This window comes from Pholis gunnellus (genome assembly GCF_910591455.1).
Source record: "Pholis gunnellus genome assembly, chromosome: 23".
NCBI lineage: Eukaryota > Metazoa > Chordata > Actinopteri > Perciformes > Pholidae > Pholis > Pholis gunnellus.
The window spans coordinates 10,591,591-10,701,612 of record NC_136550.1 but is presented as its reverse complement, the minus strand read 5'-3'; the positions used below and the strand labels follow the sequence as shown (position 1 = coordinate 10,701,612).

Below are 110,022 nucleotides of genomic sequence, written 5' to 3'. Positions count from 1 at the left end.
TTGAGGTTTTTAGGGCCGAGAAGGCAACAAGAGGGGAGTAAAAGTACACCAGATTAAATAATATCTTATGTGAGCAGCGTGCACATGCTTTTCAGGGGCGAGGACATCCCCAGTGTGTGCCTCATCTATCACTGTTACTCATACACATCTGTTTGTTAGTAATATAATATTTCATACTTATTTGTTTGTAGTCTTGAAGGAGTGTTGAAATACCCTCACAGCAATGTGTTGTAATCTATCATTCAACTTTTACACAAAGACAGTGGGCCCTTTGTGCTTATTTGATCATTAATATCTGACTATCACGAGTCAAAAGAAGCATCAAAAGCAAATTCCTGGTGTTGATCATGTGAAAAACCAAAAGTCACAATGCAAAAACAATGCTGTTCGCTCACAGATAAGTAATTATAGAGCTGCACTAATAATTTAAGGCAATCTAGACATTCCTGGTGTATGCTGGAATTTATTGTTCTTATATTGTTACATTATTGTGTTGAAAATAATCAAATAATGGACAATTACATCAATATCGTCAACATAAATGTCAGTCGTTATTTGGGAATCTTTATTGTGCAGTGTACTGAATTTCTAACCCTCTGGTCAGTGGGCATTTACATGGTATTCAGCTCTGTGACTATAATGTATACATGATACATGGGAAGTTAAAAAAGGCTATTAGTTTTGTGCAGAGAACAGTCCAAATGTACCTCTTAAATGATATCATTTTAAAGGTATATCCCTTATGTCTACTCTAAAAGAGCAAATTATGTATTTATTTATGAATGTACTGAATATCAATGCATACACCAGTGTTTCAAAGTAAACACCTTGTTACTCTGGAGGATTGTGTTGTAATGATTTCAAAACACTTTAAACAATGTGCCCAAGGCCAAAAACTCTGCTCCACCCGTTTTCATAACGCAGACTCAGAGAACTGACAATGTTTTCAGTAATGACAGCTCACTCTTTCACACATAACCTTGGTGGAAAAGCAACATTTTACAGCACATTCTAAAAAACTGCAGTTTAGTGAAAACATTAGTAATTTAGTCATCCTCCGGTTGTGCTCTCAAAATAGCCATTAACTTATTGGCAGCACCCACAGATAATTGAGGTCATATACTTCATTAGCCTTCTGACACTTGAACACTACTTCTCTGCGGCTGAACTGCCACAACTAAATAAAGAATCCATGGCTCATTTGTGCCACATTCACATTCAGCCCCTGTCCTATACCCATTTCATAACGGCTGTGGATCAATGTGTCCTTGTAAACCAGAGGGCTTGTCCCGAGTCAGCAGTAAATAAGAGGGTGCATTACTCTAACATCCCAGCGGAGGGCGACTGTAACACACAGCAGGGTCTTTTGGGCAGTATGGTGTGTCCTCTGGCAGAAACCGTATTATTGTGTTGTCAATGCGGATCGAAGTTATGTAGCTGTTACCAAGGATGTAAATGCTCCACAGCCATAACCACTCATGTTGAAGTGGATGCTAACTGAAGTACTCTAATAGTGTGTCTGAAACTGGTTTATTGGAGCTCTTATCAGCCCTAAGCTTACAGAGATCACCAAATTAGAGTCTATGTTATGCACAGTTTGTCTATTAATGACTGGACAGATAAATATCACATCTTGAGCGTCAAGCACAGTTTACTCAGGGGTCCACACAAGTAACTACACTGCAGAGTCTTCCTTGAATCTTGCACTACAGCACTATTGTGTATAGTTAACATTCAGAGAAGCCCCAATTTCCACAGATTCCTAGCTTGCTGGATTATTTCTGCATTGTCACAGCTGGATGCAAGATGCATGCACGTGCATATGCGTTGAGAAGGCGATGTGGACATTAAATCAGGAACACCAGATGTTCTTCAGAGTGTCACCTCAAATCTGTGTGTGTGTGTGTGCAGTTGATTTATCCATTCTGACCTGCGATACCTCTCTTTGGGGAAACTCATAAAGGGCTGCAGGAATGGTTTGTTTCCTTGTGATTACACACACACACACAACACGGCACACACATGCACGTACAAGCTGCATCCAAACGTAGATCAACATTGGTAGAATACCTCTCTCTTTCTCCTCTGATCACACATAAAAGGCGGTTAGAGACGTCTTTGGGTAAAAAAAAATAGTTTGATATGAGACGACTCATATTGCAGATTTAATACACTGCCCACACCCACATGTATTGTCATGGGAGAACACAGCAATATCATGCATGCACACACACCAACTGTTCTCACATTCACTATTTCGTTGCAGATGTCTTTCCTTCTCCCGACTGCTCTTCTCTCTCTCTCCCCTGTTATCAATTTCACCCTCAGTGTATTGAAACATAAATCATAAATTCCCTTCCTGTACCTCCCCCCCCCCCCCCCCCCCCCCTCGCTCTCCCTCTCTTTTTCTTACACAATAGGCCAGACTTGATGTCAGAGGGCAGCCATGTTTAAAATGTGTGTTTATTATGTGAGTGAGCGTGTATCTTCTACCCCAGCCTTTCCTGTGGCCCCACCCGAGGCTTCACCGGTGAGTTTGTCCAATGCCACTTGCAGGGACACATACATGCGCGCATACACGCACAAGAACATACGACACACCCTTCCGTGCACATGAGCAGGAAGTGGCCAGTTAGCACGCACTCCTAGGTACAATATTGCCTTCATTATTTTCTGCACAAACTCAGTATTCCTGCACGTACAAGTGCTCTTAGTCCGAGGTCTTTTTAACACTCACCACTGAGGGGCTGTTATCACTCTAACAAGCCTACAGTAGGATTTTAACAAGGACTTTTGTGAACATGGAAGTATATTACTGCTTCACATTTGTTACAGAAACCTTTAAGAAAATAATGAGTCACTAAGCACATGCAGATATTTCTACTCCCCCCCTCTAATGGTTCCCCTGTGTTTTACAACCAATGTTCAGACTCCAGGCCCCTCATGTGTTCTTATGTGTTTGCTCTGAAAAATTGTTAAAAAATGTGTGCAGTACTTGTGCAAGGCGATTTGTTTTACAAGAGGTCTTAAAAATTATTACCACTTTATAACCCACGACACGGGCGCAGGCTGAGTGAATCTGCATATTCTTGCCATTATTCAACCTTGATGAAAGAAATGGGAAGAATGAATGACATTTTTCCAAATGGCATGTGAATGTGCAGAGCATCTGTCACTGCTAAACTTGAACTTGACACTTTATTCTTGACCTTAAACAGCTTAGTTAGATGAGAATATTAATACTACTCTCCTGTCTGTATGGTAAATGTGAGGCTAGAGCCAGTTAGCTTAGCTTAGGGTTAGACTAAAATCATGGGGAAGCAGCTAGCCTCCATCTGCTAGAAAAAAATCTGCATCCCTGCACCCCTAAAGCTTACAAATGATGCGCTGTTTCTAATTAAAAAACGTTATTAAAAAACAACGTATGCATTATAATTTGATGTGAAAGGAATAGTTTCACATTTTGGGGACTATGAGTATACGCTTTTTTGCCAAGAGTTACATCCGGAGATTGATTTCCATCGTATGTCTGTAGGTAAATATGAGGCTAGCTTAGCACAAAGGTTTAGTGTGTTATTTAGTGGGCTTAAGAGGTGCTGGTAGGTGGATGTTTATTTTACTTTTGAACAAAACCATGCTAGCTGTTTTGCCATAGTTCCACTAAGCTAAGTTAGCTGGCTGTAGCCGGTAGCTAGTGGTACCAATGTTAGCCTCTAACTCTCAGCAGGAGAAGGAAGCGAATGTGTATTTCCTGAAAAGTCAAGCTAACATGCACTAGCATAAATGTATGTTTTAGGCGTTACTGTGTAAAGCTATCAACAAGATATAATCAACTTAAGCCTTTACAAAAACTAAATTCCAAAATGATTGTTTTTTGCATGAATGCTATCTGGAGGGGAAGTAGCAGGTTCTCATTCGGGCTGCGGTTGAGATTGGAGTCTATTTTGAGAAGTTGGAGGAAGAACAGTATCTCAGAGTGTGTGTGTGTGTGTGTGCGTGTGCGTGTGTTTGCAAGCACGCTTGCATGTGTATGTTATGGGTGTATTCCCGTTGCTCGAGGACTTCTAGGGTCCCAGAGATAATGTGGAATTCATGAAAGGAATGCCAAGCAGGGGTTCCTTCCTGTCACCTGACTCCATCACTTCCTGTGTTGGGCTTCCTGTGTCCGGACCTCCAGGGAGAGAAGGGTGAGGCTGCACCTCGACCACGACTCAAGATCTGTTTCAGAATTTTTAATCTCTGGCGTGATGGAGGGTATTGACTGCGGCCCTCCAACCTTGTGGGTTCATGGTTTAAGCAGGTCTAATGCAGAGCTGGTCAAAGCTGATTGCCAAACAGAGGTGTCAGGCAAAATTATGAAAAGCCGAGGTTTAATAGCAAAGCTGTTGAAATGCTGCCACCCGACTGCTAATTTTAGTCATTAGATAATTAACTGGGGCAAGTGAATACGGGCGAGGGTTCAAACAAAGTGGATTAAACAAAGAAAGATGCAAGAGAAAAGAGAGAAGAATGGCCAATAAAGCAGAGAAGGGACATATGTCGAACAATGAAAGAGGCAATAAAGCCAAAGAAAGAAGGAGAAAGAGTGGTGGTGGCAGGATCCATATGGGGCCTCTTGTTTTTTGGGCAGCAAAGGGAGACATGCCAGGTAATGGCTTCCAGACACACGCACGCACGCACACATGCACACGCACACACACACACACTAATTCGATTTGGAAATCTGACAGGACAAGGAGACTGAGTGGATGTATGTGTGTGTATATACCAGAGGCCTTTTCTTTCAAATACTCAAGAGGTCTGATTTCCTCTGCCCATTGGGAGTGGGGCCAGCTAGTCTCAGTATGTGTGTGTGTGTGTGTGTGTGTGTGTGTGTGTGTGTGTGTGTGTGTGTGTGTGTGTGTGTGTGTGTTTGCAAGCACTGGGGGTTAATGTATGCTTTCAATCACAGCTCTAGTGGGGAGAAATCAGATCCATGCAGTATTGATGTGAACCTCAAGGTCCACACACACACACACATACACACACACACACACACACACAAAGCATAAGAAAACACTTACATGTTTTGGGTAAGACTGCAGCGAATGCATTTGCCATGGTTTGAATATTAAACTGATTGTCATGGATACAACTCTCAGACCTAACAGTGATATGGATCTTCTCATCTAGATCGGCAATAAATCAAACATATTTCCAAACCGTTCACTGAACTATTAGCATTTAGAATTGTTAATTATTTGTTACATGTTGACAGAACACACCTGGCTGCTTCCTGCTTTTGTCTGCAAAGTTAGAAAGTTGTACATAAAGGTTATGAAAAGGTTAACGGAGCAGCTACAGCAACAAGGAAAGTTTAAGGGAAAAAAAAGACAAAGTGGAAGGAGACAAAGACAGATAAATAATTAAAACATTTAGCGACAGCATGTGAAGAGATGAAAAGAGAAGCAAGGAGGAGGACAGGAAGAGATAATCAAACAGAGGAAGGATAGATATGGAGGAGTGGGAGGGGATGGAGAGGGCAAGATGACTTAATACACCGCCTGCTCTGGAATACTCCACCCTCAGTCGCCAACACACACACACACACACACACACACACACACTACAATTTCCCAGTGAGGTAAATCCCCCAGCATTCCCCCCATATGCGCTGTCACAGCCCTCCCACTCTTCCAACTTGTGTGTGTATGTGTCACCACTCTTCTCTGACATTCCTGCGTTGAGCGAAGAGGCAGCGGGCTCGGCTGCAGAGAGACAGAACTACAAATGCAACTCAGAACTTCTTTGGGAAAAGTTCTACTTTTCTCAGAAGAAGAAGAAGAAAAATAGCCCTTTTTCTTAAAGTTGCAACTCGTTCCCACTGTTGGCTTTTCTGACGAGGGAATTACAAATTTGGGACGTCTGCCTGCAGATGCAGCTGGGAAGTTTTGTAACAAGGGATTCCTAGAGAAGCATCCTATCCAGTCCCAGTTTCCTCCTGTTCTTCTCCTCTCCATCTCCCTCCCTTACTCCAAACTTCGGACTGCGGACTGTTGGGGAATATTTTTGGAGAGGTAAAAACAGAACAAGGGCATTGTGTTGCAGCAGCGTATAAAGAGGTGAGTTAAGATTCAAAGCACTTATAATTGTTGATGTTGCTCTTCTTCCTATGGCGGTTTAATGACTTTTTTATAAGCAGTTTTGGACAAACGCATTCATTCTCTTTTGAGTTGCCCTTTAGTTTCTGAACTACAAACTTGCAGGTTTGTATTGTTTTGCATCAACGGTTCTGTTATGAACTGTCAAAGATTAATAATGATAATGAGAACTAAAGAAGCCCGCCTTGCCAGTAAATCTGCCATATACTTAAAAGTGAGAGAGCTCTATAGTTAATGGTGCATTAAAGTGGAGGGTGTTGCACAATCTGTCCTTAATGTAATGTCTCGGGGGAGTCTGAGTTGCTTGTTCTGCTGATCCCCTGCAAGCTCTAAGTCGTGTGTCTGAGAAAGAGAGAGAGAGAAGAAAGGAATTGAGGGGCAGAGGGGGGGGGGGGGGGGGGGGGGGGTTGTAAATCATCCACTGCACATTGATCTTACAGAGACGACGGGATGCAACAGAAACAGAAGGAAAGAAAAAAGTATGTGCAAGAGAGATGAAGCAGGGAAGAGTTTCAACCTCTGGTTTTATCATCAAACAGCAAGGACATGCAGGCACTGTGAAAGAAAGCCAGTGATGCACACACGCACGACAGTACACACATCACAAATGTTCAAATGTTTTCGGGCACATGCCTGAATAAAGACCAGATGTTGCATGCATGTACTCGAAGAAAGGATGTCAGACCAACTCCCGGTCTCTTTCTCTCACTTTCTCAATCACACACTTACAGAACGAGATTTAAGCAAACACAGCTTTGTTCTATTGGACTCCTCTGTTTAGTTTGCTCTTGGCTCAGATCACACACACACACACACACGCACAAGCCAATGTAAACCAACACACACACACACACACATACTCAAAAAGACACAAAGTAAATGTATGTGCAGGCATAGAGACAACCCAATAATTAGGAGTATATACAGCATATATTTTAACGGTTTCTCTCACTTTTTACACATTTTATTGTTTGTTTAACCCAGACAAAAAGATGGTTCATATAACATTTACATATTTAGTATTTGGCAGACATTCTGATTCATAAACTCAAACCTGAAATCTTCCCAAAGCAACCAGTTAATGGCGTCTGAGCAGTCCTAGTAGCTGGGAACCTGAAGTTCAAGTGTGCTGTAAAAAGATGGTTGGTTCACTTCCCTTCCTTGTCCGAAGAATATCTTTTGTGTGTCCAAAATTGCTCCCACTATCTCATATTTGTTTTACGTCATTTTATTTGGAGGCCATAAATCATTCATTACTCTTTTTTTGCACCACGTTGGTGTTGCTGTGTTTCTCCGCAGACCCTGGCTCCTGTAAAGATGGCTGACGTGGCGCAGCCGGACCCCGACAGCCTGCAGATACCTGGTGAGACACAAATGCACAGTAATGTACGGTTCATACACACGCTACGTTACTATATCAACCTTATCAGAATGACTCACTTCTCTCTCTGGTTATCTTTTGGAGAGTGAATGCGCCGACCTCTCCGTGTCTCTCTCCCACTTGGGAACATTACTCTTATCAGATTCCAGTCATTCCAGTTCACTAAAATCATTCAATTTTGACATCTAGAGCTCCAGGTCAGGAAAAAATAAGGCCTCCATCTGCACTAGCAGCAGCAGTTGATGACAGTCCAATAATGGCTCTTTCCTGCATAAGATAGGGGCTGCATATCGCCTCAAACACACAGATTTCTATCAGGCTATTCCGGCTATTTTCCAGTGGAGTACGTGTGTGGCGCAATGCTGAAACATGTTTATAATGAGATTTTAATCGTCAGCCACCACGGCGTATCCTTTTTCTCTGTCACTATTCATTCCCAGGTGATCATTTATCAGCCCCTTCATCGCCTGCGGCAGCTAGAAATGACTGCGGCATCGCACCCCTCACACCCTCACCCTCACCGGTAACTATGCATACACACACACACACACACACACACAAACACACATTCACCACAGACACTCGCACACACCCTTTCTCCTTTCTACTTATTTTCTTTATATTTAGCCCCTAAACACGACCTATAAACCCACATCCACTTCTCACTGTCATGAGTGGTTTATAATAACACTTACACTCAGAGTTTAAAGTGAAGTGTAGACTCAACGCATTCCCCAATAAGACTACAATCTGTGGTAAAGAAATGTATACATTTCAGCACTAAAGGAGGAGAGGAGAGAGAAGAGGAGAGGAGGGGAGAGGAGAGGTTTTAACACTTCCTATCTGAACTCATTTACATAGCAATCATCATATCAAATGGGAGTAATCATGAAGAATCAGTATATCAGTGCCGTCTACCAATCACACAAACTCTCCCTTTCAGATGGTGGAGGTCAGACCCAGGATGTCCTGTCCGTTCTCAGTTGTCGTGGCGATAGACTTTGGGACGACCTCCAGCGGCTACGCGTTCAGCTTCACGCAGGACCCAGAAGCCATTCACATGATGAAGTAAGAGCCTGTGTGTATTGTGTCCATTTCTTTTATTCTTTTATTATGTACCCTTGGACATCTTTTTATTCCTTCCCGTGCAGGCGCTGGGAGGGCGGAGACCCGGGGGTGGCCAATCAGAAGAGCCCGACTTCGCTGCTGCTGACTCCTGATTTGCGGTTCCACAGTTTGGGGTTTGCCGCCCGGGACTTCTACCACGACCTGGACCCAGAGGAGGCCCGGCACTGGCTGTACTTCGATAAGTTCAAGATGAAGATCCACAGCACAAGTGTAAGAGCGATCAGGAGAATCAGATGACAAAGGGGGAATACATGCGTAAAAGTGACAGAAAGCCAATTTTACATAATAAATCCTGACAAAAAAGGGGCCAATTTGCATCGAACTGCATTGTGGGAAGTGTAGGATCCAGTGTTTTTGGAGCGTAGACTATAATAGGAATTAATAATCTGGATATCTTTCCCTCTACTGCTTCAATTTTGACCGTCCCTTCTTTCAACTCGCTCAGGACCTCACCATGGAGACGGAGCTGGAGGCGGTCAACGGACGGAGGGTCAGAGCCATCGAGGTCTTTGCTCACGCCCTGCACTTCTTCAGGGAACATGCTCTAAAGGTGCACTTATGACTACAGTATGATGCCTCATGGTGGACATGTTAATGCACTGACTTCATATGCGTGTGATGTATTTACACATGGGTTATATATGTAAACCTTTACTTTGCAAGCCAAGGTGTAGAGATGACTTAGAATGTGTGTTGCTCTGTAGCTCCTAAAGTGCTTTGCTTTGATGGAAGCTCATAACTTGAGTTGAAGTTTGAGTGTTTTACCAAAGAAAGCGTTTCATTTTGATCCGGTTTCAGGAGGTGAAGGACCAGTCGTCATCGGTGGTGGAGGGAGAAGAGATCCGATGGGTAATCACCGTCCCCGCTGTGTGGAGACAACCTGCCAAACAGTTCATGAGAGAGGCTGCATACCTGGTAGGAACACACACACACACACACACACACACACACACACACACACACGCACACACACACACACACACACACACATACGCATAGAGCAATAGATATGAAAGGTTACAAACTTGTGCTGGTCTGACAAAAATCCTCTATTGTTAATTACCTTGTTTCATGAAAAGTTGAGAGATATATGGTTTTGACTGAACAACGACATGTGGCCATCAATGGCTGCCAGTATTCGTACATACATGTAACTATAAAGGCTCCTGGTGTGTGTGACAGAGAGAGGAAGAACAAGGAAGGGAGATGGAAAGAAAGGCAGCATAAAAGGCATGAGATAAAGGCTGTGTGATGTAATGTTCCCATGGATCACTTACTATATACACACACACACACACACACACAGATCATAGCGCTGCATATTTGCCTCCATCCTTCTCGTATGTCTTCCCATCAACACACACACTCGCTGTGCTGTACGAGTCACAATGACTTGTAGGAAGTGTGCGTACATGGACAGGAATGCAGGGGGTCCTATCACAATACACATCGATGAGAATGGATCGACCTGTGTGTGTGTGTGTGTGTGTGTGTGTGTGTGTGTGTGTGTGTGTGTGTGTGTGTGTGTGAGTGTGTGTGAGACAGAGCGTATGTACTTGTACAGTACATATGCAATAGTTCATGGGAAAGACTGTACAACTTTTACCTTTTAATGCCATGCTCATTCTTGTTCTCTTTCTGTTCATTTTCTTAAATTGTACACACACACACACGCACACACACACACACACACACACACAGGTTTTCCCACCTTTATCTCTCATCTGCCCTTCACTCACCCAGGTACATACATAAACAGTCTAATGCATACACACTGGCGTACAGGCACACACACCCTGCGCTGGCTCCCAGCTTGAGGCCGTCGGGGTGTGTGTGCTTCCTGCTGGTGGTGATGTCATCACAAGTGAACAATGAGGGAGACCGGCATACAAACACAGGAAGTGGTGTCCAGACCCCCGCCCTGCACACACACACACACACACATCATTCCAGCCACTCAACTTTACACCCAATACATCAAGACTGTGCTTATAAACCAACTCTCCTCTCCTAATGGCACTTAGTATTTGTATATACAGACCAAAGCAGTATCTACATGCATATCTAAAAGCATGATGGAGTTTTGAGAGTGGCCTTTTTGCAGTACTAGTATGTCTAACTCTTTTCCTTCTCTTGTTCAGGCCCCTTAGTATCTCAATGTTTCTCTCCCTCTCTGTCCGTCGTGTCTCCTTCCAGGCCGGTCTGGTGTCTCCCGACTGTCCCGAGCAGCTCCTCATCGCACTGGAACCCGAAGCTGCGTCCATTTACTGCCGCAAGCTCCGCCTCCACCAGGTGCTTGACCTGAGCTTGCAGCCAATCACGAACGGCTTTGATCTGGAAGGGTCCCGGCCCTTTGACTCCAGCTTCAGGCAAGGTAGTGAAGAGAGAGAGTGTGCATTTCTGTGTGTGTGTGTGTGTGTGTTCTTGTGGACTTTGTCATTAGCATACGCATGAAACCACAGTGTGTTCATGGAAATGTTGTCGGATTCCACTTGGGGATTGTGGTTTATGCAAAGGGACCAACTGGGTTTGTTTGTGTGTGAGATCTGACTTCAGATACTTCTCGTGGTTTTTTCCTCAGATGACTTAGCATTGTTCTAGATTGTGTGGTGTTCTATATTCTTATGTGTATTTTGTGGCAATGTGGCTTTTCAATTTGTTATTGCAAGGTTATTTGTGGCATCCAGGGTCGATTTGCTGCATAGACGATGCTTGTGACTGGCAGTGAGAGCAGATCATGGGCATTAAAACTCTTCTGGTTGGATCATCAGTATAAAAGGGGAGAAGCTGTGTTTCACAATGGTTCACTTTATAGTACTCCGGGGTCAGCACAACACTGCCATGTTATCACGCCATAAGGTTGATTTGGCAAACGTGTATGCAGACAGTTCCCTATGTACACACCCAGAAGATACAGAGCAACATCAGCATTTGAAGTTGGGTTTCTGGCCGTCCAAATAATGTAGGTCCAATATTCACGCACCTTTTAGCTTTTTAGAGGAAAACAAGTGCTCCACTCTGTACGTTACCTATCAGTCATTTGGTGCTCGGCTGAGAGTGAACCCGAACCAGAAAACCCAAACAATGAGCTGAAAGATGCTAAAACACTCCATAGAGCGGAGAGGAACTGCACAGTTGGGTGATGGTTCTCTGCCGGTTTTGGTTACAAGAGACTTCTTTAACTTTACAAAGTAATTTGACCTATTGTTGATATAAACATATTGAATAGTGGAGCTAAAGTGGAGAAAATCACCTCCAGAACCACTTTGCAAGTAGTTATATGACTGTACTTTTCAAAATAAAAGGACAATAGAGACTATCGACTGAGTGGAAACATGACTGTCGTCACGACTACATGAACGCTGCAGGGAAAAACATTTGTGTTTGCAGCAAAGAGCGAACGAGGAGATGGATGCACAATTCAGCGAACGAACATGCCGCCCAAAATCCCCCGCACAGGTCCACTTACTCTGTGCGTCGATGCATTATACAGGGCCACGCACACAGAGAACCTTCACACACACACACACACACACACACGACAACACACACTAGGCACAGGATAATTAGAACAAGGTGCAGGGAGACTCATGATCTCACTCCCCCCCCCCCCCCCTCCCGGCCTGTCATTCTCCCTCTCCTTCACTCGCGTTCATTTGTCTTTCTTTTCCTTCTGTCTTTTTAACATTCCCTCCCCCTCCGACTTTCTTTCTGCAAGGTCGCACACTTTGCAAGGACTCCGCAGACACAGACCGCCACACAAACAGACATACAGTATTTCCACACACACACACACACACTTGGCATCACGGTCATCATGTTTCTTTCTATCTTTAGCTTCTATTCCACCTCATTTCGTCTCCAAAGATAGCACAGGGGAGTCATTAACTCACACACACGGACACACACATGCATTTTCTTTTCTGCTGTTTCATGAAAATGGTTTCCAGACTTGCATTTCATTCATCACCCCCGTACAAAGACACACACACACACACACACACACATACATACATACATTAGCTCCTGCGTCATCCAGAGCCTTAACAACTGTAAGAGTGTTTGCTTTCAAGACAATGTTGTCGTTGTTGCTCAATAATTGCTCTTTCTTTCCGTCTTTCTTTCTAATTATCGTGGTGTGTAGCACTCATGGGGTTTGAGTGAACTTGGTGAAAAACCACTTGAACCTAAATTATTCAAAGATTTTCACTCCAAACCTATTGCGACACACACACAATTACATCAGGACCCGAGCTTTGCCATGACCCTGTCAAAGAGTTTGTGTTGTTAAAAGCCAAAGACGGAGAAATATGACCTTTTTTGTTTTCTTTCGCTCCTTTGATCTGCAGTTAATTGTCATCTTAAAAGCCCTCATGTCTCGTTTTATGGGTTTGCTTGCATGCACGAAGGCCTATGCGTGTATCTGCTCTGTCAAACAGGCTGTCAGGTGTTTTGTAGTTCTGTCAGCTGTGTTAAGAGTGTGTTCTGCTTTCATTGGCCTCCATCAATACTCTTAACCTGCCAGTCGGGCAGTTTACATGACGAGAGCGAAGAAAAAAGTCAGAGCATTTCCAACAAATTACTTCTGCCATGTGAAAACATCACGACTCTGGCTTTTCCTGTTTTACTTTGGATCCAAAGACTTCATACTATTCATTGAGCAAATGCTATGGATGGCCTCATGACTTATGGAACTTGTCTAAACCTTGTAGTATTAAATTACAAAACATTTATCTTCATTGGGTTGTTTTTGCTTGAGCCAGAATGCATGGAGCATTAGTTTAACACGAGCTGCGCCGATATGTTTTCACAGAAAAGACCAAAAAAATAAGTGTTTGAATATAAGCGGTGCAAGGTGGTGAAAGGTGACGATGCCTCTTGGGGCCCACAGCTGGAGAGAGTCCATGTACATTCTTGTTGAATTGTTTATACTAAGAAAAGAGGGGCCCAGACTAATATTACAGGGGCTCAAGAACTCCTGCTTGTGCTCCTGGGACCCAGAAATCCTTGCTATGCCCCTGAAGAACTGCATAGCATCGCATGGGCTTTTAAAACCTTTTTTGCTGAAAACGACGTTCAACCATTATCTTTTGCCTCGCTGTGACTGTTTGAACTGATTGAATGACCTATACGCTATTTCAAATGTGTGTATTAAAAGCTGAGGCACGTAGTGTGCCCGTTTGTGTTCAGCTTTGTGTTTGCTTGTTGCAGCGAGGGAGCAGTTGAGGCGATCCAGACACAGCAGGACCTTCCTGGTGGAGAGCGGAACTGGAGAGCTCTGGTCTGAGCTGCAGACTGGTAAGACTGTGTGTGCGTGCGCGCGTGTGTGTGTGTGTGTCTGTCTGTGTGTGTGTGTGTGTTTGAGAGGGACATACAGACCGCACATGTCGGAGATATTGATGGCTTTGACTTTTAACCCCAGCCGGTTGACTTTTAGCAGCAGACACACCTACTCTCTCATTTCTACTAACCCTCGGTTTTATTTACTGCATTCACTTTGTGCTTTTCCAACCCAGCGCGGTTGCCGTTATATTTGCACTATTGTGAGAATAAAGTCCTTATATTTTGAGAGAAATAAAGTCGTGTTGCAAGAATAAACTCATAATTATACAAGAACAGGGTCGCAATAAAATATGTTTTTTTACAACCCACAGTGTCCAGTTTTGCCTGACGTGATAAAATCCTACCCAGGGACAATTAAACTCACCCATATCTGTGGTTTTACACACAGTCCTTTCTCTCTGTTGAGCCGTGACAACAATCTAAAGAGCCACGCGTCCCTTTCTGACCCTTTCTGCTCCCTTTCCTGTCCACACACACACACACACATATGAAAGACCCAGCCCATGGGACTGTCCCTGTCTGGGGAGAGTCCCGTCCTCTTGCATTTTTGTTCTCTCGTCCTTCCCTACATGTTTGTTCACTGTCTTGCTCTCTCACTCACTCATACGCGCTTTAGGGTGTGGTCAGCTAAAGTCAGGGTAACTTAGCCAAAACCAGCTCTTATCGTTTTACGGATCACACGCAGAAGAGGGAGCGCAGCAATCACAGATGCCTGGAGACTGTTTATGTTTCGGGGTCTGCTGGTTGAAGAGTTTCAGGGGAAACACACACACACACACACACACACACTGGAAACATGACATTTAGACATTCCACAAAAATGAAGACACGTTATCCACGATTTCCTCCTACAAATGGAAGAGAAACAGCGCGTTCCTACAGTGTAAAATGTTTCCTGGCACGGAAATCAAGCCGGTTATTAACAGATTATTCTTTTTTTAAATGCTTGGCGTTCCCAGGACACTGAAGGTATTGAATTGTGCGTGTTCGTGCACTCTCTGTGTAGGTGACAGGTATATTGTTGCCGACTGCGGAGGAGGAACGGTTGACCTGACAGTCCATCAAATCGAGCAGCCACAGGGAACACTCAAAGAGCTCTACAAGGCCTCAGGTACAAACATTCACACAATCTGTCAAAACACATACAAATACCCCCCACGCCCCCCCCCCCCCCGCGGTTTCCAAACGGTAGTTTTTCTTCCAGGCGGTCCGTACGGTGCCATCGGAGTAGACCTGGCCTTCGAAGCCATGCTGTGCCAGATCTTCGGCGAGGACTTCATCCAGAGCTTCAAAGCCAAGCGGCCGGCGGCCTGGGTGGACCTCACCATCGCGTTCGAAGCGAGGAAACGGACGGCGGCGCCGGGCAGGGCCAACGCCCTCAACATCTCCCTTCCCTTCTCTTTCATCGACTTCTACAAGAGACACAAGGGGCAGAGCGTGGAGGCCGCCCTGAGGAGGAGCAAGTGAGTGTGTGAGCAGTCCGATTAAACGAATGGATTGATTTAGTGTGTGTGTGTGTAACACTAAAGATGCAAACTCTCTCCTCCGTGTGTGTGTGTGTGTGTCAGTATGAACATAGTGAAGTGGTCGTCCCAGGGGATGCTGCGGCTGACACAGGAAGCGATGAACGAGCTCTTCCAGCCCACCATCGTCAATATCGTCAAACACATTGGTGAGACACACACAGAGACACGTGTGCAGACTAGCGCGGCTTTAATTTACAGACTCTCCCGAAGGATGACAAGTTGGGTCATGGGACGAAAGGCGGCTGGATGTATGAAATGAAAGATCCTTTTATCTCCCCTCACAGAGGAGCTGATGGCAAAGCCGGAGGTGCGCGGTGTGCGTTTCCTCTTCCTGGTCGGCGGTTTCGCAGAGTCGCCCATGCTGCAGAAAGCAGTCCAGAGAGCGCTGGGGCGGGCGTGTCGCATCATCATCCCCCACGACGTTGGGCTGACCACACTGAAGGGCGCCGTGCTCTTCGGGCTGGATCCCACCGTGGTGGGTGCTCAGGATCACCCATTGGTAATAGAGCAGCTTCTTTGACACCTTTTTCCTTTAACAGCCTTCTCTCTCGCAGGTCCGAGTGCGTCGATGCCCGCTGATCTACGGCGTCGGCGTCTTGAACCGGTTCGTGGAGGGGCGACACCCCCGGGACAAACTCCTCATCAAGGAGGGCCGCGAGTGGTGCACCGACATCCTCGACCGCTTCGTCTGCGTCGACCAGTCGGTGGCTCTGGGCGAGGTCGTGAGGCGGAGCTACACGCCCGCTCGCCTGGGCCAGCGGAAGATCATCATAAACATCTACTGCAGCTCGACGGAGGACGTCGCCTACATCACCGACCCCGGGGTCAGGAAGTGCGGGACGATAACGTTGGACCTACCGGAACCGTTGCCGCTACCGGGAGCAGTGGGCGGAGCAGGGGGAGGAGCCGGCCCAGAGAGGAGAGAGATCAGGGCCACCATGCAGTTTGGAGACACGGAGATCAAAGTCACAGCCGTTGACGTCATGTCTAACCGCACCGTCCGGGCTTCCATAGACTTCCTGTCTAACTGAGGAGGAGCAGGAAGTAGAGACGAGGATTGGAAAACACTGATTCTAGGGATGATTACTGTAGAAAAAAAAAAGCGGTACTTTGGGCGTCGGCTTTGCATTCTAAGAAGAAACTCACATCCTGTAAATCAGACATTTATGCTTCACGTTTACTCATTAGACTAGAGAAAAAGATCATGAGAGGAACTTTTTAAAATCTCTCCAGCCTTCAAAAGCACATACTCCTTCAAAAAAAGACTTGTTTGCATCTCCTCAACTGAAGGTCGCCCTCTACGTCCAAGAAAAGTAGACATGAATTCAGTGTCTCAGGCCTTTCCTGCCCAGAAATGAACCAGAGGAACACTTGTATGAACTCTGTAAAAGCGAATGCCGGCAGGTGGCTGAGTGCAACTCCCTGCTGCAACGAACAAATACCTTCTAATAATTCAACCTGTGTAACAAGGTGTATTTCAACTATTGCGTTAAACTACCTAGAGTGAGACTCACTCATCTTATATGTTAAATAGGAAGACTGCTGCCTTTTCCCTCTCATATAATGAATCATACAGGGATATGTCACAGGTTGTGGTCTGATACCTCATTTAAATCCTATTTCACTCTCCATATATACAGATATTAATACAACTACATGGACTCCAGCTGTGTTTCTCCATTGGGACTATGGTTGTGCTCGACCTAGTGGCGAAAAGACTGAACTACAAGCTGTAGGTCATATGGGCAGTTAAAGGTTCTCAGCATACAGGAAACACACTCCCAAGGTTCCTTCACTGGGAAGGACTGAGGTATTATCGCAGACTATGCATGTTTCTCATAAAGTACGTCACCATTCAGGTGTTCCACACTTCGGGAGACGTTTTTTTCCATTGCAAATCAGGGTAAGAGCATCATCTGTATGACAAACTATTTTTCCAGAATATACTTCATTATACAGATAGAGAAATGGGAGTACACTTACCAGCCTGTCCCGTTGCTTTCAACCACATCTGTGTCTTTCTCAGCCGATGTAGTGGGCTCAGGTATTATGAGATGGCTCAGGTGTCTTCACTAGATGTTATCACATGTTAAACATGACTGAAGTTCATTACAATTTAGGAAGACGGGCTAAATGCATTTAAAAAGGGATGAAAAAAGTAGATCTTTAGTTATTTTTTGTCTAACTATAGTCTTTATTTTTGTTATTCTTAACTCCTGCAGTGGCTTTAACTTTCCCACCTTAAGACATTCTGTTGTGTCGCATTTAAAGCCAGTCTCTGTATGTTGTGTATGCTGTAATAAACTGTATTCATGTTAGATTATTAGCCACTGGATCATGTTCATCATGCTATCCCAACCTCGCTTCTTCTGAACTGTGCAGATTGAAAAGTGATACAATTAAGCATCATCTTTACATTATTCTAATTTCACGATCCACGGCCTTATATTTTACATTAAAATAAAAACCTCTTGTACCATTTTCCCAGCCTCCATCTTCCTTGGTCTCCATCCTCAACCAGATGTTGTAAATAACACATGTGAACAGTCAACAGTATGATTTCAGCTGTGAATTTATTGATAATGGTGCAATAAATAGTTTCACACAGCCAAAACAACGAATGGTACGAACGGCTCAACATCCTATCAGTGCTTTACTTCCCATGTTACACATCAGTTTGTCACAGAACACAAAACCAGATTAGAAATGATGGAACAGCTGCTTCAGGTCAGAGAAGAGCAGTGAACTCGGGAGGGTACAGGAGTGCGTTTAGTTCAAAACCAAAGAGTGGACTAGTTCTGTTCTTGTATTTCAATATCATTTCTCAGTAAATTGGCGACACATAGAAAGATGCAAGGCTTGAAATGTTAAAGCTTTCACTTGGTACGGTCTGTTTAAGTAAAAAAAAGATACAAGTGACAAAGAAAACACAGGAAACGTCTGCCACATTTGACCAAGTCTGAAGAATCTATCTTGAAATTTACTAGATGAACTTCTCATTTCCCCTTTTATCTGTTTCACTCTACTTGCCATTTGTAATGTGTCTGACTGTTTACATCACCTAATTTTATCTAGAATTAAAATCCATATGCAGGTCAAACATGCCGAGCTACATTCAACACCATCTTTGCATCTATGTGTAAATGTAACCTAAACTGTGCCGAAAGACAAACTCCTCTATCTGCATTTGGGTTTTAATGCCAGTTCAAAATGAGGTGTTGCTCGTGCTTCTCTTAGCGAGGGAAGGGTCTCCCGCGGCCTCTGCCTCGGCCTCCTGCAGGAGGTCCGTCCATGCTGCTGCGCGGGTTCTTGATCGTCTCGTCCACCGACAGGATGAGGCAGGCGGCCTCGGACGCCGCGGTCAGAGCGTTGATCCTCACGATGGCCGGCTCCCACACGCAGGCGGCAAAGTTGTCCGCGATGTCCTCGTTGTTGATATCCACGCCGTACCACATACCGCCCTGCAGGGAGATGACAGACGGAAGCACACACATTGATATTTCCCTGCTCCACTTCTAAAAACAGCAGGATTAGGTAAAGTGTGTGCGTTTCCTCTCCCGACCTGTGCGTGTTTGGCGCGCAGCTTGTTCAGGATGTTGGTGGCGTCAAAGCCAGCGTTGTCACACAGCTGTCTGGGGATGATCTCCAGGGCCTTGGCGTACACTCCGATCAGCAGCTGCTGTTTCCCGGGAATGGTCCTGGAATAATCCCGCAGGTACTTGGACAGCTCCATCTCTATGGCTCCTCCACCCGCCACAATGGCGTCATTCTGGAAATGGGTCAAGTACAGTCGGCTTATTGCCATCAGTGCGCACAGATGGGCAGACAAATCAAACACAGTGGAGGTTCTAGATCGAATAGACCTTTTTCACAACAGACAAAGATGACACAGGTGACATCAACAATGGCTTAGTTCCATTAAGTGTCACAGTAGGTTACTCCAGTGAGCCAGCATACACAACACCAGGACCTCCCCTAAGTGGAATGCAGCCATCATTAGAGTTATTAAATACATTTGTGCTTTTCCTGCTTTAAGAAGTAAAAAAGAAAGTCTGCTGTGAACTGCTGTTGTAGAAAGTAATTTACTGCACAGGGCTGTAAATAAATAAATAAATAAATGTTATTGTAAACTCCTGATGGCTACACGTAATGAGCCTCCATGTGACGACTGACCTTGATGGCTCTGCGTACGATCATGATGGCGTCGTGCAGAGATCGCTCCGTCTCCTCCGTGAACTGCTCGGCTCCGCCCCTCAGGATGATGGTGCACGTCCTCGCCTTCGGACAGCCCTTGAAGAAGTTATACCTGCAGACACAGACGGGACGGGTGTGAGCCGTCGTAGAGGATCCTTGTGCCCGCAATGTTTACATACAGTATTTAACACGTCCTTCTTACCTCTCTCCTCCAACCTGGACCTCCTCGAAGAGTTCACACTGTCCCAGGACGTTGTCTGTCAGGGCACTCACTGTGGTCTGGATGGAGCCACCGCAGGCCTGGAGGTCACATTACACACAATCAGTCTCATTCAAGTGAACTTTATCATCAGTTAAACAGCTGAAAGCCACAATTATAAAACAAAGTCTGGCAGGTATTCTAGTCATCCATCTTCATTCTTTAAGTGTAACAGATGTGATGTATTCAGTGTCTGTGTCCTACCATCATGGTCCTCTTCAGATCCTCCTCCTGCACCCTGCCAGCACAGAACAGGTCTCTGTCAGCGAAGTACTGAGTGGCCACGTCACCGATGGGTAACTTGGACAGAACCACCTTGGCTCCTGACTTATGGATCTTATCCAGCTTGTCGTACAGAATGTTCCACTCGGCATCCACAATGGCCTGGTAGTCCTGCAGAAAAGGGGAAAGAGTTAAATTACAGGGAGCGAGGATGAGAGATGAATTTTACAACATGCCCGGGAACTTATTTCCCATCCCGATGCCGGGTTGTGGTCTTCATACCTCCACACAGTTCACGCGGACCTCAGCGTTGTCCTTCTCGGCCTTCAGCTCCAGCTCCACATTGAGCAGAGCAATCTTTGGATTGTCGTAGCGTTTCGGCTGCATCTCGAACCCGGCGTAGGAGAAGGTCTTCTTGAACGCAACCCCGTCGACTAAATGGGACTCCTGCGAAATTTGTAGAAAGAAAGTGTGACGTGGGTGGATTTGGAATTTTTAAAAATTGTGTTTTAACACTTTCAGAAGAAAGTTTTGTTTAAATGGGAGTAAAAGAAACAAACCTCAAGGGCTCCTCCCTGGACCTTCTTGATGCCAATCATCTTCAGAGACAGCTGCTCGTCCAGAGACATGACAGCGTCCACCACCATTTTGGAGAAGAACTCCTTCTGACCGGCAATTAGCTTGGAGTTCAGGGCTGTGGCGGCACACTTCTCCAGCAACTGCCTCTGCTCTCTGAGGGGATAGAGGAAGGGACCCGAGGATACAATATTACTCATAGGACAGATCAAACGCTCTCTGCCATGTTAAGAACTTGTTACGGTGAAAAGCGAGTGCTTACTGCCTGTCGTCCTTCTTCACAGAGACGGCGATCTCCTTGATCTTGCTGACAGCGAGGTGGGTGGCAGTGCGGAATGCTCTGATGATGGTCTGGGGGTGGAGGCCGTCCTCCACGTACGACTTAAGCTGCTTCAAGAACTCCGCAGCCAGGAGAGTGACGGAGGTGGTGCCGTCTCCGACCTGAGGATGGTAAAACGGGATCAAGAAGATTATGAAAACGTATTGTCTGGGAGAAAATGTAATCCACAACCTTTCAATTTTCATAAAAAAACACTTCTCACCTCAGCATCCTGGGAGCGAGCGATGTCCACCAGGGTCTTGGCTGCAGGGTGAACCACATCCAGCAGTTTCAGGATGGTGGCTCCATCATTGGAGATTGTGGCCTTACCTGGAAAAACACAATCAATCACAAATTTTTCTGGTGAGGGTGAATTCAACCCGTACTCCATTCCTTCCATCCGTGTCTACACCTCTCTCCTTACCTCTGCCATCCACCATGAGTTTGTCCATCCCCCTGGGCCCAAGGGTGGTCCTGACCGCCTCGGCGATCACCTGGAGAAGACAAAACCAACGGGTGCATTTAGATTTAGAGCATATTGGGGAAAAACAGAAAAGAAAAAACACACATAACCAAGAGGAAAGTTTGAATTTTCTGACCTGGCAGGCATTGATGTTACTGACGAGCTGGGGAACACCCTGAGACGAGTCTGTCCCTTCCTTCAGCAGGATCACCTGTGCGGGCTAGAGAGACGGAAAGAGAGGAGAAGGGGTTAACAGAAGAAAAGAGGAAGAGAAAAATACAGTAAATGAAGGAAGGAACATGAGGGAATCAACCCCGACTAGTTATCTAAAATCTGTGAATAATAAGTAATGTAGTTTTCATTTATAACACAATAGCTCAATGTTACTGTTCATCATGTTTCAATAAAATATCTGATCATTATGCCTAAAAATTCTGTTGTCCAAATTAAGCAAACAGTAATGAAAAAGTGTGTCTTCATTGTATTGAATGGTGATTTTGTTCACACCTTCCTTATTATCATACCACTAGAGCTATACAACTATTTATTATTATATTAAACTGAGCCACATCACTCTTCAGCACAAACTCAAGTCTTTAAGTCTTATTACTTTACCATTTAAGGCTATAACATAAAACATAGAGGCTGTGGCTGGTACTGTAGCTTTAAGGATGCTTTTGTTTCTCATCAGACATGCTGCATGACTGTCAAAAACCGGATATCTGTTTACAGTCTGCTAACGTTACCGTTCATTGTAGCAGACTATGTGTCATTAAACCTTATTATACGTACTAAATATACATCTGTCCTACGCAGCCACTATTACAAAGAGGCTAGCTAGCCAGCATCACCGTTAGCATCGTTGACGCCCATTGACGTTGGTTCCCCCTACGAGGCTAACGGTGGTGCTACAAATAAAACGGGTTTAAAAATCATTTTCACAAAAATAATCGCTTCCAAAGAACGCCGAATGGGAATCCTCTAAACAGCGAATAGTCCGGATGCAGATTCCCGCAGACAAACTGGAGGATGGACACGGATTAAACATTTGAGTTTGGGCATGAATGCTAGCTCACTCACCATCATCTTTGCAGTTTCTTCGAGAAGCTTTCCACCGGCATCCAATCCCACAATGCTTTGCGAATTCAAGAGCTGTTAGGGGTGCGTTCAAGAACGTCATGTAACGTTTTGTCAACCATAATCATTTTCTATTTTATTGATAAATAAGCTTCTCTTGTGCGAATTCTGTGAGTATAAATCACTAGTATGGAGCCCGAAAGTGTTCACAAAGAGCACATTATCAAAGTAACATCATATGAATATATTGTGTAAAACAAACTTAAAAAACAACCAATAAATTGTGACATAAAGTAAGAAACTATTCAAAATGATTATGAAAACATATATGTTGTGTCATTGTTGTTATTCTCATAGTAACTGGGTTTTATAGCAGTTTTTAAAATTTTATTATAGACACATTTCACAATGCCCCTTTTCAAAAGTCTGTATCAATTTCATTTTTGCCTTTTCCCCAATGTCACATTTTATTTCATAATCTTTATTTTTATTTATTCGTTTATATGCTCTACACAGTGTGTTTACTTGAATTTTGTGTTTTTATTGCTGTTTAGGCATGAAAAACAAGATTAGAATTTTTTCAAAGAGATTTCTATATGTCCACTCAGGTGGACAGCATGCGTTTTTGTTTTCAACTGAAGAAATATGTATTCATCAAACAAATGAATAAAATGATATATAACGACGTGAATATGATATGTATATACAAAGAACATTTGCAGACTATCTTTTAAGATAATTGGCAAAGCACACAGGGCACAAAGCTACAAGACACTGCATGCAGATGTACTTGGTTCTTCGTGTACATGCAGCATCATGGCACCTGTTTGCATTCTTTGCTCTGTGAACATATGCTCACTCTGATTAGCTGATGGGCTGCAGGTGTGACCAATGCCACGTGCCTAGTGGCTGCAGCACCTGCACTGGATAGTAGACTCCCTCCATCACCTCCCCCAACCTGAGCTTGGGGATCCGCCTCCTGTGCTGTGTCTGCTCGGCTTTCCCCCCTGGTTTGCCACAGGACATATAGCCAGTGATGCATGATGTCCAATTTAGTGGACAGATGATTAATCGTAATTTCCTCCCAATATAAAATCAATACTTGGAAAATGTATGAATTATATGATTCCTTAGTTGTTACTTGCTGTCACCAACATTTTCATACCTGCAAGGCTCTCTTTCCATAGAAGGATTGGCAAGATATTGATGAGTGACCGGGTGTTTCTGACTGTCTGTCAGCTATCTTGGTTTTGAGAAATGTATCTTGCACTTACAACGGCTTGCCACTGAGTAGCAGTGTATGGGATGATGCAATAGCATTCACTGTAGTTGCTGATGTGCAACTATGCCATCAAAACCGCATGCATATACAAGAAAACGACATTTGTATAGCTGTCCACTGTAGTGACCTCTATGTGAGATAAATGACTCCACCTGCTTGGTCATCATATCCATCCAAATGTTTAGCGAGTTATATCATATTAGGCAAACTCTCTGAGGGGAACCTGCATTGCTGTATGGAAAGTTGTCAAAATAAACATGATCAGAGCAGACATGCACAGAGTTCATGCGGCTTCATTTTCGTGTCACATCATTTTCATGTCACCAGCCATTAGCATCCCGTATTGAGTCTGCGACTTTGCATACTGTGATGGACACAAAACAGAACGCGGCAGCATGTTCTGAAAATTTACATTTCACACAATTACAAGGATCCAGCTGCATTTGTTTATAGAAGTTGAGATAATAACTTTGAATTCAAACATATTGTTGTAGATGATTGGTGCGTTTATAGTGTGTCCCTGCATCTAGAGCTGAAGGAAAGGATCAGGTAGCTTACTGTGTTTGTGTTTTGATTTTTCCGTAGATTGTTTGTAGCATGTAGACTCAGCTGTAGGCAAAGCAAGTTGGAAATAGATTATTTTGGTAATTCACTTTTATTGCTTTTCAAAAGAGATCACACAGAAGAAAGACATCAGAAACAGAAAAGAAAACAATACAACAGAAAAAAAACAGGAAGAAGATGAATAAATAAATAAAATACATGCTAATGCTACTACTAATAATAATAATAATTCACATACAAGCATTACGCAACATATTTTTTATAATTCACATATAGCAGCAATGTTTGTCCCAACGAGCGCCATCATCATTTATCACAATCAGACTTTAATCATAATGATAACAGCATGAACTACAATGCAGGCCATCTCAAACCATGATAATAGAACTGGACAGAGAGTTAAAAAAATACCAAACAAACACAAAGTCAAATTGAACAGGTAAAGTCAGACATTTTCAGCTTGAAGCATGTATTTATAAACTTAGTTGTTCCCCCTTCTATAAAGCAAAGATGGGAATTAAATCACTCCAAAAAAATGCACTCAACCCTCGTTGTGATATTGAACTAGGTGTTTTGTGACATCATGCACGGCAGCCGGCCCAGTCTGTGCAGGTAGAGCAGAGGCTGCATGTAGCTGCAGCTGTATGCAGCGGCTAAAGACAAGGCCACGAACTGACACGTCAGGGTGCGGGCTGGAACTCGTCCCTCCATGGGCCAGGTGAGGATGATGGGGAGGTAGTTGAGTGTGAGGACAGCCTGGATGACGGCAATGGTGACAAAGGCTTTCTTCATCGTGGAATTCATCACCCCTGTTCCACTCGGTTCGCTCCTTCCAACTTTCTTCCCCTCTTCCTTGCTCCCTCCTTCTTTCATTCTGCTCTGCTCTTTTTTCCCGTCCTCCATCGTCCCTGCTCCACTCGACCCCTTTTGGCCGGTCTCTCTCTCCTCCTCCTCCCCTTCCTTCTTCCTCCCCATTACCCCTCTGTCCCCCGGCGGAGGCCTTTTCAATGCGTTGAGAATAGACAGGCTGCAGAAGGTGTCTACGACGAGAACGGGGAGGAACAGCACGAACAGTTTGATGGCAGAGCGCTCAACAATAACAAAGGAAGCCATGATGATGTAAATGCACCATACGACACCCAAACATCCCCATCTATACCGAGGCGCCTTGAACCTGGAGGGAAGGGAAGGACGAGGGAATAGAGGGAAGAGAGTCAAACATGAAGCCCCACATCCTCAGGTTGTCATCATCTTATAACACGGGAGAATGACACAGAGCACATTTAAACTACTTTCAGAGGCCGAGACAGACTATATAGTCTTACTATAATGTCACCGGGAAAAGGGAAAGGGGATTTCCGGGTCTGATGACACAAAAGTCAGGAATATGATCCCGTGTGTTCACGGCTATTATAACAAGTTGTTACACTGACGTTATCAACCGCCAATCGTCCCCAAAACAACACTAAATTTAAAAAAAAGGTTGTATGTTCAACCTTGTGTGTGGTTTTACCGTGGATAGTCGAGCGGTCGCACCACAGCCATGTACCGCTCCACACACACCAGACAGAGGAGCAGCGGCTTCATGACGACCACCATCGAGTTCAGGGAAGTCACCCCGTTCAGCACGTATTTACTCTGCCACAGAAAGTGATTGGCGAAGAACAGAGGCACGGCCAGGTAGAAGGACAGCTGGGTGAGGGCCAGGTGGAGGGGGAAGAAGTCTGCGGGAAGGACGCCGGCAACCTTTGACCTTTAGATTCAGTAAATGATAATAAGGCTGTTAAAAAAGTGGATGAAGACCAAAAAAGAAACAGGAAAAGAAGGTTTTGCGAGAACTGGTATAAACTTGTAGGATAAGGCTCTACCTGAATGCCTTATCGAAATGGTTATTTTGTATTTTCATAAAATTGAAGATACATTACGGCTGTACTTGCTATGACATAACATTACACCAGAATGTGAAGGACATATTTACCTTTGCCTGAGGATGTGACAGGTGAGCCAGAGGTTTGACGGGATGCCGACGATGAATTCAAAGGAGATCGTGACAAGGAGGACAAGTAAGCCTGCCGAAGGTCCTCCTGATTCATCATTATAAGGGTCACACTCAGACCAGTAATACTCCGAGGGCGAGAAAGAAGATGCGTTCATACTGCAGAGGACAAAATAAATGGTCCAGGGATCACAGTGAAGCAGCTGGAAAGAACAGTTCAGTGTGAGTGGCGCTCTGAGGGCAGCTGGGTTTGTTCCAATCGTCTGCTCGGTGTTGCGGGCTCATTTGGAAAAAGGTTCTGCCTTCAGAAACAACAAAACGTGAAAGATTTGCATGAAAATGACGCCCACAGTGTTTCCTGCTGTATATGCTGTGAGCCCACTGCATACTCTTCATATGTGCAATTGATCCTCAAGTTCCATTATAAGTACTATTTAGCTCTTTTCCCCCAAATCAAACAGTGGGCAATACATTTAATCTGTATCTGTTTTAGTCGTATACTGGAAGAAAACTCTGATCTGCCATTTGGAATGTAGCTACAGGACCAAATGACAAACAGGTTATGGAATTATTGTTAACAAAGTACAGCATTGAATTCCCTTTCTTGATGTCATATGTTGGCTATATTACAACGAGTAAATGTGCTTTACATAAAACATAAAGAGGCATTGAGACATGAAACATGGCACTATACATCATTTGTATAATTGAAGATAGTGTATTTTCTAAAAATAATAAAACATAAACAAAGTTAAATAAGTTAAAATTGGAAAAAACGAGATAAAAGTCTTAAAAAAAAGCCGTGTACAAGAGATGAATGCACAGCCCCAGATTTAAAAGTGTTAACAAGGACTCCTGAACGCAGCTTCGGTGACGTCACGCAGCAGTGCTGAATACAGGCCTCTGATTGGCTAGCACTTTGTGAGACGCAGCCTGAAGTGTGCTCGATCTAGATTCAGCGTGCACTGCATGAGCGGGGCTCTAGTTCTGCTATATACTCAACAGTTCAGGCTCCACCCGTGCAGATACTCTCAGCAGCAAAACACGCGCTCATATTCTTTTACCAAGAACTCGCGCGAAGTTTAGATATACAACACATATCTGTGGCGGGAGATGGCGAACGGAGGGAGCTAGAAACGATATCGTTGTTTTGGTCTTGAATTGTGCCAAAAATAAAGTAGCGTAGCAGAAAGAGTTGTGGCATTAAACGGGGTTCACCGTGGACCACAACGTAAAGATGGGAGACTTCGGAGTATATGCGGTTTTTGGAGTAAACGGTCCGCCTCAAAGGCTGCTGAGGTAACTACGATAAACGATAACTTTTAATTGTTATGTTATCTGTTATTAATAACTAATGTACCATCTCTAGCCGTTTATATGCATTGCACGAGACCAGTATTCCCTTATTTCTGTATTTCTTTCCCCGTGTCAGTGCTGAAGGTTCGTGCAGGGTGTCTGTTGCAGTTCCCCTGACTGTCCGACAGGTGGTGCTGTTCAGCAGCGGGCCGTGGGGAGAGCGGATCTGCGTCAACGCAGAGCTCAACGACGCGGACCGTTACCCCATCACGATCGGGAAACTGACTCCATATAACAAGTAGGTCCACTGACCACTAAAACACTAAACGTTGGCTGAGTTGTCATATGTCTGGGTCTCCCATGCATCTAGTGTCATCTAAATGATGATTTACCGGGGCGTCTCGTGCCCTGCAGGTGTCTGTCATGGGAGCAGTGGGAAGAGGAGACCTGGACAGACGGCGTCACGCTGAGCGTCACTCTGGAGGGAGGAAACCTGGTAAACATCAAACACTAAGATTCAGTCTAATAAGTGGTAACACAGTAATCCTCGGCAATAAGTCATATTTTTTTTTTTGTGGTCTTTAATCAAAGCAATTTGGGTGTAAAATTATATTATTTATGTATCATTGAAGTCAAATTTGTGTCTAGATTATTAAATCTATAAGTATGTTCCTGCAGAATGATTCAGTTATGGATAATATATATATATTTATATATAAAATGGATAAATGTATTCCCCCCTCAGGTAAAAGCAGATTGGGCAAAGCAAGAGCTCCTGTCTGTGAAGGAATACACACCAAAGGTAATCAGTGTGAATTATTTACTTTATATATATATATATATATATATATACTTGTATTAGTGTCAGGAATTAGCCACTCAGAGAGCAAAGGCCCATATCAAGAGCCACATGTGACGGTCCTATTTTAAGACTGTAATGTATTTATTTATACACTTGTCAGTATGACTTGTTTTAATGCTTACTTTTGTAGTTTCCTACATTCAACACAATGCTTTTTATTTAATTTTTTTACAGTTGTATGGTGTTTCTTGTTGCAAGCAAACCAGAGCAGAGTGAAACTTTAATATCCCCCTCAAAGCCCAACGTGTTTGTGCTGCAGCATTGCATCCTGGTCTATTGATGCTAATGTCAGTCAGTCTGTCACATGCTGTGTTTTCTTTGCAGGACTGACGCATAAAAATCCAACCCACAGATGAATGATACTGTACTGTTTTTGTAACGGCTCGCCTCTCTTTCCCACTTCTCTCTTGGGATCATATTTCAAACGATTAACTATTTGCTAAATGATGAATGACACCGCGCCTGTTGACTCGTCCCAGGACACCGTGGCTCCGCTCGCAGCCCGGGAGCTCAACGGCAAGAGGAAGAGAGAGCGAGTGTCGGAGGAAGACGGCGACGGGGATACGATGGCTGCTCGCGGCGGGGAAGAAGAGAACGTGTGTCCCAATGCCACCGCGGAGAAGACCACGCCTGTGAGAAAGGCCAGGGGTCAAACCAAGGGGGGCCAGAAGCTGTTCAGTGCCGGGAAAGATGCAACAAGGATGAAGGGAACAGGTGAGAGAGACCAACTGTGTGTGTGTGTGTGTGTGTGTGTGTGTGTGTGTGTGTGTGTGTGTGTGTGTGTGTGTGTGTGTGTGTGTGTGTGTGTGTGTGTGTGTGTGTGTGTGTGTGTGTGAGCTCGATGTTGGAGGAGTGAAGCATTTCTTTGTGTACTCCGTTCCACAGCTAATGGAGCAGGAGAGGCGCAGGGGATTGTGGGAAGAACGCCTCCTCAGAGTGCAGCCAGGACGAAGAGTAGGCAGACCAAGACTCCCACACAGACCGGTAGTTGTGTGCACGCACATTACACACCATTTTAGTTGTGTTTTTTGTCGTTTTTATTCACCTTTCAGTCCCGTAGCGAGACACGCTTAGCTTAGCATAAAGACTGGAAACGGGGGGGAACTGTTAGCTTAGACACCAATTATCTGTTGTTTTTCCCTGCAGCCCCATTGGTCAGCCCGTCTGGTCGCTGGGGTCAGACTCTGTGTCCCATCGATGCTCAGACAGCTATTCTGATTGGAGGGCAGGGATCCAGGATGCAGTTCTGCAAAGACCCCATGTGGAAGCTCTGCACAGGTCTGTCACAGAACAACATTCATAACGGGCTCCAGTGAGAACTGCGTTTAAGGGAATTTTACTTTCCTGGTGGCGCCATGACTAAAGTGAGTGTTCTCCGTCCAACAGAGGACATGTCGTGGTTTGCGGCGGAGACTCTGGCAGAGGGCCCGACGCCCGAGGCCCGGATCGGCCACACGGCCGCGTACGACCCGGACTCCAGGCGGATCTTCGTATTCGGAGGCTCAAAGAACAAGAAGTGGTTCAACGACGTTCACATCCTCGACACACAGAGCTGGAAGTGGACCATGGTGGAGGTGTGTGTGTGTGTTTGTGTTTTGTGTGTATTATTGCTGCTTGTCCTCCCCCTTCATGTCCTCCTCCTCCCTCTCTCTCACCTCCTCCAGGCCCAAGGAAAGGTTCCTCCTCTGGCCTACCACAGCTGCAGCATGTTTCGCGGTGAGCTGTTTGTGCTCGGAGGAGTGTTTCCTCGTCCGAACCCGGAGCCCGACGGCTGCAGTGACTCGCTGTATATCTTCGACCCCAACCTCTCCATCTGGTACCAGCCCATTGTAACTGGCGACACGCCCTCCCCCCGCTCAGGGTAAGATGGTTCGATCCAAATCTCAGCACGTCCGGCTGACACTCCTTCATTTTCTCCGTGTCTCATCCTCCCTTTTTGTTTCTCTTTCAGCCACTCTGCATGTGTGATGCAGGAGAGGAAGATCTATGTGTTTGGTGGGTGGGACACTCCCGTCTGCTACAATGACATGTACATGTTGGACCTCGGTAAGCCACACACCCGCTGGTTTTATAGGAAACTCTTGGTTCAAGACTCGTATATCTGCATAGAGGTGTAAATACACTTTTTTTTTTGCTCGTTAGGTCTGATGGAGTTTTCTGCTGTGAAAACAACTGGAAAAGCCCCCTCCCCTCGAAGGTACACATTTCAACTAGAGCTGGATACTGTACCTCAGTACTTTTAATATATATATTATATCTACACTGGTTTCACACCATTTGAAGCAGTATTAAGTCTTCTCTGTGTTTTTAATGTGTGTGTTCCAGCTGGCACGGCAGTGCTGTGCTCTCAGACACAAAGTTCCTGATCCACGGAGGCTACAACGGAAACAGCGCTCTCAGTGACACCTTCATCTTTGACATAGGCGAGAGACTGCTCACAATTACACACACGCACACACACACACACTTACTTACAGAGTTCAACCTGGGAAGAAGATTTAAAGGAGAAGTATTGGTTCACATTCATAGATCAAAGTACTACTATCTTACAGTAATTACACAGTGAATGTGGCGGCCGTGAGTACATCAGGTCTTCGACCAACCTTTTTGTTTTTTTTATTGATTAATCCAATTACATTCTCCATTTTCATGATAAAAACAATCTCTTTTTTTTTGTTTTTGTTTCATTGGTTCAGACGCCAACATCTGGACGGAGGTGACGCTCCCCCAGCTGTCCGTCCCCAGGGCGGGGCACGCCATCATCACCATGGACACGGCCAATAACCACCGTTTCTCGGGGGACGATGAAGACGCCGGTTTGGACGCCGGCTCCGTCACAAGCACCCTGCTGGTGTTCGGAGGCGGAGACAACGAGGGCCACTTCTTCTCCGACCTGACGACTGTGGCCGTGGAGGATCTGCTCGGAGCTATTTAAAGAGCGTGAGTCAGAGGTGAACCCTCACTCCCCCCCCGACTGGATGTGAAGCTCCTTTATCACCACAGACCCTTTATTATTTATATTCCTACAGCGTGTCTTTGTTTCCTCTCGTTGTGCGAGCCCTCTTTTATTTCTATGTTGTTTTTTTCACAGATGTTGGTTTTGGAAAGTGTACAGTTTTGGGCATTTCTTCTATGCAGATCTGAAAATGAAACATCTCCACGTCGTGCATAACAGGAATAATGGAGGTGCTTTTTTAGCAAACTTCAAAGAAAGGTGCTTCCTCTCTCCCTCCCTGTGGTTCCATATTAATAAGAACAATGATCTTGGTATAAATCATCAAACATTCAGATTATTCTAGCCATCAAGGACACTACTGATTTGTTTATGTACATAGTTTAAAGTCCGTTAAAATGTATATGTTTTATTTCTATTACAGTGAACTGTAATTGGCGCTTTTAGAAGCGCTGATATTTGGAATGTGTCTCCTTTGGAAAGCTGCAGGTGCATGAACTGAATGCTCAAAATCACGTTATTGTCGTAATTTCCAAAATCCCAACTCATCTTCCCATGCTGGTCATTTGCACTCTTTCTCTTTACTTACTAAAAAAAAACAATGTTTCACTGTATTTTAAATAAAATCTTCCTCAAGTGAACATTTTGTCTTTCTGCTCAATTACGTGTCTATAAAGAAAGCAAGCCGAGCTTAAACTTCAAGCTTTTCCTTTTGCAGAATAATTAACGCACTTTTCCTTAGTCTGACATGAGACGGTGAGGTATAATTTATACCACGTCGTGTCAACCTGATGTAATTCAAATGAGGTTTGACACTCCAACAGGAAAAGGCCCATTAATCACATCCCTGTTGGCCCGGTAACTCAACACTAACAGGAGCTAATGTGAGACTAGCGGAGTAACACCGATGCTATCTTCAAAGAAACGGAGCTAAATGGAGACATTTTAATAAAAGATTAGTGGAGCTCGAGAGGGATTATCTTCCTTTCTGCTGAAAAGCTGATAACGGTGTCATGAATGTGGCTGTTTTTATTTTAATATATTCATAGGATTGTACAGCCGGGAGATTCATACAAGTCAGTTAATGCCCACTTATTTAATGTACAAACTAGCGGCACATTCAGTGTCTCCGTGCTCGTTCATCCCCTTGAACAGAAACAACCATGAGGGTTAATGAAGATCTGATCAACTCTAGTGTTTCAAAAGAACAAGAACAGGTGAATGTGTTCGAGAAGCAAGATTTTGAACAAGTGCAATACATGAATGCTGTCTGTGTGACAGGGCAGATGTAGACAGATGTGTACTAGCTGCTTTGCGCTGGTGAATTATTCAACAACTTGTCTGGTATCTAACGAGAAACCAGACCGGCAAAAATCCACCTCCTCCGTGGCATTTCCTCTGGTGATACAAAGGAAAGCCTGGCTTCCTAAAAAAACAAAAAAAGGTTCCATCAGTTTCCTCGCTTCCCTTAAAGTCTTGCTTTCGCTGCAAATCATAAAATATGCAATGTTTTACAAGTCTTCATCACTTTGGTCCTAGTCAGGTAAAGATAATGTGGTTGAATTCATTGTTTTTTAAATATATATATATATATATATATTAGAGAATTCAGTTCTATTATTATTACTTGTTAAGTACATTATGATGCACTTACTGTGATTGTAAATCCAAAATAGCTCCACCCACCTTCGTCCTGAGCAGACGTCTGATTAGACTGAATAATCAACGTGATGAAGAACTTTAATTGCTCAGGTATGCGCTGGATCAGACACATGAGCAAACACTCCTGTCTGTTTATATTATCCATTGACAATGGTTCAATTGAATGTGTCATGTACATCATGATATAATGTAACCTACATGCAATTAAAACAGGTTCAACTCCAAAATGGTGAGATATATTGTCACAGATATATTGTCACATATTGCCACAGAGTGAGTTAGATTATTGTCGAGATGAACTCAAATGCATGGAAGGCTGGAGAGGCAGTCTTCAGTCTGGTGGTGTGTACAGCGTGCCAGCTTCCACACAGAAAATTATTGGCTGCATATTCAAAAATAACTGTCATGACAGCCTCAATCTGGCCAGATACAGTTGGCACCCCTGAAATAGGAGACTATGTTATTTTATGTTCATCCAAAAGGGACTTTAAAATAACCTCAAATCAGCTGCAATTAACAGTCCTCCTACTCAAGAGTGTCATTTCTTCTCCAAAGCAAAAGCATGGCAGCCAAAAAAAAAATCCAAATATTTATGGGACACACAGTAGGAAATAGTCTCAGGATGGACTGTGGGGTATACATGTTTCAGATAGATAAACAGACGGATAGACGATGGATAGATGGATATTACACTGTAATATATTCAGGCATCCTGCAGATGGCGACACTAAAGCACATTTTCCCCCAGCAGCAAACCAGACTCTTACTCAAACTCAAAAAAATAATATATAAAAAATAAAAATCAGAGTCACTGAGTTCATGTGGCATATCATTTGTGTGCACATTCTTTATTTCATATTCGTCTCAAAGCGCTGGTCACAGAATACGTGGGCTCTCCAGTGATCCACCGTCAAAATGGACAAGTGCCATCACACTGAAAATGAAGGAGAAAAAAAGGAGATATTCTGCCAAGTCAGTTGGACTGTTTACTGATTGATAAGTTACAAGAAAGGCCCAGTGACTCCCTCTGGTACAGCAGCAAGGCTCCATGAAAAACACTTTTATGCAGTGAAAACTGTTTCTCTTCCTAACAGTGTATGTCCCCCTACACATACACTCCTTCCATCATCAGGGATGTGAGACATTTTTCCCCTTGATTCATCGGGAAATCCTGCCAGTTGGATGCTTTCCCAGTCATCACTAACAAGCCTTCTCATACCGCTTCATTTCCTGATTTCTGTTTTATTTTCTCCCTAACATCCTTGCATTGTGCGAACGGTGTATATTTTGCATTGTGGCTGGTCTCTCCAGAACCTCCTGATTGACAGAGTTCACACATCACCACTTTCCAAACGGCAGCCATATTGTCCTCGCCAGTCCGTGGCTGTTGCTAAGTAACTTGAAAATGTCTGTGCCGGCTGTCAGCGTCTCACAGTCACATTTAAGGGCACATATCTACAAATGGCACTTTATTCCTACGATTGCAATGAAGACTCATAACTCAACCACATGAGGGTTTAATAATTGGCTGTGGCCTCAGATGGATGGGGATGATGGAGAAGAACATTTTACTTTACACAAACATTCTGTATGGTTGACAAAAGAAGGAGTCATTCGACGAAACTACCTCTCAACCAGAGGATCTCCAGTGTCAGAAAAGGTCCCCCTGCTTGTGAACTCATTGGAGTGCTACATGTTTTAAAAAGTTGGACAGTAATGCAATGAATAAGTGAAAAGAAAAAACGCCTTCGGGACAATAAAGAAGATTTTGGGCACATTATCAAAACTATAAACAGTAAAGAGCCCTCAGAGACTTGTTGGGGATTCTAGCCTCTGTGAAGGAATGCAGGATTGTCTGTGGGCCCCTGGAATCTTCACAGGGCCCCTCTACAAGATAGGACCACAAGGACCCAGATCATATTGTAATGTGGGCTACTTAAGTGGTAGGCTACACATTTGCAAGTAATCAAATAAAAAAAAAGCAACTGACACACGAGGTAACTTGGGGTATTTGGGGCCTCTGGTGGTCTGGTCTGGGGGTTTATCTTCATTAAAGCTACAGGCACAATAACCCTCGACCTGCCATTAACCAACCTGGAGGAGTCGCGTTCAACCAGTAAGAGACTCGGAAAAAGCCGAGTGGAGCCGAACGCGGACCGAACACCCCCCCCCCCCCCCCCCCCCCTCCTCCTCTTCCAGTCGTGGTGCAAGCAGCCATGTTGCCGCGAGCTTGTTCCGGTATCAGGGCAGGATCGTGCGCATAGACTCGATCGGGCGCAGCTCCTTGCCTCTCTCCCCCTGTCGCCCGTGACACGCACCTCCCAACAAGAACACCCCACTTGACCAATAATGGATTTTACAGCTTGATGATTCCTCCTTCAGTCGGCTGGTTCCGGGAATAATATCAGCCTCTGTACCGACGGACTGGTGTCTATCGCCTCTCTGCAGTGCAGCACTGTTGAACGACCTTATTCCAATCACGCAACACAAGGAAGAGCGCCGGTGATTTCCGTGGATTTTGAGTTTTGAGGTTTTGCTCTGCGGCCGCAGGAAGATAAGCTAACTAGCTAGCTTTGCTTCGAAAGAAACACCGAGTTAGCTACTAGCTACACGGGCTAACGTCGGCCAGGCAGTTAACTAGCGCAACAGATTCGTGTTTCTCACCTGCCATGTGACCATTTTACGTGGTGCTGCGTTTTGTGTTTTTTGGATACCCTGCCCCTGGATATTTCGCTGGGAACATTTTGAATAGTTTAGTGTGAGTTGGGGAAGGTCAAGACCTCGCCGGGAATAACTTTGGCCTGAAAGTTTGTGGACCCCGGATTTGATTTCAGACCATCTCTGCCACGAAAAGAGAAAAAAAACAGGCGTCGACACCTTGTTATGAAATCGACGCTGGATAAACACTCGATGTAGATTTCGGCGACAGTTCTGGCTTCCTCAGTTAGCAACCTTTACAGGTTAGCATGCTAGCCACCTAATTGAACCGTGTCTCGTTCAATACAACCATTGCCCCAACTTTTCTTCAAGCTAGCCCGAGCAGCTAGCTGGTCAAGACGTCAGAGCACCAGGCTGGTAGCTTGCTGGTCACCCTCGACACTGGTACGTGCTAAAGTGGAAACTGTGTTCACACCAACACCGAGAGCTAAAGAAGACACTTTTTTGCTTTTCCTGTTTTGTACTTGTTGACAAACATGGGCCGTGCGGTCGCTGCTAGCTAGTTTCTAGCTAGCTAACTCGGCTAGCCGCGGATGTGGGATTCAACTTGTTGATTCACGGGCTATCTGTCGTGCTGCTAGCTGGCTAGCACCGGACATCTGTTGGACATTTTCCTCCACCACCAGCTAGACAGATTTTAAATGCACAATAGACACTGACGAGTCGTTTTTGCTTCACTGTTCCCTTTTTTGGCAACTTCCAGTCTATCAAAAATGTCAACAAGGACCCCACTGGTGCAAGTCATTGAGAATTCGACGGGACAGGTAAGACTCTTGAGATAATTTTACAAATGTATGTTACAGTTGATATTTACACATAAATCTACTTAAGAATATAGTCTTTATCTGCTGTGGAAAGGGGCCCTGCTCGGTCTCTCTGTCTCTGTTGTCTTTGCCACACAGCAGTGATTCACCAGCTTGCCTACGCACTCACACTGGATTTCCCACTCTTTGCAGAATAGAAGAATACATTTTAAGGCTGTGTTTAGTCTGTGTGTTAGGGCATGTCCTCCTACTTGACTCTTCAGGACTTTGACCTGTTGCAATACAGACGCTCCTGTCTGACAGTTCCACATGAATGCCATATAGTTAACACAAGTAGTGCAAGCATGACCTTAAAGTCCCCACACAGTTATGGTCTCTGGGAAGAAAAAGTTGTATTTGTGCGTGACGATCTTCATTATAAAGCAGCACTTGCTGGTTGTTGTTGTGAGGAAGAAGCCTCTGTGGCTAAAAAGTCTTTCAAAGTGTTTGGTACTTATGCAGTCTTGTAAGTAACAAGGTGGACCGTTCATTGATTGATTAAGAAAGTGTACATTCAGGGGTCCAGAGCACATCTGGAACAGATGTAGATTAAATTGAGAGGTGTTCTTAAAATTGGCTCCCATTCTTAAATTAGAATCATTTATTTCATTTCCTTCCCCCGTACAACAATATATCCTCTTTTGACCTAAATCAAGTGACCCTTATCAAGAGGCCAGAAGGCGTCTAAACACTCTATACTATTACATAAATACATGGAGCAATATTGCAAGCTGGAGATCCAAAAAAGTGTGCACGTTTATGTCTCCATTTAGTTGAATTGAGAAACGATCACACACTGGTAGTGCGTTCAAAAGTTTAAAAGACAAAGAAACCACTTGGCTGTGCTCTGTGAATCATTATTGGAAGGCTGGAATAAAGCCCTCTTCAAAGACGGCTTCTGTCTTAATCCTGTTGACAGTTCCTCTGAAGATTCATTGCAACGATGAATGAAACTCACATGAAAACCATTACGGCTTCCGATACAGACAGCGACCTGCTTTACTTGGACAGCTGTCGACTAGCATCATGTGACGAAACATTTCTTATGAGTGTTGGATGGAAACACTTGTGTGTGTGTGTGTACATGTTGACAGAGTAGCCAGTGGGTGTTGTCAGTGTGTGTGTGTGTGTGTGTGTGTGTGTGTGTGTGACGCTAACCCATTTCTATATTTGTGTTGCTTGACTATCTGTAGGTATAATAATGTAGCTGCGGTGAGGCTTTGGCGTGATGCATTGTTTTAGCAGTTGTTCAGTAGCCTTGATGAGTTTAGCAACATAAATAGAGCAGATGTACAAACATGAAAAACATTTGGTTGAATACTGACGTGGCTTTTAAAGGATTATGACGTCATAAATAAGGGAGGCGTTATTGAATTGCACTTTTTCTTCTTTTTTTTTCAATCCGTCCCAAGAGCTGCACCCTCTGTCAAACAGTTTACTACCTGACACATTGAAAGCCCAACCCAGGTGTGTATACCGCCGCTGCACAGCCAACCACGCTGTAGCTCCGCTCCTTACCAGCCAATAGGGAAGCCCCTCGGTGTCGGAGACTCAAAAGGTTCAAAGATTTTTTTTTTTTTGTGTCCGTCTTCGCTTCTTGTGCAAATAAAATGCTGACAGAAGTTGTCTGTTGATACCATGATCTCACCGAGTGTCGGCGTGTGTGCTGGCTCATCTCACTCAACGGATCAGTGCCTCCATTACAGTGTGCAGGAAAGCAGATCGACAGCTAGACCTGGGAGGCTGGTTGATGGGTGCGGGCGAATAACACATACATATTCTTACATGGCTACACCCATACCTGGAACAGAGGTCAGAAACAATGCAGTTGGTTAAAGGAGTCTTTAGACTGTCGCGGCCTCAAATACACACACTGGTCCTCTTCATATCCAGTGGAGTTTTTAAGGCTGAAGTCACAGATGAATATTTTTGACAGAACACACACTTGTACAAACACGCGAGTATTAACCGTCAACACTGGCCAACTTCCTCATTGAATTCATGGGAGGGAGATATACTGCTGCTGTAAAAACTTTTCACAGTTGTACACTCCAAGTTCTGTATCTTGGTAATTAATAACCCTCAAACCGAACTTCCTGGTGTGCCTTGTTTGAGTAGCTTTTAGCGACGTGTCTCTGTTGTTCTACTGCATGGCTGTTGTTGTTCTGAACGCGCCCCCCCCCTGCTCCTCTCACAGCGACCTAGTGAGGATTTAGGCGTGTATGAAAAAAAGATTTTGGGGTTACGGCAAGTCCTTAACTGGGTTTGTAGGCTAAGGGTCACACATGGATACTCCCACACAAACACAGTCTGTTTTAAAGGCCATGTATAGAAAGCCTTTGGTGTCGGGTCTCAAGATACGGGACAAAATGGCACCGGACATGAAGACGGGTTGAGTGTTGACGTGACTCTTCCCGTCAGTATATTTTGTTCTGATTAGTCAATGTGTCGCTAGGTAAAGCACATTTTCTCTTTCTGCCGATTTACTTGACTCGGATGGAAAGTTTGCAAGCACTTTTTTTTTTTAACACATGACCAGCAAACAGAGCTGTTAATGTTTACGAAGGTCTGGTGGACGTTGGCGTTGTAACAGTTACTGACCTGGTCCGACTAGCGTCCTGTCATCATAAACAGCCAGCTGGGCCCATATCATAAGAGAGCTGTCAAAGGTAGTGAAGTGACTTTTGACATCTTTCCGATGGTGTGAAACGGCAGACATGTCGAGTGGCTTTGATCTGACGTGTTGCTACACAAGGTTAGGTGCTGGCTGTTAGTTTGAGGAACTTATTTGGACACGGCACTCATTATCAGTGTGACACCGGTTCAACCTTGAATACCTTGAATTTGTATGCAACACGAAGACAGAGCGGGTTTTTAAAGGCACGGGTACTAAAATGTTTGCCGTAGCTTCGTGCTCTTCGTCCACTTCCCCAGGCATGATCAGTTGATTGTCTGATTTCCTGTTTTACAATGTTCCCCCTCTATTCATTGAGCCACCTCTTCTGAAAAGACAGACTAATGCAGCCAGAAATACTGGTCTGCCTCTTCAATTGTTACTTCATCCTCCATTTCATTGTTTGGGTAGTTGCGCACTAGCTGAGCAAGCTGGATCCTCCCCACATGGAGGTGGGATGTATTTGAACCATTAATTTGTACAAGTGATATTTCCTCCTTGTAGCAGCCAAGAGACGATAATCTGACTAAAGTATATTCAGGACTTGATTGTAATTTTTACATTGAGTGTATCCAAGTTTAATTTATGCAAGACCCTCTGTCCATAAAGGAAATATAAACAAGGAACAACGAAATAAAGTACAAGTCACAAGATGGCCAATATGAAGGCGTTAAAGGCCGGCCTTACCGACCCGGTTGAAGGTGGGGAAAAAGTTCCTCCAAGAACTTAGAGAACAGTAAGAAGGCCAGCTTCCGCCCTTTTTTTTTCGAGTTACCTTTCCAGGATGGCTGAGCGTGCAGTCTTTTTTTTTTTTTTAAACCAAATTAATGGCTGCTGTCATGTGATTCTGCCTACGAGTTTATACTTCCTGTCGCTGAATATTGACCCGTTTGTACGGTACTTTGTCGAGCAGGGAAAGTGGGATTGTGTGTTGTTTACGTCCGTGTTTGCTTGCTAGCTTGCTTTTGCTACACTGCCTTTTTCATCACACCACATTTATCGATATTGTGTAAAACAAACCACAAAATGTGTGTCATGTCAATCAGTTGCAAGTGTGTTATTGTGTGTGTGTACTTTACACACAAAAGGAGAAGTAATGAGTTGTAATTTCCCTTTGAATGAAAATTTGTTGGACTAGAAATTCTTTTGCAGATTTTGTTGCATTTTCCCCATTTCTGGATTGAAAATTAGATTGTCGTCCGTGAGAGATTTCAGTGGTGGCATCCGTATAATTATTCCCAAAGTCTAAATCCAGTGTTTCCCCTACCATTATAGTAGGGGGGCGGCCCGCCCCCCCAATGGCCCCTCCCGCCCCCCCTTGAAGGTCGAGTTAATTTAGTTTAATTTATTTACACGATGACATGTCATCATGTCTGTCTCTACATGGTCGCGTGTTTACAATTCCTCTGCTCTCTGGATCGCGCACGGCGGAGTTCCGCCCCGATCCGTGCGCACACACACACACACACACACACACACACAGACAGACACGTGCGCACACACACAGGTGAGCACCCCCCCCCCCAAAAAGCTGTAAACCTAGGGGACACACTGAAATCATATTGTAAAAAAAATCTTGCCATTCCGCTGCCCTAGTTTCCAGTCTATTCCCGTTTGACCTTTTGTAACCTGCACCGTGACTGAAATGGTGACGGTTTGCAGGTTCAAAATGCCGTCGAGCACCACAGCAACAGAAGACAAAGCAAACATAGTATTTGGAAATATGAGTGTGGCTGAGCACAGTTTGATGCATTTCACCCGACGCCTTGGGAGTGTGAAAGCTGTTGAGCTGGAAATGTAATATAGATGAGAGCGAGAGGAACGCTGAACGTGTGAGTATTGACACAGGTATGCCGGCGAGGATGTGTTTTGATATCACCTATTTTGCCTGTCCTTATTCCTGCTCCCCATTGAATGAATCATCTTGTAAGCAACCTATACCAAACACACACACATACATACATGCACGTTGCTGTTACGCCCAGGAAACCATAAATTATGCCTCTCTCCTTACCAGACCAGTCACTAGGCAGATGAACAGAAAGACAAAGCTAGCCAGGGCCCTAGCAACAGAGAACCTGCTGCAAACACACACACACACACATACACACACACACAGTGGATCACACACTCCATCATGTTCACATTTGCCGGCACAGACGCACACATTAGCGGCCCTTCATTTTTTTCTTTCCTCTGCACACACGGACACATGCAGTGAGTTGTTAATTGGATCGGAATTACGTGTTGATTTAATGAGTTTTGTGAGCCTTTACCTCCTTATACTCCGGACTTCCGGAAGACACTTAAATATAGGACAAGCAGGTGCTGCCGAGGTGTTTAACCAACAACGCAGTGAAGTTCAGTGCTGTGTGTGTGTGTGTGTGTGTGTGTGTGTGTGTGTGTGTGTGTGTGTGGTGGATTGTCGGAGGGAGTGGGGTAAAACAGGCCTTTCCAGTCGAGCGGAGTGGAAGGTGTGGCAGCTAACCGTAGACCTGCGATGTGAAGGCTTTGACGTCATTCAGTGGAAGGCGTGTGGATCTCTTGCTCACTGCTTCAGTGTAACTCACTCTTTCTGTTTAGTCATCGGATGTCAGTGTGCCGTGAATAACTGGGATTTCTTCCTGTGATCAAATGTCTGTTTTGATTTCTAGTAAATGTTTAGTTAATAGTTGCGAGAACTGCTTTAACTGTCACAGATTTGAGAGTCCAACCCAAGTTGCATTTGTTGCCTTTTTTTATTATCGTATAGAGGGGAAACAACTGGGCAAGAATAAAGATAAAACTGCTTTATATGTTGGTCTAAAATGAAAGTGGATTTCCAAGATGCGCTTTTGTGTTTTTGGCAAACATTCAAGCCTCCCATTGTTTGTTCACTCGATGCTGCTTCCAAGTGGTAGTAATGCTGCTCAGTATCCAGAACATGTCTTCCAGGGCGAAGGCAGTCCGTGTCAGAGGTGCTTGATGGGACGTTACTTACGTTACTTACACTTGACTCGTTTTAAATGCTTTTAGTTGAACAACTTGGTTCTGTGGCTTTAGCGTGTGTCCTTACCTCGTGTCCTGCAGGATTAGCTGCATCCTTCGGAGGAAACGTTCTGATCTCTGCTGAGACACACCGAACCAGAAATCCAGTCAGAACGGTGAAATTAGGTTCGTTGGGGTTCACATCAAATAGTGGGAACTTGTCGTTATCAGGCTATTAATTCCATATCTTTGCATAAGGGAGTGTACACCCAAAAAACATTACAGACCCAGTTGCTTCATTATATTTTTCGTCAAAATAGGATTTGTAATAAAACATCACGCCTACTTTAACTTAGCTTATAACGGTGGCACTCTTCCTGTGATTTAACCGTACTCTCAAAACCTCTGTTCCGGGGTTTCCACACGAAATTTGTTTAGCCGAGGTGATAAGCCACTTAGTTGTTAGATGACTGCCTAAACAATAGTCGTACTCACACAGCCAATACATGGACTGTATGAAATAGCACCTTTTTGTTTCCGTGCTTTAAGTCAGCGGTCTTTTTAATTTTTTGAAAGGAAAAGTTTGAGGCGGTGGTCTTTTTTTTTTTTTTTTTTTTTTTTTTCTTCAGGCGAGGTGGCCCGAACCTGGAAACCCTGTACCCTCGTCTATCTATACATGTATTCATCAGCTTTTCAAATGAGCCACCCTGTGAAAGCTACACAGACCTGTTTGCTCTGGTGGCACACACACACACACACACACACACACACACACACACACACACACACACACACACACACACACACACACAGTTGCATAGCAGCACAACGAGGGCACGCAAGGAAGTGCTGTGCGGCGCGTCCCAACTGTGACGGCAACAGAGCAAACAAGAGCTCTGAATTGATTTGACACAAACACACACACATGCACGCACACAAATATACACATACCTAGGAGGTTAGGGTAATCCAGTTCTAGAGAACACACACACACACACGACACTACATTCACAGCAAACTGAGACTCAGCGTGGCACCACCTTGCTAAAGTAAGGGGCCTCTCACAAATATACTAAGCCTTATGTATGTGTGTGTGTGTGTGTGAAGACTCTGTATAGCTAGTATGCATGTATTATAGATACTTTATATCACAAAGGGCCCTGCAGAGTTTCAAAAGAGACGACAAAGGAGCAGGGAAGCAAAAATAAAAGTATTAAATTGTGATTGCAAACATTGTGCAGATCACTATTATTAAACGCTTTTTCAGTGTTGCACCGCAGCGAGACTTGAGCCAGTAGAGCTGAACGCACACATCAGCACTACGACTGAAAAGCTTTTCAGTTTTTAAGTCTACAGTTTGCCGGTGGTTGACGAGCTGTGGTGCAATAGTTGGGGGATAAACAGGTTCTTAGGCCTTCGGTTTAACATTAAATGTTGAAAAATCTTTTTAGCTGTGAAAATCCTTCCGCAGAGGTTACATGATTTATTATCGTGACACAGGTATGATGAAATAATGTTCCGCTTTGTCTCCAAAAGATCTGTACTAGTGTGAGTCACAGACTGTGTTCTGTGCTGTGCTTTAAGCTATAAATGGGTCCGATGACGGCCTCTGCCTTTTGGAAAGCATCACCCGAAGTGCAAATAAAAGATGTCACACACTTTTTAAAAAGGGACTGGGGGGGGGGGGGGTTGAAATAGGCTAAGAAGGGCTATTCATTATAGACCATTAGAAATGTGAAATAGTGCAGGAAAAGGTTTGACAATTAAAACGATAAACTTTAGACTCCATGGTTTTCACATTAGTTCCCTGCTGACCTGAGGCAACACGTGTATTCAAAGTTTCCTTTGATATACTCTGTGCGTGTGCGTGTGTGTGTGTGTCTGTGTGTGTAAAAACCCTGGATGACTATACACCCTGGTCATGTTTAACTGCCCTTCTGTTACGAGTTCAATCAGGTGGCATTTGGCAGCTTTTTAAACTTGTGTCCTTTTTAATATCCCTCTCATTAGAGTCCTCCCAAAGTTATTCCCCGTCGGTGTTTCCTTGTAATTAGCTCGTAGTTCCAGTTAGTGGATGCAGGCGCAGACGTAATTGTTTTTTGTAAGTGAAAGCTACTTTATAGCTCGCAAGATGTTGTGATTAAGAAGAGATCTTCTGCGTTAAGTAGATTCTATTTTCTTACCATCGTCAGACATGCCACAACAAACTCTTTTTCTTTTCTTTTTTTCTGGAAACCAATCTTTAGAGAAAATATAAATAGAAACAAAAACATGAATTGCAGGGTAGGAAAAAAAAAAGAATGGCGGGGAGGAAGAAGAAGGGAGCAAGAGGAAAATGATACAAACAAACATCGAGAGATCGAGGGCGGGATTCAGCAAGCGACAAATCTCCATGGCAACACAGCCATCGTGTGTGTGTGTGTGTGTGTGTGTGTGTGTGTCTCCTCCCACCTACACATTTCAGTATAATGCAGCAGCTTTTGTATGTGGTTGTGTTATGTATCCAATAAAGAGCCTGTTTGTTCCACATATATATATTTATATATATATATATATGCGTTTGTTTGTAGAAATGGAAACATCTTCTTTAAATACTTGGATTGAGTTGAATTGAGTTTCTTGATTAAATACCAAACATTGTTTAAATCGATCCAGGCATTTCTCTTTGAAATTTTTATTTGAAGGAAAAATGATGTCACACCAGCATTTGTCCTACAAAAGGCCTTTTGTGTCCTACAGCCACCATGACCACTACGTAATATTAAATAATGAAACTTTCACCATTACATTTTAAATCGATTCGTAGAGCGACACCAAGTAGGGCAGAGAAGTCAAAGCTGAAGAAGTGTTTATTTATTTTACCAGTATTGCAACTTCTTCTCTCAAGTTAATCCAGTTTAGACTGAGAGCTCTGGGGTTGTCTGTCCTAACAATTTCAAAACTTTGTTGCCAATTTTGGTCAGCAAGGTAACCATATTTTAATTGTGTGTAGTTGGAGTAATATTGTGTGTCTGTGTAATTTTGCCCCATATTTTATGAATTCGAAGCACAAGCGATTTGCCGTTGTGTGGTAAATACTGTTTAGTTGTTTCAGCTTAGCCCGGTTTGTCATGTTAATTTTCCAAAGTGTGTGTTTTTAAGCTCCTCTCTCCTTTGACCCCCCCCCTACTTTGCCTCCCGACTGTTGACAACATTTTTGCCTACGTTTGCCCCTCTTACATTTGGGCTGAGCCGTCCCTCGATGGTAGCGACTCTCCTTTTAGAGTCACTTTCTGAACCGTACTGTGTAAAATGCCAGCTGGTTGTATCTGAGTGACTTCCTACCAGAACTCAGATTAGTAAAGGTCAGTGATAATGAGGCTCGAGTCAAAACACAACCAGTACCGGCTTGGATTGTGTGTGTGTGCGTGTGCGCTTGCGCGCTCGCGCTGATATGCACATGCTTGTGTTTGCAGTGTGGCAGTAAATGGCTCTAAGCTGTAAACATCGTGTGTGTGTGTGTGTGTGTGTGTGTGTGTGTGTGTGTGTGTGTGTGTGTGTGTGTGTGTGTGTGTGTGTGTGTGTGTGTGTGTGTGTGTGTGTGTGTGTGTGTGTGTGTGTGTGTGTTGGGAGGGGGTCTGAATTTTTGGGCCGGGTATAAACACTACTACTAATGGTCTCTCCACACGATGAAGTCTGACAGGCCTCACACGGTAGCCGGTGAACTCTGGTTGAATGGTGGTTGTGGTTGAAACAAATGTGGCACGGAAATGGAAAATAAATCAAAAACATCTGAGCTGAAACATGTATGTAAACCATCAATTCTCTAAACTGTAAAATTAGAATCAAATCAGATGAAAGGCTTGTTTGTGTAATCAGTCCCGTCCCCCCCCCAATTTTGAAGTGGTCAACAGTGTCATGTAATCGTTGACATGTATGTATCTTTGTGTCTCCAATGAACATCCTCTACTCCTTTTCTACACTGTGCAGTCTCAAGTTAGTATTCACACACACCATGAGAGAGTAATGTGAGAACAAAACAATGATGTCACTTATTGTCCTCCAACACCAATCTATATTTATAGCTGAGGGGAGAGAGGAGAGCTGGATATGCTGGGGGGGGGGGGGGCTTTGCCTTGCTTGCAGCTGCCCAAAAATGAAGGAAGAATCAGAAGACGGAAATAGTCTGACATGAAAGAGGATAGGAGAGAAGGAAGACCAAAGGGTTGAAGACTGTGGAAGAAGGACAGAAGTCTGAGGAAACTTGCTTTACTTTGTCTGATGGTTCCAGTACACGACTAAATATTAAGTTAGGCCCGCTGACTGGTTGGATGAGTGTAGGATCCGTTTAAGCTCTAGTTCACAGAAGACTTCTTCTCACCTTCATGTCAGTAGTGCAGTAACACTGAGTTGGTACAGAATGGCCCATTTCAAATGATACATCTGCGGTTGGCCTGATTTTTAACTCCTCTATTATTAATCGGGCTGTATACAGCTTAATAATACATCCTAGTTTAATCGTTTATTTATATTCTGTGTTCAGAATCTGCAAAGTTGCCTAACTAGTAGCTAATATTGTAAAATACATTTGCCTCCCAAACATCAGCACAAACCCAAATCACAGAGTGCTTCAGATGTTTTTAGGCTTTTACATGTTGACGGCTTCACCTGTCGGTCAGCCCGCTAGAAACCAGTTCACTCTGAGAAATCAGGTTCGACAGGAAGTCAAGACATATTTACATGCAGGGCAGGAAGTCACTTCTCAACACCGGCGTCTCCAAATGTATCAAAGCATTTGTCCGGCAGTGGAAACGGACTTCTTTCAGACTTCTGGAGGCTACTTTGTGTCAGCTTCACTTTGGTGGGACTTTTAACTTAAAAAGGTTTTGAAAATAAGGACGCATAGCTCCACGTCATGGCCTTTTATCCACAAGCTCTTTCCTTTTCAGACTTTCCCTGTTTCAAGTCTTGGTCCACGCACATATGTACACATGTGTGCAGTCTTAGTGTCACATTCTCTCTGTATACCATATATATATTTAAATACTTTATTTTAACTTTTGTATTCGGGCTTTTCATGTGTAAATTGCGTTACTGGCATATCTTCACCCACACCTTTTTCAATTCCATCAAAACAAACAAAATAGGATATCTCATCACCTCCAAGAGTTGGATCACACAGATCTAGAACTCGGCTCTGTGTGGTCCGATTGGGTCTCATTGTCTTGAATAGTGTCCACATCTGACATACTGTTCCTCTCCTGCTCTCCCACATGATCCAAAAATACAAATGATTAGCTTCCCCCTCACGCGGGGCCACATAAGGACCTTCCCGTGTCCTCCGGGTTTGATGTAACTGTCATTTGTTTTTAATCCCAGGTCCCCTCCTGCTTCTGTTACAGCTTAATCTGGCCTATTACACTTTGTGCAGGTCTGCACTGTCAGCATGAGGATGTGGGGGGGGTGGGACACAGACGTTAGATCATACCATCTGGAGCAAGAAACACAATGAAGTGATCACGGTATCCTGTCTTCCCGTGGCTGAGATATGTTACTGGCGGGAGGAAGATGTTGATTAAAAAAAATGGTGGTTTTGTTCAAGCTGGAGAGTGATAATTAGGTGAATTACATGAGAACGGGATGATTTGTGTGAACCTCTTCGCTCCGCACCGGCGGTGTGAATTTCACCGGCCCGTCTCTCTCATCGGTGTCAGATCTCCGAGAGGTGTGTGTGTGTGGTTTGTACCGCCGTGTGTATTCTTGTATCTGTGTGTTGGTGTCGCAGCTCGTGTGTGCGCGTTTGCTTCTCGTCACCCTGGAGCCAGCCGTCCTCTCCTCTGACCCTGATCCCCGTCACCTGTCCACTTAGATCACACACACACACACACACACACACGCACAATTCCTGGAGATGAAACCCAATCGCAGTTGCCAACCATGCAAAACTTGCCAGCACAGCAAGGTTTTGTTTTCTTTTTGTGGGTGTGTGTGTGTGTGACTCGAAAGACCTACTGTCTGCTGCACGATAAACGGAAGCAATATTACTCCTCACGACCATATAAAGAGATTATTAAAATAACTTCTGGCCTTGGTGGCTCAAAGTAAAGTCACACAGATACAGTGAATGAACTAGGGTTACAGTATTATTTCTTGAAGCCCAGTACCAATATCTTACAAAGGGATGAATATTGTGCCATGACTGTAGAACATTACCCGTAGTGAAGCAGTAACTATAGGAAACTCAAGACTAAGCTGACTTTGAGTCGACCAAAGAGAGCCGGTGTTTGGGTAGTGGCTCTCCCTGACATGTGCTCATACCCAAATATTAAGAGATGAAGTGACAAATTAGATTTGTTAGTTGGATTGTTGGAAGTCTCCATCTTAATCTTGCTACTAGATTATAATGCAGGTCTTGTAACGCCCTACTAGCTTCAGCTTTATAGACCAACTCTCTGCCGACCGATTTTAATCCATAAAAGAATCGGAAGGAATTTTGGCTCGTTGGACACTTGACGTAAAAATGAAAGGAAAAAAAAAAAGCTTTTAGGAATTACGATTCAGGGTTTTTAATTGAAAACTGTGGCAATAGTGAGTTGTTCTGTTGTACTTGTTGGGTATAAAAGCATTTTAAACCTACATAATGTGCCAAAAAGTGTCATGTCATCATATCGTAGTAAGGACTTGGGTACCGGCTTCAGGTTTAAATGCTCAAATTCTGTATTATTGATGAGCTCCACGGTTCTTTTATAGATGCTTTTTAACGTTTTGATGTAGTTTATGATCATGCAGCAATAGCCTACGGTAGGCTAGCATTGGTTATTAATACACCTGTTCAATAAGGAAGCCCCTCCTCCTCGTACCAGCGGTACCTGCAGGCAGCGAATCACCTCAGCAGAGGATGAGACTGACCAATGTCTTTCTCCTTAACTGTTTCTAATAATAGACTGTTTTCATTGAGACATTAATGAGGTGACTTTGCTGTTGTAAACATGACTGTTGCTGCTCTACAAACAGCATTTGGTTGTATTTAAGATATTAATCAGTTCTAATCCTGTTCTCAATATAAGTAATATATTAAAAAGCAAGCTTTTTTTGGTGATGTTGTAGCACTTATGTGGATGATTGAAACTCCACGACCCTAAGAGATAAATGTCTGTGTTGACGGGACATTTAATCGCAGGATGTTCAAAGCTTGTGAGGGCGGATAAAGGTTTGACAAAGTGTTCAGCACGGCTGATGGCACTTTGGAAAGGGAAAAACCGCTCACTTTTCAGTCCTCGTGTGCTCTGACGCTCACGTATTGACTCCTCTCTCCTCAGGAGACCAAGTCGTCTGGTCGCTCCAGCATGCCGCGATGTCGGAACTCCGTTGCCACGACCACATCAGATGACCAGCCGCACATTGGTAACTATCGGTTGCTAAAAACCATCGGCAAAGGCAACTTCGCCAAGGTCAAGCTGGCACGACACGTCCTCACCGGAAAAGAGGTAGGCGCGCGCGCACACACACACACACACACACACACACACACACACACACACACACACACACACACACACACACACACGGTGGATAGATTTAATCTATCCTTCGGTTCCACTTACGGCGTTGCCCTGACTTTCTGAACTTTTTATTTTGAGCCACTTTAGTCACATTTTTGAGAAATGCCGTACTGTTGACTCTTGTTTTTAACTGGAAACTGGTTTGTTCAATAACAACCCGCAATGCTAAGAAAGCTTATTCAAGAAGAAGAAATATAGGAACCATTAAAAAAAAACATCGACTTTGCGAAGAGGGAACCAGTGTCTATTTCTAATTGGCCAAGAGTAGAAAAACACTGTGAATATTTTGACTAAACGTTAATCTTCCTTCCTGCTTCCTGAGGATAGAGGCGGACTCATGCTGTGACAGACAGTAGGTCCGGTCTGAGCCTGGACTCGCATGGCTTTGGAGACGGTACATCTGCTGCAGGAGATTATATCGCCATTGTCGGCTTAGAACAGAGAAGCCTAAATGTCTCCGGCTCATTGTGAATTCCAGATGTGATATGACGCCGCGGCCTGTCCCTTTAAGGGAAAAGCTGTGACTGCAGTGAGCCCATGCTGGGGTCTGTCTGAGGCCCAGTCAAGTACACTCTGGGTCTGTGTGAGAGGGAGAGCTAGAGAGAGGGGTGGGCGGGATCTGTCAATGTGTGACAGCTCTGTGCCTGACACCCTGATAACACTCCATGTGACTTGCTGGCGCACACACACACACACACACACACACACACACACAAAGAAAACAAGGGAGAGTCAGAGGGCATGAAAGAGTCAGACAGATGCGCACAACCAGAAAAAGGGAGTCGAAGAAAGGAGTTAGTTGACAGTGGAAGACGGATATGGAAGAAAAAAAGACCTCCCTTCTCTGTGTCCATGTTCAGACATTGTTCTTCGTTTCCCTCGCCTTTCTCTTTGCGTCGTCTTTGCTCTTTTTCCGTTTCGTCCCCTTTTTTTTTCTACATCTCTCACTTTGAATCCCTCCCATCCGTCTGTTTTTCTATTTTAGTTTTTTTTCCGTCCTTCTTATTTCTCTCTCTCCTTATCGCTCTGCCTCCCTAGTCGGTGCCCACTGTTGGATCATGAACTATAGACCTCATTATGGCATGGGTATAAAACATGCTTCAGCCCTGTCGATATATATATATATATATATATTGCCTTATTATGCAACTGTGGCCTGCTGTGATTGTGTGTTTATCTCTTAATGTGGTGAGATTGTATCATTTTTGTGTATGTGCGCTGTGCTCACCGGCTGTGACTGTGCAGGTTTGTGTGCGCGAGATGCGTCAAACTCACTGCAGCGAGTGTGATTAATGAATAAAAAGTGTAATAATACATGTTTTGCTTCTAGGTGGCTGTAAAGATCATTGATAAGACACAGCTCAACTCCTCCAGTTTGCAGAAGGTGGGTCTCTTTCTTTCTCACACACACACACACACACACACACACACACACACACACACACACACACACACACACACACACACACACACACACACACACACCCAAACCTCAGTCCTCCTTATCCCTTTTCTCAGAAGTCATTTTCAAGTCACCATTCCTTCCCCACGTGTCTTTTCTCTTTTGCTCTTTTCTCTCATTCCCCCTGTCCATCTCTCTCTCTCTCTCTCTCTCTCTCTCTCTCTCTCTCTCTCTCTCTCTCTCTCTCTCTCCCTTTCTCTGACTCTTTCTCTCCCTCTCTCTCTCCCTCTCTGAAGTGGTCTAGTTTTCAGAGAGAGTTTTAATTACAGGAAACAAGCTGCAATTACTTCTTTTGATCGTGACAGGGTGGGGTCTGTCCACTTACACGCACACTCTCTAACTATATATATACACACACACACACACACACCAATCACTTATGCATCCGCAGACATAAGGAATACACACTTGTGTGCAAACGCAGACAGACGGAGCACATGACAAGAAAATGTAAAGACATGGCAACGTCACCGCCCAGGCCGACGCTTAAATTCAATAATATGAATAATTCCTCTGATGCGGGGCGGAGGCGGTGTGAGAGGTGAGACAGGCTGTGTGTTGCATTACTTCAGACAGAAGTTGTCTTTTGAATGTAACAAACATCTATAACGGAGTAAATACGACACATTGAGCGGTTACTTTAAGAGTGTTTACACCGTCTGCTGTGTGTCTTCTGAATAATTTGCCTGTAAGCTCAGTTTGACCTTATCTGCTGAGTCAGAGGAAATTAATTAGTAATGAGTCAAAAGTGCTTCACGCTTTAACCACAGAAAGAGACGCTGAGCTAGACTTGATTGAATTAGTACGCAGTGCTTTGACTTAACACGTCAGAGTTTACAGCTGAGGGCATTGTCTGCGGAACCCCCAAAATCCTAAATGGTGCCAGACCGTGGGCTTGTAACTGGCATTGCTTGAAATGTTTGTTTTTAGTAAACTGAACCACATGCTCGTGAGCAGGAAGTGAGCGATATTGATTCTGAGAGTCTTTGCAATGACGCAAATAAGATTACGACTCTGATCGACACATACGTATGCCAACCTAAATCTGACGTCCTTTCTCCTAGCTCTTCCGGGAGGTGAGGATCATGAAGATGCTGAATCACCCCAACATAGGTGAGTCACACTGAGCACCAGACTTCTTGGCGTTTTTAAGGTCATATGTTCAACCAGAATCCTAATAATCCTTTTCTCTCTCTCTCTCTCTTATCTCTTTTATTTTTGCTTTCACTCTTACTCTCCTGGCCTTTCCATTTTATCTCCTTTACCTTTCCCTCCCCCTCCAATCCACTGTCTTTGCCTTTCTCTCTCTCTCTCTCCACCTGCAGTCAAGCTCTTTGAGGTGATAGAGACAGAGAAGACTTTGTACCTGGTAATGGAGTACGCGAGTGGAGGTGAGTGCGTGTCACTGTGAAATCATTCCCCCTGAGGCTTGGCACTCTGTATGTTCGAAACAAACGGTTCCCAAATGAAAGAACTACCTCCCCTTGTTATGTCCAGGCTAAAAAGTACTTTGTCCAAAAGATGGATATTACAAATATCCTGTTTTTGTTGGATTTGTTTAGTTCTCTTTGGTTATTGGTTAGTGACCACCTCTACCCCCTTTGCATTGAGAAACACTGACATTGTAAATTGTCGTTTAAGTATTTGTATTTGAATGTTTTTAAAGGAAAATACTTTTAATGTCGGTGTCCCCTTGACCTAATACTCTGGATTTAAGGAGACAAGTATCAGGTTCCAGCACTAAAATGTCTCTCTTCCTCTTTCTCTGGTCTCCCAGGAGAGGTCTTTGATTACTTGGTGGCTCACGGCAGGATGAAGGAGAAAGAAGCCCGTGCCAAATTCAGACAGGTTTGTGTGTGTTGGAGAAAATATATGTTATTAAAATAAAGCGTATAAAGCAAAAAACAAAATGCATTTAGTGTTTATTATTTTAATGATCTAATATTGATCATTAAATGTATGCCGTCAACGGAATTACTTACATTTTGCATCCCTACTACTTCCTGATGAAATCTTAATGGAGAACTCTCATTGTCTTTTACTTATTTTCTCTCTCTCTCTGTCTGTCTCTCACTCACTTTCTCACTCTCCAGATTGTGTCAGCGGTGCAGTATTGCCATCAGAAGTGTATAGTACACAGAGACCTCAAGGTGAGAACACACACACACATTATTGAATTACATTGAGTGTCAAAGCCCAAGTAAGCCTGCTCTCTCTCTCCCCCCCCCCCCCCCCCCCCCCCCCCCCACACACACACACACACACACACACACACACACACACACACACACACACACACACACAGACATTAATGTTCATAGGATTTGACTTGTTCAGATGAACTCATTGCCCCCATGACCATGCGAGCTAGAGGTTAATCACAAAGATGATATAATGTCCTTCTTCACGTGCAGGGGCTTAAACACACAAACCCATACATCAACGTATTTCTATGCAGTACTCCTGTTGGATGATCCTCTCCTTCTGTCTCTTCATGTATTTTCCTTGCTGTCTTTGATGCACATCAGTTGGTGGCAAAAATGAAACACACACACACAGGTTTAATGCTTCCAGGTCATTTCTGTTCTGAGTATTATGCAGAGCTGTAAATCCTCTTATTGTGCCAGCAGCTAGACCTGTAGACAAAGACATTATCATGATTACTGCTCCACTAACCAAACAAGAACCGCTCATCTCAAAGTGGTTTTCCCCCAATAATAAACATTTTCAATGCTTTGACCAAGCTCGTGAAAGTTTTTCTCCACTTTTAGCAGACGACCATGGTTGGCATTTACAGAAATAGACAGCAGGGGAAATAAGATTACTGGAGGACAGACGGTTCTCATTATTGTAATGCGTACCATCCTGCACATTATCCTAACCACTCTCGATCTGAGGGGTTTAAAAACTAAGCATGGCTGCAATCACGTTCTCTATGTAGTTCATACTGCTGTGTCGACTATGCCAACGGCTCCTGGACTTTAATTATTTTGTTGGGCAACTGGAAGTGTTATTGTTGATAAGCTATAGCTGATTTCAATTTATTTGATTAGGTCAGAGCCTCGAGATGATGCCAGTCTTGTATTTGATGTGCACACACACGCACACACACACACACACACAGAAGCGACAGAGTATTCAGAGCGAGTGAAAAGGAGAGCGCACCTGTTGCTAGGCAACCCCAGCCTCCTTGCTCTCTGGCTCACTTCAGGCTTAGGGATAGAAACGTACACTCACAGGAATAAATTGTGGCAACTCACTTTGCCCATTGTGTGCTGCTTGTAGGCCCCGTGCCATTACTCTGAAAAACTCCGTCACCCAGCAGAGGTTTTTTTCCCCCTAGAGAAATGTGTTTGAGACGACTGTCTGCGGAATATATTATCTTTGAATGAATTTGCATTTCAGAGAACGTCTTTGTTGCACTGACACTGCATGACAGCGTGGCCTATTTGTTCAGCTTTCTAGTACCAGCTAGCCCTAAACTTTATGTAGCTCTGTTCTTCCCGTGGAGGCAAAATGTTTCCATATGTGTGGAAAATGAAATATCTCATTACCATCGCAAATATCAGAAGTATTTGTGTGTCATTCCCTGCCACAAGATTCAGAAAAATAGAATCCCAGCATATCAATAATCTTTCCCTCCACATCCTACAGCTCTCTATATCATTAACGTTGTTTTACTTTCCTCCCTCTCCCCACACTCTCTCTTGTCTGCAGGCGGAGAACCTGCTGCTGGACGCAGACATGAACATCAAAATAGCCGACTTTGGCTTCAGTAACGAGTTCACTATGGGGAACAAGCTGGACACGTTCTGCGGCTCCCCGCCCTACGCCGCCCCGGAGCTCTTCCAGGGAAAGAAGTACGACGGGCCCGAGGTGGACGTCTGGAGCCTGGGGGTGATCCTCTACACACTGGTCAGCGGCTCGCTGCCCTTCGACGGACAGAACCTTAAGGTCAGGAAGAGGAGAGAGAGAGAGAGAGTGTGTGTGCGTGTGCGTGTGTGTGTGTGCATTACATAAGAGGATGTCTGTATTCTGTGGGTGGTTGTAATATTTGTCAGGCCGGTTTCTGTTCCTTCTGCGCTGCAGAATGCAGAAGCTGAACTCAAGAGAGAGTGAATGTGTAAAAGTGATTTAAATGCCAACCCAAGTGCTTTGTCTTCAAACGGGGTTTTGGTGGTTTGATGCACCAAACAGGCTCTGAAACCTGTTCGGTTTGAAGCACTGTGAACTATAGTTTTGACACAATTATTCATACCACCTATCACACCCTGCATTCAGTCCGTACCCACGTGAGTCACTCTGGAAGTGCAGACACGTTTTGAGTGGGCGATATGACTTTGAATGTGATAATATTAATATTTAGGCTTATACAGTATACCTATACTACGTCCTGCTATATGTGGTTTGGTTTAACACTTGCATTACTGGTGTGACTATGTATTTAACAGATAGGAGCCGCACTGTTTTCTGATTTGAATAGCTATGATAAAGGATATTCCCTTCTTTAAAATGTCCAACTTCAGATGTCATTTTATGAAACCTAGCACTTTTAATTAGATCGATTGTTATGCTGATTCAATGCCTCACGATGTACTGAGAGCGCCTAAAGAACGTGTCGCATACATTACAGCAGTGTTAAGAGCAGTCGCTACACGCAATTATCGTTCAGTGTCTCATTAAATTAGAATCATAAATTGTTAGAGAACCCTCCAGTGGAGGGTTAATAAGTTCAATGGCGCTGCTTGGCGAATTCAAGCCACATGATATCAAACCACATAAACCGATGAGATCCAGGATCGTGTTTATGTTTGAAGCTGGGTTTTCAGATTCTGCCGGCTGACTTTTCACGCTCTTGTCCATCTCCAGGAGCTGAGAGAGCGCGTGCTGCGCGGTAAATACAGGATTCCTTTCTACATGTCCACCGACTGTGAGAACTTGCTCAAGAAGTTCCTCATTCTGAACCCCTCCAAAAGAGGCAGCCTCGAGGTACGCTGTGCTTCTGTGATACACACACACACACACAATAATCACTCAAAAACCACATTGGTTAGACACAGCTGGATAATGTTAAGAATGGTTTTATTTCAGCTGCTTTGGATTCATTAAAAAAAATCATCCGATTACTAGATTTAAAATCCTTTTATATTTATTTCGGGGACAAAAGTTGCGGACTGACAAAAACTTAAATGAAACTTTTCCATCTCTAAATAGCTCGACCACTGATCTTTCAGTTGTTAATGTAATGGTGTATGTAGCACATACAGTACTGTGCTGTAGACCCAGACTCGCTTCACCGACTATATGTGAGTTTGTTGCTGAAGTGTAAAGTGCTTTTTAAAGGCATAGTAAATACGTGTTAGTTTGGGAGTTATGAGTTACTATATTTGGTTTCACTGAGAGGTGATTGGACCAGAACTAGTTTTATATGGAAGTTATTGGCAAAAAAAAAAGAAGACAAGTTAGATAACTATCTGCTGCTGAGTACCAGATTGCCATTAACATTTTGGATTCAAAACATTTCTCCAGGGTCTTCTTGGCGTACTAAATGTTACGGCAGCCTTGTATGAATATAGAAGGAAGACTCTAGCTTTAGTGTTGGAATTTCATTTACACCTACCCTAAAGTTTCTCTACATTTCTAAGCAGCCGAAAGATTGATATGGTTCAGTATTCCTGCATTTTCCCCTTCAGTTTTTACCCCACTGATAACTGAATAATTGTGAAGATTAGTGGAGCAAATGGATGAATAACGTCAAATTAACTCATCAAGTTTATCGGACTTCTGCCACCCTTCCATTGTTCACCGATTTGTCCCGAGGTGACTCTTTTGAGCGAATCTCCTCCGTCTTCCTTCTCCTCTCCTCTCCTCTTTTGGCTCCGTAACCTTTGCTCTCTCCTCTGATTTTTGCCCCCTCTGTTATATTTGAAGTCTCATTTCTCCCTTATCCCTTCGTCTGTGTTGGCTTCCTCCCAGCAGCAGATAATGCGGGACCGGTGGATGAATGTAGGGCATGAGGAGGAAGAACTCAAACCCTACATTGAACCCCAGCCAGATTATAAAGACCCCAGGAGGACAGGTAAGTAACAGAAACGCACTAAAAAAAAGTATTTATTATTATGTTTTTTTCTCCACTCGCACACATTCATCTTCAGGAGAGCTATGGACCTGCAGGAATTCTAATTATGCTTCTGTGTGTGCAGACATCATGCTGACGATGGGATTCTCTCAGGAGGAGATCCAGGACTCACTGGTGAACCAGAAGTACAATGATGTGATGGCTGCATACCTGCTACTGGACTATAGGAACTCTGAGGTACACGGTTTCTTCCTCACACCTACACGCCTTTATTTTACATCGCACCATGCCAGCTAGTCTTGGTTTGTCAGAGCTCTCTTAGCTGCAGTTGCACTGATGTTAAACAGGAAACTGTCAAACAAATCAGCTCTTGTGAGTTCATCAATGTGTACAAGAAAATGTAGCGTTTCACGTTTATCATCACAACAAACTATTTGCTCTCATCTCTTGAATTTTATATATATTTATGCTCAAAACGCTCTATTTTTAGTCCTTTTGTGTTTGCTGTATCCTCACCACAGTCTGTCTGCGTCTCCTCCCGATACTCCTATTCAGATCTCCATGTTTTTCTTTTTCCCCCTCAGCTGGATGAAAGTGGCATCAAGCCCCGGCCTGGATCTGATGTAAGCAACATAAACGCCCCCTCCCCGCCTCACAAGGTACAATGACAACACATAATGTCTTCTGCTAACACATAATGAGGTCTGCCAGCTCCAGCCAGTGACACGAGTGACACTTTGGGAATCCTCTCTCATGTAGCTCATTTTCAGGTTTTAGACTGCTGACCTACATACAGGTACAGGTGAACCAACGCAACCAGCAGTGTTGTAGCTTTCACGTGTGAATGGATCAACAGCTCTGACATGTAGAATACCACACTGACCTGCACGTCCACTTTGCTTCTCTAAGGTGCAGCGCAGTGTGTCGTCCAACCAGAAGCCTCAGAACCGCAGAGCCACCGACCACGGTGAGTTGTGTGTGTGTGTGTGTGTGTGGGAGAGGAAGGGGCCGAAGCTGGTGTGTGTGTCAAGAGAGGGCTACGAGAAGTGGACGGATCGTACAAAGCTATATTTTACACCCTTTTTAAATTGAATCATATATTTTCAATCTTGGTGCACGCTGGGATGGTCTCCAGTCCTGCCACACTGAAGCAGGTGTTGTAAATAATTGAATAACGGTATTCAAAGGTTGTGATCCGGATGGGGGATAAGACGGAAGATGTCTCGGGCTACAGCGCAGCAAGTGACGGCCTTTCTAATACACTCCCACTCTGTCTTCTTCTAGGCTCCTCCTACTCTAAGAGGGGGGATCGATCAGACAACCGGACGGCAGGAGAGGATTCTGGGAGGAAAGGTTCGTCAGGCAGCTCCACTACCAAGGTCCCGGCCAGTCCTCTGGTCCCCTCTGACCGCAAGAAGAGCGCCACGCCCTCCACCGTGAGACCACACACACCCACGCTGCTTACATGACATATGCAACACTCAAAGTTTCTATGAAAAAGCCCATTAAAAGTACATTAGAGCATCATCGCCGTCATTACCAAATACAGACACACGGAGCCACAAAGACACAACTAAAGACACGCTGCTATCGGAGGAAACCACCATGAGCAACTTTCTCCAATTGTGGGTTGATACGAAAACATCTGCTGGCAAATTTGAAAGCTATTTTTTATTCGGAAAGTCTTTTAGTGTAAGTTAAGGTCAGCCGTATATCATCTTAATCTGTGGTCCGAAGATCAAAACAGATGCTAGTTACTAATTAAACTAATTAAAATAAATGCCCATATAACTATGATGGTCTTCATAGTGTAAGAAAGTAGAAGTCTGCATCACGTTCACGGTTATGCTTGGTGATGTTTATGCTATCTGACTGGGTTTTTGGTCGCCTAAAATTAGGTTTTTCTTTGTCTCACAACCACACTATAGTTACGGAATGTCAATTTCTGGACTCATTATATTTGTCTAGCTGAAGTGCACTAATTATACACACCCGCAAAACATTGTTGAGACAAAACTATTGGTCTTTTTCACAGCACTTTGACTTGTCATAGTAAAAATAAAGCCCAGGTAGTATTTCTGTATTTAGACGTCCCAGTAAGCCGTAACAGTGTGACCGTGAGCTCGGCATCCACGAGGACCCTGACACTGAAGCCGCTAATTGAAATTCAACCATCATTCAATTTTTTATTTGCACCTGTGCTTTTTTCCTACCGTGACATGTCAAAATGTCTTCTGTGAAAATTCCTTTTTGTAATCTCTCAGTATCAACCAGCTCTGTCATCCCCTTATTAGGCACCACTTAAGAACCCTTAAGGCTGTATTATAACCTACCAACACATTGTTAACAAGTATATTACTTCAAACTCAACCTAAAAAAAGAAGTTTTAGAAGTATTTTAGGGTGCTAACAATCAGATTTTGTGTCGAAAGCCATGTGAAATTTAAAGTCCCTTCTCCCCGGTTCACCTGCACTGTTGTTTTCATTTAACATGACCCGACGAGGCCTCTTCTCAGGACTACGTGGGCGTGTGCAGACTGTTTTTGATTGACATCGCTGTCACTCTCCTGTTAATTCAGTCGCACCCTGTTAGGGCGGGGCATCTTTGACTTTTATCCTTTTTATGACCTAGTATGTGGACTCTGCGGATATTGTGTAATTGCCAGATAGCTCCACCCAACCTCAGTCTGAGCGGATGGCTTGTGTGTGAGGCGGGTTTAATGGAAAACACCTGTGTGGGAGTGCAGGGCCTGTAAATGACATTTCAAAGAAACATAATACTGAGGTGAAAATGAATTGGATTTGTCATTGCGTGATTGTGCAGTGAAGACTTAATTAATGTTCAGGCAATTAAGGTCACTTGTCCGTGCTGATCGGGAAGCTTGCTCGAGGCTGTTAAAGTAATAATTGGTCACCTCTAATGTCATTTCTCCGTCCTCTGACCACTGCACTGATTTCCCACTGTTTCTAACCGTCCTCAGTCAGAAACATTTCCATGTTTCTAACATTCTTCTTATTTTGTGCCCCTCTCCCCTCAGAATAGCATCCTGTCCACCGGTACCGGTCGCAGTCGGAACTCTCCTCTGACGGAGAGAGCCACGTTGGGTCAGGGCATCCAGAACGGCAAGGACAGGTACACACACACATATATACTGTATAAATACTGTATATATTTACATACAATGGAGATGTTTTTAAAAAAATGGGCAACTACAGTTACATACTTTCGCTCTCTCACTCACACACACACACACACACACGCACACACTCTTTCTCTCTTGTCATCAGCAACTCAAGTAGTTGCAGTGAGGCAACCCTGCTTCCTCACTAGCACACACATAATATAAACACACTCTCCATGGTTTGTGAATGAAGCAGTCCCACAGCTGTCTCAGTGACTGGATCCCAGACCTTGGCGGGTGCTCTCCAGAGCCCTGCCAGCTGGCTCAGGGAGGGCCCGCAGCTTTACCCCGGGGCTGGGGTGAGCCCTCCTGGACAAGGAAACCAGGCTCCCTTGAGAATTTAGGCCAAACCTCCAGTAGATTTCAGATTACTCATGATGGTCTGATGCAGGACGGCCAGTCAGAGCCGAGGCCGGGTTCGATGGACACACACACCCGCTGCCACATATACACACACACACACACACAGGTTGACATATGCTGACACACGGAGACCTCACTCTTGTCCATCTTTCTGTTCCTTTTTAGTAAAATATTCTTTTTCAATGAACTTTGACTTCCACAAAGTTGTAGTTTAATCAAAGTTTATGCTCTAAGTAAAATCAAGGATAGACGGTTAGAGGTTTTAGAAGGTATAAAAAAAAAAAAAGGCCAAAAAGGAAATAATCTTTTAGTAGTAAAAAGCATTAATAGAGTACAACAAATGACACGAAGTCTACCGTTGGATTTAGCTATAGCTCAAGCTCCTCCTCTTTTTCACCCGTCTTTAATTGTATTGGGAAATGTCAAAGAGTGACATTCCCTCCCTTTTCCCCTTTCTCATTTCATACTTCCTAAATTCAAACAACTCAACAATGGACAAAGACTTTTTTTTCCATTTTGGAGTTGCTTAATTGAGGAGTCTGCCCTCCTCACTTTAGGCCATTAAAAACCCACCTGTACGCGATACGTCGTTAGTCCTCGAGTTTGATGACCGGGATCGCCGGCGCTGAATACGCCTCGTGCGCGTCCACACTTACACCCACGCGCACATCGCTCATGCCTAACCAGCCATATGCTTTGTGTGCCTTCTTCATGAGCATTAAACATTGAGCCACAGCATAATCCCTGCTACCACGCAGTGTTCATTGTCATTACTGCTTTATTACCTATTCATGAAATCAGTCTCAAATGACCCCTTCGTTTCCAACATAGTGCACGACTCACAACATTAAATATTATTGAGTCCACGTTCAGGCTGTTAAGTCATTTTTCCCTTTTTGTCATCGTCCTTCATACTGAGCACTACACAGTGACGACGGGGTCATTTGAGACAGCATTGGGTGTGTTTGTTTTTAGCACTGTGGTGCTATTAGCTTTGCTAACTCAGTGGTTGTCATCTGCTTTGATTTTGAAGTTACTTTATTTGATCATCATTAATGCTTTGAAGTTTTGGGCTTTTATACTTGTTACACTCCCTCCCGATCCCCAATTTTCCTTTTTTTCCCTTTCTGTGTTTTTCTAATGTTCTTCGTTTGGTTTTTCTTTCATCTGCGTCTGAGCTCTCGTCCCTCTGGATCTTAAGTCACTCCCATTTTCTTGGCAACTCCTTTTTTTTTTTTCCTCTCTCCTAGCTTCCTTCTTGTCTTTATATTAATCTTTCTTTCTCTCTCCCCTCTCTCTCTCTAAGGAGATTAGGAAGACTTGTGATGGAATATTAACTCTTACTGGCTCCATATGGTCTCTGAACTTGCCTCTTAATAGGCTTAAACATACACAAGAATATCTACACACACACTGAGGCTGCACACATACAAACTCATTGACACACAAGCTTAAACATACATGTCACACATGCTCTAACTCTTGCCACACACTGGGTCGTCCAGTAAATGCTGTTTTTTTTCCATCACCAGCCGTACTAATCTGTCAGAAACAGCGTGCGTTTCTCTCAGCTATGTGTTTTGTTTTCTGTGTAATTAACAGCTGTTTGGTTGACCTCTATAAATGTCTCCCTTTCTCTCTCTCTCTCCCTCTCTCTCTCTCTCTTCATCTATCTCCCTCCCTCTGGTACCGCTCTCCCCCGTCTCTTACTGTGTCGCTTTCTCTGTGTGTGGACAAAGTCAAGTTGGAGCTGTCAGTAATGTGCAGGGCTTTGTAGCCTGTAGCAACCTTGCTGATTAGGAAACAGCCAGCGTTCTTTGCTTCGGTAACTCGATAAGCTGTTCTTTGGTACAGATATTAGCTTAGATTGTTTGCAGTAGAAAAGAAGAGGGAGGGACCGGAGAGGGAAAGTGAGGGACTTGACAGGCAGAAGAAGTCACGAGGCGGGTTACATCCATAAAACTCAGAGGTCAGAGGTCAGAGTGATTATGTCACAGCAGGACAGTGAGTGCAGCTCACAAACAGCTACGTGTCGTCACGGAGAAGCTCCGCATGCTAACATGCCCGTTATCGCCTGAGAAAGAACAGACGCTAAATGGTTTGAATTCAGATTTTGACTTGTTTGTCTTGTGGTGTTGCAGTTTAAGATCACCTTTAGGGTTGATTCATCTGCAGATCGTTTTCTTGATGAAGTGATTAAACAAAAAAAACAGCAAAACTTTATTGTATACACAATATGATACAACTTTATTTGTAGAGAACAGTTCTTACGAAGCCATACAATGAAGTGTGCTTCACAAAAGACAGAGAAAGAAGCAAGCATTTAAAGCCAGATAACTAATCGCACAGTGAAAGGGGTTCGTAAGAGTAATGTTAGTTTTACACCTCAAACTGTGTTGATAATATATTTTTCAGATATTTAGACCTGCTGAGGAGGACTAGTGAAAGTCTTTACGTGGTGATTTGTGAGTAACCTGACGTTGTCCGCAGTCTGTCTCGAGTGTGTTTTCAGTCTTTCGAGCCAACGTGTGTGTTAACGTTGGTCTTTTGTACTCGTGTGGATCTCGCATGAAAAGACAAAGGATCACAGTCAGCCTCTGACTTGTGGTTTGTGATTGTTGTTTTTGTGAAACCCCAATGAAGCAACGTTAGCGGCAAAAAAGACCAACTTTTCCTCTTTGTTCGAGCCCGTCTGCTCTTTTTTTTGTCTCTACTTCCTCTGCTCTTCCCTCCCTCCTCCCCCCCTCCCCCCTTACCGTGTTTGATAAGTTGCTGCTTCTAACCATGCTCCACCTCACCCCCCCCCTTGCCCATCCACACACAAACCCCGCCCGGTGTTTGTGAATGTATGTGTCACGCTTGTGTGTATGTCTGATTGTGTGTTTGTCCTGCGTCTGTCACGTTTTTCGGTTTGTCTGCATATGTGTGTGTGTGTGTGTGTGTGTGTGTGTGTGCGTGCGTTGGGCGGGGCACTCCTCCCGTTCCTCCCCCTCCTCCCAGCCTAAACATGCCGGGCTCCCGCGCCTCCACTGCCTCGGCCGCTGCCGTCCTCTCCTCCTCCTCCTCCTCGTCCTCCTCGCGTATCCGCCACCACAAGTCCCTGTCCTCCTCCAATCATCCATGCCCCTCTGACCTGCACGCACCACGGCCCAGGCAAGTCTCTCACTCACTCTCTCTCTCACTCACTCACTCTCTCTCACTCACGGACACATGTTCACAGCTCCCTCAGCCCCTTTTCAGCACGTACCACTTTACTCAGCACAGATCATCCTTTCCGCAAGAACTCGATGGACAACAATGAAAAAGTAGAGATGAAGAAAGGGTAAAATGATTGGTCTTCCATCACTGCTGTTTTTTTGATTCCCTTTTCAACTGCATGTGAGGTGTATAAGGCCTACATAACCTCACAGATTATTATATTAATAAAAAGTATTCAGAGAAATCTCCCAGCCCCAGTATCTATCTATATACATTTTCCTTTTACAGCATGAGACCATTAAGAGCAGCATTGCTCAGACCGGCCATCATGGACTCAACAGTTACTTAGCAACAGACAGGAAGTAGATTGTGGCACTCAGAAGGCCGTTCGAGCTCAGCTCAGTGTGGAGATGTTGACACCTCTTGCTTTGGCCAATCAGTCGGTCTCAAGCCTCCCACTACCCAGCGGGCCATAACTGAGCGGCCAGAGCTCGAGAACAAGATGAGCTGGTTCTTCACTGTACTGCCCCTCTGACATGAAAGAAACAGACATCTAAGGACCGGCAGGCATCAGGTTTCAACACGCAGGGGTGTCGATAGCTAATAAACAGACCAGACCTTTATAAAGGCTTGGTTATTGGCTGTCAAAGTAAAACCTAATTTACTGTTTATGTTGTTATTAAAGGGACGAAAAGAACGACAAATGTCTTTAAAGATAAAACCAGAAGTTCCTCTTTTAGCTTCTAAGCCATCAGGGGCACAATGTTAACGGACGAGATCTGTTAGCTGTAGCTTACCAACCAAGGCACAGACGTTGTAATGTTTTCAGTGTTATTGAGGGGAAAAACCAAAAACATTCTTCAATGACTAACGTTGACATTTACAGGTAAGTTTCTAAGCCGTGAGCTGCATTATCGAGAGTGTGTGTCGAAAGGTTGGATGGCGTCTCTATCGTGCTGTTTTAAACAAAGCGGCGGTCGCTACGTTATGCAAATAAGAGCTTACAATGAAATGTTTTAAATGACTGCATTGAAAGATGTTTCCTATCTACTTCACAAAGTTATCCCCAAAAACGTTTCATGAAAGTGGCACTGAAGACAAAGTGTTGATGCATGTATCAGTATCATCTGTTGCATGGATAGATATTTAAATATTTAATATGCAAAATATTTATTTGCTTTGTCGACAAAAGGATTTTCCCTGGCTCGCACAAGTCAATTTCCGTCCCGTGTAAAGAAGTGGAATCCCTCCTTTTAAGGTTCCCACAGCTAGCAAGTGCTCTCTCTTCCAGCCTCAGTCTGTCACGTAGAGCCACTTCAGTTACGAGGTTGTCTGGGAAAACCCCGTCTTCCTCTAGTTGGCGTTGCCTTTACTGCTGCACGTCTCCGTGAATGAAGGAAAAGGAGCGATGACCTCACTGTGTCTCGTTGGTCATCTGTGTGTCGTTGCTGTCTGCTCGACCTGTGTGTGTGTGTGTGTGCTTTGTTGTGTTGCCTTGTTGTGTAGCTCGCCTGCTTGATGGTGTCTGCTTCATGGGCTACTTTGATATTTTTCAGCCACGTGTCACAATATGTGGTGGAAGATCTTTAAATATGTTTATTTCACCTCCGCCTCAGAGACCCCCCCCCCCCCCCCACACACACACACACACACACACACACACACACACACACACACACACTATTTTTGTCTAGTCACAAGACAACTAGACTCTTGTGAAGCCCCGCCTCCCCCCCCCCCACCCCAAATGTCAAGCTAATATGTCAAGGTGGACCTCTGGCTGTATGTGCTTTTGTCTGCTCCATGTTGAAGTCTTGTTCTGTTGCATGCGTCGTTCAGCTGTGAGCTTGGGCTGTTCAGAACCTGGTTGGGAACGCTGGAGAGAAGGTACCGCTCCAACACATAGACTGTACCCTAAGTGAGGAATAGGCACCTTTTTTTTTTTTTTCTCAGTACATAGCCTGTGCTCCGAAAGTCCCACCCATTCCTGTTGTTTTTTTAATCCAGCTTGTCCCCCCCCCCCTCTGGAAAAAAAGTTTCAAATACCATTCTCATGAATTTCCCATTATTTTAAACAAACCTGCTTTGCTGCCTGAGTATTCATGATGTACCGTAATGAAGCAAGCGCCGCCGCACACAGGCAGCTCCTCATTTGTATAACGTAGAGGTGCAGTCAAATCATCACCAGCTGCACCATGAATACAGAAAGCGTGCATCCACCTCATGCCACGCCGCCTTCTAACACACCTTTATAGATACTTAAACTCTGTTACTGCTCTTTTTCCTTAAGTGACTATGGAATACTTCCATATGATGAGACACATATTATATTATTCCTCTTTGCAACATGTAGTCCTTCCCAGTCAACAGTCATCTTCATCACGATAATACGTCACAGAGGTCCCCACTAACCCGTATGCATAGCAGAGCTGTGTCGTTGTGTATCTCGTCCTCGGCGCACAGCTTCAACACATCCACATCAAATCAAAGGATGTGTTGAAGCTGTTCACGACTTGTTCTTTCTTCTGTGTCGTGTTGGGTGTGTTTAGAGGTCTGCATGGGACTGCTTTCTCAATCCCTCCCTCAGATGATCTCTGACTGCTTGCTCCAGCAAATACACAACGTTCAGCCCTGAGCTCGTCCCTCAGGGACAAACGGCACATAATGACTGACGATGCAGTTGTTCAGCTCCCCGTCTTTAAGAGATGTCCCGCCTTCTTGATAGCTAAAAAATTCTGTTACAGACTAAATTTCCAGTGTAAGAAGAAAGAGATTGAAGTTGAATTGTACAAGTGAGAGACATAAAGTTTTGGCTTATTGGTTTTAATGCTTAATTCTAGTAATTACAGCCTGTCATATTTTCATATATACCATTTTGTCAGGCGACGATAATGTTGACGACCCACATTAGTTATGTGGTGTCCCAGTCCCATTGCAGCCCTCTACAGCGCACGGTCCTTTTGTATTAACGTTTCTACTTATTCCACTTTTTGTGTTTATTGCACGCTATTTTTTTCTTATCTTTCAGTGTGTGTGCTTTTACAATTTCTGTTTGTTGTGTTGGCCGTCTGTTGCAAGTGTACTGCTGCTACACGCTGGCGTGGAAGATGCACACACACACACACACACACACACACACACACACACACACACACACACACACACACACTACAAAGCAAATGCAAACCTTTGACTCAGTAAATAATTTCAGTGGGCGTGTGTGTGTGTGTGTGTGTGTGTGTGTGTGTGTGTGTGTGTGTGTGTGTGTGTGTGTGTGTGGGCGTGCGTGCGTGCGTGGGCATGTGTGTCCTTATCTGTGTGTGTGTGAGAGAGAGAGAGAGAGAGAGAGAGAGGGAGGTTAGTGATGCTTTGCCCTACGGTCCAAGTAAAGAGGATTAACTGTGTGTGTGTGTGTGTGTCAGTGACCTTATGTGATTTTATATATTGACTTGACTGACGTGAGGGATTATCTGAAACATGAGGGCGAGCAGACGTTGAACAGACATAGATACTTGTAAGATCTTACACTGAGGTAGGAGCACATCGGAAGGAAATGATTTTCCTCTCCTTGTCTAACTGTTTGTTCCTCTCCCCCTCCTCTACACTCCCACCCCCTCTTTTATAACTTTCTTCTTCCTATTCTTTCTACTTTTCGTCCTACACCTCACTTTGTTCATTCCACTCTTCCTCTATCATACCGTCTTTGTTTCCTGCTTTCTCTTCTCTTGTCTCCTGTAAAATTCTTCTACATTTGCACCTCCTCTTCCGTCATCACACCTTCCAACCTCTTTACACCTCTTTTCTTCTTCTTCTCCACATCCGACCTCTCTGCTCTTCTGCACCCTCCCCTCCTTCTGTCCCACCTTTTCTTCACCATCCCTCGCTCCATTTTCCTCCTCTCTCTCGTCCCTCTCCTCCTCCTCCTATAGCGGCCCGACTCAGCGTGCGCCCGGTGCCTCCCCATCCGCCCACAACATCAGCAGCGCTGCCGCGTCGGACCGTACCAACTTCTCCCGAGGGGTGGGCATCCGCAGCACATTCCACGCGGGCCAGCAGCGGGGCGCCCGGGACCAGCAGGGCTCCGCCTACCCCGGCGGGCCCGCGTCCCCGTCACTGTCGCACGGCAACAGCCAGGCCCGGAGGACGCACGGCGCCACGGGGATATTCAGCAAGTTCACATCCAAGTTTGTACGCAGGTGAGTGGCAGAAAAGAGACGCGGGAGCGTGAGACAATGGGGGGGGGGGAGTTAAAAGTTCAAGATTCTAACCTGAGAAGTAGTCGCAAGACAGACGGGAGATGTGGCAGAGGAAGGAGGTTTGTAGCTCAGTAAATGCAGAGCCGTCGTGGTAGCAGCTGTTCTATTTATTATCCCGCTACTTTGCAGCACAAGTACAGTTTGATGCTTTTTCTGAGTATTGAGGTCTGAGCTTCATAGAGAAGATTGCTAGGTTTACGTTACGAGTCATTTCACGTGCTCGTTTCCTCTCGAGAACAACGCAGCGTACGTCCATGTCATCACTGGGTCTCCTCTCGTCCCTATCGCTAAACTTGTGCTGATCTGTAACTCTGCTGAGAGTAGAAAGGGGGGCGGGGGAGGAAGGGAGGAAGGCAACAGCTGCGTCTCCTCTATAATTTTGTTTTGGAGCGGTGGTGACTGAGGAGTAATTTTGGTTTTGGTTCCACGTCTTGCCCAGTTTTCGTCTCCGTCCTCCACTGCAGGTTGCAGCACTAAAACCTCATTTATGGGAGGCTGATTGTAATCGATGCTAAATTTGAATACAGTGTCCATTGGTTTCTACTAGTTCCAGGCTCAGATCACATTTGATCGAGTTCATGGTGAAGTCTGTACGCAGCTGAGTCCGTGTGAGAGGAAAAGCAAAAGAGTGCAGTGGAGACGTACGCAGGAGCAGCGAGGCTGACGTGTTACATTGAGAGGACACGGAGGAGAGGAGGGGACAGGAAGTGAAGGTTTAAAGGTGGCAGGAAAGAGCCAGGCTGAAAGCGGAAGGGCCAAGTGAGCCATGACATGCTGAACAGCTGAGAGAGCAGGTGAGGTTGAGATGTTTCTCATCGCTGCGGTGTTACCAAGCAGCTCTAGAGGTTCAATATGGAGTGTGTGGGTGAAAGAGTGTCTGCTTGTGTTTTTGGCTGTTTTAAACACGACAGAAATCGAGAACGGTCAGAGTGTGTGCGCGTGTGCGTGTGCGTGTGTGTGTGTGTGTGTGTGTGAGTGTGAGAGAGAGGCGGAGGTACAGGCACATCTTCTCTCTAGACCTCCCACTCAGAGATACTGTAGCTCCGTGGCGACAGTATCCATGGTTACACCGGAGATATCACTTTTCCCTCAACTATAAATACCGCTAGTGGGGACACCTTGACACACACACACACAACTTGGCGTGCTTGTAGGAAGTAGAGGCGGTGGAGAAAGAGAGATTGTGTTGCATTTGTACAGTTTGACCACACACACACACACGCACACACACACACGCACACACACATATATATGTATATACACTAAAGCTATGTGTTTTATGAACATATCGTATAACCTCACCACTGCATTTTCCTCGATCTGGAGAGTGACGGTGTGTGTGTGTGTGTGTGTGTGTGTGTGTGTGTGTGTGTGTGTGTGTGTGTGTGTGTGTGTGTGTGTGTGTGTGTGTGTGTGTGTGTGTGTGTGTGTGTGTGTGTGTGTGTGTGTGAGTGACTGACTGCGTGTATGTGTGTGTTTATGTGCGCGCCAGATTAAGTTCCTCATTGTGTGTTTGAGATTACGTTGTTGCTTAACCTGTGCATTTCCATTTGAAGTGTGTCTGTGTATACGAGGTGGTTTTCACTACCTTTGTCACATTTGAGCTTTTCACCTCACAAGCACTTCTTTCCAGGATCACCCAGGACTGCTGTTGGGGGGGAGGGGGGAGGGGGGGGGGGGGGTGAATGTGTTCAAACTGGTTCTCTTAATGGAGCTCATTAAATCCCTCCTAAGGTGTTCTGTTGTGCGTTTTAATATTGTCTGTTCACACATTCACACCAGTGATTTCACATTTAAACACTGATTTTGTGTTATTCCTTTTGGTTATGTAATGTTGGTTGTGCTTGCTGCTTCAGTCCCAAAATGAGCCCGGTTCATGTTGGACAGTGTGCTGTAAAGTGTGCTGCTCAGAGGGCAGCTTGTCTTCTGCAGGAAAGCTCTGAATCTATATGTTTTTATATATACGTTTGTTTCTCTTTCTTTCTTTATCCCTCTTTTGTTTTTGTAGAAATCTCTCGTTCAGGTTTCCGAGAAGGTAGGCAACACCCCCAACGTTAAATATAACCCCTTTTGATATATACGTATATTCTCTTCTTCATATATATTTTACATATATATATATATATATTTCCTCCCCCTGTTGGTGTTTCGTGCAGCTTTTTGTTGACATCTTGAGCCTCATCTTTCCTCCTCTTATTTTTTCCTGTGGTTGGCCTCCTTTTTGTTGAGCCTTCTGGTTTTTGCGTGCCGTGTTTTGGCCCATATTTTTATTTATTTCATGTTGACTAACTTCGCCCTCACCCACCCACTCACTTAACTCACTCACCCCGTCATCACGTGGCACAATAACACCTCAACCCCTTCTTCCTCTTTGTCCCTACATCGCCCCTCCCACCCACCTCCTCCTCATGCCTCCTCTTTCCATTTATTTACCAGGTTGTGTGTGTGTGTGTGAGCGCGTATCCCCCGGTAGCGTCCCAGATTCAGGTCGAGTCATGATGTTGCAATAGATCAAACTATTCCCTTTCTACCCTCAACCCTTTCTTAGCTTCTGACGCAGGTAATGTTGTGCCTCTTTTGAGGTTAATAGAAAATCCATATCCATAAGCACATGAGAGAGAGAAAAGAAGCACAGAGATAGATTTCAGCTTATTACGCTGTTATAAGCCGTGTCATTCAACCCAGGATTGTTTACTGTCGCTAACCATCATCCCAGCTAACGCCACCTACCAAACTACCACTCATCTAAACCTCTGCGTTCATCGGTTCGGTCACTAAAATCAAGCTGGAGACCGGAGACGCGTGTCTAGTTTTGTGGTGAAAGTTTGTGACGATCCCCACAGGGGAAGTGATTTATAATAAGAAGTCCGTGGCTGTAGTTGGTAGTTGTGATGGAGGAGGAGGAGGAGGATGATGAGGAGGACCCGGGAGGGACGGAGCTGCAGTGTTTCTCAGGCTGCACTCTTTTTTTCTGGCGGCTGCACTCTTCCTTTCTTTCGTCGCTCTGTTCTCACTCTGGCACTGGCTCTCTAACAGCAGCAGCAACAGACCTGGATGGCTTTGACCTACTCTGGCTGGAAAAGACCTTTTTAATGCTGTGGACACACACACACACACACACACACACACACACACACACACACACACACACACACACACACACACACACACACACACAGAAGACACCTGATGCACAAACTTGCACAGAGGCACACAAACCTGAACATGAACACACATCTTGTCTCACATGCAAATGAATACATGACACACTTACATTGATGTATGTACATGTTGAACACACACACACACACACACACACACACTTGCTTTAGAGTGTGTTGTCTGCTGTTCACCAGCAGGTGGAGCACTTCTCCTTGTAATCCGGACCGCTGCTCCACCTGCTGGTTACAAGTTGTAATACTGTAGCAAAGCCTTTCTCATCAGTGATGACATTTGAAGTATGAGAGGGAGAAATAATGAATCTGCCTCATAAATATATAGCTGTATACATTTGTGACAGATGGGTGACTATGTTTATGAGCGTATGAGTCGCTGCATGCATTTACAGTGCAGTCTATGAAGCGGACAGAGGACAGTGTCTCATCATCTTATCAGCCCTGTGACGCCGTAGTTCCCCTCCTTTGGGAGACATTTTGCATCCCCTCATATTTAGCTAAATCATACGGAGCATGCAGAATGGCACAAATTACATAATTTTACATTGTTCACCAATTCACCTTTATTATTTAAGGACTCCTTGTGTAACTGTGTTCCACTTGTTATTTCCCATGTGCTCTATTGTTAACCATATTTCTGTTGCAGAAGGTACTTTACATAATGTTTTGGTTCTTTTTTTTCTTTTTTTTTTTAAATGGGGCAAAACAGAAAATGTCGTCTTTCCCACAACCGAATGAATTTCAGACCATAAACTGTTGAATTTGTCACTTTCCTTCCATCGTCTGCATGCGTTTACATGTCTTTGTGTTCCTCTGTTACGTTTGTTTGGTACGTCTTGTCTGCTGGTATGAGAGAGAACATGTGTGCGTGCGTGTGTGTGTGTATATATGTGTGTGTGTGTGTGTGTGTGTTGTGTTACATGTGTGTTGTGTAGGATTGTTAAACAGTCCTGTGTGTAGGTCCAATGTTACTAATAGAGGTTTTAAATGCAGTGCCGGGGGTCAACAATGAGTCTAACCTCCTTCTTTTTTTTTTGCCGCACGACTCGCCCTCACTGTGCCGACCGTTCTGTTCCAAACCATTCCGTCCCGGTCCGAGTCGTTCCAGCTCACATTCCACTCCATTCTGTTCCCAATCATTCCGTATTACATCGTATTTCTTAAAGTATTTCTCCTCCTGTTTGGAAATACTTTAATTCTGATATCAAATTACATTTTCATTACATTGGGATCCGTCCCGCAGCGGCTTACACACGCGTAGTGTAAGCCTTGGTACAACGCAAGTGACCGTTATGTTTAAAACATTGAAACCGGTCGTTATTAAACGACTTTACATACAAACGCTGAGTAATGGATTTATGAATGCATCTTATTATTGACTCGTCTTTTCAACCCGTCTTGTGACGTCTCCTCATTGAGGAGCTGCGACATTGGGGGAGGTGCATTGTGGGCCGTGGAGTCCTCGGGTGGCGCTGGGACTTCAAATTTTAAACAGTTGGTGGAGTGCAAATGAGATATTCGGTTGGATTGGAACATTCAGGCGGGCACGGCGAGCAGCGCGGCGGTGTTCAGCCGGCTGATTTTTATTTTTGTTCCCCTTTATCTGTGTAAGAGTCCAGTTGTTGGCTTTTTAGCCCTCAAAAAGACTAAACTTGTGTTGATTTTTCTCGAGGAGTCCGTATGAGGGAGAGGGTCGGGATGAGGGGAGCAGGTGAGATACAGAGCCCGAAAAAAAACCTAAAACCCCCCCAGACTCTACCAAAACAAACCCGCCTGCCGATCAGTAGACTGGAGCCAATCAGTAGATGATCTCTGAGCTTGTTGTGAATGGCTGGGAGAGGTGTGGGGGGGTGGGGGGGTGTAATTGGTTGGTGATGGTGATATGATGGCTTATAACCAATCAGGGGACGGGAGATCAGCGGTGAATGGTAGCATCCCAGAGAGTGAGAGTGCCAGTGTGGAGGTTGACCTGCATGTGTGTGTGTGTGTGTGTGTGTGTGTGCGAGGGGTTAATCAGAGTTCAAGTACCCAAATGTGTGTTTGTGTGCAAGCAGACTTTAAATTCATCGTGTCACACACACAGATGTGAATCTACATCGGAGAGATACGCGCACACAAATGCACACAGGGGTACTTAAATTATTTTTTTGCCTTTTTTTTGTCTCCATTCATTTTCATGACCTCATCGTCTCCCTCTTCCTCTCAATCATCCCTCCATTTCTCCCTCCTCCTCCTCCCCCTTTTTGTCTCTGCTTTTTAAATGATTCTCTCAATTCTCACACTTTTCTTTTCTTCTCTTCTCTCTTTTCCTTATCCTCACCCTCCTCCTCTTCCTCACCCTCCCATCCCTCACCCAGGTCTATGCTGAGCAGCACGGTGGACAAGTCGGAGAAGACGTCAGGTGGCGTTCTCTCCTCTTCCTCCAACAATGACGAGAACAACTCCTCACCAGGATCTGTTAACACCGGTATGTTTATTTCTACAGTCACAGGTAGTGATTACGTCCAGAGGAGGGTCCTCATAACGGCTCTCCATTAGTCACAGTTTTAGCAGACGGGATCTTCCATCTATCCACAACCTCTTCCTCAGTGACAGACGTTTCCTTTCTCTCTTCTCTCCCTCCCCTCCCCCTTCCTCTCAGGCGGCACCGGCACCCCTCCGGCCATCGGCGGCCAGAAGGACCCGGCCAAGCCGCGCTCGCTCCGCTTCACCTGGTCCATGAAGACCACGTCGTCCATGGAGCCCATGGAGATGATGCGCGAGATCCGCAAGGTCCTCGACTCCAACAGCTGCGAGTACGAGCTGCGCGAGCGCTACATGCTGCTGTGCGTGTCGGGCAACCCGGCGCGCGACGACTTCGTCCAGTGGGAGATGGAGGTGTGCAAGCTGCCGCGGCTCTCCCTCAACGGCGTGCGCTTCAAGCGGATCTCGGGCACGTCCATCGCCTTCAAGAACATTGCCTCAAAGATCGCCAACGAGCTCAAACTGTGAGTGCCGGAGGAGCCGCGAGGAGGGATGAGATTAAAGCGTGGAAGGCGGGAGGCGATAGTGGGGATGAAGATGATGCTCTAAGCGAGGTGTGGGGGGGAGGGGGGGGGTCAGTGTGGAGGTAAGCTAAAGGGTGGGGATCACTTTAAAAAACATAACATGATTGTTATCTGGACAGAGGTCTGAAGTAGGGCTATTGCTTCTCTGAGACTAGGAACCGTTTCTTTTCTAGGAGTTTTGTTCCTTAAGTTCCCGAGGCCCCGCCTTTAGAAGCTCTGAGTTGATTTCCTCTGAGTTGTGAAGTACTTATAGACCGAGGTCTTCTCTCTTCCCTGCTGGGTTTTTTTTTGTTTTTTTTTGTCACCGTTCTACTTAGACGTTCCACTCTTCTGCATGTTCGATCGGCTCTCTCTGTTTTTTAGTAGTCACACTTTTGATCGCTCTGACCACTCCTGTCCCTTCTTCCTGCTATTTATTCAGTTTGTCTGAACGGTCCTGCTGCCAGGTCTCTCTATTTTTGGGGGGATAGGAGGGGGGTGGGGGGGGGGACCCGGGTAACAAATTGGGGATGGATGGAGGATAAAAAGGGTGGAGGAATTGCTGGAAAAAAACAAACTTCTACTTTCTCTCTGAATCTCTTAACGCGTGGCAATGAGTGACGGGACGTTCGGAGCCTTATTTTGCTGGAAACTCAAACAGGAGTTCTGATTGAATTTGTTCTGATCCTCCAACACGTAATGGACTCCAACTGAGCCAGGACTTTGGTTGCTGAAGCCCACTGTCTCTCTCACACACACACACACCTACAGATTGATGGATTTTTGATTGCTGCTGTTGGTTAAAGGACCCTCTCCTCTCCACTCCACTCCACTCGCCCACCCAAACCTCCCCTCCCGCACAAAAAGGAACTTTTAACAATCCACCTGATCCATCCTCCCACCACCTCCCTCCCTCCTCCTCCTCACCCCTCTCACACACACTCTTCAGCACCCTCTCTCCATCTAATTTCAAACTGAACTCAGCACAAACACATCCATCTTGTTCGCCTCTTCACTCCCTTTTTTTTCCCTCCCTCTCCTCTCACGCCATCAAGTCTGAGGAGTCCAGTCAGAGTTGATGACGTCGTCGACTGTACGGGCTTCAGCGTGTCTTCAAGTCCGTACTTATTTTATTTAGTTTCTTCTTTTATGGCTTTTAAAAAAAAAGAGTTGTGCACTGGAAAAGAGGGACATGTGGGACACTGGGGAGGGAAGGACGGCTCATGGACGGGGTTGTTGATGGATTTTTATGTTGCCTTTCATTGTAGAATTAAATTTGGGGTTTGTTTTTGTTGTCAGCACATAAATGCTTGAATGATTTATTTGTATTTTTTTTTTCCTTAATGTTGGTATCACTTCGGTTGGCATCACGCCTTCATATCCAGAATGTCAACCCTGAACCGACGCATTTGTTGTCCCCGTTTCTCCCCCACACACACACACACACACACACGCGCACACGTTCTCTGCTACACAGAAAAATGTGTCTTTGGAGTACGTAACAGTTTGTGTGTGTGTGTGTGTGTGTGTGTGTGTGTGTGTGCGAGTGTATTATAAAAGATCACTGGAGGAAAAAAAAAAAAAAGAATCAACGACGAATGGTGAATTATTTTCTTCTTCTACTTTTGATTTGATAATATATTTTTTTGTGTCGTTGGAAATTTTGGGGTTTGTACAGATTTGTTTTTTTGGGGGGTGGGGGGGGGGTGAAGGTCATGTCGGATCATATCATTGCTGCCTTTTCGGTGTAGTGCACCTTTAACACAACTCGTAGTGTACCGGATTAAACACAACCCCCCTCCCCCCGCAGACAGCAGTTATCAGTGTATTTAAGGATGATGGTGGTGGTGACGACTACTGCTACTTCAAGATTTTGGCCTTTTTCTTTTCATGTGTCTGTTGTTTTTGTTCAGAGGCCTTATCGGTCCAGACTGGCTTGAAGCAGAAAGAGAAAGCAGGAAAAACCTTCTTCGCCAAAACGTTCTCTCATCAGAGCACATGTTCACGTTCAAAACCACAAACCAGAAGACGTCACTTCCTTTCTCTCGCTTTGCGTTGATGCTCCATTTTGTCGAAGCAGAAGAAACACACACACACACAGGCGGGGGTCAGAGAGAGGAGGCGATGGGGATGATGCTGCGTCCCGTCAGCTGGTTGTACCTAACTTTTCTTTCTCACAATGGCACACTGTCGTTTTATTATTTTTCTTTCAGTTTTTAATACGTCAGATTTTTCTTTCAACGTTGATTCATGTATTAAGGTGCTGGGTATTGGATTCTAATTATTATTCTGGCTGTTGCTGTTATATTATCTCTTTCAGGGTTGATTTTATTTACATTATTTTGTTTTACATTGCTGTAATTTACATTGATTTAAAATGTGTTTTGAGCAAACTGTAGTGGTGGGTTTGGGGTTGGGAGGGGTGATCAGCTCCTGCAAAATGTATTATTTGTTTGTTTTTTTGTGCAAAGACAAAATGATGAAAAATTACAATGATAGTAATAAAAACAATGATATAATGATAATCTGCCTCTGAACTCCATGAGAAAGGAAATGCTCTTCCAGCCCCGTAGTTCACGAAGTCTCACAAGGTCCATTTAGTAGCTGGAGCTCTCTTGTCAGATCTCATGGTCATCCAGCAGTTTCATGAAGAAGTTGTTCATAATTCCATTTTATTGAGACATTCACGCACATCTTATCCATGTTTGCTGTAAACTTGCTATTGAAAGCGGTCCTTTGCAGGTGTGTAAGACTGGGTCACTTTCAGGTGTGCGAGAAGTATTCCTGAGGATCAAAGGATTGTGACACGCAAGTACATTTTGTTTAATTTTCAGACTTGTAATGTCACATTTGTGACAGCAGTTGATGGCAGATACTGTAGTTGTACAGCATCGAGGCGATGTGATCATACTGAACCAGCAGGTAACACTGCAAAAGTTCTGGGGCCCCTCGGGGCCCTCGATTGTGTGGAAACACTGCAGACATGTCCAACAGGGCCTGATGTGGGATTACCTGCAGTACCTTCGTCAGTGTTGATGGTGCAACCAGACTTGTATTTGTCTTTAGAGGGGATTCACTCATTGCAGGTAAAGCCCGGCACAGAGCTCGTCACGCCCCAACCTCTCCGATGGTTTGTGTGTGTGGATGAACCGCTTTAACGCTGGACTATTTGGTCATTTCTTTATTTAAAAAAAACAACATTTGTCAAACAAACTGTTCAGTTTCCACAATGTAAACAACTTCTCACATACAGTACACAAGCCGTTTTTTGGAGGAAGGAACCGTTAAGAAAAAAAAACTCCACGCTAAAACAAAGCCACTTTAAAGCCAAACGTCGCGACGGGCCGCTTTGATTCCTGCCCAGTTAACCGAAGGCCGAGGTTAGCGGAGAAGCACTAAACAGTTTAATACGCACGACCTGTGATCCCAGATCTGCTTACAAAGGCAGCGATGCACAGTCTGCATCATGGGACTGTCCTGCCAGGTGACACAGCAGATTAAAATCATGAGGCTGCCTGATGTCACCTCAGAGATTTAAGAACTAGAACAGAGGCCGACAAACACTCAATACGCATCTTATACGCATTCAAACAGTGTCTGACGTGTTGATCAGTGGGCTGCTCACCTTTAAGGAGAGAGCCATGCTAACCGTTTTCCTTCATCTCGTCTTTGTGCTAAGCTAAGTTTGCCGGCTGCTGCTGGTACCTTTTACATTTACCTCACAGACACAAAAGTGGTTCGAATATTCTCGGCTCAGTTTCCCAAAAAAGCCAAATTAATCCTTTAAACGCCTTTTTGTTTGACTATCTGTCCTGTTTCTAACATGTAGGAAGCAAGCCAACACGGTAACGTGTCAAACACACTCGACAGCTAATTGGAGAGATTCTGTGGAACGGTGAGCTTTTAAAGCAATAGCAGAATTTGGCAGAACATTGTACTTTTCCTTTGTAAACCCGCTTTAAAATTCTGTCCTCTGCACACGTTTTCCCACAGAGGCCAGTGTTAGCGGTTGACTGCTGAAAACATTCCCCAACAGTAATGGACAGTTAGCGGTGGAGAACAAGCTGTGGCAAATGTCTTGAACGGCTCTCATTCTCCTTAGTGCTCAGTCAATAATCATAATAATAAAGTATGCACTATCTAAACTACTTACAATAACTACCTGCCTGCCTAGGGCTCACTTTAAAAGTCTAGTCAAAAAAAGGGGGAACATCACTCCAGTTAATACTAGTAATACATGGCTATGAGAAGAGGGAGACGGGATCTCCTGCTCCTCTGGTTTTCCCATTTCGGAGCAAAAACAGCCTCAACTATTAAAAGCTGCGTCTGTAAACTCTGCACCGCTTTGAGTACAAGGGTCTGTTTCTGTTTGCAGAAGTACCTTTTTCACTCCTGTGAGGGTCCAAGTTTTAAAGCAAAGCTCAAAAGGAAGAGGCCCGTTTCTTCGCGTCAGCGGGACCCTTCTGGATGACTTCCTCCTCTCAGGAGGAGCAGGTTTGGCTCACATGAGGGGAAACTCTTCTTCTGTGGTTCTTGTCTTTTCTTGCTTTATTTGATTTTCCTGAAGGTTGTTTGGATAACTCGATACCTGCCCAGTGGAACCTACAGTAAAGATCTATATATATATATAGTGTGTGTGTGTGTTCAACCACACTCCTCCGCAATCCAGATGTTCAGCAGTTGCCATGGAAACGAGCAGGTGGGTTTTGTTCGCTGCGGTCACGGTTTTCTTCCAACGGCTCGACAAACCAATGTCTCTTTTTGTGTTGTTCAGAAGTGTGCAGGTAGTGTTGGTTTTGAGTTCCTAGCATGTGTGTGTGTGTGTGTGTGTTTGCACTGGGGAGCGATGGTCTGGAGGTAGGTGTTTGTTAGTACAGTGAAGGGGCTTCAGGCCACAGACTTTCTAAGTGGACCTGCAGGGGGGGAGGGTGGGGGGGCCCTTACACTTCCTGGATTTTAAGAGTTGTGATGTCACCTTGGGGACCTGAGCGTGTCCGATGGATCGTGTGGTCGTGTGATGGTCCACGAACAAAGACTAGGAGTGGTGGAGTTACAGGATGAAGAGAAAGCATCGTGTTTGTTTTCATGCTAATTTGTGTGCGTTTCTATTCCTATAGTAATACGTGTGTGTGTGTGTGTGTGTGTGTGTATATACATCAATGAGAGTTGGGCTGCTCCACTTTGAGCCCAACCAGCGATGGGGGCATCTGCCCTGCAGCAGAGGAGGAGCTGGGAGGAGACGCCCGGAGGCTGGAGCTCCCGGTGGAGGAGGACGAGGACGAGGTGGTCACCGCGGGCCGGATGAGGGGAGGCGGTGGGTGGTTGTGGGGCGCTCGGTTCTGGAGCGGACGTGTCTGCAGGGGAGGGGGCTGACGGAGGAGGCTGGGGGGAGCCGAGGGAGGCGCGGGGCGCAACAGTGGAGGAGGCTGGGAGAGGGAGGAGGCGGTCTGGGTGGAGGAGGGAGGGGAGGAGCCGCCGGTGATGTCTGAGGGAGAGTCCTCCATCTTGACCTGAGGGCAGGAGGAGGAGGAGGCAGACGGAGATCAGGAGGAGGCACACAGCAGAGGATGAAGTGAGAGAAAACAAAGAAGACTGAGGAGGTGGAGAGAGAATAGAGACAGATGGCATGTTTGCTCTATGATGAAGAGGAGACGCATTCATCTTATGACGCAGGAGAGAACTTAATATCACAACCACCTGCTCCTTCTGTTGTGTATATACTCTGATAAGATGGATTCCACCCATTAAATCCACCTCAGTCACCAAGGGCACCAACAAGCATTTTAAGCTCTGAAACCGCTGACATGTGGATTGTGTGACTAAGCATTAAGTTGATGATCCCGTTAATGACTTTATATCTAGTGTCTATCCTCCGTGTCTTCCTCAGGGCCTGTTCCGTCTTGGATTTTGGACACCAAGGACTCAAATCAAATCTGGTACTAAAACCAGCAAGGTTAGAAACTCTGAATAACTTCAGGTGTCCTTTACGTCGGGGCTCACCTCGTCCTCGGCGGCTCCATCTGTTGCGGTGGCCACGTCCTCGCCGGCCCTCCTCGGGTCTCTCTGGTCTCGGCTGGTGGCCACCTGCTCGGCCGCCCACTCCCTCAGCACCTCGTCCAGGTTGAACCTGCGCCGGTAGCTCACGAAGAACGAACTCACCTGGAGGAAAAATGGCGAGAGTTGGAGAGGAAATGGCGAACAAAAATGGCAAACAAAAAGTTGCACTGCGCTCAAGGACGCGGAGACTAGAGGTCAGTAGACAAACGAGAGCAGGGATAACGAAGATTATAGTTATCCTATACAATACAATTGGAGAGGAGATGAAAAGCTGACTGGCAGCCTCACAGAGAGTAAACTGCTGGGTGGAATGAGGTCACAATAAGAGATGAAAGCTCACCTGAGCTGGCGTCTTTGTCCCGATCACCTCAGCGATGGCTGCAAAGTCTTTACCATAGCGACGGATAGCTGGAGAAGAGACGGTAGAAAAACCGGTTAATATTGCGTCTGCGCATCACTCGTCAAGCGGCGACAGAAACCGTCTGCTTTCTGTCAGTGTGAGAGATAAAGGGGAGATGAAGTGAACGGCTTGATGATGCGCGTGTTTCCTGTTAACCTTCACTGAGGTTGGCTGGCTGAGTGCACTCTGCTCTTCTCACATCATAGACACACATTCATGTGTTTCAGCCTCTGCTCTCTCCTCTTCCGTTTGCGTTACACGGCTGCGGCCGATGGGGGGGTTTAAACGCTTTGCTCAAAGGCACGCTGACAGCAGCTGCCTGGTTCCTACTTACTACAAAATGCATCCGATTCAGACGTTCAGGACTTGACACCCATTTATGCAGAGCTCTGTGTCTGTACCAACAAACAATAAATAACCTCATCAGCCGTGAATCCTCTAATGACTAACTCATTGAGTGATCCTCGATAACACAACGCTCTCTTTAATTGATGAAGTGCTGTAGCGATACTATCGTACTGATGTGGAACAGTAGCTGCTTTACTTCTCCCGCAACTTTAATTCACTTAAATCCCAGCTGGGATCTGAATCCCAATCACTCCTAGCTCCGATCAAACTAAAAGGGAAGTACAATAGAAAGACATCCTTTTTTTATTTATTATCAAAACAAACATGTCCGATGGTAAAATAACAAATAAAAAAAGTAAATGAAATATGTCCAACACAAAACATCTGACAGCTGTGTTTTTCTGTCTAGAGTTAGTGGCCATCTATTGCACACTAATGTATGCAGCGTGGAATATTTAGAGTCCACTACATAAGCTATAATAATATATACAGTACAACAAATGGCGATAACGCTATACAGTGAATAGTGATTATGGACACAAGCCCCACTACAGTAATTAAAGTCAAGCAGAGGGGTAACTTAAAAATGTAAATAGGCCAAAAAGGCCTGTTTGATCATTTTTTCCAGGAGATATATGTCATGCAGTGATTCTACAGTACCGACACATCATGAGGTGACTCTGTAAGAGGGGAGGAAGATGATGCTGCAGCCTTTACTCACCCTGCACAGCCAGTAGCTGCTCCTCTGAGGTCCAACGAGAGTTCATCTTAGGGACAGGCTGAGGGAGAGAGAGGGGGAGATTAGTGTGTGATGGAGGGAGGGAGGGAGGGAGGGAGGTGGGAAGAAAGAGAAGAAAACAGGAGAGGCGAGAGGGGTGAAAATGACAGCAAGAGAGAAAAGGGCAGATTAAAACTAATCTCAGTCCCACAAGGGGTAAAATGATATGGGGGAGTTGGGGAAGGGCAGAGTGAACACATGCGAGAGGAGAAGGACACACTGAAGAGAGATCAGAGATGGGGAAGAGTGAGTACGCTTAGGAAACAGAAATCAAAGAGGGGATAGATGAAGGATGTAAAGGAGGGACGCTGTAAAAGAAAAGGAGTGGAAAAAAGGAAGCTGTAGAATAAAAAAAGGTTTACCTCAGCAGGTTTTAAAGTGTCAACACCTTCATTTAAGCTCTGCTTTAAACTACTGTTGTTCTGTTTAATAGACTGGACCTGAGAGAGAAAGTGTAGAAGAAGAGAGAGAGAGAGAAAGAGGAGACAGTGTAGTAAGTTTATTGGTTAGTTGCACATACACAAAGAGGCTTCTGTTACTTAAACATGCAGCTGCAGTGTAAAATGATCGGTTACATCATGGAAGCTGCTTGTAAAAAACAAAAAGACTGAATTCGTTAGAGTTATCACATAAAAAGGTGATAATTTATTAATATATTGTTACACCATAAAGCTTTGGAGGAGGTGTTCAATTGTCACTTTTATTGGCAGATACACAGTTATACACATTAAATCCTGTTGGTGTTCCTTGAAACTACCTCTAGAAGGTTATTGTTGCGTGCGTGTGTGCGTGCGTGCGTGCGTGCGTGCGTGCGTGCATTTCTGTGTCTGTCTGTCCACGACAAACTGAATCGAGCTGACTACAACTGAGCACGTCTTCTTACGCCAGTAGGAGGAGAGCTAGTTAGCTGTTAGCTAGTCATGTGGTGTGTTTGGCTAACGGAACTAAAACACACAGATGCAATGTCAGGCTCGATTAAAAGTACTGACAGAAAGCTACGAACCTGTCTCTTGAGTGACACCAGCTGTGTGTCCAGCTGCCGTAAAGTCAGCACCCCGGAATCATGGGAGGCCGACACCGTCATGATGTCTCCCTGCTGCAGGTACATGCCTTTGGGTGGCCTGCGGCGGGCTCTGAGCGGGTGGTGGCGGTACTGAGCGCCGAGGTTTTCCTTCTTCACCGGCCCAGAGCGACTGGGGGTCGCCTTGTCGGAGTTGGCGTTGTTGGGGTTTTGTTTCACCGCCTGTGTTCGCAGAGAATAAAACACAAATATTAGAAAATCAGGTTCTGTCAGAATGATGCCTTTAAAAAAAAAAAAAGAATGCAATTCAAGGAGACAGTGTTCAGTTTGTGTATAATAAATGAAGTTGGAATTGAAGGATGGAGAAGGCAGCGATTTGGCTAGGCTGATTTCCTCAGGCAAGTCATGACTAATGAAACACACAAAAAGGTTTACATCAGGCTGCACACACACACACACCAACCACTATTAGGTTTTATATTGCTCACCTCTTTCTTGGTGTCAATCTCAAAGTCACTGTCACTGCCAGGGTCTCCTTCCTCAACCTCATCATTACTAGAAAAAGTTAAAAAAATAAAAGTAACTATCCACACCCAGGGTTCAGTATCGTCTCCTGCCAATTGTCTCAATTTCATCAAAAATATATCTAAAATGCTCGAGAATGACAACAAGTCATATCAAAGTATCTCATTGGTATTCATGAGGCTCTTGTTACCCAGGACGACATGCTTGCGAGTGTCATTCAACAATGGAGCTTTGTAAATGTCACTTCTCGGAGGAGTAGTTGCTGAGAACTTGTGTTTCCTTCCTGCTCAGTCCTTCCTCCAATATTCATTGCTCCCTCATTCTGTCGCTCCCTTCAGGTGATCATTAAAGTTTCATGGTGTCTCTTACCTATCTTCTTTCTCTCTCTTGCTGATCAGCCTCCTGGCCTGTCGGTCCATGACTGAGGTCCTAGTCCTGGTCTTCTTCCAGCTGTAGTAGTACTTCACGAGGCTGGAGACCAGCTTGTCAGGAAGCTACGCAACAACAACACAGGACTTTTAAAAAATGTAGTATGAAATGCTGAAAGTGTTTTTGAAAATCGCACTAAATTCTGTACTAAATATTCGGTGTGTGTGTGTGTGTGTGTGTGTGTGTGTGTGTGTGTGTGTCTCACCATCTGCTGGATGCGGTGGAAGCTCTTGCCGTGGAAGCTGAAGGCCTGCTCAAACAGCACTTTGTCCTCCACTGTCCACTCATCTGGGAAGGGGGTGAAGTTCGCCAGGTCGGCAAGGGAGCGCTCCACGTCGTGTTTGTGCCATAGTAACATGCCCAGAGCCTGAGTGGGCGGACGGGGTCAGACAAGCAGGGACAGTGATAAGAGAAAGATCATGCATTTTGATAATGAAATGATCCTTTGTTGCAAGTCAATTTGCCGTCTGCCGTACCTGCTCCATGTTGTATCCGTGTTTCTCTTTAGCCATGAAGATGTACTCGTCCACTGGGGTAGGAGGAGAGGAGAATGGGTTACAAAGTGAAGAGATGTAGAGCAAGAAGGAACACAACAGTGTGGTGGAGAGAGAAGGATAGGGAGACAAGTTAGAGAAAAAAAAGGACAAGGAAAAAAATGAAAGAGAAAAGAAGAAAATAGATGAAGAAAACGAGTGCGCAGGAGAAAACACAGCGCATGAAGGTTTGAACTGCTATTCTCTAGTCAGCATGTAGCCATTAAACTGAAGGTGACATTGTTAAGCTGGCACCAGCATAGGTAGGCAGAGGTAGGTCAGTGTGTGAGTGTCTTACACATTGCATCAGAAAGTTGACTGTCCGGACACCAGACCAACATGCTCCTCTGGTCCTTCTCATTGTAGCGGGCTGGACTGTCTGGTGAGGAAAACAAACAAGCACGTTTTGAATGGTTTTAACACAAAGTAAACACATGAGGCATTTAAATCCATATGTTATATATGTATTCTAATCCCACTCCTAATATCTCTCTCTGACCGATCAAACTATGAACTCCTACTTTCTTCCTCCCTCTCATGTGCATGTTGTCTCCTGTCTGGGCTCCATCTTTGTCTTCCTCGTCATTAGCAAGAAACACGAGGCGGTGGCATGTCAGCCGTTTTGGGAATTCAACACCTGGGTTTTGCCAAAATGCAAAACGCTAAACGAGTTTAAACTGCTTCTTCCCTCATCTGCTGCAGTCTGTCATCTACGGTGATTGTTTTCAGTGTTCAGACACTTTACATCTACACCAACATATCGGGGCGTTTCAATGAGCCCAATGTCAGAATATTTAAACCTTTTCATTCCTCATGAAATAGTATTCAAACAAAACAAAAATCAAGATACCGCAGATACTTTGGGCATCTATGTAAACCTCACAATCCACGATGCGTGTATTAAACGTCACTATTTCTTGCACACTGAGCAAGGACAACCTCTGCAACACATCAAAGTGTCTCATTGTTTCCCCCTCCGTGTCCCGGAGAGAAGGGAAGCCGGTAACTGGTCGTTTTACCTCGACTTCTCTCATCATCTGTATTCCCCTCCTTCCTCCATCTCAATGTCCTCACCTCTAGGTCTCCTTCTCAGCCCTGATTTCCTCCCTCTATCTATTAACCTTCCTTTTCTCATCGTGCTTTCCTCTCTCAGCTTACCTGGTTTGAAGTCTGGTATCTGAGCCTGGTAGTCTCCTCCCACTCTGATCATGCTGTCTGTAGAGAAAGAGAGACACACACACAAGACAAATCTGAGTTTCTATTACCCAGAAGGATGGGTAGATCTGCAGACATAGAAGAGGATGGGGGACAAATATTCCCGTAGATTTCCCAAGACGTTGCAGAGCTGGATAGACAGAAGTCATCTATAGCATGTACATAAATGACTATGATTACAGCTGACCGAACTCGGTCTGTAAAGCTGAATCGGGCATATCCTGACATCTCATCTCGGTATTAATGTAGTTACAAGAAGATTGTCAATGAGCCTAATATTACATTTTACAAAAATGCTCTCTATTGGGGGCGCACCTCCACTCTACAACACTGTGGGGAACCCTGGGGACAGATCAGTTTGCCAAAGAGCAAACAGTGCTTAAGTCCTTAAGCCTGTGAGAAACACTCGGGGAGAACGCTTTTAATCAACTATTGAGATTCTAATGGGTTTAAAAGACTGCTGAGTGTGTCCGTCTTCACTTGTTCCATTTACTTAATTGTTCCAAACATTTGGGTTTCTCAACAGTTTGGTTGAATCGCAGCATATAGTGTTTCTCTTTTTACAAGACAACAATTCAAAGTCAACAGAAATAGCATATATTGTGATAAATAACTTGAAGCGTGCTATTTTTAGGGCGATAACATTTTCAGCGTGTTGATCACTAAGTGACAGTTATACAGACAAGACACAGATGTGGGGGGGGAAGGGGGGGGGGAGTATGACAGCGAGCGGATGGCAGACATTAAGTAATTAGTGCCGTGGTAAAGAGGGAGGAAGGCGAGGAGTGAAGAGAGACTATGAGCGAGGCAGGGAAGCAGACCAGCGCGGGGAAGAGACAGATTACGATTCCCTCGGGGAGAGAGGACAGGAAGGGAGGAGATGGGGATGAAATGGGTGGAGACGGGGAAGGGGATGAGGAAGGAAGAAGGAAGACTGGATGGAAGGAAAGAAGGGGCATGAAAGGAGGCAAGTAATGAGGGAAACATCAAAAAAGATGGATGAAAAAGATGCTGGCGACTGGACGACTGAGAAGGGATGGAGGAGGCCGAGACGAAAGTGGGCAGTGCAATAATGTTATAGGGTGGTGGCTTTTTGAACGCTCGCCAACTATTCCAGTTAAACTGTCTGATCTAATAAGACATCTTGAGTCAATGTGCCTTGTGAGATAACGGAGAGATCAACAGCAAGTCGGTGGGTGAGGAAGAGGACGGAGGACGGAGGAAGGAGAGATGTATGTGGGCAGAGGATAACAAGGATGGATAAGTGTGGGAAGGGGGTGGAGGAGGAGAGAAGGAGGAGAGGACAGAGGGGAGCAGTGTGCAGGGACTGAGGAAGCACTGCAGCAATGCAACGAATGCAACGGGAACAGCCGGCGTGATGCATCTGTACAATGGCAACGCATGTCCACTGTACTCTTTACAACAAGTAGCTCAATCACCCACTAACCCATTGAATTCACATGAGGTCAGTAGATTAGACTTCAGTTGAGAGTGAGAGAGTGTGTGTGTGTGTGTGTGTGTGTGTGTGTGTGTGTGTGTGTGTGTGTGTGTGTGTGTGTGTGTGTGTGTGTGTGTGTGTGTGTGTGTGTGTCTCTACCGTGAGCGTGATCTTCGTCGCTGCTCTCCTCTTCGGAGTGTGGTAGGCTGTTGCCGTTGGTTACGGTCTTGGCTCTGCTCCTGGACAGGACCCCGGCCCCCGAGCGCTCCATCACTGAGGGCATGGCTGCAACAAACACACAGACCCTGCATGTAAAATATCCCCCACGTACACACACACACAGAGTTTCTGTCTTAAAGATTCAATCTCTCGTTAAACCATCACTGAAGTGTCTTTTCGTTAGCGAGTTGGCAGCTGTTGGTTTTCACTTGAAACCCCATAAAAACCGAACTCACTCTTGTAAAGTAGAACATACTGCTACCTTGGAAGCGATCCCGTTATGTTCCCTTGAGCTGGGTTTGTTTTCCAAACACTGGTTTACTGTAAACTCACTCGCACTCAACAGCTCCCAGCTATCTCTCCCTGACCCTCATATCCCTCAATAGCTACAACTTTGGTTAAAACCAGTCAAATCTGAGACTTCGTGCTTGATTTGCTCTGACAGATGAGTAGATGTGGTCGCTGGTCGCTCAACACCACGAGTGAATGGTTCCTCGTGTGCATGTGGTCTGAGACATCAGCCTAAGAACATCCTGTCAAACATCTTTTAAGATCACGTTCTGATCTCCTTGACCTCATGAGAACCTCAACACACGATCAGACACGTCTTCTTTTTGATCATCACAGGACCCAAACTGATTAACTCAAGCCTGCCTTTATTACTCCAGTTAATTAGGAACATGCCTGTCATGGAGGCACCACCCACAAACAGAACAAGAGGGCTATTTAGTGCTCCAGACTATTTGTTTAAGACACACTAGAGCTAAGATACCAGTGCTCTCTCTTTCCCAGTTAAAGTCTGTACACTTTAGTGTGTTGAGCTCTATGGAGTCGTTTAAAGGTAACAGGATGTGTTTAGTGTGGCACTCAAAACTGAGCTGACAGCCCGCCGTAACTAAGCGAATGCAGACCGACGAAGACTTTTTATTTAATCTGTGTGAATCAGTCGCTGACGGCCGATATCCAATCCACTCGACAAGGTCGGGGAAATGGCTGCGAGTCAGAATCAGAGGTATCGATCCGGCAGATCGGCCAGGTGCATCGCTGTCAGCCATTCATCATTCAAGGCAGTTTTCAAGCAAAGATTTTCAATAGTTCCTCGATTCAGCTTCTTAACTTAAAGGATTTGCCGCTTTTTTTCCTGCCCTTTTATAAACCAAATGATCAAAGATGAACTGAAAACTTAATCAGCTGATTAAATAGTGATATCAGCACTAGGAAACACTGTTGTGAGATATCTAAGAGTATTGCTGATAAGAGATTAATCATTTACGTAGTTTGTTGAGCAAAAGATGCCAAAATAAATCTGTAGTTCCAGCATCTCAAATGTGAATATTTGCTTTGACTTCTATGATGTAAACTCAATATATTTAGATGTTTGGTTAAACAAAACAATCTGTATAAATATGTTAACTTGGGCTGTATTAATGATGAATTTCTGACATTTTGTAACATATTCATCCAGACAAAGCTCCTGATCATTAACACTCGTGTGTGTGTGTGTGTGTGTGTGTGTGTGTGTGTGTGTGTGTGTGTGTGTGTGTGTGTGTGTGTGTGTGTGTGTGTGTGTGTGTGTGTGTGTGTGTGTGTGTGTGTGTGTGTGTGTGTGTGTGTCAAAAGACTAAAGAGTGAAGTTTGCTCTTGCCCTGGTGTGACCTCATATTCAGTCCACGCATAATCAATTTCGCTATTCATCAGTCCAAAATACGATGTCCTATTTGTAGCCTTGCATCATTTCCAGTCGGCCAAATGAAAACTTGTGCATCACAAATCTCGAGCACACAAACCATTACAAACACACGTCGGCCTCTTCGTCACAACAGCACAGCTGACAAGTGGCAGCATCTGAAAAACAACGTGGACGCGAGAGCCCTCCTGCATGAAGGGGACTCTTATTTGAAGTGTCATCCACAGTCTCGCGGTGCTATGTCATCGCGTGGCCGTGCCTCGTATTCTCTCTCTCTGTGTTGATCTCTGTGTCTCCGGGCCAGCGAGTCTCACAGCAGCACAAAAGACTAGACGGTCAGCTCAGGACACGGCTCCGCACAGCACAAAGTAACCCAACCAAACTCCCCCCCTCCCTCCCTCCCTCCCTCAAAAGAGCGAGATATTACTCACAGATCACGGTATAAACGGCGCAATGGCCACCCCCACTCTTCACATTCGCTTTTCGGTCACCAAATCATCATCACATCGGCAACTTCATCGCCGGTCTCCTAACTTGAACCGCGACCAGAACAAAGCCCTTTAGGACTTAAGGAGTTACAGACGGGCGACGTGGACTCGTGTCTCGTGTCTCGGCACTGTGCACATTAAAACATGACCGGTGGTGCTTCTGCAGAGGGTGAGGGGCAATCTCTGCAACCCGAGAGATGCATTCACATCTACCAAACTCCGGGAGACAATACGAGTGTCTGAGGCTCTCTGGGGGTCTTTGTCTGTCTCCCGGTGCCCCCCCCCGCCTCCCCTCCCCTCCTCAAGCCTACAACAGCTGTCCTCTCCTAACTTCACTGAAAACTCACATCATCCAAACATAGTTAATATCTCTGTCTATTCACGTGCATCTCGGTTGGTTTAAGTTTGGGGGACTCGCTGAAGCTACAGATGTATAATCCCGCCTCGGTTCACTTTCCAAGGGGGTTGTGGTAGCCTCGGACACTGCCATCATAGCCTCGCTCTCTGGCGGACTAAGCCACTGTTAGGACCAATAAGAGCCAAAACTACAATACCTCACTGCTAGCCGGACTAAGCAGGGTCTATTTGGAGTAGTCTGTATTTATCAACCACCTACTTATGCTTAGTAACTCACAACCTCACAAGGAACTTCTGGCTCTGCTCCTTAACTTTCAATATTTGGACATCTGACATGATTATGTATTATGTTACACAACACCAATCCACAGTACACACACACACACACTGCTAAACATGGTTTATCAAGTTCAAGGTAAAGTCTCTAATGTATATATAAATATATAGATTTAATTTGTTCTTATATAGATTTAATTTGTTCTATATCATCCCTAAATGTGTAGTCTGGTCGTCCTTGATGCATAATTTTTTACTCATAATGACAATAGTATTCCTAAAGTGACTAATAATGTGCTCACGGATCACAAGAGTAAGTTTAAAGTCACCTTGTAGTGGATTTTCTTTATTGTATTTTACTGAAGGTAATGTTAACCTAATATTAGTATGGGGACTACTTTTTAAGCATCCTTTTATAATACGTTAACGCTAAACCTGTTTTTGTTTAAATAGAAAAAAATAATTATTAAACCAAAAATACGAGGTGGTGGATTCGCATCCGGTGCTTTATTCTAAATCTAGATTTTGTCACAGCTTTCCTGAACAGTCGTGTGTGTTGTGTGTCAGACTTCGGAGTCCTTTTGTTTTCCGCACGCTTACTTCCACTCGCGCTACTGCTGGCACCAAGTACCAAAAAAAACTCGCTTTCTGGATTATAATTATAACTCAAGTTGGCGCTACGTTTAGCCGCAAACATAAGCAGTTTGTGCGGTCATAAGTAATTTGTGAAGGCTGAAGAACACAAAATGAGGCGACATTTCCCTCCTCTCCGAAGTGCGACCTGAAGTCAGACCTATAGTTGGTCGGTGGGATGCTAACGTTAGCCACTTAGCTTGCGGCTCGTACCCTCGCGTTACATTAGTAACGACGATAGTTGGAAGTCGAGATAACAGTCACACCGTACCTGTGTTTCGCTTCTCTCCGCTCTTTGCCGCACTCAGAAACTTCTCTGTGTCTCTGTCCGCGGTTTGTTAATCCTCTTCGAAGCACAAAGGCACAAGTATTGCATCTAAAACAGCCTAATTCTTGCCTAATTGATGAGCTCGGTCAGTACAATGAGCTGAACAGCATGGATAGATGGAAGCAGAGTGTGTGTGTGTGCCGGGGAGACAGACAACACCCGGGGAAAAGTGAGGTGGACATCCGCCCCGATGCGTTCGCCTCTCCCAACCAGCCGTTTGGATTGACAAAAAGTAGTCCCGTGAAACTATTAAGTGTAGACTACTCTTAATTTTGGAATGTGTTACTAAACACGTAATTTGACGCGCTAGTGTGTTTTATTCAGCAGCATGTCGTACTTAAAGGGTCTAGAAAAAGAATCAGCTTTTAAAACTGCCTACCTGCTAATTCCTACTTTGATTATTATCCAACGTTAATCTCGTTCAAATAGAAGGAGAAAGACGGCGCGGTTGTATGTTATAGAAACAATAGCTGTAATAGACTCTTAATCTGACATCTATCAAAATCCCATAAATTAGGGACTACTTGCCAGTGTGTCGGCGGAGGGATTTGTCAGCTGTGCATCTCTGTACTGAGGCAGGCTGTCCAGACTTGCACTGGTGTATGCATGTTGGAGAAAAGGGCAGAAGAGTGGGGTACAACTCAACCTATAGTGTGCGGGTGTGTGTGTGCGCGTGATTCTGTACGCGTACGTGTCTTCAAGAGCGTGCATGACTTTGTGCATGAACGGACAATGACTCAGATGAATAGCCTCAATGTACTTGGCCTTTTTTTTTCTTTATTTAAAATGTCGAGCAATTCAAAGAGTTCTGCCTTGTGCGCACCATGTGTGTACGTGTGTTTGGCTGCGTACACGTGTGAGTGCACAAGTATATGTGTGTGTGTGTGTGTGTAGGGAATAGGGATCGTTTCAGTCATAGCTGTATAGCAGGATTCCTCACACCTGATGCTGATAAACACAATAACATATACACACACACACACACACACACACACGCACACACATATAGAGCCTGCTGCTACCTTTACTAGTGCCTACTGCTGACATGTAACAGCCTGTTACATACTCCTCCTCCAGCTTTCACTCTCTGTCTCTCTCTTTGGCATCACCTCCTCCTCTTCTTTTTCACCAACTCTTCCTCATCGTCCCAGTTCTCTTAATTTCCCCACCTTATCTCCATCTCCTCTGTGATTTATTTTACTCGTCGTCCCCCTTTCCTCCCCTCCACAGTCCTGCTTCCTGCTCCTTTCCTCTCCCTATACTTCTTTAGTTTATCTCCCCCTGTTTGCTCCTCTGTCTTCTCCTTCTCCTACTTTCTCCGTCTACTCCCCTCCCTCTTCCTTCCACCTCCTGAATATCTGCCCTAATTCTCATCCTCCTCCCCCTCTTTCCACTCTCCTCTCACTCTCTGTGCCCCCTGCCTGTTTTTTTTGTTTCTCCTCCTTGTTCTTCCTCTGTCTTTTTCTCCCCCTACCTCCCTCCTTCCTCCCCATCCATTTCCTTTGCCTCCTCAGCTTTCCTCCCCTCCTTGATATCTCTCGCCCTCCCTCCTCTGCTCCCCTACTTTCTTTCTCTCCTGTGATGACTCCTCTTATACTCTATCTTTTCTGCCTGCCTCCCTCCCCTCATTCCTCCTCTTCCTCTCCTTCCTCACCCCTCCTCCTTTTCCTCTTCCTCCTTCCTTTCTCCCTCTCTCGCCGTCTTCCTCTCATGTCGCTTTCAATTTCAACAGTGTGTGTGCGTACGTGCAAATTCTTCCCCTCCCCCCATTCTCCCCCTACGGTGATACAGTAGGCTAAAGCAGTTTCGCTTCGCTCACCTCCAGCACCCCCCCTCTCCACTCCTCTCCTCTCCTCTTCCTCCCTGTGCAGTCTCATTTTCACCCCTGCCACCTCCTCCCCTCCCCTCGCCTCCTTCCCTCCTCTCCCCTCCCCTCACCTCCTTCCCTCCTCTCCTCTCATTAGTCAGTGTCCATGAAACTCACCATTCCACTGTCTCTCCTCTCGCTCAGTCCTCCAGTCCCTAACACATCCTCGCTAATGAACAACTGCTACATCTCTCCCCTCCCTCCCTCCCTTCACCTCTCAGCTCTCCTTTCATCCTCCTCCTCCTCCTCTTCTCCTTTCTGTCCTCCCCTCTCCTCCTCTGTCCTCCTCTCCATTTGTCACTCCGTCTCTCTCTTTTCCTTCCCTTCTCTCCTCGCTCGGTTTCTCTTCGATCTCTCAGAACTGAGTGTCCCTCCCACTCTCCCTTTAGCTCACTCTCGTTTCCACTTCTTTCCTCACCCCCTCTGCCCACCTCCTCCCGTCTCTCTCCACCTGTCTCGTTCCTCCTTCTTGCCTGTCTATCTGTCTGCTCTTCTCACTTTCTGTCTGCCTCACTTCCCCATTTCCCTCCACATGTGCTCACAACTATCCCTCCCTCCTTTACACCTCCCCCTGACTCCCATCCCTCCCTCCCTCCCCCCCTCTTCGAATCCTCAGACTTTCTCTGTTATCTCAGGAGATGCATGATCTAGAATCAAATGTGATAGAGTGAACTTTCCTTGCTGTGTTCGTTGAGTAGTTGCTGTCACATAGGACCATCATGCATGAGGCCCTTTTCCATCGCCAACTCGTTATTATATGACTTCTGTGCACCGATTGCTAATGAATCGTCACTGATGTTGCCCACCATGACACACCAGATGACTCAAGCTGTTATGACGTGAACAGATCATACAAACTGAAATTATGTAAGGATGTAAAAGATAATGTGTCACTGGATTAAAATGTGTGTCTGTAGAGGGCCTAAAAAGATCTTTGGGGGAAAAAAAGAGTGGCTCTTAAAGGAAAGTTCAGTGGAAAATGGAAATGCATTATCCTCTTGGGATCATGTGATAATCCAGCCTTCAAATCACTTTAAATGGCTGCATATGGAAGTACCACTGCAAGAGACAGACACCAGACATCTGCAGCCCACGTGGAGACACTGTACAACCGTCTCATCTCAGTCGAATAGACATGCAGGTTGGATGCCCAGTCTATGTGTTGTAATTCTGTGCTGCAGGGCTCGCTGTGTTGAGAGAGAGGCCTCATCCTCATCCACCATTCTCTTCCGGTCCTTTCTGCATCTGTTGATTCCCTCTCTCATCCTCCTCCCCCCTCCTATCGCTTGTCTCCTTTTCTCACCCTCATTGTCTGTCTGTCTGTCTGTCTGTCTGTCTGTCTGTCTGTCTGTCTGTCGGTCTGTCTGTCTGTCTGTCTATCTTTGGTCTGCAAGAGAAAACCACACGCAGTGCTGAGATGAAGAGAGGGATCTGAGCGTGTGTGTGCGTGTGTGTGTGTGCGTGTCTGTGTGTGTGTGTATACCACTATAGGTATGGGTGGAGGTGGGAGAGGGGCAGCTTGAATGTCATTATCCAGTCCTGCGAGCCGACACACACTAGCATGTACAAAGTCTTACGAAATGAGTTGATGACTTGATGTTTGTCATGATGTGTCATCTGTATGCAAAAACTGACTTCTTCCAATGAGCACCAGGCCTCTGTATGGACTCTCAGAGCCTCATCGCGCCCCCTACTGACACGTGAAGTAAATAGTTTTCGAGAGACAGATTCCCCCGAAGACAAAAGGCTGTAGGCGGGGTTTAGAGACGGGCCATCTGCGTGCTGGGGAGGGCTGCTGTGTGTGTGTGTGTGTGTGTGAGAGAGAGTGTGTGAGAGAGAGAGGGGGGGGGGGGGTGGTGAGAGAGAAAGAACCCCCCCATACAAGGCCTTTATTTGCATTATGAAAAAGTGGGTCTTGTGAGGGTGGCCTTCTCATATCCCACCAAACCCAGATCTCACAGTCAGGGATCTACAGGAATATTTAACCCTTTAGTTTAAACACCATTGTTTAGACAAAAGAAATCCTTTGCTTGTTGTTTTCTTCTGACCTAATTACAGTGAAACCCAACATGTAAAAAGTAATTCCTTTTGCCCCAACTGGGCTTGCACATTTGATAAGAGATGGCATACAGACATGACCATAAAGCTTTGTTATTACAACACAAAATGTCACAATTTGTCACGTGTCTCATAAAAAGAAATGCACATTCTCCTATAGTGCATAGTGATGTTATTCATATGGTCACTTAGACCCCGGAGTACTGTTAGAAAACTACAATAACAGAAATTCAAACTGACTTTTGGGAGGGGTACGGTCAGAACCAATCACACATATAGAGCAAATGAAATTCCACTGTATTTCACCATGTTTGACGTCATTGCTGTAGTAGACTTATTAAACAAGTCATCTCTTCAAACCAGGTTTAGAAGCAATTTTAATAAAAAATAAATCAAATTGAAGTATCAAATGTTTCATCAAATGTTTCTGAGCTTTTGAAGAAGAGAGAGAACATCCAGGTTACGTGCAAAAGACATAACACATGGTCCTAAAATAAACAAACTAAAGTTGTAGTTGCAACTCTAGGGCAGATAAGGTGTGTACCTAGCAGCGTATGAACGTTACTGGATGTGTACGTTAAAGATGTCGTGATTGCGATGTTATTATCGCCCCTCAGATGCATTACAACAGGATGCTTTGACATTCCTTCAGCAGTGTTTCTGCACTCAACAGTGAGTTTAGGCTGAAGTGAGCTTAATCACAGTCTTCCTTTACATGTTTGCAGCTGCTTTCTAACCAAATGATGCATTTGATAGATACCACAGTGTGCTTCACCAGACAATTACAGTTTGTTCATAAGAGCCTAAAGGGTAGAAGTGTACTCGAAATGGAAGCAGAGGCAGCTGAAATAAAGGTCTATATTTCCTAAAGCTAGGCTTGTCTGTTACCTTGTCTGGAGCTTAATTCTAGGGTTGGAAGAAGTAAAGATCTGCTGCAACGTGAACTGAGTGATTTAACACTCCACGTTACCACCTAGTGGCCAATGTGATGAACTGCTTCTCAGATAACAAGACAACCAGGAGCTTATTATACCCTCTGTGTTCATTGATTAATATTTGTATTTTGATATCAATGAGGCAGACCCTCCAGCCCATATACTTTCTAATAATAATTTTGATAGTCCAGTGACTTTTCTTTTTCTTCTTTTTCATATTTTTCAACATTTGTTTTCGAAGAAAAAATGTTTCTCTATACCACGATCTAGAAGCTGTCTAAGATTGTTCTCTAATTTCCCGAAAAATCATGCATGTATACATGTTTACAAAATATCAGTATGCCCATGTAAAAAAACTACACTTTAAATTAGAAAGTGTAAACTGTTTCCCAGAAAAGAACTCCTGAGCCTGTGTCCTACAGCCCTGAATAACATCTATAGAAATGGCTGGTTACTTTATAAAGTACACATTGTACTGTAAATGCAAGATTAATAGAGAGAATACATGAATACATTTATTTTTTTTATATTTTAAAACATGATATACCATCCAAACACATCTCATCGCCCTAAATTTGATATATACTAGTTTAACATAAGTAAGTAGAACATCTGAAAGAAAGTATTTTTAGGTAATATAGAGAAAATATAATGCATATATCACTGATAGCTGGGTGTAATGGGTTCAAAGTAATTGTGTTACATATAATATGTAATACTTTAACTCAACTCCCTGCATTTCTGTTGGCTATTATAATTAGTTCGGGTTCATTATAATGTTTAAAAGATATTCTGTCATGACAGTTATGGCCAAAGTTTAATCGACTTGCAGTATGACGCTTCTTGACCCGTCCACCCGTCTGTCGTCACTTTCTAAACAAGGAAACCATATTCGCGCTAAAGTGGTGCTGCTTTCAAGTGCTGTCGGAAAACTCAAAAGTATATATTTATGGCATGTGTACAAGGTAGCGTGGCCGAGCGGTCTAAGGCGCTGGATTAAGGCTCCAGTCTCTTCGGAGGCGTGGGTTCAAATCCCACCGCTGCCAGAATTTTTCTATGATTTCTACAACATTCTGTGGTACACGTGTGGTTACAACTGTTATCTAGACTATAAATAGAAAATGTCGGTTTAATGTCAGTACCAGTGGGCCTTAAAGTTCTCGTGGTAATTAGAGATGTTTAGAATTATTCCAACAATTAATGGTTACAATCAGTGGAATCTACTGACTTCATGAAAGTAATATATTCTTCTGTTTTCAGGGATGTATTATTTTTTGGGAAAATTTGCCACCATAACAAATGTGCCACACGGTTTATAAAATAGTCTAAATGAATTATAGAAACATCAGAGGTTTCATCCACGTTCATGGATACTCATGAGTTGTTGAAGTACATTTGTTGTGCTGTAACAACCGTACAGGCTATAGAAAGTGCAATTTTGAGGTACTTGTACTTGTAGCATTTTTGTTTTCTGCAGCTTTAAACTTGCACTTTACCTTGCAGATTAGGATTTTACTCACAAAATCTATAATGACCTTCTATAAACCGATGCATTGTTATAGGATAAACTACCCCAAAAAATATTGAAATCGTTTCAGCTATCTTGAATTCGACCAACTAGAAACCCTAAATTGTCTCTGCACCACCAAAAATAATACAATATAATAATATAACACTCACAGGGAGTTATTCTACTGCAAAATGAGAACCCTCACCTTTCATGCCTTAAGTACATTTTGTTGATAACAGCCTACATTATTTAGCTAAGTGACATTTTGAATGCAGGTCTTGTAATGGAGTTTACTTGGACTTTGTGCTAATTTTAGATTAAAATATAAATACATAAATGATCTGAATACCTCCTGCACCACCACTTTGAAGCAACATTTAGGGGACTCATCTCTGTTAACCGTAAAATAAAAGTATGTATTTCTCATAAATATTACTCTCCCCAACGTTTTGGAGTAGGTATTCAGTAGTACTCAGAAGTCGGAGCCAATGAAGAGTACGTGAACGTAGCATAGTTGGACGCGACGGAGAGGAGAGGAAAGAAAGGGGGCAAGGAAAGGACCTGTAATAAATTCAGCCTCGCACTCTTGGCGCCAATCCGATTTAAAGAGAACAAAAACAGCGTTTTCATTTTTCATTGATGTTTGTTTAACCAAATGTTCGCCTAAGTGCTGGTTCTCCCGCAGCCATCAGTCGGTGCTACCTCCAGCTAGCCTCGTTAGCACACATTCATTGTCATATTAATCTGGCCCCTTCTCTGTGGTGACGAGACTAATAACTCAACAACAGCACAGCACGCGGACAATAGGTGTGTTTCTCTCTCCGGGGGATCGATACCAAACAGCTGCACAATGGGGGTGAGTTTTTATGTGTTTTGGTTCATGTCTCGATGCGAGGTGAGTACACGAAAGGTGAATGTTTTGGGGCTCATGCGTGATGGTGAGATGGAAGAGAGATTGAAGGAGGGAGGAAGAGAGACCATGGTGGATGTGTGTAGTCTAAGGTGTCGGTGGGCTTATTTGGCTGCCGTTAACGTTAGCTAGCTCCAGACAACGTTAGCCTGGTTAGCATTGTAACGGCAGCACCAAAGCGTACACTCAGCTTCATATTTTCAGCGTTATTACCGCATTGTCCTCGCCGTTACGCACAGTTAACTTCTCCCGGTGTGTGCTGTGCCATTGTTAGCGTGCTAGCTGTGTTAGCCACTTAGGAATGCCATGTACATAACGAGTGCTTTGCTAGCTGTTACTGCTAACCACTAGTGTGTGTGGTTGTATATTTATATATGTTTATACCAACAAGCCAGAAGTGTGTTGTCTCAGCCCACCTTATTGTAATAAATTCAGACTCGTTGGGGGTGAACAGTGTACTTCTTAGCAGCAGCCAGGCCTGCACTCGTGCTGTAGAGCTGAGTTAGTCTCCATAACTTGAGCTAACGTCAGTCTCTTTAAGCAGACCCGAGTCTATCCTCCACTTTCACTCCACTTAAACCGATCCACGTGTTTCCACAGTCCCGGCTCAGTCTGCAGCCTCTCGGTGCTTGGTACAGAGTTAATGCCCTGAGCTATAGTTGGCAATTCAATGCATTCCTGCCCATAATTGTTACCTCTCGGGTCTGGATCTAATGAGCTAATGCCTACTTGTTTGTTCATGAAGCACCGGCGCTGTAAACATGTCACTGAAAAACGTGGTCATGTGTAATTACACGAGGCTTCGCAAGGTGGTTCATAGCAAAATAGTATGCTGGCAGTGTAGGGACACAACGAATGATGATTTTCCAGTGTTGATCAATCTATAAATGATCAAAAATCCCCAGAGTAATGTCTGAAGATAGCTTTTTATATGACTCCTGTCCAAAACCCAATTAAAAGTGACTGTGTTCTCCATAAATTGCAGGTGCCAATAATTAAAGACAGCTAATAATCTTATTATTTATGGCAGTGCACCTGCTAGAGACATATTTATAGCAGCTTTGAATGTGTGTGTGTGTGTTGTCAGCCAGGCATTGATGCAGTCAGAGTAATAATGTGTGTGAGTTATGGTTGCACCATTGCTGATACGAGTGCTGGACATCAAGCCAAGTGCAGGCTAAATATGAGCATCAGAGAATTTCTCCCAACACTACAGTCCCACATAGTCGAGAGCAATATGCAACATCAGCGAATAGAACCGCTCCACTTCCTTTACACAGCGCTGACACGTGGTGGTGGTCTTTCTTTTTTTTTGTATCAAACAGATATAAATAATTGTCTGTCAGTGAACGGTGGGCCTGATCACAAGGTGGTTGAATAAGGAGTAGTTTGGAAAAATGATATTTCTGACACACGTGTCCTATATATTTTCGCCCCTTGCCATCGTCCTACTTTCTTCCATATTTTCCCTCTCTTCTCTCCTTTGTCCCTGCTTTTCTCTTCTGCCTCCACCTCGACACAATCCTCCATTTACCCCTTTCCTTATTTCCTGTGTCCAGAGGAAGTCCAACAGAGCAAAGGAGAAGAAGGCCCGGCGTCAGGAAGAGAGGGCAGCCATGGATGCCGTCTGTGCCAAGGTGGAGGCAGCCAATAAGGTGATTTTTATTTTTGGGTTGCAGATTAACCAGAGAGGCAGCTATTGTCAGCCTTGGGAGCGGTCCTCATGGAGGGGCTTTTGAGGGAGTCTTTTGGGGAGATGGAATTGAAACAGTGGTTTAGTTGTGAGCTGCTGGATGGCTGCAAAGCAAGCGCAACATTCACATTTGTGTAGTTCTGACAGTTGATAATGGCAGGGCGTTAATGTTGGAAATAAAGGCACTTTTTCAACTAAGTGCTTCACATAAAAGCCTCCACCACTTGGCCCTATTACGTGCTGTTTCAGGTTTGGCTTCAGATGGCACCGAGCACTGAAAACACTTGAAACCTCCACTGTGAGCTGTGATTTGTCTCATTTGTTAACTTGCAGTAACAGACATGGTTCAATGCAATGACACCAAAAGATGGGGATGCCCTTCTTACTCTTGACTGAACCCGTAATTGATATCCTCCCCAATGCAGTGCCATATGTTTCTCTATGCATAATTGATCAGCATTATTAAATCCTAGCCGTGTAGTGGAACACAGAGCAGCTTGGAGGTTGGCTCGAGGTGTAAACCTTTACTGAACAAAGCTCACACCCCGGCCTCCTCGAGCTGAGCTGCAGCTACTTCCTCCACAAGCTCTGAGCAGGCCCGCCCGCACTTCTTACTTTTCTGTGTCACTTTGTCCCAAAATGGGGCACTCTGTGTGGCATGCTGTTCTCTCTCTCTCTCTCCCGCCCCCTTTTCACTGTTGATGTGCCAACAGAGCAGGAATGCAAGAAATTCTCCCAAAGTAACTTTTCTGTTTGTTTGTGCTCTTGCCAACAGTGATGAATCTTGACTCTGATTATTGTTCCAAAGGAACAAAATGGTGTGTTCACTGCTTAAAAAACGTTTTCTGGGAGATCCAGCTTCTGGCAGTTTCTCCTACGTCATTTGAAAAATCGAATGGCTCGTTCAAAAAAGTAGAAGTCTGAACTGATTCATCTTTCCCCTAATAAAGCTGCACAGATCACACGTCTGTGCCCAGGGGCCCAAATGTCTCACAATCTTTGCAAGAAGAGGTGTATTCTTCGATATTATGTATTCTATCGGGGCCAAGGAAAAGAAGACTTTGTGAGCGTTTATTATGAGTGAATAACGCTAACAGCCCTGTGATGTTCCTGCCTGTATGGGCCCTGATTGGCTTATTTAGGCTCCAGAGCCTGTAGTTGAGCCTGAGGGATGTTTGGATTATACAGTGTCTGTTACAGTCCATTGGGGGGATTTACTGCATTCACAAAAAATACAGAAGTGTAGCGAAACTAACGATCATTTTGATGAGCGATAACCAATCAAAGCTAGAAACGGCTCATATTTGATAAACACAGTTTTGTGTTTTTGAAAGTGTCTTTCAGCTAATTTTGCTTCTTCTCATCACAGCTTGATGACCCCCTGGCTGCCTTCCCAGCCTTCAAAAAGTACGACAGAAATGGGTACGCAATGCTACAAAGGACTTCTTCAGTATTTCATGAAATACGTACTTGTGTCATTTCTTTTGGTTGGTCTGCTGATGGCATTTCTGTCTGTTCTTCTGAGTCTTTCTGTCGCTTTACTTCAACAGACACACACACACACATTCTCGATGTAGTTAATGACCCTGTTTCCTTGTCCTTCCGTCTAGGCTGAACCTGCAGATAGAGTGTAAGAGAGTGACCTCCCTCAACCCGCTGTCTGTGGAGTGGGCCTTCGAGCTCACCAGAGCCAACATGCAAACACTGTAAGAAGTCTGTACTCTGTAGCTGAGGAACAAAGTGACCCATATTTAACAAGGATGAACAGTCTGGCGAGTGGTAGATTACTGCTGAAAATAGATAGGAGAAGAAGAAGTGCAGACATGCCAGGCGAGGGTCAAATTGGCAGGCCAGGTTTGAGATGACCCGCTTTCTCCCTTTTGCTGTTGCTGCAGGTATGAGCAGAGCGAGTGGGGGTGGAAGGAGAGGGAAAAGAGGGAGGAGATGAACGATGAGAGGGCGTGGTACCTACTGGCCCGCGACGGAGACTCCGCCCCCGTGGCCTTCTCTCACTTCCGATTCGACGTGGAGTGTGGGGAGGAGGTTTTATATTGGTACGTTCCAGCAGTAGCTTTTATTACCACGAGTGAAGAAAAATGTATTTCACTTGTTACTAAGATTTATTTTGAACAGTATGCTCCCTCTGATCTTGACTCTGCAGCTATGAGGTACAGTTAGAGAGCAGAGTGCGGAGGAAAGGACTCGGAAAGTTCCTCATCCAGATTCTACAGCTCATCGCTAACAGGTAAAACCCACAGCTGCCCCCATAATGTGTATATGTGTGAATGACCAAGTTACTCTGGATGAATTGTTGTATTATGTGCTAACAGCTGTAAAACAATTGTATAAATATTAGTTTTTTCTGAGCATGTAAAACAATCTCAAGGATGCATACAATGTGTTTTGGTGGGAAACACTGACTGCACTCACAACTTTAGTCTACTGGAAGATCTGCCCATCACATCCTTCAGTCATGTGAAACTAAGTTTCCTTTCTGCTCTGTTGCTCTCTCTCTCTCTCTCTCTCTCTCTCTCTCTCTCTCTCTCTCTCTCTCTCTCTCTCTCTCTCTCCCTCTCTCTCGCTCTGTGTCCAGTACGCAGATGAAGAAAGTGATGTTGACAGTTTTCAAACACAACCACGGGGCTTACCAGTTCTTCAGAGAAGCTTTACAGTGAGTGTACCGGCTCCACAAAGGCCATGTTTGTTTTTAACGTTAAAGGACAGACCTGGAATGTGAAACCTCTCTCTCTCTCTCTCTCTCTTTCTCTCTCTTAGGTTTGAGATCGACGAGACTTCGCCGAGCATGTCGGGCTGCTGCGGCGACGACTGCTCCTACGAGATCCTCAGCCGGCGGACCAAACACGGCGAGGCCTCGGCGGGACACACCCACGGGGGTGGCCACTGCGGGGGCTGCTGCCACTGATCCGCTCTGGCTCCGCCCTTTTTATGATTGGTTAAAAAAGCCAGCAACTTTCATGGCTGTGTGTGAAAGCTTGAGCTGCCTGCTACTCCGCAAGCGTTTTGAGTTTGCCCCCCCCCGGCTGTAGAGTGCCGTTTAAAAGTGAACCCACGGCGGAATACCTGGCGACAGGTATTGGTGTCGCATTATGGATTGAGATTTGTGTGGGTTATTTTTGTTTGTGTGAGTGTTTGTGTGAGTATGTGTGTGTGTGTGTGTGTGCGCGTGTAGTCCTGCTCCAAAAAGCAGTACGCAGTGTGAGCTTTCACACATGGCTCCTGTTCTTTCTTTCCTCCTTATTGGTTCAATGTCCAAGCCTTCTTTTTCTCATTCTCTTATCCCAGTTACTGACGACAATTAGTAGTTCCCAGTCAAGAAAAAGCAAAGTCATCGCTGACATTCTCTACCACGGCAATGAGCCTCGTCTGCGTGCTGTATTCAATCACCCTGCGGCGCTTCTTAACCTGTGGCTCGGGACCCGTTCTGAGGCTGTATTATAGAAACTTACTACCTCAAGTCAAGGCGTGACCGTACATTTTTCTAAACAAATCACGACCCTCGTTCAAGTTTCCATCAGATAAGAAGATTTAGTCAGTTTCTGTTATACAGCCCCGGATTTCTTTTGGGCCCCCCCCCCCCACGCTGAGACTACCAGCTTGTTTCACTGAACCAGGATCCCACGATTAGGCCTAAAGTACTCACATCTGGGTCCCAGAAAACAGTCAAACCCTGCTGTACCGGGACACCACCTGTTGTATCCAAAATGGCTTGTAAGTGGTTTTGTAACAAGTGAAGTGCAGCTAGCAGCAAACTCCACACTGTCAACTTAATCCCAGTCGGACTCTCTTGCTCATTCAGATGTTCCCTCAGTTCAGTTCCTAATCAGAGCTGCATGTCATTGTTTCCACGCTGACAGATTCAACCCTCGCCATAGAGCGTGTTCACATGCTTCACATCTGTAATATAGCATCCTCCCAGTCCGTTGCTTTCTCCTCTTCTTTCTGCCTCCATGTCCTCGAGGTCCCGGTCGATGACTGCGGACGCGTTCATGTTGACCCCCCCCCCCCCCCCCCCCCTCCCCCTTTGTACAATCCCCCTTTGTACAATTGCATCACTCCCGCTCACCTCTCCGTTGGCTTCGTTTCCAAGAGGTACTAATGATAAACAAGTTGATGTTGACGCTACCTTTTTTTTTAGCTGTATTTAAAAAAAAAAAAATACTACAAAACTATCCTCCATCCCTTCTCTTACATAGTTTGTTAGCATGAGCGAATCATATTGATTTAACATGGATGAGGATCGGTAGAAGTCGCCGTTTCATTATGTGGCCGCCTGAGGCTGATGAATGCTTTTAGCTTCGGAGGAGGGAACACAGATCGGATGGATGGATGATGGAAGTGATTGCAGAGCACCCAAAGTGTTTTTCTTTTTTTTCTTTTTCCATGGTCGTTATTCCTCTTCTTCTCATTAGCACCCGTTTTGCCGGCCCACTGTCGTTAGTTTGTATGACAAAGTTTAGAAATGTTAACACAAAACTCGTAGTCTAGATCATGATCAACAGCGCTGCTTTTGAACAAGTGTCCCATGATTCAGTGCATGTTAGAAATATGTGATGAGGGAGCTGTGTGAGTGAGTGCTGACATTCGGTATTCCGTAAAGTCCGTACTGTAAGATTTGTACCGTACACGTGGAACAAGGTTCCTGCTCCACTTTGGATTTTAGATGCCACATTGCCGTCGATCTGTTTAATTCCGTGTCTGTTTACAAAACCTTCAGGGTATTTTTGGACAGTTTCGAGTGCTGGTCTGCCGGATAAGAAGCCCCCGTCTAGAAACCACCATCAAACCCTTCTTAATTGCAGGATTGTAGTTAGTTTGTACAGATTGTCCTTGTGGGCTGGAGATGTAAAAAATAATATCACTTTACCGTTCTGCTGTGGATGTAAAGGTTCCTCCATGTCGTGTGGCTGTGAGGGGCTTTCATTGGTGCGTTAGTTTAATCATATCGAGGCTCAACTTGAGGTTTGTCTCAGACGAAAGCCTGGTGAAAGTATGTGAGGCAGGGCAGACTGAAATGTGAAGTCGACGGACTCTTTCTTACGCCTAGATACAGAAATACTGCGTGTTACAAAAGATCCAAATGTTTTGTATCACCAAAAACATTTGGAGGACAAAGTCCCGATCGTGGGGTGAAAGTTTGTGGTTGCTTCTAGACTGGGTAGAGACTTATAAAAATATTCAGCACCTCAAGACCACATGTTGATCTCTCATGCTTGTTTGATCATGAACAACAAAATAGTGCTTGTTTTAGTTCTAGACTACCTTCTGATAAGTACAGTAAGTCTTTTTTTTTTTGTACAGCATAGGTTACAATACAAAGGAGATGTTGTACATAGTGGTAGTATATCAACCGACTGACAGTCTCTCTCTCTCTCTCAGGTTAATCAAACGTAATCAAACCTCATCTGTTTTATTTAACAGCCATGTCGGCTGGATTTGATTGGCCCCAGCTCTGACCTAGAGTCAGTTTTCTTTGTTTGTGTGTCATGCCATAGTATTTTTACGATGTGTTACAGTCAAAAGGAAAAAGCTCCTCTATGCCTTGGAAATGTGAAATTGCATGAAAGTGAATGACACAAAGTTTGAACTGACCCTAGATCAGTGCTCAGTGGTTACATTAAATCCAGATAGGTGGGCTGTCTTTAAAAAAAAAAAAAAAGAAAAGGCTCACTGTTTGTGAAAATATCTTAAGTTTAAAAATGAGCCTAAACTCAACCAGTTTATTTTAAGTCAGTGAGTGCTTTTATTTTGGAAAATGGTTACAAACCCTCACAAAATCACTGATCCTTCTCTTGGTCTTTTCTCTGTGTATGTGTGTATATATAAGCTGTTGTGGATCCATCTTCATTTTCATTTCTTGGCCTTTTACAGGTGAAACACTTTTTAAACATGTTGTTGAAAGTGAAGCTCCATGTTTGAGAGTGAGTGTTACAGTCCTGTCCATAAACGACAATGAAAGGGAAAACTAAGTCATTCTGCCTTGTCAGTGTTTTATTTGTATGTTACAAATAAAGGAAAGTTGTTTGACTTTTCAAGAGATGCCCTTTTGTTTTTTGTCATTTATGATCTTTTAAGTTTTCTTTTCAAGGGACTAAACAGTGGAATATATAGAGGCCCATCTCTGCCTGGTAAAGGGAATCAAAATACCTATAATTACTTATAAATCACTATATTATTATGTTACATTAGCATTGCACAATTTTGATTTACCATGAGTTTTATTTGTTATGCCCACCATCTCATCTTTTTAAAAATGGAAATGGACTTCCACAAATAACATATGGTTGTAGAAATTAAACATTGGAAAGAATAAAGTGCTTTCCAGCCTTTACAATAATAAAAAAGAGATGCTATTAAACGTTTATTACTATTTTTTAAACCGTCGGTTGTGCAGGACTCACGTGGAACTATTTGAACTACGTGATTGTACACGTTCTGAGGGGGGCTCCTTACCGTGTTGCACTGAAACCGGAAGTTGTTGGTACATTGCTAAGGCAAATGAATGGACGTTTTGATGCACTGAGGTGCCTTTGCTCACATTTGTCAAAGATGAAATGAACCTTTCTGCTCATAAGTCGACTCCACCGCTCCCGTCTTCTAAGATCTCCCGCCTCTGGTAAGTGAAAGAAAACGAGAGTCGAGCTATTTTCTGTGCAAACACAGTCAAGCTAACATAGCTTAGCTAACACTGATTTTAAGGTTAAAATTGAATGCGAATGCTGTCCCTCTAAGCTAGTTAGCTTAATGTTGAGTGGCATTTGAGGAACAGACTTGTGGATAGTTATCACAGCCTCGAGACGAAAATAACAAGTGATAAAATACAAAAACAATCCTTAGAGGAATACTTTGAGTGGTAATGTTTACCATGTTGTCATCCTTTCAGCTGGTCAGGGTACCATGGCAGCGAGGATGAAGCTGAAGCTGAAGACTGTGTTCGTGCTCTACTTCATGGTCTCCCTCATGGGCCTCGTCTATGCGCTGATGCAGCTGGGTGAGTGGTCACCACCACACAGCCTCAATGGCCTCTTTTCTACAGCAGACATTTAAAACATGTACAATTTACAATTTAAACATTGTAGTAGGAAAAGCACAGGTGAAATTGCTGACATTAACGATGGCTCTGTGCCAATAAGTGTCCCAGAGAGCGACACTAGTGAGCCAGCACAGACCATACCAGGGCCCCCACTAAGTGGTATGCAGCTATCATTAATGTTATTAAATGTACTTGTGCTTTTCCTACTATGACGTGTTCAAATGTCTGCTGTGAAAAAGGTCCATCAAGACTTTACCCATAGGTATTATAGGCTGCGTCCATGACAGACAGATGTGTAGATTGATTGATTTGACAATAACAAAGTAAAGACGATTTATAGATTAAATGACGATTAAAGATTAATAGAGGGGGATACCCCAAAACACATGGAAGTGATCAGCTTTCTTTGCTTTATAAGCCATGTTGATCCTTTAATTTTTGGAAACGTATATTGAAGATTCCATTTCCCAATATGCCTGATCTTAAAGTTTGGGAAGAGAGGTTTAGCTTTTGTACTTTAACTTGTCTTGTGCCAAACATGTTGCAGGTCAGCGCTGCGACTGCACAGAGCACGACATGCCTAAAGACCGTACCATATCTCGGCTGCGGGGGGAGCTGCATCGTTTTCAGGAGCAGATAAGGAAGTCCGAGGCGACGAAGCAACCACAGAAACAGCCAGCGAAGCCCACCATCTTTGTCATCACCCCAACATATGCAAGGTAGCCCAGGGAGGCCGGTTTCCTTACCTTCTTTCCTGCTCACTAGCCTACTTCACCTCCACCCTCCTCTATTACTGTCCATTTCTCTTTCATACACAAACACATCATTCCTCTGATTTCTGCCCGTCCCCGTCCAGGCTGGTGCAGAAGGCCGAGCTGACTCGTCTGTCCCAGACCTTCCTCCATGTTCCTCAGCTCCACTGGATCGTTGTGGAGGACTCGCCACACAAGACGCCGCTGGTGTCTGACCTCCTGGTGAAGAGTGGCCTGGCCTACACACACCTACACATGCCCACCGCCAAGGACCGCAAACTGCAGGAGGTGGGTAGAGACATGGCAGCCGTTTAAGTGTGAACAAAAGAGCGTTTTTTTAAAAACTTTCGGTCTGAATGCTAACTCTCCACCTCAGGGTGACCCCAGCTGGCTGAAGCCTCGCGGAGTTGAGCAGCGGAATGAGGGTCTACGGTGGCTCAGAGAGGACAGAAGGGCTCAGCCAGGAGGAGACAACCAGCAGGGAGTGGTTTACTTCGCTGACGACGATAACACATACAGCCTGCAGATATTTGAAGAGGTGGGTTTCGGCGTGTCGTCCACGGGGACTGCTTTAGTTTGTTAGTCTACAGATAAGGGAAGTGAGTGTTTTAAATGTGCCATGATTGAAGGAGAAAAACAAAGTTGCCCTTGTCTTGTGTCAGATGAGGAACACCCAGCGAGTGTCAGTGTGGCCAGTGGGGCTGGTCGGAGGGATGAAATACGAGAGGCCCGTGGTGGAAGAAGGAAAGGTAGGTGCTCCCGTTTTTATATTACTGTGGAACTGAAGGAACAAGTCTAAGATGAATAATGCTGACGAGCTGTTTTGCTTAATTTAACAAATTAATCGGCCAAATTGTACACAAATAGATATGTTTTTTTGTTGTTGTTGTGATTCTGCTAAGGTGGTTCGCTTCCATACCGGCTGGCGTCCCAGTCGCCCCTTCCCGATGGACATGGCCGGCTTCGCTGTGTCCCTCAAACTGGTCCTGGCCAACCCAGAGGCCTGTTTTGACGGCGACGCACCAATGGGCTTCCTGGAGAGCAGCCTCCTTCAGGGATTGGTCACCATGGACGAACTGGAGCCGAAAGCGGACAACTGCTCTAAAGTACGAGCGTGTGTTAGAAAGATAATGAGAGAGAGAGAGAAGGAAGGACTTGAGAGCTTGAATTAAAGATGACTATCATGTATGTGTGTAATAGGAAAGAAGAGCCGATAGAGATAATTTTTTTAGGTCATTTGCAGTATATTTGTTAGCAAATTTCATTTTCAAATTTTTTTTTGTCCATTCTGTGTGTTTTTATAGGTGCTGGTGTGGCACACACGGACAGAGAAACCCAAGATGAAGAGAGAGGATGCTCTGCAGGCTCAGGGACTTGGTTCAGACCGTGCAGTTGAGGTCTAAAGAACACACACACACACACACACACACACACACACACACACATTGTAAAGCGTACTCTGCCGTCTAATGCTGCATATGTAGCTCTCTGTTGTAAATACTGTAAAACAGAAAGGAATATCTGTTTGAGGTCACATTTAAACGTATCTGCTCTTTTATGTGTCAGGTAGTCGATGTACGTGTGTGTATATATTGAGTGAGTGTGTTGGTACAACAGTGTATGTTAGTGTGTGTGTGTGTGTATCAGGGTTTTCTTTGCTTTTAGTGACTTAGGCGTCCCTGTCCAGCAGAACAGTGGAGGACGACTCTGGAGTTTTAACATTTGCCTGATGGGGGCGCCAGTTTTTTCATTTCTTTTAACGGCATGCGGTTCCACCACCAATACATGACTCCTTAAAGCTCGAGGAGTGACGCGTCGTAGTACAGA

General features: G+C 44.7%; 7 protein-coding genes across 14 annotated transcripts in view; 5 read left to right on the top strand and 2 right to left on the bottom strand.

Annotated features, from left to right (window-relative positions):
* Window positions 1-5,732: 5,732 nt before the first annotated feature.
* hspa12b (heat shock protein 12B) lies at window positions 5,733-17,989 on the top strand. 2 transcript variants are annotated; one of them, XM_079185280.1, is made up of 14 exons: window positions 5,733-6,101; window positions 7,440-7,503; window positions 7,962-8,044; window positions 8,465-8,589; window positions 8,673-8,859; window positions 9,095-9,199; window positions 9,448-9,564; window positions 10,846-11,023; window positions 13,861-13,947; window positions 14,999-15,103; window positions 15,197-15,455; window positions 15,561-15,664; window positions 15,803-15,993; window positions 16,073-17,989. In XM_079185280.1, the coding sequence occupies exons 2-14, from the start codon at window positions 7,458-7,460 to the stop codon at window positions 16,547-16,549; spliced, it is 2,064 nt and encodes a 687-aa protein (XP_079041406.1). In that variant the 5' UTR covers window positions 5,733-6,101; window positions 7,440-7,457; the 3' UTR covers window positions 16,550-17,989. The 2 variants fall into 2 exon arrangements, with proteins under 2 accessions (XP_079041406.1, XP_079041405.1); XM_079185279.1 differs by having other exon boundaries at window positions 14,999-15,455.
* A 696-nt stretch (window positions 17,990-18,685) lies between these two features.
* On the bottom strand, window positions 18,686-22,676 carry cct7 (chaperonin containing TCP1, subunit 7 (eta)). Its single transcript, XM_079185097.1, has 12 exons — window positions 22,632-22,676; window positions 21,688-21,771; window positions 21,513-21,582; window positions 21,312-21,418; window positions 21,032-21,210; window positions 20,754-20,925; window positions 20,476-20,640; window positions 20,176-20,364; window positions 19,915-20,012; window positions 19,692-19,824; window positions 19,081-19,287; window positions 18,686-18,979 (listed from the first exon to the last, which is right to left on the bottom strand). Exons 1-12 carry the CDS (start codon window positions 22,635-22,637, stop codon window positions 18,752-18,754), a joined length of 1,638 nt encoding a protein of 545 aa, XP_079041223.1. The 5' UTR covers window positions 22,638-22,676; the 3' UTR covers window positions 18,686-18,751.
* Window positions 22,677-27,579: 4,903 nt separating this feature from the next.
* krcp (kelch repeat-containing protein) lies at window positions 27,580-32,147 on the top strand. 3 transcript variants are annotated; one of them, XM_079184462.1, is made up of 14 exons: window positions 27,580-27,769; window positions 27,903-28,064; window positions 28,181-28,262; window positions 28,512-28,568; window positions 29,108-29,342; window positions 29,514-29,615; window positions 29,775-29,906; window positions 30,015-30,202; window positions 30,293-30,489; window positions 30,580-30,674; window positions 30,771-30,825; window positions 30,954-31,051; window positions 31,325-31,568; window positions 31,720-32,147. In XM_079184462.1, exons 1-13 carry the CDS (start codon window positions 27,708-27,710, stop codon window positions 31,561-31,563), a joined length of 1,704 nt encoding a protein of 567 aa, XP_079040588.1. In that variant the 5' UTR covers window positions 27,580-27,707; the 3' UTR covers window positions 31,564-31,568; window positions 31,720-32,147. The 3 variants fall into 3 exon arrangements, with proteins under 3 accessions (XP_079040588.1, XP_079040589.1, XP_079040587.1); XM_079184463.1 differs by having other exon boundaries at window positions 29,514-29,612; window positions 31,325-32,147; XM_079184461.1 differs by having other exon boundaries at window positions 31,325-32,147.
* Window positions 32,148-35,493: 3,346 nt separating this feature from the next.
* mark2b (MAP/microtubule affinity-regulating kinase 2b) lies at window positions 35,494-75,156 on the top strand. Of its 5 annotated transcripts, none has more exons than XM_079184992.1 (21): window positions 35,494-36,725; window positions 49,704-49,871; window positions 51,277-51,330; window positions 52,473-52,521; window positions 52,734-52,799; window positions 53,186-53,256; window positions 53,502-53,558; window positions 55,126-55,362; window positions 56,278-56,397; window positions 57,388-57,487; window positions 57,612-57,724; window positions 58,072-58,146; window positions 58,397-58,454; window positions 58,772-58,923; window positions 60,525-60,619; window positions 64,032-64,184; window positions 68,159-68,425; window positions 70,494-70,520; window positions 73,337-73,372; window positions 74,019-74,128; window positions 74,303-75,156. In XM_079184992.1, exons 1-21 carry the CDS (start codon window positions 36,675-36,677, stop codon window positions 74,650-74,652), a joined length of 2,409 nt encoding a protein of 802 aa, XP_079041118.1. In that variant the 5' UTR covers window positions 35,494-36,674; the 3' UTR covers window positions 74,653-75,156. The 5 variants fall into 5 exon arrangements, with proteins under 5 accessions (XP_079041118.1, XP_079041115.1, XP_079041116.1 ...); XM_079184989.1 differs by having other exon boundaries at window positions 73,334-73,372; XM_079184990.1 differs by having other exon boundaries at window positions 57,385-57,487; window positions 58,072-58,110; window positions 73,334-73,372.
* A 4,687-nt stretch (window positions 75,157-79,843) lies between these two features.
* rcor2 (REST corepressor 2) lies at window positions 79,844-91,428 on the bottom strand (the record flags this gene model as incomplete). Its single annotated transcript, XM_079184395.1, has 14 exons — window positions 91,363-91,428; window positions 87,591-87,716; window positions 85,937-85,993; window positions 85,077-85,157; window positions 84,722-84,774; window positions 84,451-84,612; window positions 84,186-84,310; window positions 83,780-83,846; window positions 83,274-83,513; window positions 82,633-82,710; window positions 82,214-82,271; window positions 81,085-81,152; window positions 80,688-80,846; window positions 79,844-80,197 (listed from the first exon to the last, which is right to left on the bottom strand). Exons 2-14 carry the CDS (start codon window positions 87,712-87,714, stop codon window positions 79,844-79,846), a joined length of 1,626 nt encoding a protein of 541 aa, XP_079040521.1. The 5' UTR covers window positions 87,715-87,716; window positions 91,363-91,428.
* A 6,880-nt stretch (window positions 91,429-98,308) lies between these two features.
* Window positions 98,309-106,450, top strand: naa40 (N-alpha-acetyltransferase 40, NatD catalytic subunit). The gene is made up of 8 exons (XM_079185252.1): window positions 98,309-98,645; window positions 100,259-100,354; window positions 101,762-101,814; window positions 102,003-102,098; window positions 102,288-102,446; window positions 102,554-102,637; window positions 102,986-103,063; window positions 103,168-106,450. Exons 1-8 carry the CDS (start codon window positions 98,640-98,642, stop codon window positions 103,313-103,315), a joined length of 720 nt encoding a protein of 239 aa, XP_079041378.1. The 5' UTR covers window positions 98,309-98,639; the 3' UTR covers window positions 103,316-106,450.
* A 436-nt stretch (window positions 106,451-106,886) lies between these two features.
* Window positions 106,887-110,022, top strand: part of b3gat3 (beta-1,3-glucuronyltransferase 3 (glucuronosyltransferase I)) — a 4,055-nt gene continuing 919 nt past the window's right edge. Inside the window, exons 1-8 of the mRNA XM_079185286.1 lie at window positions 106,887-107,026; window positions 107,294-107,401; window positions 107,991-108,162; window positions 108,300-108,483; window positions 108,572-108,733; window positions 108,858-108,944; window positions 109,098-109,301; window positions 109,500-110,022. The exon at window positions 109,500-110,022 is cut by the window's right edge and continues 919 nt beyond it. Coding sequence (XP_079041412.1) covers window positions 107,308-107,401; window positions 107,991-108,162; window positions 108,300-108,483; window positions 108,572-108,733; window positions 108,858-108,944; window positions 109,098-109,301; window positions 109,500-109,598 — 1,002 coding nt within the window. The 5' untranslated portion in view covers window positions 106,887-107,026; window positions 107,294-107,307 and the 3' untranslated portion in view covers window positions 109,599-110,022. The remainder of the gene's footprint in view (window positions 107,027-107,293; window positions 107,402-107,990; window positions 108,163-108,299; window positions 108,484-108,571; window positions 108,734-108,857; window positions 108,945-109,097; window positions 109,302-109,499) is intronic.

Excerpts from the sequence above, each read along its gene's own strand:
- hspa12b (XM_079185279.1), top strand. The coding sequence starts at position 7,458 with ATGGCTGACGTGGCGCAGCCGGACCCCGACAGCCTGCAGATACCTG. Across the intron at positions 9,200-9,447 it reads TCAGGGAACATGCTCTAAAG|GAGGTGAAGGACCAGTCGTC; the intron begins GTGCACTTATGA and ends ATCCGGTTTCAG. Across the intron at positions 13,948-14,998 it reads CTGGTCTGAGCTGCAGACTG|GTGACAGGTATATTGTTGCC; the intron begins GTAAGACTGTGT and ends CTCTCTGTGTAG.
- cct7 (XM_079185097.1), bottom strand. Across the intron at positions 20,013-20,175 it reads ATCTGAAGAGGACCATGATG|GCCTGCGGTGGCTCCATCCA; the intron begins GTAGGACACAGA and ends TGTGACCTCCAG. Across the intron at positions 19,825-19,914 it reads GTCCAGGTTGGAGGAGAGAG|GTATAACTTCTTCAAGGGCT; the intron begins GTAAGAAGGACG and ends CTGTGTCTGCAG.
- krcp (XM_079184462.1), top strand. The coding sequence starts at position 27,708 with ATGGGAGACTTCGGAGTATATGCGGTTTTTGGAGTAAACGGTCCGCCT. Across the intron at positions 29,343-29,513 it reads AACAAGGATGAAGGGAACAG|CTAATGGAGCAGGAGAGGCG; the intron begins GTGAGAGAGACC and ends TCCGTTCCACAG. Across the intron at positions 30,826-30,953 it reads AAAGCCCCCTCCCCTCGAAG|CTGGCACGGCAGTGCTGTGC; the intron begins GTACACATTTCA and ends TGTGTGTTCCAG.
- mark2b (XM_079184988.1), top strand. The coding sequence starts at position 36,675 with ATGTCAACAAGGACCCCACTGGTGCAAGTCATTGAGAATTCGACGGGA. Across the intron at positions 52,522-52,733 it reads GCTGAATCACCCCAACATAG|TCAAGCTCTTTGAGGTGATA; the intron begins GTGAGTCACACT and ends CTCCACCTGCAG. Across the intron at positions 70,521-73,333 it reads TCGTTCAGGTTTCCGAGAAG|GAGTCCGTATGAGGGAGAGG; the intron begins GTAGGCAACACC and ends ATTTTTCTCGAG.
- naa40 (XM_079185252.1), top strand. Across the intron at positions 100,355-101,761 it reads AGGTGGAGGCAGCCAATAAG|CTTGATGACCCCCTGGCTGC; the intron begins GTGATTTTTATT and ends TTCTCATCACAG. Across the intron at positions 103,064-103,167 it reads TTCTTCAGAGAAGCTTTACA|GTTTGAGATCGACGAGACTT; the intron begins GTGAGTGTACCG and ends TCTCTCTCTTAG.